The 144,179-nt window shown below is 36.3% G+C and overlaps 3 protein-coding genes and 1 long non-coding RNA gene across 5 annotated transcripts; 3 read left to right on the top strand and 1 right to left on the bottom strand.

Moving 5' to 3' along the window:
• The first annotated feature begins 28,091 nt into the window (after window positions 1-28,091).
• On the top strand, window positions 28,092-81,853 carry LOC140156411 (uncharacterized). 2 transcript variants are annotated; one of them, XM_072179361.1, is made up of 6 exons: window positions 28,092-28,215; window positions 40,584-40,722; window positions 41,659-41,787; window positions 44,792-44,923; window positions 76,333-76,476; window positions 81,744-81,853. In XM_072179361.1, the coding sequence occupies exons 1-5, from the start codon at window positions 28,213-28,215 to the stop codon at window positions 76,470-76,472; spliced, it is 543 nt and encodes a 180-aa protein (XP_072035462.1). In that variant the 5' UTR covers window positions 28,092-28,212; the 3' UTR covers window positions 76,473-76,476; window positions 81,744-81,853. The 2 variants fall into 2 exon arrangements, with proteins under 2 accessions (XP_072035462.1, XP_072035463.1); XM_072179362.1 differs by lacking the exon at window positions 76,333-76,476.
• Window positions 81,854-88,926: 7,073 nt separating this feature from the next.
• Window positions 88,927-96,729, top strand: LOC140157982 (uncharacterized). The gene is made up of 3 exons (XM_072181231.1): window positions 88,927-89,076; window positions 93,563-93,756; window positions 96,193-96,729. The coding sequence occupies exons 1-3, from the start codon at window positions 89,031-89,033 to the stop codon at window positions 96,727-96,729; spliced, it is 777 nt and encodes a 258-aa protein (XP_072037332.1). The 5' UTR covers window positions 88,927-89,030.
• Window positions 96,730-97,500: 771 nt separating this feature from the next.
• On the top strand, window positions 97,501-108,066 carry LOC140157413 (uncharacterized). Its single transcript, XM_072180600.1, has 4 exons — window positions 97,501-97,740; window positions 101,562-101,982; window positions 103,077-103,270; window positions 105,107-108,066. The coding sequence occupies exons 1-4, from the start codon at window positions 97,633-97,635 to the stop codon at window positions 105,800-105,802; spliced, it is 1,419 nt and encodes a 472-aa protein (XP_072036701.1). The 5' UTR covers window positions 97,501-97,632; the 3' UTR covers window positions 105,803-108,066.
• A 26,364-nt stretch (window positions 108,067-134,430) lies between these two features.
• On the bottom strand, window positions 134,431-134,715 carry LOC140156410 (uncharacterized). Its single transcript, XR_011859556.1, has 2 exons — window positions 134,540-134,715; window positions 134,431-134,490 (listed from the first exon to the last, which is right to left on the bottom strand). It is a non-coding gene; the product is annotated as an uncharacterized lncRNA (long non-coding RNA).
• Between the last annotated feature and the right edge of the window lie 9,464 nt (window positions 134,716-144,179).

Here is a 144,179-nt window from a genome sequence, read left to right as displayed (position 1 = left end):
CTGAACAGTTGAACGACTCTGTTGGCTACATTTTAATATTCCCTCTGAAAAGTGAACTTTTTTTTACAAATCTGTCACGCAATGACCCCCTTTTCATCAGCTTACACCCAATGATCCCCCAAAAAGCTTCAAGGCCTTTGCTTTGACCAAGTTTCCAATTCTTAGGGGACACACAGCCGGCTGCACGGCGCGCGACACAATGGTGCTTCGTGGCCATTCAAAAAGGTGGCGGCAAAAACTTCGAGTGTGCCCCCCTTTCCCAAATTCCTGGAGCCGCCACTGTCTCAGAGAAGCAGTCAGTCATACGTAGGCCTACGCGCGGTAAGCCAACATTAAGTGCGTCCATACCATGCGCCGCAATGCGCGTGAAATCATGGTGCCGCGTACGCGCAGGTGCGTAACTCGCCACTTACCGCGAGTGTTGGACACCGCTTGCATTTGACGCGTTTGCTGTCATGACCTGACCCATAAGGTTATTGACCTCAACGGCCTAGTAACCGTCCATTTTTTTTGTTATTTCCATGATTGAATAGTGAAAATGAACGTCAGATGGTTTAATGGCAATATGTACCCGATCAATGTACGAATAAATCAGAGTTGAAAGTGAAAGCATCTCGGAGCCTGCTTCTGGACAAGATTGAGCGACTTCCTTTTATTTATATAGAAGCCGCTTGCAAGCCTTTAGCAGGTGCCTCTTCTGCCATTTGTAATGCCCTCTGTTGGACTAGAGCGGTTCTGAAAACATAACTGAACTATGGGGTTTGGCTTTTGTTACGAAAGGCCAAAATCACCTTTTACCCAAATTCACACGAATGCACAACACAATTGAATACATGAATCCAAAACCCACCAAGTCCATGGGAAGTGATTTTGAGAAAAAACCTGTGTATCATTTTAATTCCTTCAGTTAGATTTACCTGGTCATTATGGTAAGTTGTACGTGCAAATGGGTGGATTAAACTGTGTTAGGTATGACGATCATACTGCAGTTACTGTCCGTTTTCCTATACACAATACACAGTGCTCTCACCATTGACGCGTGACCTCTACAAATAGCGTACGTTAGAAGTATATTGCATTTGCCTAGTTAACATCACTGTGTGAAAAATAACCGGCCAATATTTAAACTATTCTCCAAACTTCTAGCAAATATATTTCTCTAACATGACCTAAAATTACAGCTAGGTTAGATGTTCAGAAGGGTCGCACTTTCGTAGAATATGAGTGAGGGCAAAGCATAGCTAGCTCATAGCTAGCCAACTCCCCGTGTTAATTGAATGGAGATTTGACCGAAAATATTGAGCTATATTGGTAACGGACCGCTCCGTTCTGAAGGATGCCACAAAAAAACGGTACAAGCTACATTTAAACTATTCTATGAAATTCTAGAAAATATAGTTTTGTAACATGTCCTAAATTTTAGCTAATTTAGGTGTTTGGAGAGGTCGCACTTTTGTGTTTTAGGAAGGATATGTAAACGACAGATAACACCAAAATATGAAGAAATTATTTCCAAACCGTGTTAAGTCAACAATCATTATGTTGCTCATTTTCAAGAATGCTGGTTAACAAAAAGCAGGCCATTGTCTCATTTCGTGAACAAAGGTCCACATACCATTGTTTCCTTCCGTTTCCTTTATAATCGGTTACCCAACTGAAGCTATAATACCAGCTTTATTGCGATATCACACATGTAAAACAGACACATGTGCACAACCAGAGAAGATCCGATTTAATCAGTTGAGCTGTTTCAATGAGTGTTATCTTGGTTTAATAGCTTTTAATGGGGTTTAAGTCCTGCAAATGTCGAGATGAATTCTACTATAGACATGACTGCATCATGTTAGCATTTCAGGGACTTCGTGGCCGGTTCATTTTAAATTCTGGACTTGGGTGGTTTTTTGAATCATATACTAAGACAATAATGTTGAAATGAGATTACCACTAGTAAGATAATACTAAATAAAGCACACAGTTATGTATAATGTTGATAAGCATTCTGTCATGTAATATAAACCCCACACTTTCCTTGATTAAACCCATTTTTTTTTCTTCAAATTCATGGACTTGGTTGATTCTTTCATACATGCTATTTTTCACATGCTCAATAGACACAGGGGATGAATTCGTTCTTTCATACATATGACAGGCCTATTTATAGCAACACTTTCCCATGCTTAACTCAATTTGGCCAAAGTATGGACTTCATAGATTTCTTGCAATGTTCTAGACGGCAGATGTACAGTAAAAAATTAAGGTATCAGTTGTGTTCACCCCTGTATATCCTAAATAAAGACAGTTGTGTCAAAATTAAAACAAGCAGCCTATGCCTGTACTCTTTATCTCTGATTTAAGACCTTGTTTGTTGAAATTGGTTGAGAATTAAAGAAACGGCAGTCCAAAACCTGATGAAGATACGAAATAAAAAGTTGCACATTTGTGTTCTAATCAATGAAAGCACGAGGCTAGTTTTTCGTGCTAATCAATGAAAGCACAGCGCTAGTTATCTTGTTCGCGAACGCTTTGTGTACAAATCAATAGGGCATGCAATGTGGCAAACTGCAACTTTTAAATTTGCATTTTCCTTGGGTTTTTGGATCGTCGTGTCTTTATTTCTTAAACAATGTCAACAAATGAGGTGTTAAATTCGAGGTAAAAGATGTAGCTATTGGCTGTTGGTTCCAATTATTACATATCTGCCTTTGTTTAGGGTATACATGGGGTGAACGTAACTGGTACCTTATTTTTTGGCTTACTGTATATATCTTATTCACTTGTCCTGCGAAAATCAGCTAAAATCAGCGAATGTACACGATGTAATTTGATAACTTTATCTTTTGGTATGTTTGATTCGAAAGACAATAAAACGTTCTTTTGCGTACCGTTGCGCACATCGATATTATTAGGGAAAAACCAAAAGATCGATGACGTCCTATAAACGAAGCTAGTTTCGTTTAGGAGAGAGGGGGTAAAAATACTCGATTACGTTTGTAAAAAAACATTGGTCTGAAAAATGTGTCATTATATATTTTGTAAGCTATTCTTTATCAAAATGGTTTTGTATCAAAAACAAACATTGCAAATCCGTTTAAAATGTCTACTAAAAGTAATAAATAAATGCAAAAAAATCGTAGCTGCAGAATTCTTCACAAGTTACATGAATGCAAGAAAGTCGTCTGCGCAGATACGACTTTCTTGCTGAAGAAACATATCATCTCAATCATTGTCAATTAGTAAGTTTGATAGCGGGTTCGCCGTCGGACAAGTTTGGAACTATCAAGCTTTCGTCAGGAGTAGCTTTGATCTCTTCAGGACAAAGTACCTAAAAATGAGATATGCTCCCCTTGCCTACTAATGGCTCTACTAAAGTAAAAGGTTTGGTGGCTCAGAAAAGAGCCGTTCACTGAATACTGTCCCTTGTCAACAGAGAACAAGCAGACCTCGCCTATCTGCTAGAGTAAAAGGTTTAGTGGCTCTGAAAAGAAAAAAAGAACCGTTCACTGAATACTGCCCTTGTACAGTTGTAAACAGAAAACAAGCATACCTCGACTATCTGCTGATGCAATACGCTGGCGAAGTTACGTAATAATCGGATTAACTACCATAGCAATAAGTGAAAACAATTTTTGAATATACCGCGTTGCACTGATACGTTCACGCGGTACCTCTGCATTGACCCATATCATGTTGATCACTTGCACCTGTAAGATAAGTATCTTTGAAAAGACCGGTATTGTATTCAATCTATGATTATAGACATACACAGGTGATGAGTGCAACCTGCTTGTAGTGCGGCGCGGTATTATTCAAAATTGTTTTCACCTATTGCTATGGTAGTTGATCCGATTTATTACGTAACTTCGCCAGCGTATTGCAGAGAGTTTGAAACAAAGTAGGTACTTTGCCCCGTACCTCTTTGTGTCATGTTAAACCATAGAGCGTGTTTATAGTGGTGTACAGTATTTATACGGTATTCTTATACGCATACGGGATTAGAATGGAATGTGACTTATCCGTTATCTCGACTGTTTATAGTGGCAATCAATAGAGCTCAATAGCGCTATTCTGAATCCGAGGTGGTTGAACTCGGCGTGTTCGAGGTCACCGCAATGCAATGTGGGATACACAAATATGATGCCAGTTTCAAATAGTTTGCCGTGGAAACGATACCGGCCTATTTTTTAAACATAATTGCTACAGTACCGTACCATTTTGTAGGTGATGTGTTATTACAGTGACAAATTTGAGCTCGGAGAGTTATATAACCCTGCTCCACTTCCTTGAATAACGGTATCGTTAATCCCTGTCTGTTTATAGTGGCCGTATACGGAATGAATGTACTGCAATATCCATCGATATCGAAGGATATCAGTTCCGTATAATATGTGCGGCAAATAGCGCTATTGGTCTGTTTATAGTGGCGACCAATACCGTATAAGATGTACTTATACGCTAAATACCGGATAATCTGGCTCACTATAAACACGCTCATAGATCAAGAAGACATGGACGGTCATCTGCAGCATATCCTTTGAAGCTATGATCGTCTCGCCTGAACACAAAGGCAAGATAGTCTTCAAACCTGCCACCGAATCGATTTACGGTACAAAATCAGTAGCAAACCAATGGAATGTTATGATCTGAGCATCCGTGCAAGCACGACGATGAGACCAATGCTTATATAACGCAAAGTGAAACTCATTCAATGCCAAAGTAACAGGTATTGTTAGATAAATCGCTACGGTGAATATATTTAACTAACTTGAAACTGCATCAAATAAGCGTTTTTTACCGTGGCATTTCCTGTAACTATAATTTAACAGAGTTTACATTGCAGTCGTAACTGTGTCAGAGACAATGTATGTACTTCGATTGAATGCCGCACACCGTCATCGTCCCTATATCTTCGTGTCAAAAATTGCCGTGATAGTACGATGAATCCTCACGTTTTTCAACAGCTACGCATGGTGATTTTGTTCGAGATAGGCCGAGCGACAGGCTAAGCATACAATGTGAGATTTTGAGAGTCTGCCACACTGTTTCTATTCTATGTTTTTACGGTTTTCGCATGATCAGTACAGCCTGTCTCACAAAAAATTGTGCAACTGAAAAGCGCCCTCTTTGGCAATTACAAAATACCGTTGTGACATAATGCTTACATCAACGTCAAGGGCGTAGTCTACACCACATTTCGCCATAATACATTCTAGAAACGCTTGCTGTTAGAATAAGAAAAATTTTAATGCTAATTTATTGCACATTCTAGGGAAGCGTGGTTACCTTTTAAAATAACCGAGTGAGAGGGTTTTCAAGAAAATATTTTTCCTGTCAAAACTGAAGCATCCTCTGTATAAAAGAAAATATGAATATTAACTGCACATCATATATAACGATTCGTGATACCCAATTGTGGCACATTTGATGTCGTTTAAGAAGCAGAGAATTTTATTTCAATTTTATATACGCCAAAATATTTTTTAATTGAGCAAGAATAAGGATAGAAAAAACGTTGAAAATCCTATGTGAATATTACATTAGACCCGGCAAAAGATTACTGTTTCGTTTTTATGGTAATCTAATCTTTTATTTCCTGAAAAAACATTTGGGGTCTAAAATGGATTTTTTATGTAATTGATAAAAACATCGAACGTGTATACAAGAAAATGGTAGGTTTTCCTCTATAGTATTTTACTGACCATGGAAATGTACTGAGACACAAGCACGTGTCAAAATCGATATAATGTATTGTCCATACAGACGCCCAGTTATCATGTATATTATTGGATTTTTTTGTATAAAACACGCAGTTAACAATAATTGAGCGCTAATAATACACATAAATGTTTTTAGGCAAATAAAATTCCAAAATATGGTACGTTTTCTGCCTTTGCTTGTCACGTGGTAGGCCTATGTTGAAGTTGCGATTATATCTTCAAATAAGTTTCAAATGAATTCCAAGAAGACAAGTGGCCGAGTGGTCTAAGGCGCTGGGTTCATAGTGTATCCAAAGCAGTCCGCCGCCGCGGCGTGAGTTCGAACCCCACCTCCGCCAAACTTTAATGAAGTAAAATTAAAATTAATTTTACTTTAAACAAATTTCATATTGGGGAAATGTGACTGGCAGAATTTATGTATGGCGTGGAGTGGTGTGGGCGTAGTCTTAGCTCTCAAATACCGTTTAGTCTGTTCAATTTGTTTGTTTTAATCTCGAGATATGCTTACTTAACAACAAAAGGGTAAAATCACAATTGTGCCACTTTTACTATACTAGGTAAGACGGCTGTACATGTAAATCAATGATTGATAGCATCAAGTTTATCAAGAGTTCCATCGTGAAATCAAAAGAATGCATCAATTACACAACAATACAAAATTGTTTTTACTGTTTTATCATGATAAAGGTATAATGATTCTCTTTTTCCACTTACGACAAATTAAACGATAAATAAATATTTCACATTCTGCTGAAAATTAAATACATGTGCATGTCAATGATTTTATCATGGTAAATACTGTTCTCTTTGTCATTCAATACATGTTAAAAGACAAGCAAATATTGCATACTTACAGGTTAATGAACTTTGACAAGTTCGTGAAATTTGACAAATTAATGAAATTAGACAAAATAATGCACGCGCGACGATGTTGATGCGTCTAATGCACGAGCCCCGAAGGAGGAGTGCATTAGACGTATCAATATCCTCTATACCGGTATAGGCCTATATAAAAGTTGTTTCACAAATTGACATTTTATTTTATTGTCATAAACAGTGGCGTACTGAAGGGGGGCAGTTCTTTTGTGAGAAGTCTTGGGAGGGGATGAGGGAGGAAGAGGTGGAGGAGGGGACATGAAGAATGAGAGGGGGCTGGAGAAAGAGAGAAAGAGGGACAAAAAGTATGAGGGGATGGAGAAGGGAAGGGGGATAAGAAGAGGGAGTGATACTTTAGCAAGGAAAGAATAAGTACAGAGAAAGGAAAAGAAAGGAATGACAAATAAATGTAGGCCTTATAATAATTATTATAGAAACTAAACACAGCCCCCCCCCCCCACATAGGCCTAACACTAACAGCACTATAGGCAGCCATTCGATGATGTCAATGCCTTTATGCGTTACGTATTTAAAACGCCCAGTCAGATGTATTTTACACCTGCCAAGCACAAGTCACCCAATTTCGAAAATTGGACGTTGAATGTACACTCTCATGAATATTGATTGGCAACATTTTCCAATATGTCAGCGCTCAAATCGGACATAATAGAACAATAGACCATTCAGTGCGCTGGTAGTTGACTACTGAGCGACTGAGCGACCTAAGCGATCGATTGCTAGCCAATCAGATAGAACCCGGTTTTGAGCGCCCGATTGTGCAAAGGAGGGTAAATAGAATAATATATATACAATAGAGGTAATCCTGTCGCATCTATTCGTACATAGTCCTTTTGTTCATCCATTTGTACATCTATGAATACATGCGACGGGATTACCTGCGGAATAATCTCTATTGTATTATTCTATTAAAGGTGAACCTCATTGAAAATAAAGTTATATATCAATGGAAAGCTTATGATGTCAGGATACTAAAAATTATTTTTTCCGATTTATTTGATGGCCAATAAAGCTGAAAAATTAAAAAATTGATTGAATTTTTGGTCTTTTTTAAGGCGCCCAAAAAGCACCCAAATCAATCGTCTATGACCTTGAGAATGCTTGTGACGTAAGCTCAGGGTTCGCAGTCACGTGATCCTACTCGGAAACATGTAAACAAGACTTGCTTCCTGTACTTTGCAAGCTGCCCGGCAAGTCTGATTTTGACAATAAAGCTTGAAATTAGAGGAATCTTCAAGTTGCTGGTTCCTTCTATATATATTAGAAATAATAGAATTATTGTCAACACATAAATTTTCCGTAACTTTTTGACAAAATCAGTCATAACTCTGGGTATAACTGGGTAATTGAGTTTGAATTTCGCGGTGGGATCAATCCCATGCGCAAATGCTTGCTGCTACCGTTCATGTCATGGACTGAATAAACATGATCGAAAAACAAATTAAATACTTGTTTGTGACATTCCCTATTCTTGATTCATTTTAAAATATCTGATTAAAAAAAATATCGTCTTGAAGTAATCAAAGAAATAATAAAAAAACACCGATTTCATCAAATCCAGCCCATATAAAGGTTTTCATATTTAGCGCATTGCGGTAATACATTCTTTCCACACAATCGCGATTGAAAGAAACAGATACTCGGCAGATACTTTATTATAAAATAAATACAATTTAGGCTTAGTAGACCGTTATTTGATGGAAATCTGAATAAAATTAAAATATTGTCACTTGTGTCACGATTCTTTAATGATAGTACAATCAGTGTACGGTACTGAAAAAGTGAAACATTCTTGTTTTATGGATTACCGAACACGATGCGTAAATTGCTGCTGGATGCTGAAGAAATGGCAGGGACGGATATGCACAAACACAGCGACTCGCTTCGGGGCTTCGTCCTCGTAGCACTGACTTGCGCTGTCAGGAGATTTGATCAATCGTTCCCTTATATTTGGAACATTTACAGGAATAAATTTTGCTGATGAAGTAGCAATAAGTTGGAAATATCAGAATGTGAATATCAAATCGGTCATTTTGTCTGCAAGTACAGTACAGTCGCGGATACTGAACACTCGGCGTTGTGAGACTCAGTCAGTCACTGAGCTGAGCTCATCCCGTATGTATCTATATACGAGTTCGCCTATCATACATGACCGGCTATGACCGGTTGTAAAGCTAAGAAATAATTAAAAAATCCTGTACATGTAGGCCTACCTTATTCTATGCCTTCATTTTCTCATTGTGATAAGTTCATCTCAACTTGGTGTGACCATGGAAGTAATACACATGGAAGCTGGTCAAATACTACATCAAAGTGAGTATCATACTTGCCGCGATACTGAACAAAAGCAGTACAGTTGAAAGTGGAACAATTGAGTCATCGCATGGTCAACGTGTACCATGTCTAAAATCAAAGTTCCCGCTTAAAAATCAATAGCAGTACGAGGTCGTGTACTAAGTCCTGACAATGGGCTGTGTTATATTACCGCAGTCCATGACTAGTTTTATGAACACAAACAGATTTTATAAAATCCCTACGTAATGGTCAGAATGCTATCAGTTTAATTTATAGAATTTTATTAAAAGTATGTAATTATGTGAAAACCTACCGATTAAATGTATATATATGCTAGACTTTCAGATAGCAGTTTTAAAACAGAAAATGAAATGAAATACAATTTATTTTACGCAAAATGTAAAGATAATACCCGACTCTGGAACATTCTGGTCAACAGCAATTTCGGGCAGCCCCGGGCACACAAATAGATGCGGGATTCATTTTATAATGTAAAGCATGTGCCAAGTGCGCATATCAATTATTACCGCTAATTAGCGGTTTAGACGTAAATGCATGATTTCCAATATTTTGAAGTTTAAGAAAATCTGTAAGTATAGGGTAGAAATCGATATTTTGAATGGATTTCTGTAATTATGGATTACAAATCTAACATCCCTGTCACTTTTCCGAATCAAAAACAACATACTTGAAACATAATCAAGAAAAACACGATTTTTGCTCAAAATAATAAACCTGTAAATAAACGAACTGGCAACAAAGGCGGCAAGTCTGATCCACATCAAAGACACGCTGACTACATTGTTATCACAATAGCTTGATACGTACCCTCTATAGAATGTTACGTAAATAATTCAATAGGTGTTGGATCGACCAGCTTCCATGTCTCTTACTTCCATGGTGTGACGATCTGAACTGGTAGCACTAGCAGTTATTTTTGCAATCTGTTTTCATTCCGGTTCTTCGGCGAATCTTCGCTCTTCGTGCTTTACTGTAATATTCCCTATGCATATCGTGGATGGCTTGGCCTATCCCAAATCACCCCGGCCAGCACTTTTCCCATTTTTAAATCCACACACTTTATTCAGGAACTTCATTCTTGATTTGATCATGATATTTCATGTTATTCTTATTTTATTGAAGATATTTTTTATGTAAAGTAAGTTGACAATGACTGAATTCGTACATTGGCCCGATGCATGCCACGGTATTAAATACACGGACATTGTGTTTACAATCAAACCCGGAAGTAACTGTGTGTCCCCGTGCTGACGTCATCATCGAAAGCGCCCAATTTGAACGATTTCGTTTTGTAATTTAGGGGGGGTGCCAATATCCAATATTTGCATGGAGATTATGTCTATCCTGGTGCGTTAGGCAAACAAAAAATATTCTTTTCTGCTTCCTGGCATCATAAGCTTTTCATTGATATATAACTTTATTTTCAATGAGGTTCACCTTTAACCCTCCTCGACCTTATCTAGGTGTAAGGCGGCTTTTATTTGCACAACCGTTGGAACTGTATTGTGTTGTAAACTTAAATCAATCTTTTGTCTACCTGTGTTTTCGCGGAAGGTGTAAAACGGGTGATGGAATGCAGTTTAAAATTTCCACCAAGGCCGAATCATTTGGATGTATTGTAGCAGGCGGGGACCCAACTAAAGGCTGCTAGTCAGGTGTAGGGATGCGTGTATTTGGATTCGTCTATAGGGCGTCGACACTGTGTGCCGCTTCTTTCAAACACACTAATCCAACAGGTGCGAGCGAGACGTACATGGTCTCAGCATATTTTGAAATTTCTATAGAATTACGATCCAGACGACCGTCCATCTCTTCATGGTCTATGGTTAAACTCATAGGCTGACCCTTGCCTATGAGGTCAGTTATCATGCAGACAGCCGTAAAATAATCATTTGACAACGAGTGTATTAGCCTTGATCAGGAAAGTTGAAAAAGAAGGAGGAAGAACGGAATTATATCCTTGAGATAATCCCGTAGGTTATCCTGTCGCACCTATTCATAGTCCTTTATTCTCAAGTAGTTACACATCTACTTGAAAGTAGCCTTTGATGTGATGTGCCTTGCCGACTACGGTTGATTAATTTTCACTCCAGAATTGAAACCATATCCAATGTTTCTATAGATAATTCCTTGAAAGTATGACACGTGTGTGTTAAGTACCTGATGTTGCTCTGCAGGGATACCGCACGTGGATACTATAAGAAAGAAATGTAGTTTTGTAAAGATTCCAAAAAATCCGCCCATTTTGGAATATATATTAATTATTTAGGAGAGTGTTTTAGGATTTTGTTAGAAACGGGATGATTTTTGATCATCTATATTTTATTGTTTTAATGTATTTTCCTGTCATTTCCTGCAAACCGAATAAAGATATTTTGATAATTGAAAATAGTCTGTATCATAAATCGTAGAGGTTGAAAGCGTAACCAAGTGTGCAAAATTATTATTTGCCATGGAACTTCGGTCATATTTTATTTGAAATAAACTGGATGTTAGGATCTGCATGCATGGTATGCATTAGCTCGAGATACTCTAGCTAAAATACAGGTTTACATTTACTATCTTACATTATCTTGCTGTATTTCAGCTAGAGCTCCAAACGACAAGCTTCCGGGTTTTTTTGGAGAACAATACTGTTACGTAAGATGAAGAAGAAACCCGCCTCGGAACCCGCCCTACTCATTCGTATATTGTACTTATTGCAATTTGCCTCCACACATTACGTAATCAACACAAAGCTTTTGTAAGGATTAGTGAGTGGATAAGAAATTGACAGTGGAGGATACGAAGGACACGCCGATTGTTAGTTGTCAATCATGAATTGCCGCAACGTATTAATATTTTACTGCATGGCATTCCGCAAACACCAAGACAAATTATGCCGTATTTTTCCAAAGATCATCTCATATGAAGTAAGCTGAATGCGATCTGTACTTTTGTAATATTCCGATCGCTTTTGATCACCTATTATCGGCGAATTTGCTTGAAAACACGTGAGTTCATGTTGTGTAAACATAATTAGCATAGACACAAATGAAATTACGATGCAATACAATGCAATTTGAATGCGCAGCAGATCTATAGAAATAACGTTGCCCACTTTTATGCAGAATTAGACCCTGTCTGGTATGCATGGTATTGATGGTATACAGACACTGACCTTTCCCTAAAACCAGTAAGCAGCAACTTGTGTATCACACCCGTCATGGGTTCGAACCCTTTTGTTGTATTTTATTGTTAAACCTAAATAGCGTGATTGCTTTTGAATGAGCGGCAACACACATATTTTGTTTGAGGATAGCTGGATCTATCTCCTTCTTTTACATCTTCTCTGGCCTTGATCAAGTCTTCCTCCTTACTTTTTCTCTATTCATGCTATTCTTAGGACTCATGCACAGTGTCATCGCCCCGATATCTCCATGGTAGAAATCGCCATGGTAGGTTGAATCTACAGCCACGAAAGGTCATTTTATTCCGACCTTATGAGACGCATATAATTAGCCAAGTGACCTGACTAGGCTACTGACAATAGCCGGGGTAATTGATTTCTCGCTGTGTGAGTAAGCTTGTATACGATATTGCGGTCAATGGACAATACATACTGCCTCCACTCTGAGACGAATATACCTATGCGCGCTGTAGTCCATACAGGACCAACGCAATATGAAATTAGCGATTTTGGTCAGATTTTGAGTTTAAGACTCACCGCCGTTTCTCAAAGCGCAAACTAGCGACTATCATATCTGTTCAACACGTATTTTCAAGTGTATGAGACCAGATCTGGTTTCTTGAGACGAAATCATTTACGGGAGATATTCATCATTTTCTAACCCGGTATCCGAAGATTTTCGTCTGCTACTATCAAAATCGTGCATAGCAATTCACGTGTATCGATCCCGTGTATTCATTTTAGTGTCTCTGCTGCACCAAATAATTATTAGCCAGGCGATGTCGGTGTGCCATGGTCGAAGTATCATTATACTGCCATTTACTAGTACATGATTTACTATGGCTCCCTCAGATTTTCAGTCAGGTCAGAATTTTTGTGTAGAACGAAAGTCTTCCTCCTTACCTTTTCTCTATTCATGCTATCCTTAGGACCCATGGTCGAAGTATCATTATACTGCCATTTACTGGTACATGATTTACTGGGCTCCCTCAGATTTTTAGTCAGGTCAGAATTTTTGGCGCTGGCAACATGAGCTAGGGAGGAAGTATGCCTTTTGGGCATGTTGCTCAAACACTACCCCTGCAGTGCACAGTATGCCTGGGGTAAAGTATGATAAAAAAAAGTCTACTATCTAGCAATTCAAATGTCAAATAGATTTTCACAAAGTTATGATGATAAATAATTAAGTTGAAAGAATAGATAACTTCAAAATTTTGGAAAGAAATAGAAATTTTTGGAAGATGTGGCAAAGCTTCCATGAATTTTACAATCACTAACTATGGACGCCAAAGGAGTAAGAGTGTATGCGCGATGACCGTATATCACTTCATTGCTGATGTGATAGAGATTAGCGGCGTTGTGATTGGTTGTTAGCTGATACCCCAAAACTGGAACCCCAAATAACCTGTCATATTAGGGGGTTCGAAGTGGTAGGGCTAGAGTATTCTTGAAAATCGGGACCCAAAAGAACATGTTATAATGTATAATACTAATATGAATTGTTGTTATATGTACCAATCATATTTTACTTTCAATTAAAGTCTTAGATTTTGTTAGCTTAATAAATCAGTGTTTTGCGTTTATGAATATCCTTGCACATTGGTGGTAATGTCTATTAATAATGAAATTTTGGGTCGCTTTAAAGGTATACGGATAATAAAAGGAACATATGATGTAATCATTTTGTGTCACAATGCGCACACCGATGTTATCATTTTGCAATGAGCACGTTGCGATTTTCGTGTACGGAATCAAAAACAATGTGTGCAATGGGACACAAAATAAAGCTTCATTGTCTTTAGAACCAAGCATACCGTAATTGCGACACAAAATGACAACAACGGTGTGCGCATTGCAACACAAAATGTCAACATCGGTGTGCTCATTGCGACACAAAATGACAACATCGGTGTGCGCATTGCGACACAAAATGTCAACATCGGTGTGCTCATTGCGACACAAAATGACAACATCGGTGTGTGCATTGCGACACAAAATGACAACATCGGTGTGTACATTGCGACACAGAATGACAACATCGGTGTTCGCATTGCGACGCAAAATAACGCTACATTGTCTTTCGAACCAAGCATACCGAAAGATAAAATTATCAAATTACATCGTTTTTGATTCCGTACACGATAATCATCGGTGTGCGCATTGCGACACAAAATGACAACATCGACACGCAACACAAAAAGACTCTTCGGTAAAAGAGCAAATTCTTTTCTATGTTGACAAACTCTTGGACACGTCATCTCTTGGATATTGCCAAGTCTGGGAGATAGAAGCTATTGGGTCCAATGTAAAAACTGATATCTAAAAAAATCAGCATCCCTTTGTTGCCATGGTAACATGCCTACCTTGTTTTTTTGTTGATTTTAGGTTAAAAAACACCATACTTTCTCCGATTTCACTCGTGAAAAAGTACAAACTTTACAAAAACCGCACACAAAGGTGGTAGATTTTTTGCCTAAATGGACTTAAAAGTTGAGTAAACCCTAGCAATTGTCTTACAATTCCCCAATTTTAATGAGTCAGTATTGTCAGGTTGATACAATGTTGCCACGTTGAAATTAAATTTCACATTTATAGAAGTTGAAAAAACAAGAATTTTCATGGTCAAATTTAAGTTCTTACACCCGCCCTCGGGGTGAGTTATTTTTTCTTCATTCTTGGTAAATATAACAATGACATTATTCCCTTTTAGATGATAGAAGAAAAACTTTGGGCATATAGAGACTTTGGGCATCACGTGACGTGCAAATAATGCGATCCGATTCAGTAGAAAAAACATGCTCAATACATCTCCCTGATCCAATCGTAGTAATGTTGGAGTCTAATTTTAGAGTTTTGTTGCCTAAATTACATCTGAGATGTAAAAACCCCACCATGTTTATCAAAACAAAATGGATGACTTTAAGGTGTATACTCTTGGTCATAAAAAAAACCCATCTTGCACTACTTCGCTGAAAATGTTAATGGTTTTGCATTACACCGGTTAAAAATGAGGGAAGCCCCACTAAGAAAAAGAGAAATGCTTATATGATTTTTTTTCTGGACCAGTTTTGCATGGGAAACAAGAATATATGAGATAAAAAGCCTGTAACTTGAGAATTTGAATGTGAGGGCGCTTTTTGCAAAATGGCCACACAAAATAATCCAATGTTAAGCAATTATACGGTTAAAATAGTTAGGTACTAGATAAAATTGACCACAATTTGGATGAGCATTGATGGCAGTAATGTATAATTATGTCAAGAAACTAACTGGAAGTAGTTGCCAAGAGGTCAAACTTGATGGCGCTTTTCAAAATGGCCGCCAGAATCCAACGAAAATCATGCATACGCTTAAGGGTACATAACACAAAATAGCTTTCCATAGACTTTACGTGAAAAATAGGGGTTGCGTTTTAGGCCATAAGTCGAGTTACCTCTTACTTTAAAATATATATTTGATATCAACTTAATCAGATCAAAATACTGCATAACATATCTGAAAATGACACAGCATTTTCCGTCTACTTTTTGAGAAAATTAGCGTTATATAAAAAGGCCAGATTTTCCCGTGTTTACATCCGACTGCTAACCACGTTTTGACTTCGTGTGTTCATGCGTCCATAATCGTAAACATCACTCAAATTTTTACATTTTCTTTTCAAATTTGCACAGATCACATTCACAAAATCTAGTAAAACACGATTTTTAACACTAATTGTTAATATTCTACCAATTTTCTTCAATTTTTATGCAAAGTTTTTTTTTATGCGCTTTCAAAGTAGCCACCAAAATACTATGAAGTATGTTTTGGGGTCACCCCAGGAACCTACAAAAGTTGGTTTGGTTCGGTTTTGTTACAAAGGATGTGGTCCTAGCTCCCCTAATATTACTCTTGTTTTGAGAAATAATTGAATTTTAGTATAACCTAGCACTAAAATTTCATTGTATGGCTCATCATGTACCGGTCACCGAGATAGTTTTCATTCATTCATTAATTACTTTCAAGCCCGGTCTCGGTCTCGGTCTTGGTCTCGGACCTGCTTGTGTCGGATAGGCCGATCTTGACTACAACACTGACACTACCTTTAACTTTGTGCACAGTGTTGTGTTATTTAATTTACATGAGATAACATGATGTGGTAAGTGTATAACAGTGTCCGAGACAAAGACCAAGACCGAGACAGGCAGGTCCTAGACCAAGACCGAGACCGAGACCGGGCTTGAAAGTAAGGTGATTAATGAATGATAACTATCTCGTTGACCGGTTCATGATGAGCCATACAATAACATGTTAGTGTCAGGTTTTTTTAAAGCAAGGACACCAAAACTCAATAATTGTTCAAAACGTTTGATCCAAAACAAGAGAAATATACTAGGGGAGCTAGGGCCACCTCCTTTGCATCCCCACCGAACCAAACCAACTATTTTAGGTTCCTGAGGCATGACAGGCCATTAGTAGCCCAGTTCTGAACCTTTTCATTGATCATTCATAACAATAGGTATCTGATGGATCAGTGTAGATAAGAAGGGATTATAATATATCTGTAACCTTGATATTATAGTACATCTCGAGGAAAAAGTGCAATGGACATGTTTTCATTTTATGTTTCAAATATCCCGCGCATGAAAATTGAGTATTTAACCCAAAATGGAAAATGGAACAATTTATTGGAAATCTGTTTTAACAGATTTTTTTGACATCTTTTTCTGCACTGTATTATACCTAAATTAAGAAATTTGATAAATATTCAAAGAAAATATAGGTCATCCAAAATTTTTTATTTTTACACATTTTGGGGCAAAAAAGGAAAAATAAGCAAAATATCAAAATCTCTTTTAACAGTTTCATTCATCAAGTCATAACAAACGGCCTACATGCTTAATTTCTAATAAAATATTGAAATTGTGAAAAATATAGCTATTTATTGATTTTCATGTTTTTCTTGCAAATATGCTAATAATATGCAAATTATGAAATTGCAAAATAAAGTTTCTACATAGCATACATCTTTCAAGTATGATGTTCAAAATGACAGACATCAAAAAGAGATTCGATGAAATGTAAAGGTGTAGTAACAATTTTGGCATGGACTGTCTGGTTAGGCAAAGTACGGTAAGTTGAGCTGTAAAAGACAGTAATATTATGGTACATCGTATTATTCATCTCTACATGGTAATATTGTTCTATTACCGTTCATTTTCATCCATTCTAGGGTTTAGGGCATAATAACTGCCCTATAGGCATTTGACATGCAATTTCTGCATTCGATATAGTATGTACCTATGAAATATGACAAATTACTGCGCTTTAAATAAATAAATAAAAATAAATAAAGAAAAAAAATAAATAAATAAATAAATAAATAAACATAAATAAATAAAGCAAGAAATAAATGAAAATAAAAATAAATAAATAAATAAATAAATAAATAAATAAATAAATAAATAAAAAGTAATTTGATTGATGAGTCTAGTTGTCTATTAACTTTTTTATAGAAACATGACAAAATGTAGTATTTTATCTTACCTGCTATATATTATTATAGTATTTCAATATTTTGTTGCGATTTTCAGCTACCATATGGAAACCTACGTGGTTTTAGTAAATTTCTTCTCAGCCAACGTATAAATGCTGACGCACACCCATTTTATTTAATTGTTTTTTTACTTTTTCGTTGGTTACTATCTTGTATAAAACAAATTTTAATTATTATTACTTTCAATATTTTAAGGGGTACTACACCCCTAGTTAAATTTGTGTCTATTTTTACATTTTTCTCAAAAACTAATAACACAATGGTAACAAAAGTTATGTATATTATAGGGGCAAGGAATACAATTACTACACTGGAATTTCAGTGACCCAAGACAAGCGGTTCGTAATTTATGATAAGAAATAAGGTACCGCTAGGATGTACCTCATTCCCTATCATATATACTGAACTGCTTGTCTTGAGTCACTGAAATTTCAGTGTAGTAATTGCTTTCCTTGCCCCAATAATACACATAATTTTTGTTACCAGTGTGTTATTAATTTTTGAGAAAAATGCAAAAATAGTCACAAATTTATCACAGGGGTGTAGTACCCCCTTAGGTTGAATCAATCACGGTAATTTGAAGTGAATATTGAAATATTGTTTTAAATACTGGTATACGTATAAGTACAAAATATAAGCAGAAAGTAAAGAGAACATAAAATTTATGCCAATTTAAAAATCGCTATCATCTGCATCCATATGGCCAATTCAATACGAAAATATTTTTACCATTGTTTGGTGCAGGATATTCATATTTAATCACATTTTTATTCCAGTCAAAACGCAGCGAGATAAATATGCAGTTTTACCTCCAATTTCTTTGTCATTATACTTTTACACTCAGCTCAAATCGGTAAAATTGCATTTCAACTGCCTATATAATTCTTTGTTATTACGATATTTGGCGATTAGTATAATAATACTAGTTATTTAACCCTAGAACTACCGAGCCATATTTTGTAACACGGACTATGAAGGGTGGGGTGGTTGCGCACACACCCCTAATTTTCAGTTATAAACATCATCGTTATATTTGCTACCAATATATAGCTATGCGTCTCCTCTATCCAGTGATACCAAAATAAGTACAAACATCCCCCACATAATATCGCTATGATGTCATAAATTGAAGGCGTCCATGCAAATTTGGGAAATTCTGGCTATGTACAAAAGTACAGTATATGCAAAATTGATTTTCGGCTTAAAATTTGGGTTTTTAATCGAATTTCCTCCTAAATATAAAATGAAATGAAATAACTAACAAGTAAAAAGTCAGTAGCTCTTGGAATAATTTTACAAGAGTGAAATGAAAATAATTGATTTTACTGTAGACACCAATGGTGGACCTCACCCCCGGTCATCTTTGGGTCCTACCCCCGGGTAAGGTGCTGGGGTACAAACTTTATCACTAAAATTAGCAGAAAGGATGGATCTACGACTAGCTTATAAAGTCATTTGGGCGTAAACGCGTGCGTTTTTTATGATGGATAAAAAGTTCTTGGGAGAGTCCCCTTCGTAGGTATAGGGTTATTAGCCGGCATCAGATTTTGCAGCGAAAATAGCCGTTGATTAATAGCAATAAAGTAACTTTAATCAAGGGCTTTAGTCCATAATTTAACAAGGAATATGAGAAAAATGCTGTGTCAGAATTTCCTGTGTTGTTTTCCCTGTTATTTTCCTTTACTGTCTATGTAAAATTACATTCATTTTTTACAGTATACATGTATTTGAATTAGGCTTTAACTTTGTCAATATTTATATTACCGTTTTCCTCGTTTCTTGCCAAACTTTAATTTCAAAAATTCTTAATAACAATTTTAATGACTTAAGCAACTTATACACAATGTTATTTTGTTTAAACTTCCTCTTTGATCAGGCTTAAGGGATGGGGGTATGAACGTTTGGACAATATTTATTGTGGGACATTAGAGCACATCAGACATATCGAATTGCATTCTGAATACAAAGAACGTCTTTCTGATATCAAATAATTTTAATTTTTTGACATTCACGATATAATACAAATTTTATGACAAATTATTAAAATTTGATATTTTTCACATTTTTGATAACAGTCCTCGAAGTAAATTTTATAAATCTAATGATATATTTTTAAAGTGATCTTAAAGTTTCAATTGATCGTCGGCTTTTCATTCCATCTACATACACTTTAAGTATAAATCATCAGATTTATAAAATTTACTTCGAGTACTGTTCAATATCAAAAATATCAATTTTTAATGATTTGCCATAAAATCAAAATTATTTGATATCAGAAGGACATTCTTCGTATTCAGAATGCAATTCGATATGTCTGATGTGCTCTCATGTCCCACAATAAATACTGTCCAAACGTTCATACCCCATCCCTTAATGGGCCATTAAATAAGTTTAAACATCGTTAAATTTTAGGCTAAACTTTTTAATGTCGAAATATGGTGTCAAAGATCACTTAAGGGCTGGGGTATGAACGTTTGGACAGTATTTATTTTGGGACATTAGAGCACATCAGACATATCGAATTGCATTCTGAATACGAAGAATGTCATTCTGATATCAAATAATTTTGATTTTTGAAATTCGCAATTTAATACACATTTTATGGCAAATCATTAAAAATTGATATTTTTGATATTTAACAGTACTTGAAGTAAACTTTATAAATCTGATGATTTATACTTAAATTGTATGTAGGTGGGATAAAAAGCCGACGATCAATTGAAAATTTTGACCTTTCGTATTGAAGATATGGATTTTTTTCCCAAAACACCAACAAAAATAAGGTCTTTTGGGAAAAATCCATATCTTCAATATGAAAGGTCAAAATTTTCAATTGACCGTCGGCTTTTCCTCCCTGCTACATACACTTTAAGAATATATCATTAGATTTATATAATTTACTTCGAGGACTGTTATATATCAAAAATTTGAAAAATATCAAATTTTTATAATTTGTCATAAAATTTGTATTATATTGTGATTTTCAAAAAATGAAAATTATTTCATATCAGAAAGACATGCTTCGTATTCAGAATGCAATTCGATAGGTCTGAGGTGCTCTCATGTCCCACAAAAATACTGTCGAAACGCAATAAACGCTCATTTTAGATCCCTTAATTTGATCGATACATTAATTAATTAAAGTTCGAAAACTGAAATTTTTGAATGTCCAAAAATGGTGTCAAAATACTCAGGAACACTTGATCGATACCTAAAAGTGCATGTTTTTTAGTTCGAAATTCGCCCAAATAATGAAGTTCGAAAATTGTGAAATTTTTGGATAAAATTTTTGAATATTCAAAATGGTGTTAAAATACTCTAAAACACTTGATCGATACATAATATTAATGGTTTTTAGGTCGAAATTCGCCCAAATAACGAAGCTTGGTTTAAAAATCGTTTAATTTTTGGCTAAACATTTTAATGTCGAAATATGGTGTCAAAGACCACTTAATTTGATCGATACATTAATGAAGTTCGAAAACTGTGAAATTTTTGGCTAAAATTTTTGAATGTCCAATACTCGAGAATACTTGATCGATACATAAAAATGGTCTGTAGGTCGAAATTCGCACAAATTTTAAAGTTTAAAAATTTTGAAATTTTGGCTAACATTTTAATGTCAAAATATGGTGTCAAAGAACACTTGATCGATACATTACAGTGGCGTACCGTGGCCGCCCCAACCCCGGGGGGCTGAAGAAGAAACAATTTTGCCGCCCCTTCCATGACAGCCCGAAAAAGGTTGACCCAATTTTTTTCACGGTCGTTTGAAAAAGTGAAGAGCAAAAAAAAAAAAAAAAAAAAAAAAAAAAAAAAAAGGATTTCAGGCGCTAGCGCCCTAAAAGCAAAATTTTTTCAATATTTTATATGCTTTTTCTATTTTTTGCGCCCTTTTTCATTGCTAATTCGTTTTGCCGCCCCATTTGTTTTTGCCGCCCGTGTTTTTGCCGCCCCTTCTTCTTCCGCCGCCCCTTCGTTTTTGCCGCCCCTACTTTGACCCCGGGGGGCTGGCGCCCCCAAAGCCCCCCAAAATACGCGCATGCATTAAAGTGGTTTTATTTCGAAATTCGCCCAAATTTTAAATTTTTTGGCTAACATTTTTGAATGTCCAAATATGGTGTCAAAATTCTTTATCAAGACATAAAAGTGGTTTTTAGGTCGAAATTTGCCCAAATAATGAAGTTCAAAAATTTTGAAACTTTTGGCTAAAATTTTTGAATGTTCAAAAATGGTGTCAAAATACTCTAGAACACTTGATCGATACATAAAAAATGGCCCGTAGGTCGAAATTCGCCCAAATTTTGAAGTTCAAAAATTTTGAAATTGTTGGCAAATAATTTTTAATGTCCTGGTGTCAAAAACCCCAGAACACTTTATCGAGACATAAAAATGGTTTTAGGTCGAAACTAGCAACACAAAACACAAAAGAACCGTGTGCGTGCTTGATCAAAAGGTATTTTAGGACAAATAAATCAGAAGACAGAATTTAGTGAGGCTACTTATTGGCCTCAGATAAAGTCAAATCATTTTTGAGGAGAGCACTCTTAGTCAATACAGAAAGGGCTGAAAAGACCCCTGGGAAAAGAAAGGCGTTTCGCAATATTGAAGGAAATACCGGGTGTCCCAAAAGAGGTTACATGTAGATTTTTGAAAATAAGTCAATGTTAACAAATATAGCTATCCTTTTCATAACATAATCTATGTACCCTCTACTTCACCTCATGTGAATATCAAGTTCATATTCTACGTACTTAGCCCGCATTCCAGGCATTCCTGACCAAGCTCTTCATGTGACATAAAGCAAGAAGAGGTTCATATACTACCGTCACAGCCACCGTGCATTTGGCGGGGCACTTGAGTAGGCCCAGTCTATATAGCATGGCAGATGCAGTATTTTATTTTGATAAACAAAGAATAAAACTTGTTCAATTTTATTTCAAGAATTCAGTCAGAAATGTAAAAACAAACAGCAGCGATTTCAAGTCAATAACTAGAGCCGCTGTGGCTCTCGAGCCACATATATCGTAGGTTTTTTCTGTGATGGCTGTTGTAACTCTGGATGGGGGCGGGGATGAGGTGGGGTTGGGGCTTGGTTGTTAGGATGTTGGTGGTTAGTTGTGTCTAATGCCCTACCAAAGGCTGATATCCTTCCCAAAACCTTTCCTATTGCACCACCAACTGCAAATTAGGTCTGTTTAGACGGTAGCCTACTTACAAGCAAGCCGGCAATTAAATTATGCCAGGAAGTGAGACTAGGCTGCAAGGGAGTGTGTGTCCACACGGGACTTACTTGTAAGCCAACATGGTCTATGAGCCAACTCAAAAGTAAGAGTGAACTTCACTGGTAAATTATGCCATGATTATGCACAATCAGAATAGAATTGGGTCATCAAGGTCATGCTTACATGCGAGTTTACAAGCAAGTCTTGTTCACACTGGCCTTACATTCGAATGTACTTCGCTACCCCGGGGGGGCACTTCAATATGAAATGGATATAGGTGTAGGGCTGGCACTTTCGCAGTAAGGGGCATTCGGTGAGAGCAAAATGTAAACAATATGGGGTCATTGGGTGAGAACATGACTTTTGGAACCTTTGGGTGAGAGCCGAAACAGTGTCAAAAACCCTCAAAAATCTAATTTTAGTTCAAAAGGCTTCAAATTTCTTTGTTTTGTCAAATAATAGGTAACAAAATCAGTGATAAATGAAAATTGCTGTTCAAATTGAAAAATAAGGGTCTTTGGGTGACAGATCAAATGGAAAAATAAGGGGCCTTCGGGTGACAGAACATGTGTTCGTAAAAAATATGGGTTTTTTGGGTAGAGCGACGCTGAAAAGGGGGGTCTTAACAGCCCTACATACGCGTGACCTCCAAAGTGGGAGTCTTACATGTAAAATCGTCACTTGTAACTTGCATGTAGCTACATGCGAGTGCGTTTAGACGGGCACTACATGCAAGTTTACATTTGAATGTAGTTACAAGCGACTTTACAAGCGATCGTCTGAACAAGCATATAGATGGGCAGTCGAGTGCCACAATAGCTTTGTTATTATATGGTTTACTTGGGGCCAGAAACCAATCACTCCAGTGATGACCTATTATTAACTTGTTGCTTGTTTATAAATACCATTTTTTTGTGGCTATATCCCCAAACCTGAGATATTTTCCCCAATATTCAGAACTTATGACTCTTATGAGTTCGTTCTGTCAATAAATAAGAACTAGCGATCTTGATTTTACTTATCATTTCCCCCATTTCATTCTGATCAATAGGCCTACTGCTGAAAATTCTGATCAATTGACAATTTTTAGAATGATTCCCTCAATTCATACTACATGTTCAATTGGCATTCATCAGTTCAAACTTGGTTCAGAAGCTTACCTTTTCCACCAACACAACTCAAAATACACATCACGAATAGCAAAAATTACAAACACAAATCACCCAACAAATCTGTCCTAATCCATCAAAATATTATCCAGTTCGGATGTGAAGACATATTAACATTGTTGCAATACCTCTTTATCTCAAACAAAGGTTAAGTTGTTACATCAACTTACATCATAAAACTGGTTTCAAAAAGACTTTTGACTGTTTGATACAATCAAGATAATTGCAGTATGATCATTTTGTTCAGATATCTCCCCTTTCGCACTGAAACAATACCATATGTTTTGACAGAGAAAGTCACTGACCTGGTCAAGTTCATATTCATATATACCACAGTCCCTATAATCTGTGGGCATGTACAGTGACACCATCTCCGTAAAGGCTATCGTTCACCAACATAATACCAATCATTGCTCAAATTTGACCTCATCTTTTGGAATATGAGTTTTTGTACCTAGCACATTCAAAGGTCATTCAATTATTGTACAGAAATATTGGGCAAAAGAACTGGTGCGATGGGGATTGATGTTAGTGTTACTACTGAATATTAAACAGACTCTCTCAATGGTCACCCATTCTTACAGGGCCCTGATGAGGCAAGCAAATGGTTAGTGACATATTCCTCAAGTACTAGTAATATCTGTCTTTAAAGCTCTTAAACGTTTTGTAATGAGTCAATGGGGTAAGCCTACAGTACCACACGCTTACCACAACTGGGCACTTTACTCGAGGTATAAATACCCACTTTACTCGAGTTAAATACCCCTCTCGCAATACAGCTAGTGTGAAAGTACCTTCGCATACTTACAACTGAACACCCCTTAGCTAGTGTGAACACCACTCCCTTCATTACAAAACAGCCACACCAATCCTGCCACTAATATAACAGCTCCTTTAAAACAAACGTCCCATATTACGCACAATTAAGAATAACACAAACAGCACCCACTCACCTTACAGCAGCTATCACACAAGTCATCTACAAAACTTTCTGAGTTCAAAGTAACTAAATTATTTGGTTACAACCTCCTACAACCTTGAACTCGGTTCAAGTGCATTCAATCAATATCACATTACTTGCTGCACTTACAACTCCTAAAATCACTACTGGTATTTCACTTAAACACCTTTTTGGGTGGGTGCGGCGTGCCGCACCCACCCTGTATTCTCTGACTATTGACCTACTTTTTCACATGCCACAGTGTTGAGAAAATATTCGTGCCGGTTATATCCCAAACACCCACAGAGGTGATAGTTTACGGCGAGTTTTGTAATTATTACTTGATTTTGATATGTAAGTAATACGATAAAGTCGTCATAGGCAGTAATGTGTTTGTATTAAAAGAAATAACAAAAATAATTAAATAAGTAATAGAAATACTATTTGGAAATTGCAGCAAGATTTGCAGATGTTTTTATTTGAACAGTACCAGTTCACCAGTTTTGCTAGTTTTCCTAATCTTTGGGCTAAATTAATAGCATCGTGAAGGTCATATATATCATTTTATACTGACAGCTTCGGCATGTAATTAAATACAGCTTGTATGTGCATTGTGTTCAGTGTGTACATAGGCTATTTACTTTTCAAATCTTGTGACAAATAGTGGTTGCTGATGCTTGTATAAGGTATTATAGACAAATTATTAGAATGCATGTGCACAGTAGAAATGGCCCAGGTTGAATAAAATAAATAAACATATGAATGAATATTTTATTCCCTGGATTATTTTTGTTGGGACAAAATAATGATATATAGTTTGACGCTTTGAAATACAGTTATGTTAATCATAATAAAGTTAAAAAATAATATCGAAATATTGTAAAATCAAACAATTCCCCTCATAAGTTGCAATACAACATATTGAGGAAATTGATATGACAGATTTTTAAACTCTGATATGGAAAGATACCCCAGCACTGTTGTCTCACCAGAGAAGATGAGCAGAAGTCTTTCTACAACCCAGGAAATTAATAGTTGGCACACCTGCACTAAACAATGGAAATGCGTGCCCTATTAAAATTGGGGAGGCGAGGGAAACATGCATGCAATATATGTGAAGTACAGACTCCCCTATATTCACCCTTCCCCCTCCCCATCATTCAATGTTGGAGGGTCTCACGGACCTGTTGACAACATGGCTTGGTCCAACATTGAATTGGGGAGCAGGGGCAGAGATATACCAAAAGACAGGCAAACTGTGCCAACCTTTTTTTCCTGGATTGTAGCTGATGATTAAAAAAACCTCTAGGTATGATTACGAAAATGTTTTAAATAACGATTATCTACAAAAGTTTTATCATGTTTATATAAAATGTTTACATAAAACGTCTTGTGTTATGATGTGAAGGGTTAATATAAAAACAGGGAAAATCTGTTCCAACTGACCAGCAGAGAACAAAGGATAAGCAATAGATCAGATTAAAATCAGGGAAAATATGACACAACCTCCAATGGGGGCATAACAAACGTATAAACGTATAAAGTTAAAAACTCTTTTAACTTTGTTTATACGTTTTGTGTTATTCCCCTATTGGAAATCGATGTTGTGTCATATTTTCCTGTTTTTAATTGTGAACTTGACTTACTCATTCTTTCATTTCTCTTGACAATTTTTCATTTGCCCACCCTATTCCTTTTAAAGGAATTTTTATTACTACTCCCAAGGGATCATTGTGCATTCACAACCTCATCAATCCATATGTTAATACACTCTCCATTAATCTCCATCAACTGAAAACAAACAATTTGGCCAAGTTCAACTAAACAAACTTTAACAATTCCCACTGCAAATTCCAATTAATATTAACCCTTGAAACTCCACAAAAACCAGTCAAAACATTCATTAACACCACATTCATTAAATCATCAACTCTTCCCAAAACACATTTTTCTACCCTGTCACGCTCCACTACACAAATCGCAATAGAAAAAACAATTCAATATCCATTAATTACTACACCACAATTTATCGAAACCTAATACCATGTACCCAAGCACTCACACTATTTCACTGAAAATGAAGCAAGCTCGTGGCCACATACAAATTGAAGTATCGTAGGAGGATAGCCTCCCTACGTAGCCTCCCTACGATAAAATACCAAGCAAGGCCTAAATGCAAAAGATTGTTATTCAATTCACTGCGTGCAGAACTGCTTTCACCAAAAACGTGTTATTCGGCGTATTCGCTAATGACCATCTTCCTTTATTTGTTGCCACTAAGAGTCAATAAGCTCTAAAACTGATTGTACAATAATTTAACCTTTCAATGTGTTTCTTTGGTGCAATAAGTTCAGCAAAATAAAAATAAGAGAAACATAAAAAGCAATAAAGTAAAAAGTGGAAAACGAAGTTGTGCTTGTATAAACAAACAACAAAGGAAAATCAAGAACGGATGAGGAGGGGTGAGGGACGTATAAAAACACAATTAAGCGAATTTGGGTACCGATCATAAAGCGAAATATTGTACGATATCTGACAAGTTTAGACTTGTGTATTTTTTTCAGAGACTGATAAAATCATAAAAAATAGTATTCATACTTGTATGAAACTAAATTTAGCTAGGCCTTTTTAATATTCATACAACGCCTAGGTCGTAAATACGTGTCAGCAATCTGATTGGCTGAAGTTCCTGGGCATCGTCGGTCCCGGGATTTTTTTATCTAAGATTTTTGCAGGGTATGTAATTATGCAAATTGGGCTATTCCATTTGAAATCCACACTATCCATGTGGAAGATTTTGGAAATATCTTTCACAGGGGGTGTATATTATTTAAATGTAAATGGCCAGGGTTGATCATTTTGAAACCCACACTCACTCTGTATTATGATTTTATCTATATCTTCCACAACGGGAGTTTGTATTTCAACTGAAAGCTTCCCAATTGTCTATTCTATTCAAAACTTATACTCCCTCTGTGGGCGACATCTTCCACATGGGTAGTGTGGATTTTAAATGGAATAGCCCACTTAGCGATTGATCACATTTAGCGCATCGATGAGTATCGCCTCTGAGACCGTAAGGGACCTAGACACTGCATAAGCTTATAGCTGGAGTTATTCTCTCGACGTGTCACAATTTATCTGCGGTCCTACAAACAACAAACAGCTCGACTGAAGTATTCGCCAGCATAACGGCAAATCGCAACTTTTCACATTTCTTTCGACGTTGACGTGAGTGAGAACTTAAGCATGGTAAGTGCAATATGTTATTTTGTTTATGTGTTCTAAATTGCCATTTGAGTTTAAATTAATTCTTTGCCAGACGTATCATGATCATAGATGAATCGTAACCACATTTTGAAGATGAATTATGTCAGCCCCATAGCTTGCTATAAACTAGGCCTATAATTTAATTTAAAAAAATCAAAAAATGCCTAAGAAATAAGTATATGCCTACTAACATTATTAATAATTGAGGAATAGTTTAAAACATTTAAAGATATAAAGGGGGCTCTAATGGTTTCACAGCAACTCTGAAACTACAGAAGGGTCCCCCATATTCCCACATTTTATCCTTAACAATAAGTGTATATACACAGTCTAAATTTCACAACGAATAATGTAGTTGTGGATAGATGGTTGAACCGTTGGTTGTACTGTCTTGATGCTACGTACTTTGAATAAACCTGTACATAATACATACAGTGCCAACGTGACAACACAAATCCAATAAAACAGCCATAGGTGTCAATTGTCTTTTGGAAAACGGCTTGTTATTGGTAAAAGTAATTTCTTGGCTATTTATATTGCACTAACAGACAGTCTACACATACTAAATTGTCCCGAAAATACAAACGCATACTTTCGGGACAACTATGTGTTTAATGGTGCGCTAACAAATAGTACTAGTAACCTCTCCCTTTTTAAATAGCATTTCGCATAGAGTATATCATTCCATTTGCTTCTGGTTTAAATAATATGATCACTGGTTTAATTTTTTTGCAATAATTAACTAGAGTGAAGTGCAAGTAACCTCTCCTCTAGTTAATCCCGTCAATGTTCTGCATCAATTTAGCAATGTCATCATTCTATATAGTATAATCTCACGCATTATATAAAAACAATTCTATTTAAAGCAATGGTTTAAACCCGGGATTTAAATAGTAGAAAAATTATGCACCAAAATAGCTTCAATTGGACCTTCATTTGGCACAATTTACCAACAGGGAGCAATATCCTCCACAGACACAAACCCCCCCTCGTAGTGGATAAAACAAGTGGCCATTTTTGTTTCTACTTTCGACATTTACCAATGTAGGCCTAGGCGACATATGCCTGTGTAAGACAATATATATAGGAATACAATAATAGGAAAAACTTGTCCACGAAAGTCTTCATGTATCGTCATTTCATAAATTTTCGGCTTTTTCAAACTAATAGTGGCAAAATGGTCCACCAAATCGCTTCAATTAGGTTTTCGTTTTGCCCCCCGGCCCTAACCCCCCCCCCCCCCCGTGTATTGAATTAACAAGTACCCATTTCGTTTCTACTTTCGGCATTTGCCAATGTATGTTTAACACAATATAGACCTACAATAATAGGGAAAACTTGTCCACGAAAGACTTCATGGATCGTCATTTCATAAATTTTCGGCTTTTTCAAAATAAAATTTTACACACTAATAGTGTCAAAATGGTCAACCAAATCGCATCAATAAAGTCTTCATTTTGCAAAATTTTCCCAACTTCTCAGGGGGCACATCCCCCTCAGACACCCGCACCCCCCTGCGTAATGAATTAACAAGTGCCCTTTTTTTTGCTACTTTCGACATTTGCCAATGTATGTTTAACGCAATTTATATAGTCTACAATAATAAGGAAACTTGTCCACGAAAGGCTTCATGGTCCGACACAAATTTATCGATTTTACAAACTAAAATTTTACACACTAATAGTACCAAAATGGCCAATGACATTATACCCTTTTAGATGATAGAAGAAAAACTTTGGGCATAATACAGACTTTGGGCATCACGTGACGTGTAAATAATGCGATCTGATTCAGTAGAAACAAACATGCTAAATACATCTCCCTGATCCAATCGTAGTAATGTTGGAGTCTAATTGTAGAGTTTTGTTGCCTAAATTACATCTGAGATACTTTTAAAACCCAACCATGTGTATCAAAACAAAATGGATGACTTTAAGGTGTATACTCTTGGTCATAAAAAAACCCCATCTTGCACTACTTCGCTAATGGTGTTGCATTACACCGTTTAAAAATTAGGGAAGCCCCACTAAGAAAAAGAGAAGTTCTTATATGATTTTTCTGGACCAGTTTTGCATGGGAAACAAGAATTTATGAGATAAGATTTGAATGTTAGGGCGCTTTTTTCAAAATGGCCACCCAAACCCAATGTTAAGCAATTATAGGTTAAAATAGTTAGGTACTAGATAAAATTGACCACAATTTGGATTAGTATTGATGGCAGTAATGTATAATTATGTCAAGAAACTAACTGGAAGTTGCCAAGAGAAGTTAAATTGCGCTTTTCAAAATGGCCGCCAGAATCCAACGAAAATCATGCATACGCTTAAGGGTACATAACACAAAATAGCTTTCCATAGACTTTACGTGCAAAATAGGGGTTGCGTTTTAGGCCTTAAGTCGAGTTACCTCTCACTTTCAAATATACATTTGATATCAACTTAATCAGAACAAAATTCTGCATAACATATCTGAAAATGACACAACATTTTCCGTCTACTTTTGAGAAAATTAGCGTTATATAAAAAGGCCAGATTTTCCCGTGTTTACATCCGACTGCTAACCGCGTTTTGACCTCGTGTGTTCATGCGCCCATAATCGTAAATATCACTCAAATTTTTGCATTTTCTTTTCAAATTTGCACAGATCACATTCACAAAATCTAGTAAAACACGATTTTTAACACTAAAATTGTTAATATTCTACCAATTTTCTTCAATTTTTATGCAAAGTTGGGACTATAGTCGTGATAAACTTTTACCGGAAACCGCTTCACAGGCGGATTTAGTGGTATGAACCCTTAAAATGATCACTTATAAGGTATACATTACCAGGTTTTGAATTAGTATTGTTGGCAATAAGTATAATTAAGTCGCAGTATTATTAGGGAGGTACCAGAAGGTCACAGCTGAGGACGCTTTTCAAAATAGCCTCCAAAAGTGTATGAAAAGCACATGTATGCGGTTAAAATGGTCACTTATAATGTATAATTGACCAGATTTTGATGAGTATTGCTATTTCTTGACAGTAAAGTATAAACAAGTCGAGGTATTAATAAGAAGGTACCAAGGTCACAGTTGAGGGCGCTTTCAAAGTAGCCACCAAAATCCTATGAAGTATGTTTTGGGGTCACCTCAGGAACCTAAAAAGTTGGTTTGGTTCGGTTTTGTTACAAAGGATGTGGTCCTAGCTCCCCTAATATATTACTCTTGTTTTGAGAAATAATTGAATTTTGGTATAACCTAGCACTAAAATTTCGTTGTATGGCTCATCATGTACCGGTCACCGAGATAGTTATCATTCATTCATTAATTACTTTCAAGCCCGGTCTCGGTCTCGGTCTTGGTCTCGGACCTGCTTGTCTCGGTACTGCCTGGTCTCGACCTTGGTCTCGGATAGGCCGATCTCGACTACAACACTGACACTACCTTTAACTTTGTGCGCAGTGTTGTGTTATTTACATGAGATAACATGATGTGGTAAGTGTATAACAGTGTCCGAGACCAAGACCAAGACCGAGACAGGCAGGTCCTAGACCAAGACCGAGACCGAGACCGGGCTTGAAAGTAATATTATTAATGAATGATAACTATCTCGTTGACCGGTTCATGATGAGCCATACATAATTACATGTTAGTGTCAGGTTTTTTTAAGCGAGGACACCAAAACTCAATAATTGTTCAAAACGTTTGATCCAAAACAAGAGAAATATACTAGGGGAGCTAGGACCACCTCCTTTGCATCCCCACCGAACCAAACCAACTTTTTTAGGTTCCTGAGGTGACCCCAAAATATACTTCATAGGATCTTGGTGGCTATTTTGAAAGCGCCCTCAACTGTGACCTTGCTACCTTCTTATTAATACCTTGACTTGTTTATACTTTACTGTCAGCAAATAACAATACTCATATACATCATAAGTGACAATTTTAACTCTATACATGTGCTTTTCATACACTTTTGGCGGCCATACTTACTTATGCTTACTTTTTCTTCTATCATCTAAAAGGGCATAATGTCATTGTTATATTTACCAAGAATGAACAAAAATAACTCACCTCGAGGGCGGGTGTAAGAACTTACCTAATCTAACTTTAACTTTAAGTTGACCATGAAAATTCTTATTTTTCAACTTCTGAAAATGTGAAATTTCAACGTGGCAACAGGGTATCAATCTGGCAACACTGACTCATTAAAATTGGGGAATTGTAAGACAATTGCTAGGGTTACTCAACTGTGAAGTCCATTTGGGCAAAAAATCTACCCTTTTTATGTGCAGTTTTTATGTGCAAAGTTTGTACTTTTTCACGAGTGAAATCAGAGAAATGATGTTTTTAACCTAAGATCAAGAAAAACAAGGTAAGCCTGTTACCATGGCAACAAAGGGATGCTGATTTTTTTTTTTAAATATCGATTTTTGCATTGGGGCCCAATAGCTTCTATCGCCCAGACTTGGAGCAATATCCAAGAGATGACGTGTCCAAGAGTTTGTCAACGTAGAAAAAAATTTGCTCTTAAAAGACAGTAATATTATGGTACATCGTATTATTCATCTCTACATGGTAATACTGTTCTATTACCGTTCAGTTTCATCCATTCTAGGGTTTAGGGCATAATAACTGCCCTATAGGCATTCGACATGCAACTTCTGCATTCGATATAGTATGTACCTATGAAATATGACACATGACTTCGCTTTAAATAAATAAATATAAAAAAAAACGAAAAAAAACAAAACAAATAAATAAATAAATAAATAAACCTAAATAAATAAAGCAAGAAATAAATGAAAATAAAAATAAATAAATAAATAAATAAATTTTTTTTTTAATGTAGTAGTTTATCTTACCTGCTATATATTATTATAGTATTTCAATATTTTTGTTGCGATTTTCAGCTACCATATGGAGGCCTACGTGGTTTTAGTAAATTTCTCCTCAGCCAACGTATACATGCTGACGCCCACCCTATCCATTTTATTGAATTGTTTTTTACTTTTTCGTTGGTTACTATCTTGTATATAACAAAATTTAATTATTATTACTTTCAATATTTTAAGGGGGTACTACACCCCTCGTTAAATTTGTGTCTATTTTTACATTTTTCTCAAAAACTAATAACACAATGGTAACAAAAGTTATGTATATTATAGGGGCAAGGAATACAATTACTACACTGAAATTTCAGTGACCCAAGACAAGCGGTTCGTTATTTATGATAAGAAATGAGGTACCGCTAGGATGTACCTCATTTCCTATCATATATACTGAACCGCTTGTCTTGAGTCACTGAAATTTCAGTGTAGTAATTGCTTTCCTTGCCCCAATAATATACATAACTTTTGTTACCAGTGTGTTATTATTTTTGAGAAAATGCAAAAATAGTCACAATTATCACAGGGGTGTAGTATTTCTAAGTTGAATCAATCACGGTAATTTGAAGTGAATATTGAAATATTGTTTTAAATACTGGTATACGTATAAGTACAAAATATAAACAGAAAGTAAAGAGAACATAAAAATTCATGCCAATTTAAAAATCGCTATCATCTGCATCCATATGGCCAATTCAATACGAAAATATTTTTACCATTGTTTGGTGCAGGATATTTTATCACATTATTATTCCAGTCAAAACGCAGCGAGATAATTCAGATAAATATACCGTTTTACTTCAAATTTCTTTGTCAATATGCTTTTACATGTAGCTCAAATCTGTAAAATTGCGTTTCAAATACCTATATAATTCTTTGTTATTACGATATTTGGCGATTAGTATAATAGGTTATTTAACCCTAGAACTACTGAGCCATATTTTGTAACACGGACTATGAAGGGTGGGGTGGTTGCGCACACACCCCTAATTTTCAATAATAAACATCATATCGTTATATTTGATAACAATATATAGCTATGGGTCTCCTCTATCCACTGATACCAAAATAAGTACACAAACATTCCCCACGCTATGACGTCATAAATTCAAGGCGTCCATGCAAATTTGAGAAATTCTGGCTATAGGCTAAATTGATTTTCGGCTTAAAATTTGGGTTTTTAATGAATATAAAATGAAATGACTATTTTCACCTAACTAACAAGTAAAAAGTCAGTAGCTCTTTGAATAATTTTACAAGAGCGAAATGAAAATAATTGATTTTACTGTAGACACCAATGGTGGACCTCACCCCCGGTCATCTTTGACGGCCGGTCCTACCCCGGGTAAGATGCTGTGGTACAAACTTTATCACTAAAATGAGCAGAAAGGTTGGATCTACGACTAGCTTATAAATAAAGTCGTTTGGGCGTAAACGCGTGCGTTTTTTTTATGATGAGGCTATCCCCTCTTACAACCTATCGACAGGTCATAAATCTATAATGAGGTGTCACCGGGTTTGCAAGAGATAATAACACCAAATCTAAACACCATGAAATTCACCACATCACGACCAAACTCACATTGGGCGCCCCATTCCTTTTTTAAAGGAATTTTTTATTTTATGATGGATAAAAAGTTCTTGGGTAGGGGGTCCCTTTGTAGTTCTAGGGTTATTAGCTTTTGCAGCGAAAATAGCCGTTGAATAATGGCAAATACGTAACTTTAATCAAGTCCATAATTTAACAAGGAATATGAGAAAATTACTGTGTCAGAATTTCCTGTGTTGTTTTCCCTGTTATTTTCCTTTACTGTCTATGTAAAATTACATTCATTTTTTACAGTATACATGTATTTGAATGAGGCTTTAACTTTGTCAATATTGCCGTTTTCCTCGTTTCTTGCCAAACTTTAATTTCAAAAATTCTTAATAACAATTTTAATGACTGAAAGGAGTATTGCGTGATCCTAGCATCCTCTATTTATGTCATTTTTCATTAGATATCCACGAAAAAACCTATTCCCAAAATTTCAGTTGATTCCGATTTTGCGTTCGCGAGTTATGCATGATTATGTATATTACACTGCTCCATAGACAATGCGTTGTAATTTCGTTCTGGTGCACCAGAACGAAATTCAAATTTCACGATATCTTTGCTAAACGAATTAATCTGCAAGAAATATTTTGTACATAAACATTATGTAACCAAAGGTTTCCAGTGATATAAAAATCTCAACTTTTTTTGGGAAAAGTGGGGGGATGAGGCTGTGGATTACGAAATGCCCTTTTAAGGGGGTACTACACCCCTCAATAAATTTGTGTCTATTTTTGCATTTTTCTCAAAAACTAATAATACAGTGGTAACAAAAGTTACGTATATTATAGGGGCAAGGAATCCAATTACTACACTGAAATTTCTGTGATCCAAGACAAGCGGTTCGTTATTTATGATAAGAAATGAGGTACCGCAAGGATGTACCTCATTTCCTATCATATATACCGAACCGCTTGTCTCGAGTCACTGAAATTTCAGTGAAGTAATTGGATTCCTTGCCCCTATAATATACATAACTTTTGTTACCAGTGTGTTTTTATTTTTTGAGAAAAATGCAAAAATCGTCACAAATTTACCACAGGGTGTAGTACCCCCTTAAGCAACTTATACACAATGATATTTGTTTAAAATTCCTCTGGATCAGGCTTAATGGGCCTTGAAATAAATATACTGTATAAATATGCGTAAGAACATTGTTATTTGAGCGAATTTTGACCTCAAACCACTTTTATTCTGGAGTATTTAAGCACCATTTTTGGACATTCAAAAATTTTAGCCAAAAATTTCAAAATTTTCGTCATTTGGGCGAATTTCGACCTAATATTGATCAAGTGTTTTAGAGTATTTTGACACCATTTTTGGACTTTCAAAAATTTAACCTAAACTACTTTTTTGTATCGATCAAGTGTTCTAGAGTATTTAAAATATTTTTGGATATTAAAAATGTTCCACCAAAAATTTCAAAATTTTTGAACTTCGTTATTTGGGCGAATTTCGACCTAAAAACATTTTATGTATAGATCAAGTGTCCTAGAGTATTTTGACATCATTTTTGGACTTTCAAAAATTTTAGCCAAACATTTCAAAAATTTTCATCTTCGATATTTGGGCGGATTTTGACCTAACAACCACTTTTATGTCTCGATCAAGTGTTTTGACACCATTATTTGACATTCAAAAATGTTAGCCACAAATTTCACAATTTTCGAACTTCATTATTTGGGCGAATTTCGTAATAAATCCACTTTAATGTATCGATGAAGTGTTCTTTGACACCATATGTTTTTGGATACTTTTGTTTGGGCGAATTTCGACCTAAAACCACTTCTATTTACCGATCAAGTGTTCTAAAATATTTACCATATTTGGACTTTCAAAAGTTCAAGCTAAAAAATTCACAATTTTGAATCTTCTTTATTTGGGCGGATTTCGACCTAAAAACCACTTTTATGTAATTTTAGCCAAAAATTTCACAATTTTCGAACTTCATTATTTGGGCGAATTTCGAAATAAAACCACTTTAATGTATCGATCAAGTGTTTTTTGACACCATATTTCGACATTCAAAAATGTTGGTCAAAATATTTTGGCCAAAAATTTTGAACTTGAGCGAATTTCGACCTAAAACCCATTTTTATGTATCGATCAAGTGTTTTACAGTATTTAAACACCGTTTTTGGATACAGGTATTTAAAAAGTTTCGCCAAAAATTTCAAAATTTGTGAACTTCGTTATTTGGGCGAATTTCGACCAAAAACCACTTTTATGTATCGATCAAGTGTTCTAGAATATTTTGATGCCATTTTTGGACATTCAAAAATTTTAGCCAAAAATTGGATATTCACAAATTTTAACCAAAGATTTCTAGTGTTCTAGAGAATTTACAGGGTCGGATCCAGGAATTTTTTTTTTTTAAAGGGGGGAGGGGCGCCGAGTCAGGCGCCGCTCTGATTTAAACAAGATTTTAGGATATTCAAATTTTGGCAAATTTCGACCTAACAAACCAAAAATTTTAACCAAAAATTTCTAGTGTTCTAGAGAATTTACAGGGTCGGATCCAGGAATTTTCAACAAAAAAAAAAAAAGGGGGCGCTGAGTCAGGCGCCGCTCTGATTTAAACAAGATTTTAGGATATTCCGACCTAACAACCACTTTTATGTATCGATCAAGTGTTCTAGAATATTTTGACACCATTTTTGGACATTCAAAAATTTTAGCCAAAAATTTCAAAATTTTTGAACTTCGTTATTTTGGCGAATTTCCACCATTTTTATATAGCGATCTAGGGTATTTAAACACCATTTTCGTTATTTCGACCTAAAACCACTTTTATGTATCAATCAAGTGTTCTAGAGTATTTTTGACACCATTTTTGGACTTTCAAAAATATTAGCCAAATATTTTGAAATTTTGAATTTTCGTTGTTTGGGCGAAATACGATATAAAACCCACTTTTCTACACAATTTTAGACACTCCTTATATCACAAGACTTCGAACTAAAAACCACTTTCCTACACAGAGCACGTGTCCTGGAGTCATATATAGCACCATTTTTTAACCTTCGAAAATTTATGACCATACAATTATATTTTTAGACATTCGAGATTAGAAATTAGTAATTCGTTATTTCGTAATAATATATATATATCAATCTAAAAACCTCTTTTTTAACCGATCGCATGTGCTGGACACCAACTTTACAGACATTAGACACCATTTTACACATTCGAAAATTGTTGGCCAAAAAAATGTCAAATTTTAGACATTCGATATTTCGCAGAATTTCGGGCTAAAAACCACTTTTCTATACCTATCACGTGCCCTGGAGTCATTTGATACCCTTTTTAGATATTCGAAATAAATTTTAGACATTCGAAAATGTTAGAATATCGATCTAAAAACCACGTTTTTAACCGATCATATGTCCTGGAGTACTTTAACACCATTTTTAGACCAATTTTCCTGGTGTAACGTGACAATAATAAAATCTCGATCTCCTTCTATTCCGAGTTCACCTATCGAGTGATGGCAGACACATCTATTGCATTTGTCTTGTGAATTTCGATATAAAAACCACTTTTCTATCCTTTTCTACACACTAAATCACTACGCATTTTATGTAAGAACGAAATTCGGCTAATATAGTCCATAGTGAGTATGAGATTGTAGCGACCATATCTACCGACATGTTCACTTTAAATCACTCAATATCAGCTCATGTGAATTCAACAAGTGTTTTCAATGATAACATGCAGAAAAAACCGTACATTTTATCTCAAAAGCAATTCTCTGTGGCGGATGAAGACAACTTATTTTTTGCACCGCGAAATAGCGAAAAGAGTCAACGGTCATCGATATATGCCGACAAATGTTTTGGAATCTACAGAAACAGAGCTTTAATTTGATACCAAATTTATTTTTCCAAGTATTGCAGGGACGCCAGGAATGGCGCTCGTAGTAGGCCAAAATCACACGTTATCCTATGGGACGATTATGTAGTGTTGCGCCCCCTTGTAAAGGCCGTCGTTATGAACGCGTTCTTTTTACATTCTTCGCGTAAAATAAGAAATGCGCGTCATGAAATGTGCTCTATTTCAATCATGATGATAAACAAGGATTAAGAAAAGTCACCCTGATGAATTATTATTGGGAAAAATGCTTTATTTGCCGAGCAGGCGCCTGCAAAGTCTAGAAATTGTATCCAAAAATCTTCAAAAAGGCTCCAAAATGGGTTTTAAAGTTAATAGGCATTGTTAATCTGCATGAAGCCGTCTTGCTGCATATTCAGTAGGCCTATGCAAAAAGACCATAATTGTTACTACTGAAACAGGGGGGGGGGGTGTTTATACTTCACACTCATTAACAAGTGCTTTCCAAAACAAAATGGCAAGACAGATAATCTAGAGATGAAATTAAACTTGGTTCAAAGACGTGCAAATATGCGATTTTCCGTATTTCGGCACTGATCTTTAAAACAACATTTCTCTTGAACGAAATGTCGCAGAGACATGAAATTTTCGGTGTTGAACTACAAATTTCCTCTAATTTAATTAATAAGTGACAAATGTGGATTTTGAAAACTTTTAAATCCTTATAAGGGGGCGCAACACTAAATCACTACGCATTTTATGTAAGAACGAAATTCGGCTAATATAGTCCATAGTGAGTATGAGATTGTAGCGACCATATCTACCGACATGTTCACTTTAAATCACTCAATATCAGCTCATATGAATTCGACAAGTGTCTTCAATGATAACATGCAGAAAAAACCGGACATTTTATCTCAAAAGCAATTCTCTGTGGCGGATGATGTCAAATATTTGAGTTGTCAAAACCCTCAACAACAGCGGCGTAGCGTGGGGTGGGTCATCATATGGGGGTGGGGGTATACCGACCATGATGGGGTGGGCGGGGTTCCACCGGGTCTGATGGGGGGCACAAGCCGTTTTTCGGCAATTTTCCTATGGGACTTTCTAAAATTTCAGATCGAATGGGTGGGGGGACGTGCCCTCCGTACCCCTACTTTCGGTACAAAAATTATCTGTTTGGCGTAATCCAACCAACCCGAAAAAACACAGACCCACACCTTTCTATTACTTTTCAACAATACCGGTCTTCGACTGTATTGTTTAAACAGGAATAGCCCTATGGCATTTTGTATGAGCATTTTGTTTGAAAATCTAGTACTAATATATATTAATATGTGTGTATATTTGCATTTTTACATTGTGTACTTTTTAGAGGCATTCTAAATTGTGTGTATTTTCTGGCATATGCTTTATACCACATTGATTCCTTTAGAAATATGATGTTGGTCCAGCATCATACACAAAACGACCGACCAACCCTACTTTTGTTGGCATGTATACGCCAACGAAACACTTAATTTTGTTATGCATAATGGTAATATTTTCCACAAGAATTATGTAAAATCATCAGTTTGCAAGTGTATATCAGAATTATGCAGTGCATTTGTTTCCCACACCTCACCCTAAACTTGGGAGCTCCACCGTTAGTCCCAACGAAAAACCACTGACAATTCAACTATTTGTATTTGGGAGCCAAAAAGTCAAATTTAAGTAAAATGTTAAGATGTCTATGGCCATGAAATCAATTGACCTTACCCCCTCCCCGGAAAAAATGGGTGCCACTGTAACCCATTTGTGCTTCACAGTTTCTGTATTGTGTGAATTTTCGTTTTATAATTCCCATTAATTTATAGATGGACGTTTACCAAGCTGTATTGCTTTGCGTTGTGTTTGGTTTGCTGTGCGACGTCAGCAGTGGAAGCAGCAGCGGGTCAAGCTGTGGGTCAATTAACCCCCTCCCCGGAAAAAATGGGTGTCACTTAACCCATTTGTGTTTCCATTTCTCAGTTTCTGTATTGTGTGAATTTTCCTATTATTCCCATTAATTTATAGATGGACGTTTTGCGCCAGGCTGTATTGCTTTGCGTTGTGTTTGGTTTGCTGTGCGACGTCAGCAGTGGAAAGAAAGGCAGTGGAAGCAGCAGTAGGTCAAGCAGTGGAAGCAGCAGTGGGTCAAGCAGTGGAAGTAGCGGTGGGCACAGCAGTCATGAAACTAAGGGGCTGTGCAATAATTATGAGCCCTGGCGGAGGGTAAAATGGGGGGGGGGGGGCAAGAAATTTTTGGCGAGCCGAAAAATGGGGGCAAGCAATTTTTGGCAAGCCGAGAGGGGGGTGGGGGGCAAGCGATTTTTGGCACACATTCATGGGGCGCCTTTTTAATAAAACGCTATATAAAAAGGAAAACAGTACGGAAACGCTTAAATATGCAAACTTTCCTGCTCGCTGGGCTCACAACATGCATCTAGACCATTTAAGGTTTGCAAATTGGGATCCCATAAATTTGGCATGGGCAAAGAATTTTTGGCGGACCGATGGGGGGAGCAAGCGATTTTTGGCGAGCCGTTTGGAAATTTTACCCCCCGGGGGGCTCATAATTATTGCACAGCCCCTAATGGTCAGTGAGGTAGATTTCTTTTTAAAATTGGGTGGATGGAGGGTGGTATAAAATCCATAAAGCAGAGTCTGTCGCAACCAGATAACTTGAGTGGAATTGAAACAGATGTGTGTTTTGTCTTGTGTGTTTTTGTTGTTGTTTTTTTTGCTTGTTTGACAAGTTGGACCGGGCAGACATACGCTTGGGTCCTGGTGTGACCAGGCTCAAACAAAATTAATATCACTAGCCAAGCTAGCACGGTTGGCACTAACCAGGTGGTATAGGTTATTCCTCATTCACTTGTTTCTAGAAACCCATTGCCTAAAGATCCGTGCTAAATATCCGATTTTGACTATAGGCCTATAACTCAACTCAGGTCCCATGCTCTTGGAAATTGGAAAGAAAAATGAGAACTGCAAATGGAATATAATTTTCACTACATGTACGACTGCTAGCTCACAGAATTCGGTGTGCTATCTACACTGGAGACACATGTGAAACAAGAACGTGTAAATTATTATAATTAATTTGCAGATATCATAGTGGATTTGGTCAACGAGTGCGCCTCTAACCCATGCCTAAATGGAGGCATATGTACGGATGAAATAGGTTCCTTTACCTGTGACTGTGCTGGTACGGGCTACAGTGGAGACACCTGTGAAGGTAAGGATAAAAATAAGCTCAGGGTTTCTTTGATACAGTTTTGTGTTATTTCACCAACTCTAATATATGCAGTATTTTTGTTGATTTCGCACGTGCTTTTGATACAGTGCAAATTGATAAGCTTTTGTCGCGCCTATGCGAAGTTGGTATTTCTGGTAACTTTTATAAATGTATTTCTGGTATATACAAGAAGCTAACATCTGCAGTTAAAGTGGATACAATTTAAGCATGCTACTTTAAAACATTTCCACAATTCCACATATTTTATATCAATGACATGGGTACAATTTCATTGCACTTGAATACATATTTTAGTATCATTAATGCCATTTGAATTGTAGTAGAATTTAATTAGTAGTTTAATGGTACATTATGATGGGGGGGTCAAAATAGTTTTGAACCTATATGAGGGGGGTCAAAATAGTTTTAGGTCCATTAAGAGAGAGGGTCAAAAAAGTTTTGGGTTCGCGAAGAGGGGGGTTAAAAAAAATTCGACCTGAAAAAAATATTTTCCAGCCCCCCCCACCAAAGTATTTCTGAACATTCCCTAATAATTCCATAATAAAAAGCCGGTTCCATCATTTTATTCAAAATCTCGGATTTTGACAAAACTACAGCACGATGTACTAAAAAAGTTGCACATGGCAATTATTGCTTTCTTTATTCTTTTTTAAGGATTTTAGGGGATGTCCCCCATGGAAAAAATTAGGGCGGTGACGTGTACCCTGGTTCTCCGAGCTTCCTCTGCCTATAATTGTAATGCAACATGATTTAGTTGTATATATCAGTAATAATAAATTAATAATATGTACCACATGAAACATTATTGTAAAAATTGTCAACACTAAAGAAGAGCAAAGATATTGCAGCTTTTAGTGATTTAAAGAGCTGACCAGAAAGAACTGACACAAACCTGAAAATTAAGTTATAGACGACAATTTTTAACACTGGATCAAATGTACTTTTGTTCTGTTTTAATACGGGAGCATTTGCGCGAGCAGCGCGCGAAAAAATTTTACACCCCTTACGTGCCGAAAAACTTTTACCCCCCCTGTTCATACACCCCAAAACTTTATTAACCCCCCTATTCAGAACTCCTAAAATTGTATGACCCCCTACATATTTTCCAGCCCCCCCCACCAGAGTATTTCTGAACACTCCCTTAGTCGAACACGTATGCACAGTACGTACACGGCGTGCGGGATACACATACACACACACCCCCATTGGTTTTTCCCTTCAATCGGGGATACACACATTTTACACAGGTTGCGTAACCATGAAAATGGGGACACCCAGTTGCCACATAATAGAGCCCGATCTTCCCCAGTTGACTAGGAAACTGTCAAACATTCCTGACTTTCTACAGGGCAAATGGAGACATCACCCCCTATTGCCCTGTGAAGTGTCTTAACAGGTAACAGGTTAAAAAAATGGAATGTATCCCCGATACTTTGCCAAAAAAAAAAAAAGACTTTAGGTGCTGTAGTTTTGTCAAAATCTGAGATTTTGAATAAAACGCAGGAACCGTCGTTTTATTATTACGATGGAAATATTAGTCGAACACATAACGATAATAACACAGTACGTACACAGCGTGCGGGACATAAATAGAGTACCCCCTCTCCAATTATGGATTTCCTCATCATGTTCCTGGTCGTTACAAAAAAAGTTATTTTCATTTTAATAAAAAAAACAAAGTCAAATCTTTTCTCAATCTGCTGCAAATGTGTGTCCCGGGATGTGTGTAAACATGATCTAAGCATTAATCCCTGCATTGACATGGTCTTATATTAATGAAATACAGCCAAATAATGAACGAGTCGCCTCATCACTCGACAAAAATATACAGGCTGAGTCAAAAAGAAGTAAACTCATGTTTGAGGAGCTGTGACTCGAGATCTGTAAGGAATCTGCTAAAAAGGAAAATACCACTGGAAAGAGCAAATTCTACACGTCTACATAAAAACAGGAATTGTTGCAATTGCTCACAGCAAACTCAGGTTATACTCATTTGAATACAACCACCCATTTTTGTAGCTGCACACGGTTTCACTTCCCAGGTAGGGACCTACCTATCATATTGATTGGTAAGGCGTGATATTCAAATGCAGAAAAAAAGTTCTGTGGCAGGTGTGATTTAGATCAATAATTTCTACATGTTAAAAGGGCTCTTTTCAATATGAATTTTACCTCAGTGCACTACATTCTAATGAAACGGGCGCGGGCCAAATGACAACATGGCACCACAATTTACCGTACAGGCGCGCACGTTTCTGTCGACGAAGTATCATGAAACTAAGAGTCCCAGCGTCTTCTTCGTCTCCAATTTCCTATAGCTAACCGGGTTTCATGTAAGGGAGCAGTATATAAGAATGTGAACAAGCTCAATGTGCATGGGACGCTAATGAACAGACAGCCGGAAGCTTCAGGCAGACCACGAACTGCTAGATCGCAAGTGAACATTGCTAGAGTTAGACATGCGTTACAGCAAGAATATCAGGTCAATCCTTTACGCAACATTCCCCAATCAAGCTTCTACCGGATCGTTCGTGAAGACATGAATTGGTATCCCTACAAACTATTTTACCGTCATGGACTTTGTTGAATATTAATTAAAAGCAAAGGTTTTCTGTTCAACAATAAATCCTGTTAGCATTTTGCTGATTCGTCGAAATTTAAATGGATGAAAATCAATCAGTCGTGTGCAGCTACAAAAATGGGTGGTTGTATTCAAATGAGTATAACTTTAGTTTGCTGTGAGCAATTGCAACAATTTTTTTTATTTAGACATGTAGAATTTGCTCTTTTCAGTGGTATTTTTATTTTTAGCAGATTCTTTGCAGATCTTAAGTTACAGCCCCTCAAACATGAGTTTACTTCTTTTTGACTCAGCCTGTATGACAGTGAAACTTAACATCAACTTCCATTCATAGCTTTAAAATTGAAATAGAATTTTTAATTTACACAAGTCAATTTTAAATTGTACTCTTTGTTCTTGCAGCGCTTTCTTGTAAAGGACATTGTGGTGACATGAGCATTGACCCTGACACATTTGATATGTGTTCTTGTTTTTACTACTGCGAACCAAATGGTGACTGCTGTCACGATAAGATCGAGGTCTGTGGTTCAGATGGTAAGTACAGCGTGTCCCAAAAGTAACTTAACATTGTGAATTTGCCATATCTCAAATATTTCCTACTTCATACCAAAATGGAGAACATATTCACATAGATTGATCTTTCAGAATTATTCTGATACCAAAAACAGCATTATTGATGACCCCTTGACCTTACTGTGCGACTGTACTTATGTGTGTATCAAACCCACAAAAGCAAGCACATAATGATCTTTGTTCAAGCACATGAATGATGTGCTTCCCTGAACAATAAAATTGGTTCACACACTGCACACGCTACATTTATGTAAGAACATTCATGGATTACATGGCCTAGCGTAAGAGTGACTGCTGTTTTAGATTATAATTAGGATATATTGACAATATTAAACTTTACTTTAAAACAGTTGAAGTGAAGATGAATTTCCTATAGATCAACGGATTCAGATCGTATGGTTCTTTGCCGAGACAAAGTCGGACAAACTCACCCTGAAGCAAAGTTTAAGGAACATTTTAATGTAAATTATGCACCCAGTCGAAATACAATCCAGCAACTAGTGCAGAAATTCCTATCAACTTGATCTGTTCATGATCCATCTCGGGCATGACGTGGAAGAACAGGAAGATCGGCTACAAACATCGATGTCATACGAAGAGCGGTGGCGAAAAGCCCAAGACGATCAGTACGTCGACTTTCAATGGAGAATAACGTACCGCGTACAACTGTTCATCGAATCCTCAGAAAAGATCTTAAGCAGTTTCCATATAAAATCCAGATAAAAAGAAAATGAAGATTACGGATTGAAAACAAACAAACAAACAATCAAACAAACAGAGCAAAATTAAGCAAAACAGATTTTAAAACGATAACACGTTATATCGTGTTATCACGTCTCAAATGACGAGACTTATTTTGCGTTTATAAAAGTGGGTTTTACGGTACGGTAGATATCCGTTAATTTCATGCCGAAGGGTCATGACCACATAGGCATGTTTGGTATCATAACATTGCTTAACGAATTATCTACATACTGTGCAATTTTTGTAACAACACTATTAACCCAATGCAAGTTATGGCAAATTCGCAATGTTAAGTTACTTTTGGGACACCCGGTACAAGTGCACACGAATAGGGAGATCAAAACGTTTAATAAAGCCATAGTTCTAAGGTATGATTACCGTCGAACTTTGGTAATTATTTCCCACAAAATGATGCAATAATATTAGTAATAACAGTCCGGAAGGTTTTCTGTCCATTGTAAACCAAAAAAAATGAGGTAAAATGAAAAGGTTATCTTGGTTGATTAACGTGAACTATTATACCTATGGGCCGGATTTAAGGTTATTAATTATTTTAAACTGTTGTGATTTGGTAGTTCACAGCATCTTACGAATGGTAGTGAGCTTTGGCAAGAATTGCATTGCTCAATTCATAGCGAGCGTATAGAAGAATTAAAATATCACAGATATACTTTTATAGGTGCTGCGGTTCTTGAGTTACGTTGTGAAGAGGGCTGAAACAACAACACTTTTGTAAAACGTAAATAACTAATTAACAACAATAAATTAAGTAAGTTTGCAGAGTATACGATTTGTAGAAAGAACTTTTACAAAACATCAAGGTGTTAATTTTCAATAATATATTAATCTAGATAATGAAATTCGATTTTTAGGTTGCTTCGACCAACAATACCTCGTCTACCCTTAATGTCGTAACTACGACAATAATTCAAAATTGCTCTTACAAGCACAACGAATTTGGCTGATTCCAATTTTAATAGGTGTAGTTGGGATGTATGGTGTATACAAAATACAAACATCCCAAACAAAATGAAACAATTTCAAAGTTAAAGATCATGTGGTTATTAATATTACATCCACGATTAGGCATACTTTAGTATTTCGTGCACTGCTTCGCATAACTGCACCTTCACGAGTTATAGAATTTGAAGATGGGGCGTACAAGGCAAAAACTATAAAGTAACGACTTGATGAAAGGATGTGCGAGAAACTCAAGTATAAGTTTATCTGTCTCATATTCCTGGTTTCCAAAACCAGTTTATCCTAGGGATATGGCAATTAAGGTGACCTTTTCACTGGCCTTATGGGCCAGTATTTGAGTCGTCCTTGCGGTTTATTTGGATTAAATATGACAGCTAAGAGCGGTCACTGGAACCAGTGGCCTGACGCGCGTAGTCATCCAAGTGGTTGGGATGGCAACGACCATAATAGGGGTGGGGTATCCGATTGGGGGCACAAGCCCGTTTCGGCAATTTTCCTAAGGGATTTGCTAAACTTTTTATCGATTGGGGGCATGTGACGTTTGAGAAAAGTTATAGTGTAGTTAAGCGTGACAACGAATGAAAATAGAGCTACGTATATTAGAAAAGTTGAGAAAGGCGCTATAGGTGATAATAGCGATAATAGCGCCCTTTCATATACTACTTGCAATTGCGCTATTTTGTCATTGGTTTGTACACATAATTGCAATATTAGCACTGCTAATTTCAAGTAGTGCTAATTTCGCTATTATCAGTGTTCTTTTGAGAAATCAAATCAGTGGGGCGAAAAATGGCCCCACACAAAATTGCGCAAAGTTAACAAAATGGCTCTAACACAAGATTGCGCAACTTTACCAGTCAAGTGATAATAGCGCTATTATGCTATTTTCAAAAATGGCTTTAAAAGCAAGATTGCGACATTTTGTAATTTTAACTGAATCTCACCAGTCAAGTGATAATAGCGCTATAATTATGCTATTTTCAAAAATGGCTTTAGACAAGATTGCGCGATTTTCAAATGTTCACTGAATCTCACCAGTCACGTGACGAAACGTTTGGGCTGCTCCGTGTATGTTATTAGAAAAAATAGAAACGCCTTTGGACAAAAATCAACAGCTATCGTTGTGGTCCCACTTGGAGCATATACTCGAAACGTTTGGGCTGCTGCGTGTGTGTTATTAAAAAATCAGAAACGCCTTCGGATAAAAAATCTACAGCTATCAGGACAAATGCGTCAACATCAGACCTAACAGTTCACACTTCTTACCTGTCCTGCGGGGCTGTTCCGTTGTGGTCCCACTTGGAGCATGTACTCGAAACGTTTGGGCTGCTACGTGTATGTTATTAAGAAAATTATAAACGCCTTTGGATAAAAAATCAACAGACCCATTCCATGTCAACTCCAGGGATGTGCACCGCAGCACCTCTTCAATTCTTTTCTTTTTCTGTGTGGTGGTAGATATTGATGAGAAAGTACAATCCCGAAAATTTGAGCTTCATACTCCATTTCGTTTTCCCGTGGCATCAATTTGAAATTTAGGGGGTCAGCATAAAAATGTGTCGCAACGCGAAAGACGACGTTTGGAGGTCCATAAATGTATAATGGGAACCCTTTACAACTTTGAAAAGTATGTATCCTGGGGTACTTATTTGTGTAGAATTCAAATCTGGCATCAGAAAACTTGTAACTCCTTTACTTTAAAAGATATAGGGCCCTGAAAATGCAACTTCGTCCATTCAGGACCAACTTTGGGGGGTCAGAACTCCAAAAGTGAAAATAATTTTATTGTCCATTTTTTGGCCAGTCAGAGCCCTTTGGCAGTAGACTTCGGTTGTATATATAAATGCGCATATATAAATGCGCACGTGACCAGATGGCTAGCGCCATATTTGCATTACATCACTGTCAATCACTGAAATGGCGATCATTGAAGGAGTGGCTACAGTTGTGACCTTGTTTCGTGGCTAGCACTGGCAAGGAACATTGGCTGGAGGTTCGATGCTATACATTTGCAAGGATAAATCATGGATATCAAAGGATCATGATTATTGCACAGCACCCCCATGTACAAACATAACTAATGTTTATTTATTTATTTTTATTTATTTATTTTTATTTATTTATTTTTATTTATTTATTTATTTATTTATTTATTTATTTATTTATTTATTTATTTATTTATTTATTTATTTATTTTTTATTTTTTATTTATTTATTTTTTTATTTTTTTATTTTTTTATTTATTTATTTATTTATTTATTTATTTTTTTATTTATTTATTTATTTATTTATTTATTTATTTATTTATTCGACGAAAAACGAAAACCCTGTTCTATTTTGGGAAACAAATTTTTCCTGTACAAATGAATGCCGACCCCAAATTTCGGAAATTTCAGGACAATTTTTTTTTTTGTATTTTCTCAAATTGAAATTTATTTACAGATTTATGTGATTTTTTGGGTTATTTAAAAAAAATATTTTAAATACCAACCGACCGACCGACCCTACTTGAAAGGTCCGTTCGCCCGTAGAACAGGGTTTCTCTCTTTCTCGCCTTACTTATAATTTAATAAATATTATTTGTCCCCCCCTTCCCCCAAAACCAACCCTCCCCCCTTTTACACTCATAAATTAATTGTTTTTTTGCTAACTTTCCCCTTCCGTGTAAAGTAAAACTTTATAAGCCGGTTGAATCAAACTGAACAAAATTGACGTATACAATTACAATATACCATGACAATAATGTGTATGATCTACAATCCCCGAAATATGTGTTGAAACATTACAGCGTCTTTAGGGGAAAATAAGTCCCCCCACTCCCCCGTGCAATGTTGAAACGTGCAAATGTGTTCAGCGTGTCTCCAAAGTGTCGCAACATTGAATGATGGGGGTGGGGAAGGGAAAAGTGTTAATTGATGGCCCAGCTTTCATCTAATTCCAAATATTGAACATTTTTATCCACATTAAAAATACACTTTTGATTTCATTCAAGATGCCTAAAGCGTTTCAACAACATTTTTCGGGGATTGTCTGAGGCAATCGCTAAAATTAACATCTGATTTTAATCTTTTGGCTATAACTTTAAAACTACTTGACAGAATCACTCCAAATTTTCAATGAATATTAGATAGTGCATAAGCTATGATGTGGATATAAAATAAAACAACTAATTATATCAATTTTGACTATATCGCCCTGCACTACAAGCAGGTTGCACCCATCACCTGTGTATGTCTACAATCATAGATTGAATACAATAGCGCTCTTTTCATACATACTAATCTTACAGATGTGAGTGATCAGCATGATATAGTTCAATGCATAGGTACCGCCTGAAAAAATTTCCATGACTATTTATTAATAGATAGGCTATGATGTGGGCACAAAATAAAACAACTAATCTTTTATTTAGATAGTGGTCAAATAATTCTTTTGTACTGCATCCATTTGCATATCTTCTGGAGCGTGCCTATAGAGGAGATGATTTGAACTAATGACCTTATGTGCAAGCACTCTATAAGTAAATACTTATGAAAACGTATGAAACTTGAACGTGGGGGGTGTGGGGGGGGGGGGGGGGGGGGTTACACGATAATCGATTATCGATTTTCCTCCACCACCCTCAACCACACAAATATACCCCCCCCCCCTAATCATCCTTAGCGACTGCGATTGAACATGACAGTCTGTGATCATCATTTCCGTGTTAGGTTTTAGAATTTAATTGAATATTGACAATTAATTGATCATTGATTGTCGGTTATCGACTGTCTATTACCCCCCCCCCCACCACCACCACCAACTCAAACACTGCTTAACAACCACTAGTGGAAGTTTTGGATGAGAAAACGGACATTTTGATGAGAATCGGCCAAAATGGTGAGAATTTAATTTCTCATTCTCTTGGATGAGAAACTTCCTGGTGTGTGTGTCAATCATTATTGTCTTATTAAAACTGGTGACAATTGCTAATCCCCGATTATTATTTTCTCATCCAAAAGAATGAGAAAATTAAATTCTCACCATTTTGGCCGTTTCTCATCAAAATGTCCGTTTTCTCATCCAAAACTTCCACTAGTGTTATCTGACAATTGCTATATTGCCCATATTCATGACATTTAAAGATGTCCGGATCTATGTGTGTCTTTATTACAATTAAAAAAACAATCAATTATCATGCCATAGATAAATTAGGGTTTTAAAACTTATTTTCGTGTTTCACAATGTCAATTGTCATGAATATAGAAGAAAAGTTTACTGGTTTGAATAAGTCACACACAAAAAAAAAGAAAAAAAAGTGAAACTGTTGGGGCTCGAACCACTAGCCTTTCGTTTCACCGTCTGAAGTACTGTCCATTACACCACGCTGTCATGTTGAAATAATTACGGGATTCCGTGATATATGGGTGCGCATTGCTTTCTCGTGATTATGAAAATGGTAAATCTCGACAGACGATTTACATTTGCTAAAATCAGTAAAATGTAAATAATGTTAGAGCTAACAAAACGTAAAATAGTAAAATTAGATGTAGTTTTGAACAAGCTTTCAAACAAAACACTTTCCAAATAAAAGTTGACACCAAATCGGCCTAAATTATGAATTTTGTCAACGGTTTACCATTTCTAAATTAAAGAAACTCCTTGTATTAATATTCAGTATTAGACTATGGTAAACCGTCAAATCACTATGTGATTCAATGGGACGATTTACAATCCCACTTTACCATTTCACGCAAATAAAATGATCAATTTTAAAGATATTTCTGCATGAGTAGGCCTACTTCATGAGCGTACTAATGCGATTTTTTTATTGGTTCGTTTTGTTTTTTTTTTTTGTGTTTTTTCTTTGATCTTAAAAATGTGAAAAAGTTCGTTTTTTGACTATATTGCCCTGCACTGCAGCGTTCACGCGATACATATCCACTGAACTATATCATGCTGATCACTCACATCTGTAAGATTAGTAATGTTTGAAAAGAGCGCTATTGTATTCAATCTATGATTGTAGACATACACAGGTGATGGGTGCAACCTGCTTGTAGTGCAGGGCGATATAGTCAAAATTGATACAATAAGTTGTTTTATTTTATATCCACATCATAGTTTATGCATTAACTAATATTCATTGAAAATTTGGAGTAATTCTATCAAGTAGTTTTAAAGTTACAGCCAAAAGTTTAAAATCAGATGTTAATTTTAGCGATTGCCTCATACAATCCCCGAAATATGTGTTGAAACATTACAGCGTCTTTAGGGGAAAATAAGTCCCCCCACTCCCCCGTGCAATGTTGAAACGTGCAAATGTGTTCAGCGTGTCTCCAAAGTGTCGCAACATTGAATGATGGGGGTGGGGAAGGAAAAGTGTTAATTGATGGCCCAGCTTTCATCTAATTCCAAATATTGAACATTTTTATCCACATTAAAAATACACTTTTGATTTCATTCAAGATGCCTAAAGCGTTTCAACAACATTTTTCGGGGATTGTCTGAGGCAATCGCTAAAATTAACATCTGATTTTAATCTTTTGGCTATAACTTTAAAACTACTTGACAGAATCACTCCAAATTTTCAATGAATATTAGATAGTGCATAAGCTATGATGTGGATATAAAATAAAACAACTAATTATATCAATTTTGACTATATCGCCCTGCACTACAAGCAGGTTGCACCCATCACCTGTGTATGTCTACAATCATAGATTGAATACAATAGCGCTCTTTTCATACATACTAATCTTACAGATGTGAGTGATCAGCATGATATAGTTCAATGCATAGGTACCGCCTGAAAAAATTTCCATGACTATTTATTAATAGATAGGCTATGATGTGGGCACAAAATAAAACAACTAATCTTTTATTTAGATAGTGGTCAAATAATTCTTTTGTACTGCATCCATTTGCATATCTTCTGGAGCGTGCCTATAGAGGAGATGATTTGAACTAATGACCTTATGTGCAAGCACTCTATAAGTAAATACTTATGAAAACGTATGAAACTTGAACGTGGGGGGTGTGGGGGAGGGGGGTTACACGATAATCGATTATCGATTTTCCTCCACCACCCTCAACCACACAAATATACCCCCCCTAATCATCCTTAGCGACTGCGATTGAACATGACAGTCTGTGATCATCATTTCCGTGTTAGGTTTTAGAATTTAATTGAATATTGACAATTAATTGATCATTGATTGTCGGTTATCGACTGTCAATTACCCCCCCCCCTCCCCCCACCACCACCAACTCAAACACTGCTTAACAACCACTAGTGGAAGTTTTGGATGAGAAAACGGACATTTTGATGAGAATCGGCCAAAATGGTGAGAATGTAATTTTCTCATTCTCTTGGATGAGAAACTTCCTGGTGTGTGTGTCAATCATTATTGTCTTATTAAAACTGGTGACAATTGCTAATCCCCGATTATTATTTTCTCATCCAAAAGAATGAGAAAATTAAATTCTCACCATTTTGGCCGTTTCTCATCAAAATGTCCGTTTTCTCATCCAAAACTTCCACTAGTGTTATCTGACAATTGCTATATTGCCCATATTCATGACATTTAAAGATGTCCGGATCTATGTGTGTCTTTATTACAATTAAAAAAAACAATCAATTATCATGCCATAGATAAATTAGGGTTTTAAAACTTATTTTCGTGTTTCACAATGTCAATTGTCATGAATATAGAAGAAAAGTTTACTGGTTTGAATAAGTCACACACAAAAAAAAGAAGAAAAAAGTGAAACTGTTGGGGCTCGAACCACTAGCCTTTCGTTTCACCGTCTGAAGTACTGTCCATTACACCACGCTGTCATGTTGAAATAATTACGGGATTCCGTGATATATGGGTGCGCATTGCTTTCTCGTGATTATGAAAATGGTAAATCTCGACAGACGATTTACATTTGCTAAAATCAGTAAAATGTAAATAATGTTAGAGCTAACAAAACGTAAAATAGTAAAATTAGATGTAGTTTTGAACAAGCTTTCAAACAAAACACTTTCCAAATAAAAGTTGACACCAAATCGGCCTAAATTATGAATTTTGTCAACGGTTTACCATTTCTAAATTAAAGAAACTCCTTGTATTAATATTCAGTATTAGACTATGGTAAACCGTCAAATCACTATGTGATTCAATGGGACGATTTACAATCCCACTTTACCATTTCACGCAAATAAAATGATCAATTTTAAAGATATTTCTGCATGAGTAGGCCTACTTCATGAGCGTACTAATGCGATTTTTTTATTGGTTCGTTTTGTTTTTTTTGCTTTGGGGAGGGCGTTGATCTGAAAAAGGTGAAAAAGGTCGTTTTTGACTATATTGCCCTGCACTGCAGCGTTCACGCGATACATATCCACTGAACTATATCATGCTGATCACTCACATCTGTAAGATTAGTAATGTTTGAAAAGAGCGCTATTGTATTCAATCTATGATTGTAGACATACACAGGTGATGGGTGCAACCTGCTTGTAGTGCAGGGCGATATAGTCAAAATTGATACAATAAGTTGTTTTATTTTATATCCACATCATAGTTTATGCATTAACTAATATTCATTGAAAATTTGGAGTAATTCTATCAAGTAGTTTTAAAGTTACAGCCAAAAGTTTAAAATCAGATGTTAATTTTAGCGATTGCCTCATACAATCCCCGAAATATGTGTTGAAACATTACAGCGTCTTTAGGGAAAATAAGTCCCCCACTCCCCGTGCAATGTTGAAACGTGCAAATGTGTTCAGCGTGTCTCCAAAGTGTCGCAACATTGAATGATGGGGGTGGGGAAGGAAAAGTGTTAATTGATGGCCCAGCTTTCATCTAATTCCAAATATTGAACATTTTTATCCACATTAAAAATACACTTTTGATTTCATTCAAGATGCCTAAAGCGTTTCAACAACATTTTTCGGGGATTGTCTGAGGCAATCGCTAAAATTAACATCTGATTTTAATCTTTTGGCTATAACTTTAAAACTACTTGACAGAATCACTCCAAATTTTCAATGAATATTAGATAGTGCATAAGCTATGATGTGGATATAAAATAAAACAACTAATTATATCAATTTTGACTATATCGCCCTGCACTACAAGCAGGTTGCACCCATCACCTGTGTATGTCTACAATCATAGATTGAATACAATAGCGCTCTTTTCATACATACTAATCTTACAGATGTGAGTGATCAGCATGATATAGTTCAATGCATAGGTACCGCCTGAAAAAATTTCCATGACTATTTATTAATAGATAGGCTATGATGTGGGCACAAAATAAAACAACTAATCTTTTATTTAGATAGTGGTCAAATAATTCTTTTGTACTGCATCCATTTGCATATCTTCTGGAGCGTGCCTATAGAGGAGATGATTTGAACTAATGACCTTATGTGCAAGCACTCTATAAGTAAATACTTATGAAAACGTATGAAACTTGAACGGGGGGTGTGGGGGGGAGGGGGGGGTTACACGATAATCGATTATCGATTTTCCTCCACCACCCTCAACCACACAAATATACCCCCCCCCCCCCCTAATCATCCTTAGCGACTGCGATTGAACATGACAGTCTGTGATCATCATTTCCGTGTTAGGTTTTAGAATTTAATTGAATATTGACAATTAATTGATCATTGATTGTCGGTTATCGACTGTCTATTACCCCCCCCCCCTCCCACCACCACCACCAACTCAAACACTGCTTAACAACCACTAGTGGAAGTTTTGGATGAGAAAACGGACATTTTGATGAGAATCGGCCAAAATGGTGAGAATGTAATTTTCTCATTCTCTTGGATGAGAAACTTCCTGGTGTGTGTGTCAATCATTATTGTCTTATTAAAACTGGTGACAATTGCTAATCCCCGATTATTATTTTCTCATCCAAAAGAATGAGAAAATTAAATTCTCACCATTTTGGCCGTTTCTCATCAAAATGTCCGTTTTCTCATCCAAAACTTCCACTAGTGTTATCTGACAATTGCTATATTGCCCATATTCATGACATTTAAAGATGTCCGGATCTATGTGTGTCTTTATTACAATTAAAAAAACAATCAATTATCATGCCATAGATAAATTAGGGTTTTAAAACTTATTTTCGTGTTTCACAATGTCAATTGTCATGAATATAGAAGAAAAGTTTACTGGTTTGAATAAGTCACACACAAAAAAAAGAAGAAAAAAGTGAAACTGTTGGGGCTCGAACCACTAGCCTTTCGTTTCACCGTCTGAAGTACTGTCCATTACACCACGCTGTCATGTTGAAATAATTACGGGATTCCGTGATATATGGGTGCGCATTGCTTTCTCGTGATTATGAAAATGGTAAATCTCGACAGACGATTTACATTTGCTAAAATCAGTAAAATGTAAATAATGTTAGAGCTAACAAAACGTAAAATAGTAAAATTAGATGTAGTTTTGAACAAGCTTTCAAACAAAACACTTTCCAAATAAAAGTTGACACCAAATCGGCCTAAATTATGAATTTTGTCAACGGTTTACCATTTCTAAATTAAAGAAACTCCTTGTATTAATATTCAGTATTAGACTATGGTAAACCGTCAAATCACTATGTGATTCAATGGGACGATTTACAATCCCACTTTACCATTTCACGCAAATAAAATGATCAATTTTAAAGATATTTCTGCATGAGTAGGCCTACTTCATGAGCGTACTAATGCGATTTTTTTATTGGTTCGTTTTGTTTTTTTGCTTTGGGGGAGGGCGTTGATCTGAAAAAGGTGAAAAAGGTCGTTTTTGGACTATATTGCCCTGCACTGCAGCGTTCACGCGATACATATCCACTGAACTATATCATGCTGATCACTCACATCTGTAAGATTAGTAATGTTTGAAAAGAGCGCTATTGTATTCAATCTATGATTGTAGACATACACAGGTGATGGGTGCAACCTGCTTGTAGTGCAGGGCGATATAGTCAAAATTGATACAATAAGTTGTTTTATTTTATATCCACATCATAGTTTATGCATTAACTAATATTCATTGAAAATTTGGAGTAATTCTATCAAGTAGTTTTAAAGTTACAGCCAAAAGTTTAAAATCAGATGTTAATTTTAGCGATTGCCTCATACAATCCCCGAAATATGTGTTGAAACATTACAGCGTCTTTAGGGGAAAATGAGACCCCCCCTCTCCCCCGTGCAATGTTGAAACGTGCAAATGTGTTCAGCGTGTCTCCAAAGTGTCGCAACATTGAATGATGGGGGTGGGGAAGGGAAAAGTGTTAATTGATGGCCCAGCTTTCATCTAATTCCAAATATTGAACATTTTTATCCACATTAAAAATACACTTTTGATTTCATTCAAGATGCCTAAAGCGTTTCAACAACATTTTTCGGGGATTGTCTGAGGCAATCGCTAAAATTAACATCTGATTTTAATCTTTTGGCTATAACTTTAAAACTACTTGACAGAATCACTCCAAATTTTCAATGAATATTAGATAGTGCATAAGCTATGATGTGGATATAAAATAAAACAACTAATTATATCAATTTTGACTATATCGCCCTGCACTACAAGCAGGTTGCACCCATCACCTGTGTATGTCTACAATCATAGATTGAATACAATAGCGCTCTTTTCATACATACTAATCTTACAGATGTGAGTGATCAGCATGATATAGTTCAATGCATAGGTACCGCCTGAAAAATTTCCATGACTATTTATTAATAGATAGGCTATGATGTGGGCACAAAATAAAACAACTAATCTTTTATTTAGATAGTGGTCAAATAATTCTTTTGTACTGCATCCATTTGCATATCTTCTGGAGCGTGCCTATAGAGGAGATGATTTGAACTAATGACCTTATGTGCAAGCACTCTATAAGTAAATACTTATGAAAACGTATGAAACTTGAACGTGGGGGTGTGTGGGGGGGGGGGTTACACGATAATCGATTATCGATTTTCCTCCACCACCCTCAACCACACAAATATACCCCCCTAATCATCCTTAGCGACTGCGATTGAACATGACAGTCTGTGATCATCATTTCCGTGTTAGGTTTTAGAATTTAATTGAATATTGACAATTAATTGATCATTGATTGTCGGTTATCGACTGTCTATTACCCCCCTCCCACCACCACCACCAACTCAAACACTGCTTAACAACCACTAGTGGAAGTTTTGGATGAGAAAACGGACATTTTGATGAGAATCGGCCAAAATGGTGAGAATGTAATTTTCTCATTCTCTTGGATGAGAAACTTCCTGGTGTGTGTGTCAATCATTATTGTCTTATTAAAACTGGTGACAATTGCTAATCCCCGATTATTATTTTCTCATCCAAAAGAATGAGAAAATTAAATTCTCACCATTTTGGCCGTTTCTCATCAAAATGTCCGTTTTCTCATCCAAAACTTCCACTAGTGTTATCTGACAATTGCTATATTGCCCATATTCATGACATTTAAAGATGTCCGGATCTATGTGTGTCTTTATTACAATTAAAAAAACAATCAATTATCATGCCATAGATAAATTAGGGTTTTAAAACTTATTTTCGTGTTTCACAATGTCAATTGTCATGAATATAGAAGAAAAGTTTACTGGTTTGAATAAGTCACACACAAAAAAAAGAAGAAAAAAGTGAAACTGTTGGGGCTCGAACCACTAGCCTTTCGTTTCACCGTCTGAAGTACTGTCCATTACACCACGCTGTCATGTTGAAATAATTACGGGATTCCGTGATATATGGGTGCGCATTGCTTTCTCGTGATTATGAAAATGGTAAATCTCGACAGACGATTTACATTTGCTAAAATCAGTAAAATGTAAATAATGTTAGAGCTAACAAAACGTAAAATAGTAAAATTAGATGTAGTTTTGAACAAGCTTTCAAACAAAACACTTTCCAAATAAAAGTTGACACCAAATCGGCCTAAATTATGAATTTTGTCAACGGTTTACCATTTCTAAATTAAAGAAACTCCTTGTATTAATATTCAGTATTAGACTATGGTAAACCGTCAAATCACTATGTGATTCAATGGGACGATTTACAATCCCACTTTACCATTTCACGCAAATAAAATGATCAATTTTAAAGATATTTCTGCATGAGTAGGCCTACTTCATGAGCGTACTAATGCGATTTTTTTATTGGTTCGTTTTGTTTTTTTGCTTTGGGGGAGGGCGTTGATCTGAAAAAGGTGAAAAAGGTCGTTTTTTGACTATATTGCCCTGCACTGCAGCGTTCACGCGATACATATCCACTGAACTATATCATGCTGATCACTCACATCTGTAAGATTAGTAATGTTTGAAAAGAGCGCTATTGTATTCAATCTATGATTGTAGACATACACAGGTGATGGGTGCAACCTGCTTGTAGTGCAGGGCGATATAGTCAAAATTGATACAATAAGTTGTTTTATTTTATATCCACATCATAGTTTATGCATTAACTAATATTCATTGAAAATTTGGAGTAATTCTATCAAGTAGTTTTAAAGTTACAGCCAAAAGTTTAAAATCAGATGTTAATTTTAGCGATTGCCTCATACAATCCCCGAAATATGTGTTGAAACATTACAGCGTCTTTAGGGGAAAATAAGTCCCCCCACTCCCCCGTGCAATGTTGAAACGTGCAAATGTGTTCAGCGTGTCTCCAAAGTGTCGCAACATTGAATGATGGGGGGTGGGGAAGGAAAAGTGTTAATTGATGGCCCAGCTTTCATCTAATTCCAAATATTGAACATTTTTATCCACATTAAAAATACACTTTTGATTTCATTCAAGATGCCTAAAGCGTTTCAACAACATTTTTCGGGGATTGTCTGAGGCAATCGCTAAAATTAACATCTGATTTTAATCTTTTGGCTATAACTTTAAAACTACTTGACAGAATCACTCCAAATTTTCAATGAATATTAGATAGTGCATAAGCTATGATGTGGATATAAAATAAAACAACTAATTATATCAATTTTGACTATATCGCCCTGCACTACAAGCAGGTTGCACCCATCACCTGTGTATGTCTACAATCATAGATTGAATACAATAGCGCTCTTTTCATACATACTAATCTTACAGATGTGAGTGATCAGCATGATATAGTTCAATGCATAGGTACCGCCTGAAAAAATTTCCATGACTATTTATTAATAGATAGGCTATGATGTGGGCACAAAATAAAACAACTAATCTTTTATTTAGATAGTGGTCAAATAATTCTTTTGTACTGCATCCATTTGCATATCTTCTGGAGCGTGCCTATAGAGGAGATGATTTGAACTAATGACCTTATGTGCAAGCACTCTATAAGTAAATACTTATGAAAACGTATGAAACTTGAACGTGGGGGGTGTGGGGGGGGGGGGTTACACGATAATCGATTATCGATTTTCCTCCACCACCCTCAACCACTCAAATATACCCCCCTAATCATCCTTAGCGACTGCGATTGAACATGACAGTCTGTGATCATCATTTCCGTGTTAGGTTTTAGAATTTAATTGAATATTGACAATTAATTGATCATTGATTGTCGGTTATCGACTGTCTATTACCCCCCCCCACCACCACCACCAACTCAAACACTGCTTAACAACCACTAGTGGAAGTTTGGGATGAGAAAACGGACATTTTGATGAGAATCGGCCAAAATGGTGAGAATGTAATTTTCTCATTCTCTTGGATGAGAAACTTCCTGGTGTGTGTGTCAATCATTATTGTCTTATTAAAACTGGTGACAATTGCTAATCCCCGATTATTATTTTCTCATCCAAAAGAATGAGAAAATTAAATTCTCACCATTTTGGCCGTTTCTCATCAAAATGTCCGTTTTCTCATCCAAAACTTCCACTAGTGTTATCTGACAATTGCTATATTGCCCATATTCATGACATTTAAAGATGTCCGGATCTATGTGTGTCTTTATTACAATTAAAAAAACAATCAATTATCATGCCATAGATAAATTAGGGTTTTAAAACTTATTTTCGTGTTTCACAATGTCAATTGTCATGAATATAGAAGAAAAGTTTACTGGTTTGAATAAGTCACACACAAAAAAAAGAAGAAAAAAGTAAACTGTTGGGGCTCGAACCACTAGCCTTTCGTTTCACCGTCTGAAGTACTGTCCATTACACCACGCTGTCATGTTGAAATAATTACGGGATTCCGTGATATATGGGTGCGCATTGCTTTCTCGTGATTATGAAAATGGTAAATCTCGACAGACGATTTACATTTGCTAAAATCAGTAAAATGTAAATAATGTTAGAGCTAACAAAACGTAAAATAGTAAAATTAGATGTAGTTTTGAACAAGCTTTCAAACAAAACACTTTCCAAATAAAAGTTGACACCAAATCGGCCTAAATTATGAATTTTGTCAACGGTTTACCATTTCTAAATTAAAGAAACTCCTTGTATTAATATTCAGTATTAGACTATGGTAAACCGTCAAATCACTATGTGATTCAATGGGACGATTTACAATCCCACTTTACCATTTCACGCAAATAAAATGATCAATTTTAAAGATATTTCTGCATGAGTAGGCCTACTTCATGAGCGTACTAATGCGATTTTTTTATTGGTTCGTTTTGTTTTTTTGCTTTGGGGGAGGGCGTTGATCTGAAAAAGGTGAAAAAGGTCGTTTTTTGACTATATTGCCCTGCACTGCAGCGTTCACGCGATACATATCCACTGAACTATATCATGCTGATCACTCACATCTGTAAGATTAGTAATGTTTGAAAAGAGCGCTATTGTATTCAATCTATGATTGTAGACATATACACAGGTGATGGGTGCAACCTGCTTGTAGTGCAGGGCGATATAGTCAAAATTGATACAATAAGTTGTTTTATTTTATATCCACATCATAGTTTATGCATTAACTAATATTCATTGAAAATTTGGAGTAATTCTATCAAGTAGTTTTAAAGTTACAGCCAAAAGTTTAAAATCAGATGTTAATTTTAGCGATTGCCTCATACAATCCCCGAAATATGTGTTGAAACATTACAGCGTCTTTAGGGAAAATAAGTCCCCCACTCCCCGTGCAATGTTGAAACGTGCAAATGTGTTCAGCGTGTCTCCAAAGTGTCGCAACATTGAATGATGGGGGTGGGGAAGGAAAAGTGTTAATTGATGGCCCAGCTTTCATCTAATTCCAAATATTGAACATTTTTATCCACATTAAAAATACACTTTTGATTTCATTCAAGATGCCTAAAGCGTTTCAACAACATTTTTCGGGGATTGTCTGAGGCAATCGCTAAAATTAACATCTGATTTTAATCTTTTGGCTATAACTTTAAAACTACTTGACAGAATCACTCCAAATTTTCAATGAATATTAGATAGTGCATAAGCTATGATGTGGATATAAAATAAAACAACTAATTATATCAATTTTGACTATATCGCCCTGCACTACAAGCAGGTTGCACCCATCACCTGTGTATGTCTACAATCATAGATTGAATACAATAGCGCTCTTTTCATACATACTAATCTTACAGATGTGAGTGATCAGCATGATATAGTTCAATGCATAGGTACCGCCTGAAAAAATTTCCATGACTATTTATTAATAGATAGGCTATGATGTGGGCACAAAATAAAACAACTAATCTTTTATTTAGATAGTGGTCAAATAATTCTTTTGTACTGCATCCATTTGCATATCTTCTGGAGCGTGCCTATAGAGGAGATGATTTGAACTAATGACCTTATGTGCAAGCACTCTATAAGTAAATACTTATGAAAACGTATGAAACTTGAACGTGGGGGTGGGTGGGGGAAGGGGGGTTACACGATAATCGATTATCGATTTTCCTCCACCACCCTCAACCACACAAATATACCCCCCCCCCCCTAATCATCCTTAGCGACTGCGATTGAACATGACAGTCTGTGATCATCATTTCCGTGTTAGGTTTTAGAATTTAATTGAATATTGACAATTAATTGATCATTGATTGTCGGTTATCGACTGTCTATTACCCCCCCCCCCCCCCTCCCACCACCACCACCAACTCAAACACTGCTTAACAACCACTAGTGGAAGTTTTGGATGAGAAAACGGACATTTTGATGAGAATCGGCCAAAATGGTGAGAATGTAATTTTCTCATTCTCTTGGATGAGAAACTTCCTGGTGTGTGTGTCAATCATTATTGTCTTATTAAAACTGGTGACAATTGCTAATCCCCGATTATTATTTTCTCATCCAAAAGAATGAGAAAATTAAATTCTCACCATTTTGGCCGTTTCTCATCAAAATGTCCGTTTTCTCATCCAAAACTTCCACTAGTGTTATCTGACAATTGCTATATTGCCCATATTCATGACATTTAAAGATGTCCGGATCTATGTGTGTCTTTATTACAATTAAAAAAAACAATCAATTATCATGCCATAGATAAATTAGGGTTTTAAAACTTATTTTCGTGTTTCACAATGTCAATTGTCATGAATATAGAAGAAAAGTTTACTGGTTTGAATAAGTCACACACAAAAAAGAAGAAAAAAGTGAAACTGTTGGGGCTCGAACCACTAGCCTTTCGTTTCACCGTCTGAAGTACTGTCCATTACACCACGCTGTCATGTTGAAATAATTACGGGATTCCGTGATATATGGGTGCGCATTGCTTTCTCGTGATTATGAAAATGGTAAATCTCGACAGACGATTTACATTTGCTAAAATCAGTAAAATGTAAATAATGTTAGAGCTAACAAAACGTAAAATAGTAAAATTAGATGTAGTTTTGAACAAGCTTTCAAACAAAACACTTTCCAAATAAAAGTTGACACCAAATCGGCCTAAATTATGAATTTTGTCAACGGTTTACCATTTCTAAATTAAAGAAACTCCTTGTATTAATATTCAGTATTAGACTATGGTAAACCGTCAAATCACTATGTGATTCAATGGGACGATTTACAATCCCACTTTACCATTTCACGCAAATAAAATGATCAATTTTAAAGATATTTCTGCATGAGTAGGCCTACTTCATGAGCGTACTAATGCGATTTTTTATTGGTTCGTTTTGTTTTTTTTGCTTTGGGGAGGGCGTTGATCTGAAAAAGGTGAAAAAGGTCGTTTTTGACTATATTGCCCTGCACTGCAGCGTTCACGCGATACATATCCACTGAACTATATCATGCTGATCACTCACATCTGTAAGATTAGTAATGTTTGAAAAGAGCGCTATTGTATTCAATCTATGATTGTAGACATACACAGGTGATGGGTGCAACCTGCTTGTAGTGCAGGGCGATATAGTCAAAATTGATACAATAAGTTGTTTTATTTTATATCCACATCATAGTTTATGCATTAACTAATATTCATTGAAAATTTGGAGTAATTCTATCAAGTAGTTTTAAAGTTACAGCCAAAAGTTTAAAATCAGATGTTAATTTTAGCGATTGCCTCATACAATCCCCGAAATATGTGTTGAAACATTACAGCGTCTTTAGGGGAAAATAAGTCCCCCCACTCCCCCGTGCAATGTTGAAACGTGCAAATGTGTTCAGCGTGTCTCCAAAGTGTCGCAACATTGAATGATGGGGGTGGGGAAGGGAAAAGTGTTAATTGATGGCCCAGCTTTCATCTAATTCCAAATATTGAACATTTTTATCCACATTAAAAATACACTTTTGATTTCATTCAAGATGCCTAAAGCGTTTCAACAACATTTTTCGGGGATTGTCTGAGGCAATCGCTAAAATTAACATCTGATTTTAATCTTTTGGCTATAACTTTAAAACTACTTGACAGAATCACTCCAAATTTTCAATGAATATTAGATAGTGCATAAGCTATGATGTGGATATAAATAAAACAACTAATTATATCAATTTTGACTATATCGCCCTGCACTACAAGCAGGTTGCACCCATCACCTGTGTATGTCTACAATCATAGATTGAATACAATAGCGCTCTTTTCATACATACTAATCTTACAGATGTGAGTGATCAGCATGATATAGTTCAATGCATAGGTACCGCCTGAAAAATTTCCATGACTATTTATTAATAGATAGGCTATGATGTGGGCACAAAATAAAACAACTAATCTTTTATTTAGATAGTGGTCAAATAATTCTTTTGTACTGCATCCATTTGCATATCTTCTGGAGCGTGCCTATAGAGGAGATGATTTGAACTAATGACCTTATGTGCAAGCACTCTATAAGTAAATACTTATGAAAACGTATGAAACTTGAACGTGGGGGTGTGTGGGGGAGGGGGGTTACACGATAATCGATTATCGATTTTCCTCCACCACCCTCAACCACACAAATATACCCCCTAATCATCCTTAGCGACTGCGATTGAACATGACAGTCTGTGATCATCATTTCCGTGTTAGGTTTTAGAATTTAATTGAATATTGACAATTAATTGATCATTGATTGTCGGTTATCGACTGTCTATTACCCCCCCCTCCCACCACCACCACCAACTCAAACACTGCTTAACAACCACTAGTGGAAGTTTTGGATGAGAAAACGGACATTTTGATGAGAATCGGCCAAAATGGTGAGAATGTAATTTTCTCATTCTCTTGGATGAGAAACTTCCTGGTGTGTGCGTCAATCATTATTGTCTTATTAAAACTGGTGACAATTGCTAATCCCCGATTATTATTTTCTCATCCAAAAGAATGAGAAAATTAAATTCTCACCATTTTGGCCGTTTCTCATCAAAATGTCCGTTTTCTCATCCAAAACTTCCACTAGTGTTATCTGACAATTGCTATATTGCCCATATTCATGACATTTAAAGATGTCCGGATCTATGTGTGTCTTTATTACAATTAAAAAAACAATCAATTATCATGCCATAGATAAATTAGGGTTTTAAAACTTATTTTCGTGTTTCACAATGTCAATTGTCATGAATAGAGAAGAAAAGTTTACTGGTTTGAATAAGTCACACACAAAAAAAGGGAAAAAAAAGTGAAACTGTTGGGGCTCGAACCACTAGCCTTTCGTTTCACCGTCTGAAGTACTGTCCATTACACCACGCTGTCATGTTGAAATAATTACGGGATTCCGTGATATATGGGTGCGCATTGCTTTCTCGTGATTATGAAAATGGTAAATCTCGACAGACGATTTACATTTGCTAAAATCAGTAAAATGTAAATAATGTTAGAGCTAACAAAACGTAAAATAGTAAAATTAGATGTAGTTTTGAACAAGCTTTCAAACAAAACACTTTCCAAATAAAAGTTGACACCAAATCGGCCTAAATTATGAATTTTGTCAACGGTTTACCATTTCTAAATTAAAGAAACTCCTTGTATTAATATTCAGTATTAGACTATGGTAAACCGTCAAATCACTATGTGATTCAATGGGACGATTTACAATCCCACTTTACCATTTCACGCAAATAAAATGATCAATTTTAAAGATATTTCTGCATGAGTAGGCCTACTTCATGAGCGTACTAATGCGATTTTTTAATTGGTTCGTTTTTTTTTTTGCTTTGGGGAGGGCGTTGATCTGAAAAAGGTGAAAAGGTCGTTTTTGACTATATTGCCCTGCACTGCAGCGTTCACGCGATACATATCCACTGAACTATATCATGCTGATCACTCACATCTGTAAGATTAGTAATGTTTGAAAAGAGCGCTATTGTATTCAATCTATGATTGTAGACATACACAGGTGATGGGTGCAACCTGCTTGTAGTGCAGGGCGATATAGTCAAAATTGATACAATAAGTTGTTTTATTTTATATCCACATCATAGTTTATGCATTAACTAATATTCATTGAAAATTTGGAGTAATTCTATCAAGTAGTTTTAAAGTTACAGCCAAAAGTTTAAAATCAGATGTTAATTTTAGCGATTGCCTCATACAATCCCCGAAATATGTGTTGAAACATTACAGCGTCTTTAGGGGAAAATAAGTCCCCCCACTCCCCCGTGCAATGTTGAAACGTGCAAATGTGTTCAGCGTGTCTCCAAAGTGTCGCAACATTGAATGATGGGGGGTGGGGAAGGGAAAAGTGTTAATTGATGGCCCAGCTTTCATCTAATTCCAAATATTGAACATTTTTATCCACATTAAAAATACACTTTTGATTTCATTCAAGATGCCTAAAGCGTTTCAACAACATTTTTCGGGGATTGTCTGAGGCAATCGCTAAAATTAACATCTGATTTTAATCTTTTGGCTATAACTTTAAAACTACTTGACAGAATCACTCCAAATTTTCAATGAATATTAGATAGTGCATAAGCTATGATGTGGATATAAAATAAAACAACTAATTATATCAATTTTGACTATATCGCCCTGCACTACAAGCAGGTTGCACCCATCACCTGTGTATGTCTACAATCATAGATTGAATACAATAGCGCTCTTTTCATACATACTAATCTTACAGATGTGAGTGATCAGCATGATATAGTTCAATGCATAGGTACCGCCTGAAAAAATTTCCATGACTATTTATTAATAGATAGGCTATGATGTGGGCACAAAATAAAACAACTAATCTTTTATTTAGATAGTGGTCAAATAATTCTTTTGTACTGCATCCATTTGCATATCTTCTGGAGCGTGCCTATAGAGGAGATGATTTGAACTAATGACCTTATGTGCAAGCACTCTATAAGTAAATACTTATGAAAACGTATGAAACTTGAACGTGGGGGGTGTGTGGGGGGGGGGGGGTTACACGATAATCGATTATCGATTTTCCTCCACCACCCTCAACCACACAAATATACCCCCCTAATCATCCTTAGCGACTGCGATTGAACATGACAGTCTGTGATCATCATTTCCGTGTTAGGTTTTAGAATTTAATTGAATATTGACAATTAATTGATCATTGATTGTCGGTTATCGACTGTCTATTACCCCCCTCCCACCACCACCACCAACTCAAACACTGCTTAACAACCACTAGTGGAAGTTTTGGATGAGAAAACGGACATTTTGATGAGAATCGGCCAAAATGGTGAGAATGTAATTTTCTCATTCTCTTGGATGAGAAACTTCCTGGTGTGTGTGTCAATCATTATTGTCTTATTAAAACTGGTGACAATTGCTAATCCCCGATTATTATTTTTCATCCAAAAGAATGAGAAAATTAAATTCTCACCATTTTGGCCGTTTCTCATCAAAATGTCCGTTTTCTCATCCAAAACTTCCACTAGTGTTATCTGACAATTGCTATATTGCCCATATTCATGACATTTAAAGATGTCCGGATCTATGTGTGTCTTTATTACAATTAAAAAAACAATCAATTATCATGCCATAGATAAATTAGGGTTTTAAAACTTATTTTCGTGTTTCACAATGTCAATTGTCATGAATATAGAAGAAAAGTTTACTGGTTTGAATAAGTCACACACAAAAAAAAGAAGAAAAAAGTGAAACTGTTGGGGCTCGAACCACTAGCCTTTCGTTTCACCGTCTGAAGTACTGTCCATTACACCACGCTGTCATGTTGAAATAATTACGGGATTCCGTGATATATGGGTGCGCATTGCTTTCTCGTGATTATGAAAATGGTAAATCTCGACAGACGATTTACATTTGCTAAAATCAGTAAAATGTAAATAATGTTAGAGCTAACAAAACGTAAAATAGTAAAATTAGATGTAGTTTTGAACAAGCTTTCAAACAAAACACTTTCCAAATAAAAGTTGACACCAAATCGGCCTAAATTATGAATTTTGTCAACGGTTTACCATTTCTAAATTAAAGAAACTCCTTGTATTAATATTCAGTATTAGACTATGGTAAACCGTCAAATCACTATGTGATTCAATGGGACGATTTACAATCCCACTTTACCATTTCACGCAAATAAAATGATCAATTTTAAAGATATTTCTGCATGAGTAGGCCTACTTCATGAGCGTACTAATGCGATTTTTTTATTGGTTCGTTTTGTTTTTTTGCTTTGGTTAGGTTGTTGATCTGTAAAAGGTGAAAAAGGTCGTTTTTTGACTATATTGCCCTGCACTGCAGCGTTCACGCGATACATATCCACTGAACTATATCATGCTGATCACTCACATCTGTAAGATTAGTAATGTTTGAAAAGAGCGCTATTGTATTCAATCTATGATTGTAGACATATACACAGGTGATGGGTGCAACCTGCTTGTAGTGCAGGGCGATATAGTCAAAATTGATACAATAAGTTGTTTTATTTTATATCCACATCATAGTTTATGCATTAACTAATATTCATTGAAAATTTGGAGTAATTCTATCAAGTAGTTTTAAAGTTACAGCCAAAAGTTTAAAATCAGATGTTAATTTTAGCGATTGCCTCATACAATCCCCGAAATATGTGTTGAAACATTACAGCGTCTTTAGGGAAAATAAGTCCCCCACTCCCCGTGCAATGTTGAAACGTGCAAATGTGTTCAGCGTGTCTCCAAAGTGTCGCAACATTGAATGATGGGGGTGGGGAAGGAAAAGTGTTAATTGATGGCCCAGCTTTCATCTAATTCCAAATATTGAACATTTTTATCCACATTAAAAATACACTTTTGATTTCATTCAAGATGCCTAAAGCGTTTCAACAACATTTTTCGGGGATTGTCTGAGGCAATCGCTAAAATTAACATCTGATTTTAATCTTTTGGCTATAACTTTAAAACTACTTGACAGAATCACTCCAAATTTTCAATGAATATTAGATAGTGCATAAGCTATGATGTGGATATAAAATAAAACAACTAATTATATCAATTTTGACTATATCGCCCTGCACTACAAGCAGGTTGCACCCATCACCTGTGTATGTCTACAATCATAGATTGAATACAATAGCGCTCTTTTCATACATACTAATCTTACAGATGTGAGTGATCAGCATGATATAGTTCAATGCATAGGTACCGCCTGAAAAAATTTCCATGACTATTTATTAATAGATAGGCTATGATGTGGGCACAAAATAAAACAACTAATCTTTTATTTAGATAGTGGTCAAATAATTCTTTTGTACTGCATCCATTTGCATATCTTCTGGAGCGTGCCTATAGAGGAGATGATTTGAACTAATGACCTTATGTGCAAGCACTCTATAAGTAAATACTTATGAAAACGTATGAAACTTGAACGTGGGGGTGTGTGGGGGGGAGGGGGGGTTACACGATAATCGATTATCGATTTTCCTCCACCACCCTCAACCACACAAATATACCCCCCCTAATCATCCTTAGCGACTGCGATTGAACATGACAGTCTGTGATCATCATTTCCGTGTTAGGTTTTAGAATTTAATTGAATATTGACAATTAATTGATCATTGATTGTCGGTTATCGACTGTCTATTACCCCCCCCCACCACCACCACCAACTCAAACACTGCTTAACAACCACTAGTGGAAGTTTTGGATGAGAAAACGGACATTTTGATGAGAATCGGCCAAAATGGTGAGAATGTAATTTTCTCATTCTCTTGGATGAGAAACTTCCTGGTGTGTGTGTCAATCATTATTGTCTTATTAAAACTGGTGACAATTGCTAATCCCCGATTATTATTTTCTCATCCAAAAGAATGAGAAAATTAAATTCTCACCATTTTGGCCGTTTCTCATCAAAATGTCCGTTTTCTCATCCAAAACTTCCACTAGTGTTATCTGACAATTGCTATATTGCCCATATTCATGACATTTAAAGATGTCCGGATCTATGTGTGTCTTTATTACAATTAAAAAAACAATCAATTATCATGCCATAGATAAATTAGGGTTTTAAAACTTATTTTCGTGTTTCACAATGTCAATTGTCATGAATATAGAAGAAAAGTTTACTGGTTTGAATAAGTCACACACAAAAAAAGAAGAAAAAAGTGAAACTGTTGGGGCTCGAACCACTAGCCTTTCGTTTCACCGTCTGAAGTACTGTCCATTACACCACGCTGTCATGTTGAAATAATTACGGGATTCCGTGATATATGGGTGCGCATTGCTTTCTCGTGATTATGAAAATGGTAAATCTCGACAGACGATTTACATTTGCTAAAATCAGTAAAATGTAAATAATGTTAGAGCTAACAAAACGTAAAATAGTAAAATTAGATGTAGTTTTGAACAAGCTTTCAAACAAAACACTTTCCAAATAAAAGTTGACACCAAATCGGCCTAAATTATGAATTTTGTCAACGGTTTACCATTTCTAAATTAAAGAAACTCCTTGTATTAATATTCAGTATTAGACTATGGTAAACCGTCAAATCACTATGTGATTCAATGGGACGATTTACAATCCCACTTTACCATTTCACGCAAATAAAATGATCAATTTTAAAGATATTTCTGCATGAGTAGGCCTACTTCATGAGCGTACTAATGCGATTTTTTATTGGTTCGTTTTGTTTTTTTGCTTTGGGGGAGGGCGTTGATCTGAAAAAGGTGAAAAAGGTCGTTTTTGACTATATTGCCCTGCACTGCAGCGTTCACGCGATACATATCCACTGAACTATATCATGCTGATCACTCACATCTGTAAGATTAGTAATGTTTGAAAAGAGCGCTATTGTATTCAATCTATGATTGTAGACATATACACAGGTGATGGGTGCAACCTGCTTGTAGTGCAGGGCGATATAGTCAAAATTGATACAATAAGTTGTTTTATTTTATATCCACATCATAGTTTATGCATTAACTAATATTCATTGAAAATTTGGAGTAATTCTATCAAGTAGTTTTAAAGTTACAGCCAAAAGTTTAAAATCAGATGTTAATTTTAGCGATTGCCTCATACAATCCCCGAAATATGTGTTGAAACATTACAGCGTCTTTAGGGGAAAATAAGTCCCCCCACTCCCCCCGTGCAATGTTGAAACGTGCAAATGTGTTCAGCGTGTCTCCAAAGTGTCGCAACATTGAATGATGGGGGTGGGGAAGGAAAAGTGTTAATTGATGGCCCAGCTTTCATCTAATTCCAAATATTGAACATTTTTATCCACATTAAAAATACACTTTTGATTTCATTCAAGATGCCTAAAGCGTTTCAACAACATTTTTCGGGGATTGTAGATCTAACCATGGAAGTAAGAGACATGGAAGCTGGTCGATCCAACACCTATTGAATTATTTACGTAACATTCTATAGAGTGTACGTATCAAGCTATTGTGATAACAATGTAGTCAGCGTGTCTTTGATGTGGATCAGACTTGCCGCCTGTATTGCCAGTTCGTTTATTTACAGGTTTATTATTTTGAGCAAAAATCGTGTTTTTCTTGATTATGTTTCAAGTATGTTGTTTTTATTCGGAAAAAGGTGACAGGGATGTTAGATTTGTAATCCATAATTACAGAAATCCATTCAAAATATCGATTTCTACCCTATACTTACAGATTTTCTTAAACTTCAAAATATTGGAAATCATGCATTTACGTCTAAACCGCTAATTAGCGGTAATAATTGATATGCGCACTTGGCACATGCTTTACATTATAAAATGAATTCCGCATCTATTTGTGTGCCCGGGGCTGCCCGAAATTGCTGTTGACCAGAATGTTCCAGAGTCGGGTATTATCTTTACAGTTTGCGTAAAATAAACTGTATTTCATTTCATTTTCTGTTTTAAAACTGCTATCTGAAAGTCTAGCATATGTATACATTTAATCGGTAGGTTTTCACATAATTACATACTTTTAATAAAATTAAATAAATTATACTGATAGCATTCTGACCATTACGTAGGGATTTTATAAAATCTGTTTGTGTTCATAAAACTAGTCATGCACTGCGGTAATATAACACAGCCCATTGTCAGGACTTAGAACACGACCTCGTACTGCTATTGATTTTTAAGCGGGAACTTTGATTTTAGACATGGTACAAGTTGACCATGCGATGACTCAATTGTTCCACTTTCAACTGTACTGCTTTTGTTCAGTATCGCGGCAAGTATGATACTCACTTTGATGTAGTATTTGACCAGCTTCCATGTGTATTACTTCCATGATCTAACTTACTAGCTGAATATGCATCACATACGTGATTGTACGTCATATTGTCATATAACGTATGAGCGTGATGTAGTATACGAGTCTTCCTCAACATCTTCCAGCCGGGATGATTAGATCATGTACAGTCATCTACGTGTTTATACTCTAAATTGTACGTCAAAGGGTGACAAAGGGCGTACAGATTACCGATTTAGCATGGGGGACACAAAAAGGTGCTTAAAAACACATTTTGAATTAGTTTTTTTGTCAATTTGCGAGCGAATGAGTAAGTTGACATCTAGCCTATTAGTTTGAGCGGGTCATTATACCGAAAAGGGCTAAAGTTATAGTTTCCTCAATTTACGTTATAATTAAGAGTTAAAATTAGGGTCAGAGTTATGTTCATTGGCGGCACTACGGGGGGAGGGGGATACTTATCTTGACTCCCAAATAAATAAATCCATGACCCCTTCCTTCCGAAGAAAATGGCAGCCCCCTAAGTTCCCTACGTGCAAACATTATCAAATAACATCATCGGCAGGTACCCAGTTCTGACCTTAATGCCAGTAAGAATCACATTTCGTCATCAATATGGCCAATTACCACGCCCATTTAGCACGGAAATAATGAAATATAACTTTTTAAATCAGCTATATCTAGCTTTTCCGTCATAATTTTTTTTTTTTCCGTAATGGAAAATCCAAATAAAGAGTTTATGTTTCGGGTCAAATTATTTTGCCCTTTGCAATCAATGCCACTATTTTGCAAAGCCAATTTTCCTTGTAACCTGTCATTTTCGCCTATACTTTTGCGTGTGGAATTTGTGCACATCCGGGTACCTTACATCGTTGAACACGGTATGGCGACTTGTAGATGTCACGTGCGCATTTATATATGCGCATTTATATATATACCCGAAGTCCACTGTTTGGTAGGACATTACTCTTATCCAATATTGAGCCTATTAGAATACTTTTAGCTGAGATATTACCCATGCAAAACCCCAATTGTACATATTTGGTACATTTTGACCCCCTTGAAAACCAATGTCAGACATTTTGATCCACCATCAACTTCAGGTATGTTGAAAATATGTCCTTGGACAACATTTCTGAGAGATATTGGCTTTGGGACTCGATGACTTCAACACATCAGTGAGGTTTGCATTCTCCATAGAGTTGTACATAGGTCATTATACATGCGAAAAAAAAAATGTGTACAACTCTATGGAGTAGGCAAACCTAAGTGATGTGTTGAAGCCATCGAGTCCCAAAGCCAATATCTCTCAGAAATGATGTCCAAGGACATATCTTCAACATACCTGAAGTTGATGGTGGGGCAAAATGTCTGACATTGGTTTTCAGGGGGGTCAAAATGTACAAAAAATGTACAATTGGGGTTTTGCATGGGTAATATCTCAGCTAAAATTATTCGAATAGGCTCAATATTGGATAAGAGTAATGTCCTACCAAAGGGCTCTGACTGGCAAAAAAATTGACAGTAAAATTATTTTTACTTTTGGAGTTCTGACCCCCCAAAGTTGGTCCTGGGTGGACGAAGTTGCATTTTCAGGGCCCTATATCTTTTAAAGTAAAGGAGTTACAAGTTTTCTGATGCCAGATTTGAATTCTACACAAATAAGTATTCCAGGATACATACTTTTAAAGTTGTAAAGGGTTCCCTTTATACATTTATGGACCTCCAAACGTCGTCTTTCGCGTTGTGACACATTTTTACACTGACCCCCTAAATTTCAAATTGATGCCACGGGAAAACGAAATGGAGTATGAAGCTCAAATTTTCGGGATTGTACTTTCTCATCAATATCTACCACCACACAGAAAAAGAAAAAAATTGAAGAGGTGCTGCGGTGCACATCCCTGGAGTTGACATGGAATGGGCCAACAGCTATCAGGATAAATGCGTAAACATCAGACCTAGCAGCCAGCTGCGTGTATGTTATTAAAAAATTAGCAAGGCCTTTGGAGAAAAATCCACAGCTATCAGGACAAATGCGTAAATGTAAAGTGAAAATGTCAAAATTGCACAATTGAGCGAAAAATTGCGCAATTTTTGAAGAAGTTTTGAAAATAGCAAAATAGCGCAATTATTATCACTAGAGTGAAGAGGTAAAGTGAAAATAACAAAATTGCGCAATGACCAGACCATGAAGTCATTTTTGATAATTGCAATAATTTCAACAAGTTAGTTCATAATTGCGCTAATTTCAAAATGTGGTTGATAACGCGATTACTTTTCAAGCCATTTTTGAAGAAGTTTTGAAAATAGCAAAATAGTGCAATTATCACTAGAGTGAAGAGGTAAAGTGAAAATGACAAAATTGCGCTATTAGCGCAAAATTGCGCAATGACCAGACCATGAAGTCATTTTTGATAATTGCAATAATTTCAACAAGTTAGTTCATAATTGCGCTAATTTCAAAATGTGGTTGATAACGCGATTACTTTTCAAGCCATTTTTGAAGAAGTTTTGAAAATAGCAAAATAGTACAATTATCACTAGAGTGAAGAGGTTTCATAACTGCAACGTTTACTTCATAATTGCTTTTATTTCAAAATGTGGTTAATAATTGCGCTAATGTCAACAAGTTATTCTCATAATTGCGCTATTTTCATTGAGCATTTTGAAAGTTTCATAATTGCCCAATTTATGTCATTGCGCTAATTTCAATAGGTGGTTGATAGTTGCGCTATTTTCAACAAGTTATTCTAATAATTGCGCTATTTTCATGAGCATTTTTCATAAGTTTCATAATTGCAACATTTTGTTCATAATTGCGCTAATTTCAATATGTGGTTGACAATAGCGTTATTTTCAACAAGTTATTCTAATAATTGCGCTATTTCATTGAGCATTTTGAAAGTTTCATAATTGCAACATTTTGTTTTTAATTGCGCTAATTTCAAAATGTGGTTCATAATTGCGCTAATTTCAACAAGTATTCTCATAATTGTGCTATTTTCAGTGAGCATTTTCACAAAGTTTCATAATTGCAACATGTACTTCATAATTGCGCTAATTTCAAAATGTGGTTGATGATTGCGCTAAATTTCATCAAGTTATTCTCATAATTGCGCTCATTTCAAAGCCTCACATTGATAATTGCAGATTAGCAGTCAGTGTTGCTATTCTTTGATGTTATCGCTATTGTCAGTTCCAGCGCCTTCATGGAAAAGTTACGTTTTTAGAGAAGCTTTTAGTCAAATGAAGCTACTGCATATTTCATTCACATGCAGGCTGATGCTAGAACATTGTAAGCATGATAGAGTCAGCTATTGGCATATGCCAATGTGGACGCGTTGGACATAATAGAGAGTTTGTGAAATGCGTTCAAAAACACAAGTTTCAACGTCTACAGGATTATTTGCACCGGGTATTTGCAAACCTTAAAAGGACTCCTAATTAATATTGCACAGCTCCTTATGCAAGTATGGCGAAAGTGGTATTTGAGAGCACTATCACCCCGGCTACACCTATTAAACGAGACAGCTTTCTTGTTTTGATATACCTAATATGAAAATAAAGGAGTTCTGTAGACAGCTCCCAATATAACCTTCGTACTACCACGCTTAAGCATCAGCTCTGCTTATCCATAGTGATTAAGTCATTTTATTTAGCACTGTTATCATTTATTTTGGTAGTGTCTGCCGCACTGTCTTGTGACGGGAACTGTAACAGATATGTGTTTGACTCCCAACACAACCAGTGTAGCTGTTTTAATTCGTGTGCGCTATTCTCATCCGGCGGCTGCTGTGAAGATAAGATAGAAAAGTGTGGTTGAATATGTAAGTACGACGTACACGTAGGTAAGCCAGGCGTGTAATAATTCGAAACAAGAAATGTCTTTAAAAAGACAACACCATGGATGAAATTCATGTTTCATAATATTACATTGACAAGTACTTGGAATGCTAGTAATTTTTTGTGTGTAGCACATGCACAACTAACCGGGTTGGAAATGTTGTTACCACGAATACCACCAATGAAATACTATAAGCTAAATTGAAAATGTGTGTTAACTAGGTCTACATTTAATATATACTTAATTTATACTTGTACAAACAAAGGGATCAATGGAAATCACATCCACCGAGTTTCGCATCAATCCAACAACCTGTATTCAGACGACTTTGTGATTACGTTTTATGACATGACTTTGAACATCCTGACAATCCAACAATATATACTTATTCCACCTCAGGCTCAGATGACCTTTTAACAATTATAATCAAAAAGACTGATTACTCAATCCCAGGGGTTCCCTGGCTCAATTCAATCTTTATTTTCTGAATGTGTTGATTATAATTGTTACTACTAACTGCCCAGTTGCTCTACCAAAATGTATAAAACCAAAGCAACTATCTACCCCCAATTACTGGTATTTAACACCCCCCTACTAGTGTCACTCCCAACATCAATTAGTGATGGTATAAACTAACCCTAGTTAACAGTGCAGGTGCCTGGGCACCTTATACCCAGCTTGGTTCCTGTCTGGTCAGATAATTGCTCATTATAATTGTTGAATTAGTGGTCACTTGTTGACCACTTATCAGTAGCCTGGATCAGCAGGGGTGCATTTATATCATTTTTCATAGAGCCATTGTTCAAAATATTTAATGTCAAATGGTTTCTAAAAACCTTATTTGTGAATGGATTTTTATAGTTGAGAAAACAAAATGTATGTTTAATATATCAATTTTTCCATTAACAGCAATTTCCTAAGTTTCCATCCATAAATAATCACAGAGTATCATCTATTTACAAAATAAGTGTTTATTTTCAGATTTCCAATTAACCATTATCAGTAGGGTGCCAATACTAGTCTCAGCTAATAGTTATAGTCAGAAACAGGTATTTTGTCTTGTAGTCCCTGGCAACCCAGTCTCCTTGTGGCTCACTCGCAAACATACACGACAGAAACCGGCTGTGAAAGAGCCTAATGCACGTAAACAACTTCCTTATAACATGTATAATAAAATCCGATTTTGAGTATAATAAAGAAAGTCATGCATATGCAAAATGAAGCAATTACCTATTGCTAACTTGGTAAAATGCATACTCGTAGCCCAATCTTGTACATCATAGCACCCAGTTTTGGTTTGTGGTTTCGAAATGTTGTAATTAAACATTAGTTCTTTCAAATATGAAACGCTAAAACCCAAATCTAGAACAAACAATCATATATGTAAAAAGATATAGCAAACTTTCCATGATAGAGATTGGACCCAAGACAAAGTACACCCAAATTAAGTGTCAATTCAGAATTATCCCACCATGGTGGAAAAACACTGTTTATTGAAAAACCCGGGATCGCATACACGTACACCAGAATAAAGTGTAGCAAAAAAATCCCTCAAATCCGATGTTCAGGTGCCAAAATTATCTGAGAATTGTTAGACTGAAATTATGCATTGGCGATGGCATGCATGCTGGCTATTGGATTAAATCTTAGACCGTAGCGTAAATAAGGTCAAATGTCAAATATCTGATTCACAGGAGTTGGACTTCTTTTAAATTCTGGTCCACTGTGACCTTCGACACCTCGTGGGAAACACACGGGGCATAGCAAAAAATCGAACCAATCAAATTTTTATCATTTCAGGTTTAAGGGATCTAAAATGAGCGTTTATTGCGTTTCGACAGTATTTTTTGTGGGACATGAGAGCACCTCAGACCTATCGAATTGCATTTTGAATACGAAGCATGTTTTTCTGATATCAAATAATTTTCATTTTTTGAAAATCACAATATAATACAAATTTTATGACAAATTATAAAAATTTGATAGACCTAATTGTTTTTGGTGTTTTGGGAAAAAAATCCATATCTTCAATACGAAAGGACAAAATTTTCAATTGATCGTCGGCATAGGCGTAGATCCTGGGGGGATGGGGGATTTATCCCCCCCCAGAACGGTAGGGCGGGGGGGGATGATCCATACAATCATCCCCCCCCCAATGTTGACGCCTGTATATGGGTTTCCAATCAAATTAACCCCATATTTGGCCATTTCAACCTAAAAAGTGCTAAATTTTTCGCGCTCCGCGCGAATTTATTCAACTTTTGTACAATATTTCACCAGTTTAGCTTTAATATTGCAAAATTTATCGCGCGCTTTGCGCGCATTTGTACCATAACCTTATTTTGTCGCCAAAAGGTGCTGACTTCAAGAAATTTTTTCTAACCCCATCCCCCCCAATGGCGAAAACAAATCTACGCCACTGATCGTCGGCTTTTCATCCCAGCTACATACACTTTAAGGTTACACGAAGAAACGTATAAAAAACGTATAAAAGACGTATAAAATTGTTCTCTAAAACCGCGTTTTCTCAGCAATCAAATATCGCAGTGAGTCAAATGTTGGTGCATGGATGTATCTGTACATTATTTTTGTGTGTTTATAAAAAATTTTAGAATCCGTTTGAAAATCCTTCGTTTAAATCATTTTTACGCACCGTGTTCACAAGATCAAAAACACGTTCCATGCAGTTTTTTTCAAATGTTCGCTCCGTATAAAACTACGCCGAGTGATTGTTTTCTCCTTTTTTGTATTGTACTACAAATCGATCAAAGAAATAATGTTGCCATGGGGAAGAACCAAATACAGTACCGATTAAATTTTAAAAGCCCGTTTTGGGGGAAAATTTTGGAGAATTTGCTTGAGAAAAAGCTGGTTTGTGAAATTATCGATATCTTGATTACGGGACGTTAATTTAGACAATTGAATACCTACATTATTTTTCAACATTCTGCCAATTGCTATTCCATTTGATTTTCACTCCAAATTGAAGCTAGTTTTGCAAAAAACGAGGTTTTTCTCCATCGGGTTCGTCCAAAATTTCAGCGCCGACATGCGTGTTTATTCTAAGAGCCATTATGCGGACGCAATTGTGATCACGTCATTGCGTCAAATTAAAATTATATATCCCCTTCGAGGACAATCAATTGTGTAAGCTGATGTGTGGCCGAGCGGATAGAGCGTTGGACTTGGAACCTATTATGATTAATTTTTGTGGGTTCGAGTCCCCGTGTGGCTGAAATTTCGTTTTTCCCCTTTTTCTCATTTTTACTTCTGTTCTTCCCTCTTTTCTTTCTCCTTTTCTTTTTCATTTCTTTTTTCTTTCTTTTCTTTTTTATTCACTATTTCTTTATTCTTTCTTGCTCCTTTCTTTTTAGTTTTTGTATATTTGATTGATTCGCTGACTACAGTGATTGATTGTTTTTCAACTTTATATAATTAAGAAATTTGTAAGCCTGCTAAGTCTGTCTTGTTGAATATTCCCAAATTCAATTTACAAATAATTGCTTTGTGATGTTGTTGATGTTATTTATTTATTTCATCAAAGATATCAAGGCTCTATAAATTTAATATCAACACATTTTCTAGACGGTGGCGTATCTTCATGGGGCCCAATCGATTTTAAAATTTATAAAATCCTCATGAAAATAGCCGAAAACGGCTTGAGCCCCCCCCCACGAGCTCCGGGCACAAGCTGAGCCAAGTTTCATGTCTTGACCGTGGATCGATATTCTATTATAATTATTAAAGTATGCTTACCTCCCGGTACTCTTGTTCATTTTCTGCATGGCTGTTTCTGTTATGAACTTACGCCCCTCTGAAATCAAGCGCATGAAAAACCTTTCGGCTAACCTTAAGTATAAATCATCAGATTTATAAAGTTTACTTCAAGTACTGTTAAATATCAAAATATCAATTTTTAATGATTTGCCATAAAATGTGTATTAAATTGCGAATTTCAAAAAATCTAAATTATTTGATATCAGAAGGACATTCTTCGTATTCAGAATGCAATTCGATATGTCTGATGTGCTCTAATGTCCCACAATAAATACTGTCCAAACGTTCATACCCCACCCCTTAAGGATGTCAAAAAACATTAATGTAGGAAAGTAAACCCCTAACTCACAGTGCCGTACGCCTACTATTAGAAGGGATATGATTAATGACCAGATTAATAAAATACAGATGGTGCCCCAAATATGAAGTCCTGCAGTGACCCGGGTCCCGGAACACAAATGACCATACGGGTATGTTCCCCGGAGAGACACCCCTTTTGGATATCGCAGCTCGAAAGTCCCTTAGACGGGGAATATACGGTTTGACCCAAAAAAAATTGCAACAAAAGGTTTTTTAACTGATTTGGGTACAATGGGACCTCAGGAACAACAGAAAAAAAGTCCTAAAAAATCGGGCTACCGGAAAGTGGTTTTCCAAGATGGTGTCCAAAATGGCCGCCAAAAAATCTTAAAATTACTATAATTCATTTATTTTTCACCACAGAGTTGGAATATTGGTGTCTAAACCCATGTTTTGGGGGTCAATGATTTTATTATGATCAACAAAAATATTGCAGAGTGATCAGATAACCTAGAAATCCAAGATGGCGTCCAAAATGGCCGCCAAAACTCTTAAAATACCTTATAATTTACTTATTTTTCACCCATGAGTTGCAATTTTGGTGTCTACATCCATGTTTTGGGGGTCAAGGATTCCTCTTTGACTAACAAAAATATTTCAGATTAATCAGATAAGCTATACCGGTAAATCCTCTTAATTTGACCAAAATAAAGATCCAAAAGACCATTGATTTTGATAATTTCAGTTCAAAAAGGCACTGAATTGCTCATTCCTCACATTTCTGTTTTTTCAGGCGAATTTTAACCAGAAAGCCAAGAAAGACCACTGATTTTAACTGTTCAGAGCTCCAAAAGACACCCCCTTATTTGTCCCGCAGCTCCAAAAAAGACCCTTTTTACCGGTACGCTGCACACACCACCAGGGAGCAGCCAGCTATAGCTTTAAACAACTTTTTAAAATTTTAGCAAAATGTTTAGTTTCTGTCATAGCCCCATGAGCATCCTGGCGCATCATAAGTTTTCATTATTATTATTATTAGTGTTATTATTATTATTATTATTATTATTATTATTATTATTATTATTATTATTATTATTATTATTATTATTATTATTATTATTATTATTATTGTTATTGTTATTATCATTATTATTATTATATTTAAATTCATAGCTTGGCACGGTGGAACCACGGACAGCTTGAACAGGTGGAGCGACAACTCGCTTTGCCTTTTATTCTTAATTAAAGTCTTAAAGTAAAACAATAATTTATTATATTATTCAATAGACTGACTGTAAGTATTGCAACATCCTCAAAGTAGAGGTTTTCAGTTAAAATGTGAAGCGTTGAACGGAAGAAAACCACGGGGGAGATTACGAGACTGAAAATCTAAAAGACTCAAATCTAAAACTTCAAAGGAACAAGTTTGTTAACCACGTCAAAATAGAACCCATTATATACCATTCCTATTGTTTGTGTCTCAATATTGAATCATACACCGCTAGGCCATGCTCACCTCCGACGCGTCTTTAACAGGAAACCTCTATTTTGGCAATATTACGGTCAGTAGGCCTACGTGGTGTATCTCAAAAATGTTATATCAATCCAAAGGAAAAATAGTAAAAATGCAAGGGCTCTCATTGTATACCCAACTGTAATGTCAGTCAAAGCAAAATAATTACTTTTCATGCCATCTCATTTCAGCACGTAGGCATACATCCAACGATATGAAGTAAGGGCCGAGAAATTCTACTCGTAGTCAACTTTTCCCTATAGCGTGGTGTGAGCGCCGCTATGTCTCAATGTAAATGTACCAGAGGAACTTGGGCATGTCCGAGTAAATTGACTGTCACGTTAAGAAAAAAAGCTCTAAATCACACAGAAAAAATTCCCTTGGCCAACATATTACTACACACCACCAATGAACAAATATTTTCGACATTTCCTTATAGTCGACAAATATAACCACAATTGTGACATGTTTTGAGATACACCCTTTAGTAATCCCTGGTGATGGGTAAAAAGATAATAATTTGTAAGTTTTGTCACTTATAATAAAAAATTATTACTTTTCATGTCATCTCATTTAAGCACGTACGCCTATATCCTTCGATATAGAGTAAGGGCCGAGAAATTCTAGTTGGTCCACTTTTCCCTGTATATACTTAGCGTGGTGTGAGCGCTATGGCTCAGTGTATAGAAATGTACGGGAACTTGGGCATGCCCGAGTAAATTTACTGTCACGTTAAAAAAAAAGCTCTAAATCACACAGAAAAACTACCTTGGCCAACATAATACTACACACCACCAATGAAAAACATTTTCGATATTTCCTTTTTTTCTAATCGACAAAAATAATCACAATTGTGACATGTTTTGAGATACACCCTGTAGTAATCCCTGGTGATGGGTAAAAAGATAATAATTTGTAAGTTTTGTCACTTATGATAAAGGGAGCAGTCAATACTACGATATGTAGGCCTATTATGTGCCACTCTCAGGGCCCCTGATTTAGTCCTGCTGTCACCCAACAACCCCTAGAAGGGGACTGCCATTATTCTTCGGAAGGGGGGTCATGTATATGTATGTTACCGAAGTCAAATTTTATAACCCCTCTATTAGAGGCTAAAATTTGTTTATGACCCGCTATCACGGGTTGAATTTTCATGACACCCCCCTTTCCGAACAGCAAATAATTTCCCTCTTTTGACTTTAGAAAATAAGTGATGCTTTTTTAGCATTTCATCACACAAAGACTCAAATGTTCAAGACTTAGATTATGTTGTAGGTGTACGTGTACTGTTGCTGCTCCTAACTTTGTTTTACCGTAAGTTTACACCCCGGGTGTGACACATAACATGATCAATATAGTCCTCGCCTAGAAAATCCGAAAGATCGGCCGTTCAGTATTTACGTACGTGTACAACATGTACAAGAAAATGTCAAGTGTGATAAAATTCAAGTATCGCACCTTGGTAAATGGAATCAATCTCAACCAAGCCCAAATTGCTCTCAGTATGAATGTCACAGATGTAAGTGTATTCACACGCCAGTGATCATTAAGGCTGGTCTTAACCCTGGAATTATGGAAACTTTCGGGCTTCATAACTGCTAAATTATTAGTCTAAAGAATATAAAAGTATACATTTATAGACTGGAAATGACTTGCTGAATTCATCTGTGAGGTCCAAATTTTTTTTTTATTAATCTTTAAAAACTAGATAAAAATATCTTGGGACCGTTTTTTGATTTTTTTGAATTTTGACCAACTTTGAGAAATTTGCACCAAAAATGGTCAAAAAATGCAAATTTTTCAAAAAAATCATAAAAAAGCCTGATTTTCGCCCAAATTTCAAATATTTTTGGTGAAGTTGGTCAAAATTCAAAAAAATGAAAAAACGGTCCCTAGATATTTTTATCTAGTTTTTAAAAATTAATAAAAAAATTTTTTTGGCCAAACAATTTTTTTTTGTTACGTTGCACGAAAAAATTGGGCCAAAAACCGTTTTGTGATTTTCTCTAAAATGAGCATTTTGGCCCAAATTGGACCTCACAGATGAATTTATCAAGTCATTTCCATTCTAAAAATGTATACTTTTATATTCTTTAAGTCGTGTTCACACGGTCGGACTTAAGTCACTTAATACCGGTAATAAGTCACTATTACCGGTTATAAGTCGCTTATTACCGGTAATGACACACTTATATCTGACTGTGTGAACACGACTTTAGTATCTTACAGTACCGGTATCTTTTTGTCATAATTTGGAATAATGGTTATTTATTAAGGGAGGGGGGCGGTAATAACTTTTGGTATGTGTTTATATCGTTAATATAATTAGGCCTATTTCAATGCCACACATCGTTCGGATATCTTTAGGTAGGGAGTATATTACTGACTGCTTCCCGGGCACTTAATTGTTATTGGTGTAGGTTATTATCGCTAAATAAAAAGTAGAACTTTAATTTTAGACCATCGTTTGCGCATTGTACGCGTGACGGAGGACTGACGACCAATCAGTGGCTGAATAGTGCAATACATTTGTATGGCATTAGATGTGATTAGCCTTTTTGCAGTATGGCGGGCACAAAAGGAGAGGGCGTGCTTTGGTTTGGGTAATCTTTTGTATGCTTCTCAGCTGATAAAAGGTTACCCAAATTAAAGTACGTCCTCTCCGTTTGTGCCCGCCATACTTCAAAAGGCTTAATAAGCCTTTTTGAAATATGGCGGGCACAAAAGCAGACTGATGACACTTGTCGTCATACCAAGCAGTTGGTACACAGCTGTCCATTGTTCTCTGACGGCTGTATGCGCGCGCATCCTGTTTGGTTGAGGACCCGTGCTTTTAAACTCGTGTCGAATTATATAAAAGCAGGGAAGTTGAATGAATTGTGAGAAGGGCGTGTGGAATTACGTCACAATTCTAGAATTATGATATGTATCCCAGGTCTAGATAATAGGCGCCATATTTGCAAGCGTAAATAGTATGGTTAGGTCACTTATGCGGCCTATACACGTTCAATTTGATTGGGCAATATCAAAGACCCTATAGATACAATGTTCACTGGACACACGATCATTAATAGTGCACAACAGATTTTGTATATCGAGGGTCTTTGATATTACCCAATAAAATTGAACGTGTACATGGGCCGCATAAGGCACTCTCTCTATATATTGAACCACAATTGATTGCTGGTCACGCGTTAAAGTTCTTATGAATAATAGACAAAGCTTCCACTCTGGTTCGGTCTTTATTGGTTTAAATTAAAGATTCTAGTAGAATTATGATATGGAACCATTACGTGTCAGGAGCCTGTTTATTTAAATTGTATGCAGCTTGCAGCTCTTAGGAAACAGACAAAATTTATCGATGAAACTATAGTTTGGTTTAAAAATGTCGATCTTACGTTCACGCACGACATACAAAAGTATACATTTTCCAAAGGATAATAGTTAATAATGGAACATAAGTTTTGAATTATATTTTTGAATTCACACTTTAAAAAAATATGCACTCGTTCAAAAGTTATTACACCAAATATGTGTTACAATAAGATTCTTTGACTATATTTCTTTATAAAAATGTGTATTGTTGTATGTCGTGCATGAAAATTGTGTGTGCAACATCAGAGTATAGGCCTATACGTTATCTTCTAATACTCGGGTACCAAATTATATGTAACATCAGAGATAAATGTCGTTTTTCCCATACCCGGGGCCAATAAGGTGCAACATCAGAGAATAATGTTGTTTTTCCTATACTCGGGCCCCAATTACGTGTAACATCAGAGATTTATGTTGTTTTTCCAATACCCGGGGCCCAATTACGTGTAACATCAGAGATTAATGTTATCATTCCAATACCCGAGGCCCAATTACGTGTAACATCAGAGATGTTTTTTTCCAATACCAAGATGCCTAATTACGTGTAACATCAGAGATAAACGTCGTTTTTCCAATACCCAGGGGACCATGAGTTACGTGTAACATCAGAGATTAATGTTGTTTTTTCCAATACCCGGGGCCCAATTACGTGTAATCTCAAAGATTAATGATGTTTTCCAATACTCGGGTGCAAAATTACGTGTAATATCAGAGATTAATGTTGTTTTTCCAATACCTGGGTGCCCAATTACATGTAACATCAGAGATTAATGTTGTTTTTCCGATACCCGGGGCCCAATTATGTGTAACATCAGAGATTAATGATGTTTTCCAATACCCGGGCCCAATTACGTGTAACATCAGTTGTTTTCCCAATCACGTGTAACATCAGAGATTAATATTGTTTTACCCAATTATGAGCGACATCAGAGATTAATGTTGTTTTTCCAATACCCGGGGCCCAATTACGTGTAATCTCAAAGATTAATGTTGTTTTCCCATGACACGGATACACAATTATGAGCAGCATCAGAGATTAATGTTGTTTTTCCATTTCCCGGGTGCCCAATTACATGTAACATCAGAGAATAATGTTGTTTTTCCAATACCCGGGGCCCAATTACATGTAACATCAGAGATTAATGTCGTTTTTCCAATACCCAGGTGCCCAATTACATGTAACATCAGAGATCAATGTTGTTTTTCCAATATCCGGGGCCCAATTACATGTAACATCAGAGATTAATGTCGTTTTTCCAATACCCGGGTGCCCAATTACATGTAACATCAGAGAATAATGTTGTTTTTCCAATACCCGGGGCCCAATTACGTGCAACATCAGAGATTAATGTTGTTTTTCCAATACCCGGGGCCCAATTACATGTAACATCAGAGATTAATATTGTTTTTCCATGACACGGATACCCAATTATGTGTAACATCAGAGATTAATGTTGTTTTTCCATTTCCCGGGTGCCCAATTACATGTAACATCAGAGATTAATATTGTTTTTCCATGACACGGATACCCAATTATGTGTAACATCAGAGATTAATGTTGTTTTTCCATTTCCCGGGTGCCCAATTACATGTAACATCAGAGATTAATATTGTTTTTCCATGACACGGATACCCAATTATGTGTAACATCAGAGATTAATGTTGTTTTTCCATTTCCCGGGTGCCCAATTACATGTAACATCAGAGATTAATATTGTTTTTCCATGACACGGATACCCAATTATGTGTAACATCAGAGATTAATGTTGTTTTTCCATTTCCCGGGTGCCCAATTACATGTAACATCAGAGATTAATATTGTTTTTCCATAACACGAATACACAATTATGAACAACATCAGAGATTAATGTAGTTTTTGCAATACCTGGGTGCCCAATTACGTGTAACATCAGAGATTAATGTTGTTTTTTCATGACATGGATATACCCAATTATAAGCAACATATATTAACAATTACTAGTAGTAAGTTTTTTGTGGTTTCGCCGTCGGACAATGTTAGAACTGTCAAGCTTTCGTCAGGAGTAGCTCCGACTTCTTCAGGATAAAGTACCTAAGTATGAGACAGCCTACTGATGGAGAAGTTTAACGAGCATACTGTGGATGGTACGGTGTGGTGGCTTCATGGCAGTAGGAAACCCGTGTTTTTTTTTAACACACGGGAGACTCGTCCACTAGCCCTCTCACAACCATGCCTTTGGTCTGCTGTGAATGAGTTGCCAGACTTATGAAACCACTAGTGCAGTGGTGAAACGTCACTAAAACGTGAGTAAATCACCTTCGTTTTTGGTTGGAATTGTTCAAAAAGAACAAAATTCAGTTGAATTCAACATGAACTTGTTCAAAGATTTGAAACAAAATAATGTTATTTTTCAAACATCCGGATATCCATTTATATGTCTAATATGATCAGAGATTAATGTTATTTTTCCAATACCTGGATGCCCAATTATGCATAACAATCAGAGATAGGCCTAAATGTTGCTTTTCCAACACTCGGGTGCTCATAATTACACAATAAAGATTACAAGTTTATCCAATATATTTTGTTGTTTGAGGTGGTACTACACCTCTTTTAAATTTTGCTCAAATAGTGTCTTGAGATTTCCTCTCTTCCATTTAGTAGCTTCACTACCTCACGGCCCTCACCTATTAACTTGTTATCTTTTGCTAAGATCTGTTTCATTTATGTCATCTTTAACCTCACTCTTCTTCTTCTTCTTCTTCTTCTTCTTCTTCTTCTTCTTCTTCTTCTTCTTCTTCTTCTTCTTCTTCTTCTTCTTCTTCTTTCCTCTTTTCCCTTTTTCCCTCTTCCCCTCTTTTCTTTTTCTTCTCCCTCCCTCTCTATTTATTTGGGACCCCCCTTCCGAAGAAAATAATGTGGCAATATTTAGTGTCATTGAAAAAGGGGTGTTTGAAATTCTAGTCATTGTGTTTGAAATTCTAGTCATTGAAAACCACACTAAGCGATTATTTTTGGCCAAATTTTGTCCTCGATTTTGTATGAAAAAAAAGAGGGGGGGGGGGTAAATTTGATGAAAAATCAGTCATAACAAAGGGGGTCTTTGAAAGATTTGGTAACTCTCATGGTTGCCAACTTTTATGTTGAGTTGGGGGGGGGCGGGCGGGCCTTGTCGACATCAGATTTGGGGAGAAAATTGAAAGGGTGCCTCAATGAAGCAAATAAATGCCCCGGAGAGTGTCCCTGACAATAAAAAATGAAAACGAAAAATTAAAGAGAAAATCGGGGAGGGGGGAGGGAAAAGAAAAGGGGAAATAACCCGGGGGAAATAAGCCCGTGTCCCACCAACATTTTACCAGGGGCATCATCATGCTTTTGCCCCTGGCTCGAATTCAAATTTTTGGTGGCACTTCTAAGCTTCCGTACAATTTGGCCTACGACGAGCTGCAGTTAATTTAAAAGCGCGATTCTGCGCGAACGAACTCGAAAGTCGAAACTCGTAATTTTGCTGAATTGCAGAAGTTTTGTGTCGTTTATCTGTTTGGTAGTAACAAAATAACTCGGCATACCATTGCCATTTTGACGAATCAAGATGATAGAATGTGAAATCACACACCCTCCGAAACGGGACCCGTATTGTAAGTTGTTTTATAATGATACTAAAATCACCTCCTCAGCAGTGAGTTTAGTCATGCTTGTACATGTATGTGTAGTACTTTTATAAGCTTACCTCGATCTTCTAAATGTTGACCTTTTCAGTAAATCCCATCATAACGTTGATGTGCACATTGTTACTGCGCACTTCAAGGCTTTGAAATTCAAATTAAAGCTGAATTCACTTGATCAGGGGTAGCGCTAGAACTAAACACTCCAGTGTCGGCAGGGACCCCCGAACTTGCAGAAAATTCAAAAGTAGGGGGTCCGGAGTAGAGTTTGGTGAGTCCCGAGTTGCACAAATGCAGCATAGTATGTCTGCAATAGCGCTAGATTGAAAAGCTGGGGGGTTGCAGGGCCCTGACTTGCAGAAAATTTAAAAACAGGGGGTCCGAACTCTATTGGTGGGTCCGGGACCCCAAAAATGTTATACGAGGGGGTATCAAAAAGTTCTAAGCCTCACCTAGAAGGCATAGCAGCATCTCCAAATTCAAGTTGCATTGTAATTAAAAAGTATGTTGCCTTATAAGGTTATGCACCAATATTCATATATCTGTCATTTATTATTTTCAAGTGAGGTCCTTTGAAAGTCTTCAGATTCAACAAAGATCCAAAAATGTATAAACAAGAAGCTTGTGCAGTGATTAAATATCTTCATAAAAAGGGCATGGCACCCAAGGCAATCCATGAAGACATGGTCAGCACACTTAGTGATACCCCTCCTAGCTATTCCACCATAAAGAAATGGGCTGCTGAATTCAGTCGAGGGAGGGAGAGCTCGGAAGATGATCCAAGGTCAGGAAGCCCAAGATCTTCAACAACAGCTGATCAAGTGGACGCCATTCACCGGGTGCTGGAGGACAGACGCTTGACTATCCAACAAATAGCTGACAAGATGGGTAGTAGTTATGGTTCAGTGCAAAGTGTTTTGACTGACACCTTAGGCATGAGCAAGCTGTCCGCAAGATGGGTGCGAGAATGCAGACTCGAGATCAGAAACTTGCCAGGCATGACATTTCGAAGGAACTTTTGGCACGTTTTCAGACTGATCCAGATAATTTTTACTCCAGAATTTTCACCCAGGATGAAACATGGGTTAGTCACTTTGAACCAAAATCAAAAATCAAAGCAAGCAGTGGAAGCATCATGGATCTCCACCTCCAAGGAAGTTCAAGCAAGTGTCTTCTGCTGGAACGGTCATGGCCTCTGTTTTTTGGGATAGCAAGTGTGTCATTATGATTGACTACCTTCAAAGAGGTGAAACCATCACTGGAGAGTACTACGCGTCCGAACTGCAGCAGCTAAAATGTGATGCGATCAAGCAAAATCAGTCGGAACTCGGCAATAATAAATTTTCAGTTTATTATAGGCTAGTAAAAAGCATTTACAAAGCTGGATTTTGCAAAAAATCCCATTGAAATTGAGCAACCAGTTCCAAAGATATGAGCAATTAAAGAGTTTCCAAAACAAGAGGAAACAAAAGGAAATATATCCTTTGTTTGGCTATATCTCAAAATCAATATTTCCGAGTTCCGACTGATTTTGCTTGATCGCATCACAAATAAGCCATTAAAGAAAAACACAGCGGAAAGTTGTGGGCTGTGGACCTCCTGCTGCAGAACAATGCCCCTGTTCATAGAGCGCAAGTTGCAGTGGCTGAAGCTGCCAAGTGTGGCTTTGAATTGTTGCCCCAACCAACTTATTCACCAGGTCTGACACCATTTGACTTCTACCTGTTTCCAAAACTCAAATCTGAAATTCGTGGACGCCATTATGAGTCGGATAATGATGACATTGAGGCCGTGGAGTCCTACTTGGAGGTCCGAAATGAAGCTTTTTTCCATGAGGGCTTCTGAATGCTGGAACACCGTTGGACAAAGTGCATTGAGGTCAGGGGGGACTATGTTGAAAAATATGTTGGAACCATGAGTCTACTAACAAGCCTTCTTGTCGAGGCTTAGAACTTTTTGATACCCCCTCGTATATAAAGGGAGAAAGAAAGATAAACCTTCCTAAAATGGCAGAATTGTAATATTTTTATGCTTGGATGATAAGAAAAAAATCCACAAAGCACAACTATCACCAAAAAATGGGCACACCACACCAGCCTTCATTTCAAACTTTTTTTTCCATTAAAATGCACCAGGTGTGGTTAGCGATTGGAAACACTGGTTGTTATTTCTTCAGCCAGATAGGGTTGGACCTGATTTAGTGGTGTGACCTCAGAGACTCTGTTCTCAAATAGAATTGCCTGTGTAAATAAAAACTTCCCAGTACATCTTTACCAATATCTTCCACAACTTGATTGAGTACTTCAAATAAAAGTTGCTTAAGGGCTGGGGTATGAACGTTTGGACAGTATTTATTGTGGGACATTAGAGCACATCAGACATATCGAATTGCATTCTGAATACGAAGAATGGCCTTCTGATATCAAATAATTTTGATTTTTTGAAATTCGCAATATAATACACATTTTATGGCAAATCATTAAAATTTGATATTTTTGATATTTAGCAGTAAATCTGATGATTTATACCTAAAGTGTATGTAGGTGGGATGAAAAGCCGACGATCAATTGAAAATTTTGACCTTTCGTATTGAAGATATGGATTTTTTCCCAAAACACCCCAAAAAATAAGGTCTTTTTGGGAAAAAAATCCAAATCTTCAATATCTTCCTCCCAGCTACATACACTTTAAGACTATAGGCCTATCACTATATATATAAATTTTTAAAATTTACTTCTGAGGACTGTTATATCATCAAAATGTGAAAAATATCACATTTTAATAATTTGTCATAAAATGTGTATTGTATCGTGAATTTCATAAAGGAAAATTATTTGATATCAGAAAGACATTCTTCGTATTCAGAATGCAATTGGATAGGTCTGATGTGCTCTCATGTCCCACAAAAAATGCTGTTGAAACGCTCATTCCAGTTCCCTTAAATTGAAGAGCTTTAATTGCAAAACCCTTATTCACTTTTGACTTTTTGAGACAAACAGCTTTTTTTAATCGTGCAAGTATTACTTGTTCGAATTGATTCAATTTGGGTTCGGAAAATGTGTTGATGAATACAAACTAAAAGAATAGGTTTGGTACAATTTCCAAGCCTTCCTATTTATTTTATTATTTCTTTAATATCGCACCTTTTGTGAATGTAAGGGCTAGTGCAACAAAATAAATTGACCCCTTTTCTGGAATTCACCTTTGCAATCAAATTTGACCCCAACTGTTTGCAACTATACTTTATGTAACTTAAAGGGCATTTCGTGATCCACAGCCTCATCCCCCACTTTTCTCAAAAAAAGTTGAGATTTTTATATCACTGGAAACCTCTGGATACATAATGTTTATGTACTAAATATTTCTTGCAGATTAATTCGTTTTGCAAAGATATCGTGTAATTTGAATTTCGTTCTGGTGCACCAGAACGAAATTACAACGCATTGTCTATAGAGCAGTGTAATACACATAATCATGCATAACTCGCAAAGGCAAAATCAGAATCAACTGAAATTTTGGGAATAGGCATTTTTCTTGAATATGTACTGAAAAATGTCATAAAAAGAGGATGCTAGGATCACGAAACACTCCTTTAACTAACTATAATGCTTTCAAAATCAAAAAGAAAAATTGAAATATCTCATTTACTTTTTTAATTATGAATTTTTATTTAAATCCGGCAAAATGGCATTTTTGAGCATTTCCGAAGCTACAGCTTTCGTTAATTATAGTGATGTTTTTCAAACATAGTGACCCCTTTAGGTTTTAATAGTTTTAAAGAACATTCAAGGCTACTATTATACATCAAAAATTATTTTCCTAAAATTTTATATTAATTTTAAGTTCAGATTTCCGGAAGGAATCTCCGGAAGGGAAGGTGGTGTGAACTATGAAGGTCAAACAACCACCAAAATGTGTATTTTTACCTACACTATAATGTCATGTCAATAACTTAATTTCAGCCAAAAGTAGATGTAAGGGCTTTTGCAACAGAGCTCTTCAATTGTCTATTCTATTTGATACCCACACATGTACTCCATTTATGGAAGACTGTGGTTAAATAGAGTTTTGGAATTAAATCTAATACGGTACTGGAACTTACTTTTTGCAACTATTGCGACGTTGCGTCTGGAACCACCAGACCTCATTAGGCAACTGACCCGTCGGACTGGTCACGTGATAGACAGCTAGGTATCGTCCCGATGACCCGGTCCCATGCATGAGATAAGTTAAAGCAGAGTCCCCCTTTCTTGTTTAGTGATGATCACATGACCAGTCCAACGGGTCAGTTGCCTGATGAAGTCTGGTGGATCCAGACGCAATGTCGCAATAGCTGCAAAAAGTAAGTTCCAGTATTAGATTTAATTCCAAAACTCTGTTGAACTTTGGTTAAATCTTCCACAGGGGGAGTGTGGATTTCAATTAGATTAACCCTCATGATTGTTGTTTACACTTGCAGTTAAACCACTGGAGACTAAAACGATCAAGATCAGAACGTACCAATGTCGTAGAGCACACTTTGCCCAGTACTTTGGACCAAAGTCAAGCACCAAAAGAAATGATGGCAAAGCGGATATAGTGCTCAAGTTTGATGGCTTGTCTTTCAACGCTCACAAAACTGTCATGAGAGAGGCTAGCGAGCTGTTTGAAAAGGTAATAAAAGTTGTATGAGAATAGGGTCTGTTCAATAATTATCTACATTTTTTGACGGCAAAAATGTGATAGCAGGTCAAAAGGTGGCACACTTGTGACTTGAGAGATTTTGTATTTTTGTCAAGACAAAAATTCAAATTAACATGCCTTTAAAAAGACTTGGGGGAAAATAGTACATAAACATTCTAATATGAGGGGGGGCAAGGTTTTTTTGGCATGCCATGACGGTGGCAATCATTTTTCTGGCATGCCATTTAGCACCACCTGAACACATGCGCATATTTTGGGGTGCCAGCCCCGGTAAAAGCAGGGGCGGCAAAAATGAAGGGGGCGGAAGAAGAAGGGGTGGCAAAAACAGGGGCGGCAAAAACCAAGGGGGCGGCAAACAGAATTAGTAAATAAAAAAGGGTGGAAAAATTTGATAAAGCATAAAAAATTTGAATAAAATGGTACTATACATAAAATGTGTTGCTTTTAGGGCGCTAGCGCCAGAAACCTTTTTTTTGTTTTTTGTTTTTTTTTGCTCTTCATTTTTTCAAACGACCGAGAAAAAAATTGGGTCAACCTTTTGGGGCTGTTGAGGAAGGGGCGGCAAGATTGAATTTTCTTCAGCCCCCCGGGTTGGGGCGGCCATGGTACGCCACTGGAACAGATAGTTATTGCACAGCCCCTTAGTATTACCAGTGTTGTGTATACATGTAGTTGAGGCCTCCTCCAAACATTTCAATTTCTAAGCGCTCATTGACATTACAAGGCTATGAGAATACCAGGCAAAGACAGCTATTTTGGCAAATAATTTATCATTTAAAAATAAGTGGTCATTGCTTATTATTTTGATGCTAGTGTAGACAATATGAGTATATGCCCTTTCCATTAATGATATAAAATTTGAAAAATAATGTTAAGAGAATCTGTCAAATCGACTGTTAAATTTGCTTTATTTACTTTTCTCTTGGTACATTCACATACTTTAGTGTGTAAGTCTATGGCATAAAAATGCTACTCAACTCTAAAATTGTGTAGCAAATTGATAAAATTGTGTAGCATTTTGCTACGCGATACCAGCTATTTCTAACGCTGCATGAATGGCTTGTTTTTCGCATCATCTTCTGCCTTTGTCATGGCATAACATATAATAGCGCCATCTGTAGTTAGTAGCTCTTTATTGTTATAAAAATGTCCTGTTTGGATAAGAGGAACATCCATCTAATTGGCAAATACCAACTGTTGATGACCAGTTATGAACCCCGGTAGGGTCACTCAAATTGAATTACTGACCGCATGATTGTTACCAAAATCGTGGAAAAAGGGGTCAAATTGTCCACGAAATTGTCAAATTAGGGGTAATACTTGTTCTCAAAATGGATAAAAAGGGGTCGTTAATTCGGTCGACTGTTACTCACTTAATGCTATTGGTAAGTTAATGTATACATGTAGGGATGTTGTAACGTAAGAACCAAGAAAAATTCTGTGTTTTACCTTTATGATTCTGTGACACCCTATTATGCTGTTCCATTTAAATATGTTATGGCAGACAAATATGCGAATGTGTGTTGAAGCCTTATCCTTGATGTTAAAATAGGGGCAAGTTTGCAAAAGTGTCCTTGGAATTGTAAAAATAGGGGCATTTCAAAGTACTATTTTGTTCCTGTTTTGGGTAAAAAAGGGGTAAAATGTCATGAAATATCCTTGTAATTAACTACGAAAGGGGGTATTTTGAACTTTTGGTAACGGTCATGTGCGTCACCCTCCGCAGGGGAGTGACCATCACGGGGTATAGGCCTACTATATGAACAAGTTTTCTTACTAGTCTCAATCACAGTTCTCAACACTCACACAACTAGAATGTGGCAAAGCGTGACTCTGTTTAAGACTACATTGTATTATGCAAATAGCCATCCACAAGGCCATCTGTGCAAGCACTGTGAAGAGAGTTTATTCATAACAAGAAATGTCTTTAAAAAGACAACGCCATGGATGAAGATCATGTTTCATAATTCGTTTTCGTATTCAATGGTTTTGATATGACCAAGACCTGCACATCTGAGGTCAAGATCAAGACCAAGTCCACCCCTCTGAGACCGATGTCCGCCCATCTGAGAGTCTGCGAGCGAGACCTTAACAATCTGAAACCAACTCCCTATCCATGGGTGACTCCACTCCTATCCACAATTGATCACCACATGTCAAACAAGAGGTATCCAGGCTAGATGACTCAAATGTGACCCATATAAGCATCACTTTTATATTGTCATTTGTACTAAAGTAATATTATCCCCTTGATGTTATCCAATATCCATGAGGCACAGTGGTGTAGCCAGTGGGGGCTGAAAAAGAGGGTCCTACATATATGAGCACCTAACAAGAGCCTGCTACTGCTTTTAAAATTGTTTGCTCAAATTTGACTTCTTTCTTCTTTCCTTTTTTCTCTATAAGGAGCCAGCATTCCAGAAAACTAAGCAAACCAAAGGATCCAAGAACCCTAAAACTTGTGAATATGACTTCAATACCACCAATGTGCTCCCTAAAGGCTGCAAGACGGAGATACTGGACAAAGTTATCGACTTTGCATACACAGGACGTTTACCCAACTACCCGGCTAAGGAGTTCATGGACTTTCTTACTGTTGCAATAGCTCTGCAATTCCGTGAGGCTCTTGATGCTTATTACAAGCAGTTCAATCATATCTTCAGGGGTGGTTTCAGAACGGTGTCGACTAAGATAGCTGCCAGTCTCCTGACTCTGTCACAGAAGATACAGAAATCGAACCAAAAGTCGGGATGCGCAGAACATCTGGAGAATCTGTTTGATGGTACTTGCAAGTATCTCCTGAAAGAGCCAGTGGATAAGCTGATAAGTGACAAAGACTTCCTGCAGGACATGTCGGCAGATGGTATGGAGGCATTCTTGGACAGAGATGATCTGGCGAAACCAGAGGAGGAAAACAAGGTTGCTAGTTGCATATTTTGTTAAGTTATGTCACAAACTTGGCTTGATAACAAAATCTCAATTTTGATGAAGACAAATGGGGAATGAGGCTGTGAATCAGTTCAAGGACCTTTAAGTTTTTGCTTTTTGGTTCCTCACATTTCTGAACTGTTTTGAAACATTTTTGAAGTAACGCAGTCATGAAATATCCCAATTTATCACTTATTAAAAGCATATTTTTCGTTTGGCCTAAATATTTTTTTTTTAATCTGACCAACAGATCCTGTTTCTACAGAGAGTCTGAGACTCTGAGGACAAACAAACATTTTGTGTTTGCCAGATAAGAGATATCCGGGGGTACCATACTCAAGTTAGATTGGGTAGGGATGTGCCACTAAGAATATGAAAGTGGACCCATCGTGATAATAAAAATGTCAAATTTTTGGACAAAATTTACTGCACATTGCCAAAATTTTCGGCAGATTTCAAATATTTTGGCTATAGTTTAAGGCAAAATTGGGATTTTTTTGTTGAAAAAATCGGGAACATTTCGAAAACATGACCCATCCATATACCATAATAGGTCTAGAAAAATCAAGTGGATGAAAATAAGGCCCATGTTTGCAGCACATGGATCCCTACTCGAGTACCCCCCCCCCCATGTACTCCATCCAGAATGATGACATATCTTCTGCTGCAATGTGTGTTGTAAATATTCAATTTCCCCAAAAACTATGTACACCAAAATCCAATCATTAAAAAACATTGTCTTGTTTTTGCTTGTGTACGTTTCAGGTTTTCGATTTAGCTTTGGCATGGATTAAGTATGATGAGAAAAATCGAACGGAGTATACCAAGAAAGTCTTAGAGAAAGTTCATCTTGGTCTTCTGCCCCGGGACCGACTGAGAGGTCTTTGTTCTGATGTGAAATTGGGGGAGTGCAAAGATATGATAGAGAGAGTGTTGAAGCTAATGGACGCCAAGGATAAGGTCACTGTACCTTTGCATGATTCACATTATCAGTGGTTTGGTACAAGAAGTGTAATGTTTTGTGATGTGAGTATAATACTCCTTGAGTTGAGATGGGGATAACTTTAAATTGTGAACTGTAATGGGCTTTTCCCCCGGGGGGGGGGGGGGTACTCAGTACAGATGACCATATGGGGACGTGCCGCAAACATGGGTAGCATTTTCAGCCTTCTGGTATATCAATGACCCCTTTTTCAAAGCCTATTTTGGTATATGAATTGGTCCTTTTTTCAAAATGTTCTCAATTTTTTCGGAAAACAGCCCAATTTTTCCTTAATCTAGCCAAAATTTTCCCAAAATTTTCCCAAAATTTGTAAAAACTAAGACAATTTTGGGTAAATTTGGCCGAAAATGTTGACTTTTGGTATATCAATGGGTCCAAATTTCTTGAAAAATTGGTATATTTATGGGTCTACTTCCAAAATCTCAGCGGCACGTCCCTACCAAAACCAAACTTGAGTACCCCCCCCTCCCCGGGCTTTTCCAGATATTATATCTTAAAAAGCAATGATGTGAGATTTGCATTGAAAATTAATTTTTTTTTCTCTGCAACAATTGAACTATAAGTAGAAATTTCATTTGAATGAACACAGCTAGCTGCCAACAGTGTAACAAAAACTGTCACTGTACACTGTGTGTACACTGTGTGATGAACGTTGGCGTGTGCGAAACGCAAAAATGAAGCCAACTCACTTATGATTGGTTAGTATTTTCATTATTGTATAAGTGGTGCGTTTGTGTTGTATTTTGAAAATGTGACATATAATTGCGGTCTAATACAGCTGTGTTCATTCAAATGAAATATTTACGACAAATTGACTGCAGTTATAATTTCAGGGACTAGTCTTGTACTGTTTTATATATTCATTTTTAAAGCCTTAATGTACGATCTTTTTAAATTTTTAGATTTTTCTATTTTTCTTCTAAAATGATAATATGCAATCATTATGAAAGTTCCCAATACATTTGGACGCTGAAAAACATTGGGAATTTGCAAAGAAACAACATCATAAACTTCACCTCTATCACTCGAAACATCTCGCACTATTTGGATTAGGACAGTGAGTGCAGCCTCAGAGTTAGTCTCCCACGCGTCCAGTTTGAGTTACGCTCCCTCCACATGTGGAGGGAGCGTAACTAAGCTAGTTTTGTACTGAGACTACGGTTTGCGATCGTGGCCGACATAAAGTCATAATCTAAAAAATTATGACTTTATGTCGGACCAACAGAAAATCGTCCCGTTTTACTACAAATAGAACGAATTTGACAGTTTGCTCATAGATTTAAGTTAGAACATGTGTAAGTATTAAAAATATGCCAAAAAATCGGTTTTGAAAAAAATAAAGGTAAATTCTGAAAAAAGATTGTACATTATGACTTTAAATGTCCATTTGTTTTTCATGCTTTGCATCGGATCCATGCATTTATATTTTACTGGGGTTACTGGTAAGCAAATATGTGAAATGATTTATCATAGTTAGTAAAGTTAGTTAATAGATTTCCCACAATTTGTAGTATTGTGGGTGTCTGCCTGCTATGTTGAAGGTTTACTATGTTGAAGGTTTACTATGTTGAAGGATTACTATGTTGAAGGTTTACTATGTTGAAGGTTTACTATGTTGAAGGTTTACTATGTTGAAGGTCAATTGCTATCAGGGTTTTCTTTAACGCACAAATCGTGTGTATTCACGCCTTCACACACTTTGCATACCCTTTCAGATCTTAATGAAGTCCAATGCGTACAAAATCTTGAAAACATAGGCCTACATGTTAAATAATTCAAACTTTTTAGCTTGACAAATCCATTAAATGATTACTCACGAATAGGTCCACTGCTTTCCCGCGAAACGGCTTGTTGACATTTCCCGGAAGTGAAGATGTTTTTGTTTTGAGCAGTGGATCGTACATGTGATCGAGAGATACGAGACCTTCGTCGCGGTTGATTGCTTTGGCCCCCTTTTTGCGAATGTAGAAATGTCAACAAGCTGTTTCGCGGGAAAAGCAGTGGACCTATTCACTTGTGATCAAGCCATCAGCCCTGATGGCGAAAGCTAAAGTCGTGAGTAATCATTTAATGGATTTGTCAAACTAAAAAGTTTGAATTATTTATCTACAATCCTACAAATGCATCTGTTTACTGATACATGTTAAATATTGCATGATTTGAAATAGAAATAACCTATATGTTGATATTTATTTTTGACTGTTAGTGGGTCTGTATTATTTTTCATCATCAGCCATTGTCAGTCAATTGCTGGACGAAAGCCTCAGCATGTCTCCGTCAGGTAGCTCTATCCCTTGCCTTGCTAAACAGATTTACTAGCTGTTCTCCAGTATAGAGGCCGTCAGCGTGACGTCATTTGCCGCCATCTTGTGGGTACACGCTGTGATGGTCGTTTGATCTCCATGCATGGACAACAAAATCACCGCGTTGATGCGTGATAACAGCTGCGTGGCAAGCTGCGCCCTGCGCGACGCATGAACACGCAGATCATTTGTACCAACAAGATGGCGAAAGGCTTACGGCCTCTATTGGTCTATCTCTTCTCCCCATCTCTTGCACTGTCTTCCCCGGTTTCTGTTTCCCACCATTGGTCTTCATACAGTATAAATATTGTCTGTTCTTCTACTGATATGCCCTGCCCAAATTCCATTTCCTGGGTTTAGCTTATATATATAAAATACAAAATAAAAATGAAAAGGTAACACCAAAAATTAAGACACACATTGTTAAAAAAGTCTTCTAAAATAAAAATACCCATTGGGGAATGTTTTATACTTCTTCAGAGGACAAATTTACAATTGAAAGGGTTCAAAAAATTTGAATATACCACTTCAGCTAATTGCTTAAAAACACCCTGATTGCTGTGTCAAAAATAAGGTTCTCTAGGTTTAGGGTTAGGGTTTGATTCAACATAGTGAATCTTATTTCATATTTGACATAGCAAACCTTATTTTGGACATAGCGAATCTTCAATATACCAGCAGCCCTCGAATTAACCCATGGCACCCATGGCATTTTGCCATGGGTGCCCATCCCCACTGCCGTAATGCCCTCAAAATATGTCCTTTACCCAAGGCAATCACTTGTCGTGCCCTCTAATGAAGTTGCCGTCGGTGCCCCAGCCCTGCCCCTTCATTATAAAATCATCTATCTATGTTTGTGTGTGTTTTCTTCAATTTTGAGAAATTGCCTTGGTGCCCTTATCAAATTCTAAAAATAATGCTTTTTAAATAGGTTGTTTGAACTCAAAATAAGTACCAGACCATGAAGATGCAGATATCTGGTGTATGTTTTCAGAGTGAAATTTTAGACAGACAGTTTCCATGAAAATAATGGTCACTTGTCACGTCAAATCCTAGATAACGCCCTGTCGAGGATCCCCAATTTCACCAGTTAGACCCCCAAAGTGTAACAATTCATGTAGTAAAGAGTATATGGACCCCTTGGACCCCAAGTTTTAGAGGCAAGTGCTTCACCTGGCAGGCTGTAACAGCAATATAGAGCATTATATGCATACTAAAGTTTGTTCAGATTATATAAGGCGGAAATTATTCGGCTTTTGTTACTGCACGCATCAATAAAGTCCCAACTCACACTCGCATAAATTCACATAAGCGTGCGCCAATGCAGTCACGCATTACGCAACGCACAACTAGCATTAGCATTGTGCCCATCTGCATGCCATTCTATATCAATACACGGTATTACGAGTCTTATTTTTTCCGCCTATTATACCGAACAAACTTAAGTGGCAAATTTAGAAGTTGATTGTGTCAAGAAAGGCGGCTGCATTACTTCTTGTGAAGTCTTTAAGTTTATTATTATTTACTTTTTCTTTTTACAGACGCTTGTAGCCATCAACCCTGGTGGACAATCCTTGGTATATTTTAACGCCAACGGACCAAAGACAGTTCAAGGTTGGCAAACCTGGTGTGACTATCAACCAATCCTCAACCCTCCCATGAAATATCTCAGCTACAAATCGTCAGTGTTGTCTGTGGATGGTAAGCTCTTCCTTGTAGGGGGAAGTCACTACAAGAAAATGAGCAAGATTTCTGCATCGGGACGATTGATCCGTGGATTCAAGTATTGGAATCACTGCCAAGTGTACGAAGGAAACGTGGGCGTTAAGTCGTTCCGGATTGAGGACAAGGATGATTGCGCATATTTGCATTTTGTCAACTCGTGGTCTCAGTATCCACTGATGATAGACCCACGCAAGGCATTTCCCATGGTGCATCTGGATGGCTACCTTTATGCAATTGGTATGTATTTATTCATTGAACAAAAGTGCAATGTCTTCATCGGGTACACCCCGTCAGTCCAAAACCCTGTCAGTCCGAACCACCGCTAGTCCGAATTTTAAGCTTACCTAATGCTAACCCTAACCCTAACCCTAAACCTAAGCCTAACCTTAAAAGTTTGGAGTAGCGGTGGTTAGGACTGACGGCGTTTCGGACTGACGGGCGACCCCTCTTCATCAGTTAGCACCATGCTTTAAATGGGCTATTTCGGTTGAAATCCATACACCTCTATATACTATCGAAGACATGACCTTAATCTCTCACACAGGGGTGTAGATTTCAAATGGAATCACAATTCAGGGAATCCCATTTGAAGTTCCCACTCCCTGTGTGTAAGATTAAAGTTATGTTTTCCATACTGGAATACCCCCAATTAATTGCTATGTAGCCCTCCCAAGGGTGAAATGGGGGGGGGGGGAGATCAGACCGTCTGATTTTTAAAAATGTTTTGCTAGGTCGTCTATTTTTTTAAAGGCATACAATAAAGTGTATGGAAAGACAAATTGACAAAGTTATTGTAAAAAATTCAACAATTTTGCATACATGTATGCTCACTGCAACAGCTAGTGGGAATGGATAGGGAAGTGGGGCACTCCATTCCAGTTGAAATCCATATACACCCCCGACTGGTAAGGTGGCAAGATGAACACACACATGAGCAATTATATTCACATTAAATTATATTGTTGGTAGCTTCATCTGTAAAAATGTGAGCACAAAGTCTTCATACGCTCGCTGTGGCACACTTGAACAGACATACGTACAGGACGCCATTTGTAAAATTTCATGTTAACAAATCCAATTGATTATTGGGTAAAATGATGTTAAACATACCTATACAATGATGTTTCGTAACTTGATTGAAACAAGAATTCTTGAAAAAAACTTTACAGTGATAGGGTGGGGGTGTAAAACTTTAATCCAAAGAGCCATGGGGCCCAATCATGACATTGTGCCCAGAGGTCAGCAAAAGGTCAATCCTATCCTGAGCATTTGGCCTGAGGAGGTGTCTTATTTCTAATACTGATAATGAAATATTTCTTCAACATTTTCAGGGGGAGAAGATAATGAGTCTGAAGCAATGAAAGAAGCAGAACGGTTCAGCTTCAAAGACAAGAAATGGGAGAAGATAGCTGACCTACCTGTCCCATGCTACTATGCCTGTGCTACGGTCTACAAAGGCAAGATACTGGTGTATGGTTCTCAGCCAGTGCCAAATGCTAAAACACCAGCTCAACATGATTTGCAGGTTGGTCTATGAAATGGTTATTCATAGATATGTATTTTTTTGCATAAATTTATTACCTGTACTTGAGTCCGATGGGGGAGAAAACATACAAAATGACCACTGGAACCCTTCACACATTTTTTTCCTGACAGCAGACTGTAATATCATACTGATCATAGAGAGTTTGTCCGTCTGTCTGCACGCTATCGCGTGCGCGCGGAATACCGACGGGCGCAGTGCGCATAGATATACCTGTTTGTCTGGGGCAGTGCGGGCATCGGAAAGCATTACAGTGTGCATGCGACTAATTTACAGGTGCATCTCATCGAACCAGAACCAGGTAAGGCCTATAGCCCATTATATTAGGCCCTATTGCGTTCATAATTCACATTACTCCCGATTGATTTCATTACTTTAGTAACGGCTTACATCCAGATACCGGCGCGGGGGTGTTTTCGGGGTCCTCCAATGTAGTAGCAGGGCACTCTGGGCTTGGAAGAGGCGAACGATGGGTTTCCAGATTATGGATACCGAAGTAAGCATCATAGCTACAAAACAGAGTTGTGTCAAGTTGGGTTTTTATCACTAATATATCATAGTAGTTTAAAAGGTCAGTTTTAAACTGCATTCTATCACCCGTGTTACACGTAGACAAAAGAATGATGACAGTTTACAACACAAAAGAATCTAACATCAATTTTTAAGCGGCTTTTTGGTGTTGTGGGGACCCAAAGATGGCCGACCAAATCCTGACCATGACTTGGCTCGTTGGATTCGTCTATAGCCCTGTATTGGAGACTCTACGAGGTGGTATCCAAAAGTTTTTGACATCACCCAGAAGTGAAAGAGCTATACCGATGAAATTTTGTCAGTGTAATTACTGGTCCTTATGTACATTATGGTCCAAAAATGGTCTCATAAGTATGTTTACTTTCTTCACAGGTGGCGCTAGATGGGAAGTTGAAATCCACACTACCCCTGTGGAAGATTTTGGAAATATGTTCCATAGGGGGAGTATGTTTTTCAAGTGTAATTGGTTAGGGTTAATCATTTTGAATTTCATACTCCCCCTGTATTATGGCTTTACATTTATCTTTCACAACTGGAGTGAGTATTTCAAATGGAAGATACCCAATTGTCTATTCTATTCAAAACTCTTACTCCCTCTGTGGAAGACTTTAGCTAAATCTTCCACAGGGGTAGTGTGGATTTTAAATGGAATAGCCCAATGTGGTGACCTCTATTCATATGGAAATGTTACAATATTCAGTCAACATTAATGGGTATATTTTCACGGGAAAATTTTCTGGACACGTGACCAATGCGTATCAATGTGAGTGTGACCTCGAGCCTGATCTCTGACCCCCGGCGATGACCTCGTCTTAGTAATTCTTAGTAAGTCTTAGTAATTTTGAATTGGAATAGTATTCTTGGCTGCAATTTCGATAGAGATTCGTGTATTGCAAATTTATTGAATATCATGCAATCTTAAAAGCCTATCCCACAATCAATCTTAATTTCTTCACAATATCATCAAAACGTAATTTCAAAAATATCTACCTACGGAAAAAAATATTTATCTACGGAAACTCTTACCATAATATTATCAACTTGCGACAAGTTACTTATTTTGCAGCAAAGATGGAATTCTTCCTATTCAAATACATTAGTAGACCAACCGCTGTGCTCGGGGTCACATTCCATAATGCTAATATGTCTGCGCCCATGGGTGTCACGTGTCCAAAAAAATTTCCCGTGAAAATTTACTTATTAATTCTGACTGCATGATATTGCTTTAAATCAATTCTGAAAAATAACCGAATCTTTATTCATTTATTATTGTAATCATGGTTACAGATGTATGACCCAGCTACCAACCAGTGGCAGACTTTGCTTACAGAACATCACATCATTGCCAAGCACAAGGAAGAAGAAGAATGGACAGATTCGGACGAAGAAGGGAAAGACGGGACAAGTAAGAAGGATGATGAGAATGATGAGGAAAATGATGACTGGGGTAGTGACCAGGACTTGGATAGTGATGCTGACATTGACGAATATGGCTGTCTGGTACCAAAGAATGCTCTTGTTCTTAATGGGGACGAATGCTTTAGAGTTGTGTACACAGCCGTCAACCCGTGTCAATGTTCTTATGAAAAACTGAAACCTGTCGTTCATCAGTTGGAGTTTGATTTCACCGGAAGCACCGTGCCATCGGTGAAAGTAGGCAAGCCAGAAAGTCAGAAGCTTATAATGCCTGCCACTGCAGAGGACGGCACTTTTCAGATTCGTAACAATGTGTACGTCAATATGCAGGGTTGCGTTCACAACACAGGGATTCGGATCGCTCCTCGCCAAAAGAAGAAAGTCAATCTTGGCGTGTGGAGGATGCTGCATCCCATGGATATGTTGTTTGATGTACTGGATATCCAGGTTGCCAAATTCAGATTTGACAAGAAAGCGGTGTTCTGCAAGAGGTGCGTCAAGGGACAGACTTGCATCAATAAGAAAAAGAGCAAGTCTGATTTGGAGTCCGAGTCCGATTCAGAGTAAGAGTGGGATCCGATGTCTTATTGTTAGAGAGTCATGATTTGTGTGTATGTTAGCTCATAGGCTCGTTGATTAAGTTACAGGTAAATTTGATACTTTGGTACTGAAGCATCGGAAAAGCTAATATTGGATGGCTTTGTGGGAATGAGGCTGGCAGCAGTATCAAATCATGCAAGCGTGCCAGGGTGGTTTGTCGGCATGCTGCGGCACTGATGTCACTGGTATTTGATGTGAATCCAATAACCCAAATCGGCATTAAAATTTGCAATGCATTGTGGGACAGTCTTTGCAGTTTTGGGACACATTGAACTCTGACCTATCAGCAAAATTGTTTTTGTGTGCTTACAAAATATTGTTCAAAATGTTCTACTAGAATAAAAAAATTTAAAATGATATCCCCGATAGGTCAGAGTTCAACGTGTACCAAAACTGCCAAAGCCGTCACACAATGCTTTAAGAATTTGTAAAATGCCGATGTAGCTTATTGCTTGAGACAGTGGCATAGATTTCTTTTTGACATGGGGGATGGAGGTTGTTGTAAACTCTGTGTAGCATCTTTCCCTTCCAGATTAACTTTCCTTGAACAAATGCACATGAAAATTTGCGTTTATGAAGCTAAAATAGTCATGTGTGATGTTAAGCTGAAACAAATGCGCACAAAGCCAATGAAAATTTGTATTTTTTAAGCTAAAATAGTCAAGTATGATGTTAATTTGGCCAGAAAGGCACACATTTGTGCAACAATGGGGCCATCGAATATTGGGTTGCCATTTTGATAATTGATTTCACTTGAAGCACACCATCGGTGAAAGTAGGCCAATGCTCATGAATATTTGCTTATAAACACATTGGCACATAAAGTAATTACCCCCATGAAAACTGAAATAGTGAAAATAAGCCCAGTTTGGTTTTGCAAATTTTGATGTCACCTTTGTCTTAATAGTAACCCAAAATGTGTTGCCATGGTGACCCTTTGAATGAAAAAGATGCAGATTTAAAAGTTGCACCCATTGAAAATGTTATTTTTGTGCATCACTGGTCACCGTGTGTCATCCTTGACCAGTCCAGTAGGGAATGTAATGGTACACTGATCTGAGTATATTTTGGTGCGACTTTTGATTCTGCATCAAGGAGTCACCATGGCTATACATTTTGAGCTTTCCGAACAAATGAGGTTTCAAAATTAGCATAACTAAAATGTTTTTCTTTTTGCTATTTTGTGACACGATCTGGTCCATGGGGGCCAAAGGCGGCAAATTTGAAACTGAGATAAAGGTAAAAATATGGAGTAAAAAACAATAAAATACATAAGAAAATATACTTCAAAAAACTTCATAACTTTAGAACCAAGTATGCTAGACCTTTGGTGTTTTCTGTAAATGATAGTCTATCGTATGTATAATGTAATAATTACAGTAACTCAATTTTCAAAAATGCCTCCTTTGGCCCCCATGGACCAGATCGTGTCACATTTTAAAATTGGATGCTTAGATATTGTGTTATTGTCTCATAATAAAAGGGGTAATTACTTTGTGTCTAGTTGCTTCCTGATAAAAGCAACCTATTAAAGGTTATATGCTACAGCCATGAGGATGGTGTCCATCGACCACCAAGTTGAAGGTTCGCAATGTCAAAGATTCGCTATGTTGAATAAGGTTCACTATGTAGGTATGAAAGGCAAACCTCAGTTAACACATTTGCTAGTCAGCCAAATTGACCCCAACCGGGCCCCAAACACAATACATATTTTACATAGAAAATTAAAAGAACAGATTGTTCAAGGAAACCTACATAAGGCCCCGGTGCTCAATCTCGCCGATGATTAACTCTGCGTCGTCTCGGAGCATTTCGATAGCTCTCCTGCGGCTTGTAGTTTCAAGCCGCAGTACGTCAACGAATGAATATAGTGTAGCCATATCCCTGCTTGCGAAATCGCGAGCAGTTATGGGCATCGAGTTTGCAACATCTTGCCATCTTCTTGTTCTGCGGTTTGTCATTCATTACACGAAACCTTTATATTAATGTTTATTGTAGTACCTACTTGAGTTTACTCACCGTGAGCAATTTGCGGATCAGTCGATATAATCCGGCAAAGAATCAACGCACTCAAGGACACTAATTTGTATGGGTATTGTTGTCAAGTGTTATAAGCCGGTTGTGAGAAATGCAGGAGTTGGGCCGATCAAGCCGATGAACGGGTGACTGAGCATGGCTTTTCATCGAGCAGACACACATTTTGTTAGTGCATATCGCAACAGTATTTTATTTCTCAGCAAATGTACATCGGCGTGGGCCTGCGGCTTAGGTTCCGGGCACGCCGAAGAGTTAATCGGCGAGATTGAGCACCCAGGCCTAAATATGTTGTGTATACTTCACTTATATATGATTTATTTTTGTGATGAGATAATCGCACATGGAATTTTAGAGGGATTTTGATAGCAGTTCCACATATAAAAGCTGCTATCATAATGAGACTATCACTGTTTTAAGATCTAGAAACACCACCGAAATGCTGCTTTGTTAGCTGAATCTTTTTGATGAATCAATCTTTGACAAGATGTAACTTTGCTACGGAAAGTGCTATGACAAAACGGTTTTCAGTTTTGGCTTTCTTTATTCAAGGGCTGTAATTTGATATGTAAAAATGATGTGGTTTGATGGCAAATTTGAATTCACCTTTCATACCTACAGGCTACACTATGTAGAATATGAAGTTCATGTGATGTTTGTGTGTATGAAAATTGTTTATTCGCATAGGATACACTTGTGTGTGAAAGTCATTTTAGTGTTTATTTCTATACCACACACATGTGGAGGTAATTAATGTTACGCAGAGGTGCACTGTTGTTTATTAGTACCTGTGCATCGTATGCTATGTTGAAGATTTGCTATGTTGAAGATTCGCTATTATTTAAAATAAGGTTCTCTATGTTGAATATGAAGTTAGGTTCGCTCTGTCTAATATGAAATAATGTAGTGTGTCACAACTAGGATTAGGGTTAGGGTAAGGATTAGGGTCAGAATTAGGGTTAGATTCAGCATCTAGCGAACCTTATTTCAGTCAACATCCCATAGCAAACATTTTCGACATAGCAAAACTTTGGCATTTAGTTGATAATTAAATCTGGTCAACCAGAAAAACTCACTTTTGGTTGGATGGAATCACCGACGTTTCGGCCAAAACCTTTGGCCTTCAGCTGGGTGGATGATTTTGAGTCATCCGAGGTCAATCAATGAGAAAGTTGCTTGATGACCCGATCTTAACCATGTGACAGATTAACTCTAACACCCCACTCCTAGCCTGTTGAGGGCGGTTGTTCAGCTCGTACCCACGCTTTTGCTTGATGACCCGAAATGTTGGTGATTCCATCTAACCTAAAGTGAGTATTTCTGGTTGACCAGATTTAATTATCAACTAACTGATCAAATCCCAGATGACTAAAAGTGTTAAAACTTCGGCATTGTAGGCTGTAATCAGAGAGTCAGGCAGAGCGAGAGTCAGGCAGAGCGAGTCAAAACTTGACTCGATAAAGAAAATGTCACTGTGTTTTTGGCTAAGTGAGCAGTTAGTTGGACATTTTATCGTACCATACATTTTGATTTGATCAACGGCATTTTTAATGGGTTTAGGTGCAACTTTTGAATGTGCATTTAACTGCATTTTTTTCATTCAAAGGGTCACTGTTGCAACAATTTTTGGGCTATTAGGCATCAAAATTTGCAGAACAAAACTGGGTTTCTTTTTGCTATTTCAGTGTTATAAATATGACACATGGATTTTGGGTTATTTTCTGGGTAAAGAGGGTAATTCCTTTATTATTTATGTGTTTATTTAGAAAAATGAAGGTGACATAAAAATAAAAATGAACAGATTAATATTGTTCCAAACTTTATTGTACCAAACATTTTTAATTTATTGCATGTAAATCATCAGTTAAATACTGAATAGATAAATGGTCAAGAAAATTGTGTTATATTCGGAAAATGGCTCAGTAATTATTGCATACTTTATTGTACCCCATGTTGGTTATCTGTTAAACGATGAGTGGATAAATGGTTGAGAAAGTACTATTTTTTATATTTAGAAATGAAGATGAGCAGATTGTTAAAATTTTTTTATTGTATCGCACATTTTGAAACGATCACATGTTCTTTATCTGTTAAACCAGTACCATGTGTACGGTACATGGTTATTGTACAGTTTAAAAAAAGTTATTCGAAAACAATTGTCCCTACCAAATTAGGTGTGCTATGGAATGTGGACTGTGAAATATGCTGCAATGTATGTATTTAACCCTTTCCCCTCCTAATAGGATGATTATGCCACTGCTGAGATTTGAATGTCATTCTGGTCCACATTTATGTGACACTTAATAGGGATGGGATTAACACCCTGAGCACTACCTGCCGATCTAACATTGCCTCTGATTGGTCAATTACATGATATCTTTACTTTAATCACCAATCAGAATGGAGCTTTGCAAATGATTCATCCCCATTTTTTTGTGTGGTGAAATTATTCTAACAATGTTGCTGATTGGTCCAATTGATAATGAAAACTCCTTTTTGACCAATAGGCAGGTAGTTCTCATGGGGTTACAGGCTTCAGATGCATAAATCAACAACAGGTTGCCTTATTTCTAACACTGAGAACATTGGGATATTAGGGTTGGTATTCTTTTACAGTAAAAACTTTTTTCCAGAGTTCTAAGATTAGGGTTGGTCTGGAAAGGACAAACAAACAATATTTTTTGCCTTATATAGTTCAGGATTTTGTTAAGTTAAATATTTATACTTATACTCTTTATTGTAATCTTTAAGATCACCATCATCATTTTCTATATAGTTTTACATAAGCATGTGTTTTTGTATTTTAAATTTACTCCAGCCACAGGGTGTGTCCCAGTATGTGGAGATATTGTAATAAACATGTTTCCAAATCATATCATATTGAGCAGTCAGAATTAATAGGTAAATTTTCACGGGAAAATTTTCTGGACACGTGACACCCATGGGCGCAGACATATTAGCATTATGGAATGTGACCCGAGCACAGCGGTGTTCTTCAAATGTATTTGAATAGGAAGAATTCTTCCTTTGAGGCAAAATAAGTTATTTGTCGCAAGTTAATAATGTGATGGTAAGAGTTTCCGTAGATAAATATTTTTTTCCGTAGATTTATATTTTTGAAATTACCTTTTGATGATATTGTGAAAAAATTAAGATAACATGATATTCAATAAATTTGCAATGTACAAATTTCTATCAAAATTGCGGTCAAAAATACTATTACAATTCAAAATTACTAAGACTTGAATAGCGAGGTCACCGCCGGGGGTCAGAGATCAGACTCGAGGTTACACTCACATTGCTACGCATTGGTCACATGTCCAGAAAATTTTCCCGTGAAAATTTACCTATTAATGTTGACTGTTGAGTGTTTACATATTATGACAGCCACCTCTTTTGAAAACCAACTCATTTGATAAAACAGTTTTGAAGACATGAGATATATATATATGTGACCATCCTCCACAACTGAGCCCGGATGTCGCCAGTGCCACTATTGAGATATGCTCCATTGAACTTAACAATAAACAATAGGAAACAAAGGATTTATTGACTGTTTTATTGATTTTTCACTACTTAAATGTCAAGTACTATAGACATGATATACATCATTTTAAAGCTAATTTCAAGCAGAATATTTTGGTTGAATATCTCAAAAATGATGATTGGCGACTTCAGGGCTCAGTTGTGCTGGATGGTCACATATCATAATGGGCTATTCCATTCAAAATCCACACAACCCCTGTGGAAGATTTTGGAAATATTATCAAAGTTATCAAATGTTTTGTAGTTGTAGCTTAGTTCATAGTTATAAAGATGTACATTAATATTTATATCAGTTTTGCATAATATAAACCTATTTTTATGTATGAGTATTTATTCAGTTTCTGTTCTACTAACTGTGGCATGATCTATATAGAGAAATGGGCCTAATGTCGAAAATATTCATTTTTAAGTTTGTTCTTTACATCAGTTGAATGTCTACTTTTTGCATTCAATTAAAGGGGGGTAACCCTATTGGTTTTGGATATGGATTGTCTTTAAAATTACATAATAATATCAAATATCGCCCCCATTATGCTGCTTTGTGAAAAAACGAGAGCATTTTCAGCGTGAATGTGAATAAATAGCCAAATTTGCAATCCAATACCTTGGTATACGTGAATTGCATTCTGGGTAGGCAAGCAACAACAACAATATCCGTTCAGATGACTTAATTTAATGCTGACATGCTGTACAATCAATGCCCGGCCTGTATTGAACGGAAAATATTTGTTTTTTTCGTAAAAAAAAAAAAAAAAAGGAAACAAAATATATTTCCCCTTGCAATATGTACATTTCAAATGAATATAAAAAAGTTTGGGTTAAAAATGGAGAGGAAAAAAAACCATTCCGATACCAGATTTTGAACCGGGTACCTCTCGGGTAGAAACAGCGCGGTTCGCTTTTTTCACAGAATGTGTATGACGCGAAACCAAAGTAGCTGTTGAAGAGACTGATATTTCGTTCATAATTCTCTCCCAGAAATCCAAAGTATTTACCATTGTTTACAAACTGGTATACCTGTAAAAGCCGCTGTGTTTCATGATTTCTCCGAAAATACATCGACTTGGAGCGTCAAATTTCAGGATAGTAATGAGAAAAATAGTATCTATTATGTGATACCAAAACCTCATCAACAATGAAAAAAAAATCGGGGGGATGATGCTGTCGATCGGGTTACGGACCTTTAAGACCCATTTAAGGTGTGAGTTTTTTAACCTGTTTACAGTCCGGTCTGACTGCCTGATCAGGAAATACTGCACAGTCAGGCAGCATGGTATCCCACAATGCAATGCTCTATTTCAAATAGAGCATCTTTTAATATACCGTTATTTCTTGGTTTGGCATAAAGAAGTAGGTAAAATATATTAAATTATCAATGGATGTACAATTAGTAGTATTTTTTCATCAATTTTAATTAAAATAAAGGTAATTTGCATATTTAAATCAAATTAAAAAAAAAAAACAATGTTAGAAATTGTTTTGTTATTTAAATTATTTTCCTCCCGGTGGATTTTTTTTGCCCGGTAAAAAATGTCAACTTACATGTAGCTCATGTGTGTCAAAGTAAAATTTCCACCGATCTTTTACAAAATCACCATGAACAATTTAGTCCCTAGTCTGTCAAATTCGGAAGGGTTACCAAAGCCTGTGTTGCATGACTCGGCAACATGCTGCCTAATTCGGCAGTACTTCCTGTTCAGGCAGTCGGACCGGACTGGTTTATTTCATATAATTTTGAAAGTTAAAGCAAGGATTGATGGTTAAAGTAATACCATAAGATTTGTTCAGAGGGCAACAAATTTACACAATTATGGTACATTGATAAACTAAGATTTAAAAGTTTAGTAATTAATTGACTACATGAATACAAAACCCACCCAAGTCCATACTTTGGCCAAATTGAGTTAAGCATGGGAAATTGTTGCTTATAAACAGTCCTGTACAATGATTTTATATAGTCGATAATATATTATCGAGTAGAGCTCATGGAGGCAGCCATTAGCAGACCACCCATTGTCAGATGGCTGGATGATTTTCAGCTGCACACACAAATGAATAGGAGAATTTTGAAACTGAATCATGACTTTTTGATAAACCGCTTACGGCAAAAATTCTGAGCACTGGGGGATTCTAAATTTCACATACAATGCACAAAACAATATTTGTAAAATCTTTGTCGAGAGATTAAAAAAGTTATCGAGAGAATTTTCTGTAATATTGTTTTAAATTCGCACAAAATACAATTTTCTAAGCAGAAAAATGGCCACAGTTCCTATCTTGCCGTTGAAAACTACAGGAAGACCACCCGCAGAGCTGCAAGCCACATGCCAGACATCCTGGCGCCAACTGCAAATGGCTGCGCCCATGTGATGTAAGTCGATAATATATTATCGACTTTATAACATCATTGTACAGGACTGATAAATAGGACTGTCATATGTATGAAAGAACAACTCAAATTCACCCTCTACTTGTGTCTATTGAGCATGTGAAAAATAGCATGTATGAAAGAACTACCCAAGTTCAGGATTTGAGACTTGTAACACATTGATTGAAATCCAGTATGTATAAAAGAACAACCCAAGTCCACTTGTAACAAATTCATTGCTGGAGAGTGACTTTAAAAAAAATTGGGTTTAATCAAAAAAGCGTGTGGTTTATATTACATGGCAGTGTTCTTTTCAACATACATACGTGTGTGCTTTATTTTGTATTATCTTACTAGTAATCTCATTCCAACATTGTTGTCTTTGTATATGATTAAAAAAAACCACCCAAGTCCAGCATTTAAAATGAACACCCACAAAGTCCTTGAAATGTTAATCGTCATACCTTATACAGTTTAATGCACTCATTTGCAAGTAAAACTTACCATATTGACCAGGTAAATCTAACTGAAGGAATTAAAATGATACAGTTTTTTTTATAGTTTTCTCAAAATCACTTCCCATGGACTTGAGTGGGTTTTGTATTCATGTATTCAATTATTCACGCAAGACATATGAAAGTATACATTTTTTAAAGGCAAGGCATCAAGGAATCTAAATATGAATACATATTTTTTGTAAAAACAACAATTATGGGGAAAATCACAAAAAAGAATTTTTAGAAGCTTTTTTGGTACATCATAACAAAAATTGTTTCCAAAAATGTTTGCTTTGGGTTTTTTTCTTAATCTTGAGTCATCATTCCAGAAACATGTTTTTGTTCGAGATATTGACCATATGTGACCGTCCACGGCGAATGAGCCGTAAATTCCTCCCCGGTCAATTTTGTTTTATTTCGTGTTTAAAAATAAACATCATAAACTTAAAATGGTATATCATTTGACTTCAAACGATATCCAGAAGCGGAGTTATGGTTAGTTAAACTTTGCTCCTTCAACAAAATTATAGCTTTTTTCGTTTCTATGTGTGTCTGTTTTTCCACATTGCTGGCAATAAATATCAAACAGTCATAATTGGCGGTCATTTCAAATCATCCCCAAGTCAACGAGGTTTAAGAAGGTTCTCTCATTGTTAATTGTTGGTTATGCATACCTATACAAATAACCCACCACTTGAAAAGGATTTAGTAAAAAGCAAACAAAGACCAGAGCTATTAAAAGTTCTATAGCCATCTAAGGTAGAAGCTTATTATCCACTTCAATAATAGGATTATTGATTGGTGTTGTGACTATCAAAATAAGACAGATGTCGCGCCAGCTTAAGTGACCGATGAATACGACCTTCATACACATTTTACACCTTAACTCAGAATACAATTTAGGGAATTTACGGCTCGTTTGTGCTGCCGGGTCACATATTAGGCAACAAAATGAACGTTTTAAAATTCACACGATAACCTGCACACAATGATGCACAAAATCGGAAATAGCCCAACTCGTGTTTTTCACTCACTTTACGTGAACATCGGGTAAGTACGCACCTTGAGAAGTTTGATAGAAATCCATTCATAACTTGATATTTAAATCGGACAAAAGAACTTGAAAGACCTGGGAAAAGAATCAATGCTGGGGTACCATAAGGCTCCATACTAGGCCCCTCCTGTTTATCATCTTCATTGATGACAACTCACAAGATCTGAATAACCAGTCCATCTTGTATGTATGCAGATGATGCCACTATTATGTCCTTCATCAAATCCAGTGAGAATAGACTTCCTGCTGCTGAATATCTCAATCGAGATTTGGCCAAGGTAGAGAAAGACATGGAATGTACTCTTTGGTGCTGCCAAATACCCAGGGAGCAAACCCCCATATTTTGCTCCCAAACAAAGACTAAAGCTATTTACTATAAGTATAAGCTTATTATCCTCTTCTACAATAGGATTAAAGATTGGTATATGACTGGACTGAAATGAGAAACTTGTCGGACAATTATTAGGTACATTATGAATACGAGCTTTATGCTCATTTTGGACTGTAACTCGAAATTTAATTTGCCGACTTTGCGAGCGGTTTGAGATGGATGGTCACATATTATGACAGCCACCTCTTTTGAAAACCAACTCATTTGATAAAACAAAGACATGAGATATATGTGACCATCCTCCACAACTGAGCCCGGATGTCGCCAGTGCCACTATTGAGATATGCTCCATTGAACTTAACAATAAACAATAGGAAACAAAGGATTTATTAACTGTTTTATTGATTTTTCACTACTTAAATGTCAAGTACTATAGACATGATAAACATCATTTTAAAGCTAATTTCAAGCAGAATATTTAGGGTTGAATATCTCAAAAATGATGATTGGCGACTTCAGGGCTCAGTTGTGCTGGATGGTCACATATCATAATGGGCTATTCCATTCAAAATCCACACAACCCCTGTGGAAGATTTTGGAAATATTATCAAAGTTATCAAATGTTTTGTAGCTTAGTTCATAGTTATAAAGATGTACATTAATATTTATCATATCAGTTTTGCATAATATGAACCTATTTTTATGTATGAGTATTTATTCAGTTTCTGTTCTACTAACTGTGGCATGATCTATATAGAGAAATGGGCCTAATGTCGAAAATATTCATTTTTAAGTTTGTTCTTTACATCAGTTGAATGTCTACTTTTTGCATTCAATTAAAGGGGGGTAACCCTATTGGTTTTGGATATGGATTGTCTTTAAAATTACATAATAATATCAAATATCGCCCCCATTATGCTGCTTTGTGAAAAAACGAGAGCATTTTCAGCGTAAATGTGAATAAATAGCCAAATTTGCAATCCAATACCTTGGTATACGTGAATTGCATTCTGGGTAGGCAAGCAACAACAACAATATCCGTTCGTATGACGAATTTAATGCTGACATGCTGTACAATCAATGCCCGGCCTGTATTGAACGGAAAATATTTGTTTTTTTCGTACCGTTTCAGAAAAAAAGGAAACAAAATATATTTCCCCTTGCAATATGTACATTTCAAATGAATATAAAAAAGTTTGGGTTAAAAATGGAGAGGAAAAAAAACATTCCGATACCAGATTTTGAACCGGGTACCTCTCGGGTAGAAACAGCGAGCGCTAACCGATTGAGCTAATCGACCCGCTACATCGTGGAAATTTTATAATTAAATACGGCGCACCGTCTAGACGCGTCTCCTCAGCAGTTAGTGTGGTTCGCTTTTTTCACAGAATGTGTATGACGCGAAACCAAAGTAGCTGTTGAGGAGACTGATATTTCGTTCATAATTCTCTCCCAGAAATCCAAAGTATTTACCATTGTTTACAAACTGGTATACCTGTAAAAGCCGCTGTGTTTCATGATTTCTCCGGAATACATCGACTTGGAGCGTCAAATTTCAGGATAGTAATGAGAAAAATAGTATCTATTATGTGATACCAAAACCTCATCAACAATGAAAAAATCGGGGGATGATGCTGTCGATCGGGTTACGGACCTTTAAGACCCATTTAAGGTGTGAGTTTTTTAACCTGTTTACAGTCCGGTCTGACTGCCTGATCAGGAAATACTGCACAGTCAGGCAGCATGGTATCCCACAATGCAATGCTCTATTTCAAATAGAGCATCTTTTAATATACCGTTATTTCTTGGTTTGGCATAAAGAAGTAGGTAAAATATATTAAATTATCAATGGATGTACAATTAGTAGTATTTTTTCATCAATTTTAATTAAAATAAAGGTAATTTGCATATTTAAATCAAATTTTCAAAAAAAAACAATGTTAGAAATTGTTTTGTTATTTAAATTATTTTCCTCCCGGTGGATTTTATTTTGCCGGGTAAAAAAATGTCAACTTACATGTAGCTCATGTGTGTCAAAGTAAAATTTCCACCGATCTTTTACAAAATCACCATGAGCAATTTAGTCCCTAGTCTGTCAAATTCGGAAGGGTTACCAAAGCCTGTGTTGCATGATTTGGCAACATGCTGCCTGATTCGGCAGTACTTCCTGATCAGGCAGTCGGACCAGACTGGTTTATTTCATATAATTTTGAAAGTTAAAGCAAGGATTGATGGTTAAAGTAATACCATAAGATTTGTTCAAAGGGCAACAAATTTACACAATTATGGTACATTGATAAACTAAGATTTAAAAGTTTAGTAATTAATTGACTACATGAATACAAAACCCACCCAAGTCCATACTTTGGCCAAATTGAGTTAAGCATGGGAAATTGTTGCTTATAAACAGTCCTGTACAATGATTTTATATAGTCGATAATATATTATCGAGTAAAGCTCATGGAGGCAGCCATTAGCAGACCACCCATTGTCAGATGGCTGGATGATTTTCAGCTGCACACACAAATGAATAGGAGAATTTTGAAAATGAATCATGACTTTTTGATAAACCGCTTACGGCAAAAATTCTGAGCACTGGGGGATTCTAAATTTCACATACAATGCACAAAACAATATTTGTAAAATCTTTGTCGAGAGATTAAAAAGTTATCGAGAGAATTTTCTGTAATATTGTTTTAAATTCGCACAAAATACAATTTTCTAAGCAGAAAAATGGCCACAGTTCCTATCTTGCCATTGAAAACTACAGGAAGACCACCCGCAGAGCTTCAAGCCACATGCCAGACATCCTGGCGCCAACTGCAAATGGCTGCGCCCATGTGATGTAAGTCGATAATATATTATCGACTTTATAACATCATTGTACAGGACTGATAAATAGGACTGTCATATGTATGAAAGAACAACTCAAATTCACCCTCTACTTGTGTCTATTGAGCACGTGAAAAATAGCATGTATGAAAGAACTACCCAAGTTCAGGATATGAGACTTGTAACACATTGATTGAAATCCAGTATGTATAAAAGAACAACCCAAGTCCACTTGTAACAAATTCATTGCTGGAGAGTAAAAAAAAAAAAAAAAATGGGTTTAATCAAGAAAAGTGTGTGGTTTATATTACATGGCAGTGTTCTTTTCAACATACATACCTGTGTGCTTTATTTTGTATTATCTTACTAGGTATCTCATTCCAACATTGTTGTCTTTGTATATGATTTTAAAAAACCACCCAAGTCCAGCATTTAAAATGAACACCCACAAAGTCCTTGAAATGAACACCCACAAAGTCCTTGAAATGCTAATCGTCATACAGTTTAATGCACTTATTTGCACGTAAAACTTACCATATTGACCAGGTAAATCTAACTGAAGGAATTAAAATGATACAGTTTTTTTTAGTTTTCTCAAAATCACTTCCCATGGACTTGAGTGGGTTTTGTATTCATGTATTCAATTATTCATGCAAGACATATGAAAGTATACATTTTTTAAAGGCAAGGCATCAAGGAATCTAAATATGAATACATATGTTTTGTAAAAACAACAATTATGCGTAAACTCACAAAAAAGAATTTTTGGAAGCTTTTTTGGTACATCATAACAAAAATTGTTTCCAAAAATGTTTGCTTTGGTTTTTTCTTAATCTTGAGTCATCATTCCAGAAACATGTTTTTTGTTCGAGATATTGACCATATGTGACCGTCCACGGCGAATGAGCCGTAAATTCCTCCCCGGTCAATTTTGTTTTATTTCGTGTTTAAAAATAAACATCATAAACTTAAAATGGTATATCATTTGACTTCAAACGATATCCAGAAGCGGAGTTATGGTTAGTTAAACTTTGCTCCTTCAACAAAATTATAGCTTTTTTCGTTTCTATGTGTGTCTGTTTTTCCACATTGCTGGCAATAAATATCAAACAGTCATAATTGGCGGTCATTTCAAATCATCCCCAAGTCAACGAGGTTTAAGAAGGTTCTCTCATTGTTAATTGTTGGTTATGCATACCTATACAAATAACCCACCACTTGAAAAGGATTTAGCAAAAGCAAACAAAGACCAGAGCTATTAAAAGTTCTATAGCCATCTAAGGTAGAAGCTTATTATCCACTTCAATAATAGGATTATTGATTGGTGTTGTGACTATCAAAATAAGACAGATGTCGCGCCAGCTTAAGTGACCGATGAATACGACATTCATACACATTTTACACCTTAACTCAGAATACAATTTAGGGAATTTACGGCTCGTTTGTGCTGCCGGGTCACATATTAGGCAACAAAATGAACGTTTTAAAATTCACACGATAACCTGCACACAATGATGCACAAAATCGGAAATAGCCCAACTCGTGTTTTTCACTCACTTTACGTGAACATCGGGTAAGTACGCACCTTGAGAAGTTTGATAGAAATCCATTCATAACTTGATATTTAAATCGGACAAAAGAACTTGAAAGACCTGGGAAAAGAATCAATGCTGGGGTACCATAAGGATCCATACTAGGCCCCTCCTGTTTATCATCTTCATTGATGACAACTCACAAGATCTGAATAACCAGTCCATCTTGTATGTATGCAGATGATGCCACCATTATGTCCTTCATCAAATCCAGTGAGAATAGACTTCCTGCTGCTGAATCTCTTAATCGAGATTTGGCCAAGGTAGAGAAAGACATGGAATTTCCTCTTTGGTGCTGCCAAATACCCAGGGAGCAAACCCCCATATTTTGATGCAAACTGACTTGGCAAGATATAAAAAACGTGTCCTATATAGATGGATCTATGGACTATAGGCTATATCCATCCCTAGGGTGCACACGTTTTGAAATCAGCTGCACAAGGGGTGTTATGAGTCCCCCGGAAACCCATTTGTGCAGCGTAATACTTAATATAGTGCACTATAATGTGACAAAATCACCTTTTATTTACATAAAGATTTTGGCCCAAAAAAAAATTGTTTGATTGCCGTAACATAAAATAAAAATTAAAGTAGGTCGATTTTTTTATTTTTTTATTTTTTTATTTTTTACTTTTTAAGCTGTAAATTTCATTTGATAAAGGCTTTGGTACTTTTTTTTTCTTCTTTTTTTAAAAAATTTATTTACTTAATTTTTTTTTTTGGGGTGTGTGTGGTGGTGGGGGGCACTGGATAATGGGGGTTATCAGATGAAGTAGAGCTGCGCATATATGTGACCATCCATCTCAAACCGCTCGTAAAGTCTGCAAATTGTATTTCGAGTTACAGTCCAAAATGTGCATAAAGCTTAAATTCATAATGTACCTAATAATTGTCCGACAAGTTTCTCATTTCAGTCTAGTCAAACACCAATCTTTAATCCTATTGTTGAAGAGGATAATAAGCTTATACTTATAGTAAATAGCTTTAGTCTTTGTTTGCATTGGCTAAATCCTGTTCAAATGGTGGGTTAACCAACAATTAACAATGAGAGGACATTCCTAAACCTCGTTGACTTGGGGATGATTTGAAGTGACCGCCAATTATGACCATTTGATATTTAATACCAGCAATGTAGAAAAAGAGAAATATTGTAGCACCAAAATAATGTACCCTTTTACTGAAGGAGCAAAGTTTAACAAGCCATAATTCCGTTTCTGGATATCGTTTGAAGTCAAATGATATATCATTGTCAAGCTTATGATATATATTTTCCAAGCACGGAATTGACCAGGGGCCGACTTTACGAGCGTTTCGATGTGGATGGTCACATATGGCATGTGTGGTATCATAATCGTTAAATTGTGCAATTAATACACTGATCTGATGTGCTGCAGGTTTCTACGACATGTTCCAAATACACAGATGGATCATCTGAATGTAACAAAGAATGAGCGTCGTAAGTCTCTATCACTACTTGATATAGAATCAACAGATAGTCTGAAAACAGAATGTGATGGAATGGCTGACAATGTTCTTTTAGTCTGGAAGTTGTCACGAGCTGCGTCTGTCTCCCTGATCTTATTGGATGTTACACCAACTGACAAGATGATCCCAGGATATTGTGTTTTCTGTGCTGAAATATTCTCAGAGCGTGGTGCTTGTAAAGTTGGTTACTTCCATTGATTCCAGACACCCCAACCCAACCTGCTGTTCTTCAAGAACCAATGAAACGATGTGTTGAAGCGTCAACAGCATTAGGAAATGAATGGACTATCATAACAGGAGACCAGGCAAAATATCAGCCGGCAAGAACCATCAAAGAGAAGAACAAAGACAACCTATTTGACAAAGTTATCCTGCTGATAGAAGGATTCCATCAAGCCTTCAACTTCATCAAAGTAATATGCAAGATAATGCGTGACAGTGGAGCAGAAGAAATAGTAGGTGTTGGGCTTTGCAGTGAGGGCACAGCAAAGAAGATATGTAGAGAAAAATCTGACTATTATCAAAGCCTGCATGCCTGCTGATAGCAGGATTCCATCAAGCCTTCAACTTCATCAAAGTAATATGCAAGATAATGTGTGACAGTGGAGCAGAAGAAATAGTAGGTGTTGGGCTTTGCAGTGAGGGCACAGCAAAGAAGATATTTAGAGAAAAATCTGACTATTATCAAAGCCTGCATGCCTTACAGATCTTGAATGAGGCAATCTGGAGACTATTCTTCTCGTCATTTGAGAATGGAGCATTCAGCAGGACAGCATCCAGTGGATAGATGAAGTATCCCAATTCATCCAACAAGTGATGGATGGAAAGTATGATTTGTCAGACGATGAGAATATCAACCAATGCTTCAAACAACTGAGAAGTTCCCTACGCACCTTACAAGACAAACCAACAGCAAAGTATTGGCTTACGTTCCTAGAGATGACCGACATCCTGCTGCGATTCCTGTGTTACCAGCGCGAAGGCGATTGGTTTGGACACCTGCAAAAATGCTGCCTTTCCTTACAGCAGCTGGCCATCACAAATATGGACAGCAGTCCCTGTCACAGAACAACAGCTCCAGATGTACACAATTCATTCATCAACGGTAACTTTGTTGCCAGGCGTGTCACTGGTCATAATGCAGTGTCTCCTGGCATGCTTTTTGAGCAAACGTATAATGCAGATGCCAAGGTCTCGGTGCAATAACCAAGACTGAATCTGCCAGAACCAAATCGGTGTACACCAAATCTGCCTCCTTCAAGTTGAAGTCCATGTTAGATATGATTGCAGAGACACAAAATACTCATCACGAAGCTGGCAGGATGCAGCACTTGTGGATAATATTATACAATATGTATTTTTTTTTTGTCTCTGCTGTTAATGCCCAGTTACTTCAGTAATTGTTTCTATACAGTTTCCTGTAATATAATAAACCCAGAGGCGAGGTAAATCTATTCACTTTAAGCATGAAGAAATTAATGCTTACTCCCCATTCCAGAAAAATAGAGCACTAATTTTTTTTTGATTAAAAATTTTGTTTTGCCAAATGAAACGTAGCTAAATTCTAATCCTTAGCTTTAGTTAGTCCTTACTCAAACTTGCAATAAAAGTCAAATTTTAATATTTTTTGCAATTTGAGGGAAAATGGTCCAAAAACATGCAATTGTATAGTTAGCTCATAATACTATTTATATCAGCTTTTAGACTATGCCATAGTCGAATTTTATTAAAAATATGTTATTATTAGTCATGATGAACCCATTTCGTTGAACTGAACTCAAAATTATACTGATGTTTATTAAAATTAAAATATTCAATAGTAAAATGGTCATAAACAGTTAAAAATATCAGACGATTAGTGACAATAAAAGTAATTGAATGCAACATTATCTTGCATAATTATAACGGCTCACTTTAATACTGAACAATTCTGATTTTGGAATCTCCGAAATTTCACTTGGGAAGCTAACAAACAGGGAGTAGGGTGACTGATCAGATGTGAAAATCTATCAATTGTGCACACATTAATTAAATCAGAGTTTTAAGCTTAAATACAATATCCAGAGTATGCACAATGGGCAAGTGGACTACAGGGTAGTCTAATCAGCTTTCCGAGTGGTATAACAAATGTTTTCGAAGTACCCAGATGACTACAATATTGAAAAAAAAGTCAGTCTAATAAAATAATAATACACTAAGCCAAAAAAGAAACTTATAATTTTTCACACGGTCATATCTTAAAATCCTGTCCATCAAAATTAACTAAAATTACGCACAGAACTGCCTCAATACTCTACTCTAAACACATGTCAGTAACCAAGCAGTGGTCCAACTGACACAACAGTAAAATGCATTGATATGGAACAGCTTCATGAACCACATTCACAGCCCAATAAGTGCCCAATAAGCTGCTTTCTACTTTTTACGCACTTTCTTTAACAAACAGGTCTTTTTCCACACTATTCCACTTATTCTTTTGGAATTATCATCTTTGCAAGGACCTTGTTCACATTCTCGCAGATTTCTTCTGCTTGGTGCCAATTATTGGGATGTTAATGTGGTCCAGGAAGCTGCTCCTTGTCAGTGTATTTTGCTATTGTGTCAGATGGACAATTGAATACATGAATACAAAAGCCACCTAAGTCCATGCGAAGTTATTTTGAGAGAAAAACCTGTGTATCATTTTAATTCCTTCAGTTAGATTTACCTGGTCAATATGGTAAGTTTTACGTGCAAATGAGTGGATTAACCTGTATTAGGTATGACGATTAGCATTTCAGGGACTTCGTGGGGTTCATTTTAAATTTTGGACTTTTTGAATCATATACAAAGACAACAATGTTAGAATGAGATTACCACTAGTAAGATAATACAAAATAAAGCACACAGGTATGTATAATGTTGATAAATATTCTGCCATGTAATATAAACCACACACTGTCCTTTATTAAACCCATTTTTTGTTCAAAAGTCATTCTCTAGCAATGAATGTGTTACAAGTGGACTTTTATACATACTGGATTTCAATCAATGTGTTACAAGACTCAAATCATGGAATTGGGTGATTCTTTCATACATGCTATTTTTCACATGCCCAATAGACACAGAGAATGAATTTGAGTTGTTCTTTCATGCATATGACAGGCCTATGTATAGCAACAATTTCCCATGCTTAACTCAATTTGGCCAAAGTATGGACTTAGGTGGCTTTTGTATTCATATATTCAATTGCTTGGTTACTGACAAGTGTAGAGTATTGAAGTAATCCTTTGGGTAATTTTGTTTCATTTTGATGGACAGAATTTATAAGGTTCTTTTTTGGCTTAGTGTATTTGATGGCTTAATTTCGTGGGATTCAAGAATATTTTACACTTGATATAAACCTATTTTTCTGTCTCGTGTATCACACTCATTTGAAACAAACAAAGCCATTCAATATAATGTAATCTGCAGAGAGTATGCTTTAAACAAGATTGCATTTTTTATTAACATTTCTCTTGTTCAATGAAAAACTTAAATTCAAGAAAATATATATACATTTTTTGTGCTCTTGAGAACAGAACGTTAATGGCTTAGCGATAGCGCAAGCTTTTATAGTTGTTTAATATAAAACTTGAATATAATAAAAATAAGTTTTGCTCATGTGAACAGAACGTTAATGGCTTAATAGCAATAGCGCAAATTTTAGTTGTCTCCAGACAAAATACTTTAGATATGTTATTAATATAAAATTGAATTGTTCTTACTATTAGCATGATGATGTCGACAGCTAATGTTATCAAATGAATTTACAGTCGAGTCGCAAACGATGATATCATAGAACCAAGTAGTAGCGACTGGAGTTCACCATGTATCTTTGTTCCTAAGCCTGATGGTCCATACAGATTAGTAGCAGATATGAGAGCTACAAATGTTCATTCAAAGACAGACTCGTATCCTATTCCAAGAATTGATGATTGCATAGACAAAATTGGGAATGCAAAATTTGTCAGCAAATTTGATCTTTTGAAAGGGTACTGGCAGGTTCCACTCACAGACCGTGCCAAAGAGATTTCTGCTTTTTGTACACCACTTGGTCTTTACTAGTACAAAGTTATGCCATTCGGTTTGAAAAACGCACCCGCAACCTTTCAGAGAATGGTAAATCAAATTGTGGCAGACATAGAGGGATGTGAAGCGTATGTAGATGATTTGATTGTTAACAGTCAAACTTGGGAACAACACATGGAACAACTCCAACAATTGTTTCAGAAGCTGTCTGAAGTACAATCAATCTGGTAAAAAGTGAGTTTTGCCACATACTTAGAATATGCTGTAGGTCAAGGTCAGGTGAAACCTATCAAAGCCAAAGTTGAAGCAATTGAGCAATACCCCACACCTGTAAACAAGAAGGCACTCGTGAGAATTTTCAGAGATAGCAAGTCCTTTGACTGATTTGTTGAAGAAAGATGCAAAATTCATTTGGTCAGGACAGTGTGAAAATGCTTTTCACAAGGTCAAATCAATACTCATGACTTCACCAGTACTTACTGCACCTGATTTTCAGAAGCAGTTCAAGTTGTCTGTTGATGCCAGTGACATAGGCTGTGGAGGTGTTGTGATGCAAGAGGGGGAAGATCACATTGACACCCAATACGTTACTTTTCAAGGAAATTCAACACGCACCAGAGAAAGCTCAGAGAAATTACTCCACAATTGAAAAGGACTGTCTGGCATTGCTATTAGCATTGCTACATTTCGATGTGTATTTGGGTACCACAGTATACCCCATATATCACAATCCCCTCACCTTCATCAACAGGATGAAGAACAAAAACTAAAGACTGGTGAGGCGGAGTTTGACCTTGCAAGAATACAATCTGGAAAAGACAATGTAATGGCTGATACCTTGTCCAGAATTGCATAAAAAGTGACAAACAAAAATTCCTTTAAACATGAACTTATGTGACAAGTTGTCACTATGTATGTTGAGTTAAATATAACTATATATGTTTAAGTTGATGTAAAGGAAGAAAACATTTAGAAAAGTTTTCATTACATTCAAACTTTCTTCTTTTAAGGGGGAGGGTGTGATGTGCCCTGAGTAATTTAATTTGACTATTTATCTTTGTTTACAATTAAAATTTATTTCATGAGACATTTTTGGGATTCCCTCTCAGGCATCAAATTGAGCAACAACAAATTGAATCATTTCTAATTTTGGATCATATGGGAATTCCCTGAGATTGTAAAGTGAAAGTGACATCATGTTGCGGACACCCCCATGTCATGTGAAAGATTAATGTTATTAAGACTTGGGTATTTCCAAGATTGCATCATGTGTTGTAAAATAGCAATTGGCTATTAAAATAGCGGGATTTCCCAGTGCTTGGTATATAAGAAAATGTAAACATAATTCTTCGCAGTTTATAGTGTTGTTCTGGGATAGGTAATGTGCTTACATTCCATTTCCTTCAAAGAAAGGAAATTGCGAAACCAGAAATATTTTATGTAGTCAATGCACTACTACCTGCCAGTAGTGTCGGAGAAGATCTAGTTCACGTCACAGCGTGCACCTCTTCCAAGAAAGGAATATATATACATTCTTCTGTCTGGTTTATGAAACAACACATCTGTCAATAAAGTGTTGGAGAACTGCGCAAGGAGTTAAGTGTTAGGAGAACGGCGCAAGGAGTTAAGTGTTTGGAGAAATCAGCACCATTTCTGTGCGAAGATTTTTAAACGTAAGCATATAATATGTATGCAAGTGTACAATGGACTTCGCTGATTTTCACAGGACAAGTGAATAAGGATATATGCATCAGCCGTCCAGAACATTGCAAGAACTCTATGATCACCAACAAGAAGACTGCTGGTTAAAGTACTGATTAGTTAAAACTGTGATTGTGTGATTATATTGTATGTGCAATTGTTGTTGTGTACCAATCATATTTTACTTATATAGATTTTGTTAGTTTAATCAAACAGTGTATGTTTGTTGTGCATTCGTGTGAATTTGGGTAAAAGGTAATTTTGGCCTTGAGCCAGTACGACTCGTAACAATACGACTTCAGCCAACAAGTGACTCGATCGAAGTCGATATCCTATGGAAAAGGGTCAATATGAAGGCTATTCATCATGTTCAAGTCCCGGGTTCATGTATCGGTTTTGTTGTGCAAAGACACGATACCCAGTAAAACTACTATCTGCAAGCATTAGATATTGGTTCAATTATTTGAACAAAAATAAAGCAATTTAATCTTTTTCAAAAATAAATCTATAATATGATTTCCAAATAGATGTTGGCAACATTTTAAATCAAAATTAGCCATTAATATTTTAGACCGTTTCCGACGTACTGATTCTGTTTTTGCTTTAACCAACACACCTTCACAACCAAAAATCACATTTTAATCAAAATAACTTTTATTTTGTAGCCAAGATTTTAGATTATAATTATGGGTAATTTCAATTTCCTAGTACACTGTTTTGGCCCATGATCGGGGTATATTTTGGTAGAAAACGGGCTCATTGCCCCTTCCCTTGCCTTCCTGATGTTCTCTTTCATTTTGTTTTTGTCAGAGGGGCACTTTTTCACTTTCATTTTTTGTCAGGGGTGAAGGGTACTCCTAGCTCCTCCCAGCTACGCTACTGACCCTTGTTGTACCGGGATACGGCGGATCGGCGGATTTATTTGTCTTTGTTCAACTATTTTGTTGAAGTGATTGCTTTTGCCTTTGGGAAGTGCTATCCACCGGGGCTATCCACCCATTCCTATCATTTGTGACAGGGTGTATTTTTGTTGGCTCGTTCGTCTTTGTATTCATTCATTCGGACACCGAACTTTTCTCACTAATGTATAATTGGGAGCAACATTTGCAAGCTCACAAACTTCACAATGTTATTCTCACGTTCTTTATTTTGTTTGTCCCTGGGATGAACGAGCCAGTGTCTCAACTTCACATAAAAAACGCCTCTGAAGCGGGCTCTGAAGCAATTGAGATTGGGTTGAAAAGTTAGCTCGATGTTAAGTTGGCCCGATGTTAGCTCAGTTTCTGTTGGCTATTGCACAGTTCCAGTGCGTACTATCGGTGTCCATATTTGGAAATACGAGAGAGCTTGCGATTTCAAAACGTACGTTTCAAACGCCCGTGCATATATTCAATATCAGTCACATAATTATGGTAGTACTTGTAAATCAGTATACTCTATTTGCTTTATATAATGTTTATGCTTTATATATCACCCATGTAGCCTATCTGTAGGTTTTTAAACGTTTTGCAGGGCCCCGTGTAAGACAGCATTTTGGCTGATCGGGCTACCCTGGGTAAATATAATGTGATAAATAAATAAATATCTTTATTTACACAAATTCAAAGTATAGACCTCTGGAAAAGGCAACCGTTACTACTAGATTGCACGGCATACCCTCACTTGCGATGGGTATACCGATCATCAGACGGATAATTAATTTGTTATGGTTTCAACTTAACACAAATACATATACATGTATATACATTCTGTGGTGTCAAAATCATGACAAACCTAGCCATTCCAGCACAGCCTCTACTCCAAAGGTAGTCGAAAGTACTCAACCACTATGAATAGTGGGGCGTAATATAACAAGTATTATTTTTCAGGTGACTAACTTTGGAATTAAGGTAGATTTATTTATATCATTTTATTTTATATACTTTTTTTCCGGAAAGAATAAAAATCTTCAATTTTGTAAAGATGAGACTGCCATTATCCTCTTATGCAGCGATTCTTACGAAAAGAATAAAAATCTTCAATTTTGTAAAGATGAGACTGCCATTATCCTCTTAGATTATGGTAAATCACTACCCGTGTAAAATACAAAATGCAAAGCTCAATTGGCAGAAAAATATCCATAAATAGAAATAACAATTGTTAATTCTCTTGAGCACAGAACCTTTTAATGGCTTAGCAATAGCGTAAGCTTTAATGCTCTGCGTGCTAGCCGTAAGTTTCAACATAAAAAGTCCAGTTTTGAGATATTTTGTCGAAATATCAAGAGCTATCTTAAGAACCACTGAACCAATACTAGGCTTGTTTGTACTCGTTTTAATGCATTTTTCATGCTGATTCCAAATATGGTCATGAAAATTTACATTTCTGAAATTTTTGAATTTTTAAAAAAATGTTGGAAACTTGTCGTCTGCAGTCGACACCCGCGTGGAAAGAGTTAACGAATAAAATTGTCTGTCACCCGGTTAGTTATCACTAAAAAGGAAAATACTTTAGAGATAATTATTAATATAAAAATGAACTGTACTTACTACATGTATTAATCGCACAAGGAAAATATAAAGGGGGGTAGGAGGGAGCATGACCTAGAGGTGTTTTTTCAAAGAAATCTGACACACAAGAGGAATAGTATGGTTTCTATAAGTACCTAGTGTCCCCCCCAAAAAAAAAACCCTAGAAAATGAACCGCATTTTTTGCGAGGGTACAACAAAACAATGTAATTTTTTTCGCGATATTATTTATTCATTCTTTTGCTAAGTTTCAATTCCTGATCGTAAAAGCATGTAAACTCATGAGCCCAAGAGTTACTAACCATCAAAATTAAGCAAAACAAAAAAAAAGCACACATGTGTTTTAATATTTTTTCTTTCATACCTTTAATTTTTCTCTTATTTTGTTCATGGTTGAACACAAAAACATAGTGACAAATTAAATATTCTGCCTCTGAAAATGAAAAGTTTTTAGAGCTTTTTGACTGATGGTGGTAACAAATATTAGAGAGGATAATAAATGAAGGCATTTCTGCACGCTGTATCTCCTGTCTCCAGCATAAGTTAATAACAGATATTTGGGTTTTAGGTTTTAGGTTTTGTTGACTTCGAATCGTTGCTGCTATGAATGAAACTCGTGTTGTATTATGCCACGTAAATAGCTTGCTCAGGAATTGCTAGACTTCTCCGTAGTCCACTTGCCAATTATGCATACTCTGGCTATTGCATTTTAAAGCTTTAACTCTGGTTCAATTAATTTGTGCACAATTGATAGATTTTCACATCTGATCTTTTCAGTCACCGTACTCCCTCTGTTTGTTAGCTTCCCAAGTGGACTATTTACTTTGACTTGCGGTTAAGATTCTTAATACGGGACTCTATTTAGTTTTTAACTAAAATTGGCCATGATGTAATGCATCTTTAAATGGATCTGGCTTGTGATTGGTCGCCCAGATCTCGTTATGGTTTAAATCCTCCGGGCACCTGCCATTACCACAACTATACCGCCCTTTGTGTTGGCGGGAACATTAAACTCTCAGTAGGTGCATGAGCGCGTCTTGTACTTGCTTGCGATTTAATTGGATTGATAAACAAGTATGATTGATTGACAGTGTGTGTGTGTTAGGGACTTTGCCCGTTCAAAGTCCCGTTTAAAATTCAAAGTACATAGTCGATTTTTAACTCGGGCTTTCGCGATTAATAAACGGGCAGATTCTAAAATTAGAATTGTTCAGTATTGAAGTACCATTATAGTTATGCCATTACGACACTGGTGTGTTGCATTCAATAATATATACTTTACTTTTACTGTCACAAATATAATTATATAAACTTTTTCATAACCATTTTATACTAGTATTTTGACGTAATAAATATCAGGATAATTTCGAGTTCAACTGAATACGTTCATCGTGAATAATAACATATTTTTATTTATCAAAAATCGACTATGGTATAGTCTAAGGAATTGCGGGCTAAGTATGTGGGGTACTAGTAGGCATGGCTTATTCAGTGATCCCAGCGAAAGTGTAAAAAATTAAAATTGTGTATAAATTTCCAAAAAGTGAGGGAAAGTCAGAGTGCACACCAGTAAATAGGAATCGCCTATATCCTTTTTTGAAAAGTCACAGTGTTTCAAACGAGGAAATGTGCAAGAAGACTGAATACAATAGATTAGGAAAGGCTTAAAAACAAACCATTAGGCTCTGATTCATATTTAATCCTAATTTAGGCCTGGGAAATATATTGTCTGAAAAATGAGCAGGATCCGACCTTTTATGAAGATTTGGCTAAGCTTTCAAAATATGTTACATTTCAGAAACACCAAGCTATTTGTGAGTCGCCGTAAGCTGTATTTTATATAGGGTGATCTAGTGGACAATTTCCTGAAAAAAAACCCGCTGGACTCCGTATGATTTCTCTGGACTAGATGTCTTCAGCTGACCTTCAACTTGCAGAAAGAGTAAGTTTTGAAGAGCTGAGTCGCTCTGAAGTCAAAAAAATGACGTTTTCCCGGATCCTGTTTGTACAGAAAGTCAATGTAGGCTATTTACTGGTGTGCACCCGTCATTAAAATTGTCATTAGGTATTTTTTAAATGTAAAATTGGGCAACAAACGAGGAAAACAGCAGTATTGGCGAAGTTGAAGCCCCGTTCAAATGTAGACCTATGTAGCTAATTTCTACTTAAGTAGAGAAATGACAGATTCGTGTAAAATGTTTTATTTTATATTATAATACAGGGCTTTCGGCCGCATAACCACTGGCAGGCTATACATCTATGACACAAAGGTACCCCGGTCTGAATTGTGGTGATTATCTTCCGGATGAGCAAACCACTGAATAGTAGTCGAATTTTATTAAAAATATGTTATTATTAGTCATGATGAACCCATTTCGTTGAACTCAAAATTATACTGATGTTTATTAAAATTAAAGTATTCAATAGTAAAATGGTCATAAAGAGTTAAAAATATCAGATGATTAGTGACAATAAAAGTAATTGAATGCAACATTATCTTGCATAATAATAATGGCTCACTTTAATACTGAACAATTCTGATTTTGGAATCTACCAGTTTAATGATAGCGAACCCCGAAAATCCGACTATGGACTTTGAATTTTAAGCAGAACTTTACCCTCTGGACTTTGCTCTCTAAAAACACACTGTCAAGCATACTTGTTTATCAGTCCATTAACCACAAGTACTAAGCATCAAACATCTATAGCGCGTCTTGTACTATAGTACAAGACGCGCTAGATGTTTGATGAGAGATTAACTTTCGCGTCAACACAAGCTAACACAAAAGCGCCGCAAATACCACAGATACTATGTGTACGGTGTAGTTAATTGTAATGACGCGGGCCCGGCAGATTTAAACCATAGCGAGATATGGGCGACCATCACAAGGCAGATCCATTTAAAGATGCATTACATCATGGCCAATTTTAGTTAGGCCAGAAATTGGCCTAACTCTCCATAGAGTCCCGTGTTAAAAATCTTAACCGCAAGGCAAAGTCAGTAGTCCACTTGGGAAGCTAACAGAGGGAGTGCGGTGACTGAAAAGATCAGATACAGATGTGAAAATCTATCAGTTGCACACAAATCAATATAAATCAGAGTTTTATGCTTAACTGTAATAGCCAGAGTATGCAAAATGGGCAAGTGGACTTCGGAGAAGTCTAACCACTGAATAGACCTTAGATTATTTCATAAAAAGGAAATATTTGTGAACATCCACTCAGATCATTTTCAAAAGTCTACATTTTACCTTTTTGGGACACCCGGTACACTGCAGTTTCCAACTCGCCTAAATATAGCTTAATATTAATGTATGGTTGTGTCGTACACGTTGCGGAAAACTATTGAAGAATAACCAATGAGCTTCCTCATTTCTTCTTGTCAATCTTGTGTAAGAAAGAACGACTCAGTTTACTGGTCACAATATACCGCCTTTGCTATGCTAGCACATGGACAACGATATAGCTTTTAAGTCGTCACTTACTCAGTCTCCACTTGGATATCGCTTTAACTACCAGGCGAACCTGTCAAGAGCGAAAATATTTAAGGTAAGTTTTGTGCAGTTGTTGCATACTTTGCAAATACTATACACCATGTCGCGTATCTCATGATTATATATTTCTTTTCTTTAGTATATTTTCTTCAAACGTATGGATTTTGTCACAACACATCAGAATTGGGTTGTATTTTAGATTTGGTAAAAACGTTTTAATAACATTAAATGTCGGGTTTTATAAAGGTCATGAAAATGCTTTAAAACATTTTGTTTGAAAACACAACATTCAAAACGTGTTTTTGAGTTATGAAAACGTTTTATACACTTTATATACCCTTCATGTATTAAACACGACATTTAAACGTTTTCTGGCAACTCTTTCTAGCCTTTTGTGAACACGTTTTGTGTTTGCCGGGTATTGACAATTGATGCAAGGTGGATTTTCAGCGCTAAACAGCTTGTTTCTCATCTAGAGTTACTTAATACCAGAGAAGAAGGCCGACAAACAACAGGTTGGAAATTACAGGCCGGTATCTTTACTTTGTATATGTTTGAAGATCATGGAGAGAGCAATTGTCAATTTGGTTTTTCCTCATATAAAAGAGAGGCTCTATCATCTTCAACATGGCTTTATAAAAGGGCGTTCCACTGTCACTCAGCTGCTTGAAGTTGTTCATGAAGTCAGTGCAGCCTTGGACAACGCTGGGCAGGTCGCTATGGTTTATCTTAAGCCCCTTCTTTTTGTTTTATTGTATATGTGGGAAGATCATGGAGAGAGCAATTGAATACCTGAGTGGAAGAAGGGCCCAACTCCATCAAAACTGTTTTTGAGATATTAAGAAAAAACTTAATATTTGGAAAAGTTTTATAGACAGAATGTTTTCATCTTCAGGGGACCTTTAATACATGAATATACAATGTTACATACATTTGAAATTATATATGATGTTTCCATGGCAACGGTACAGGTCTTAATACGAGGTGGAGTTGGGCCCTTCTTCCACTAATATACTGCAAGTGCCATTTCCGTAAGCAGATGTGTTATAAATAGCTGCAGAATTTGGCAATTATCCATTAATTACACAAGTAGAAGCATGTAATATGTTAGCAAGAAAGTTTATTGTAGTGAAAAGCAGATTTCATGGATGAACAAAATTCCCCTTTAACCCAATATTTGTGGAAGAAGGGCCCAACTCCATGGAGTTGGGCCTTTCTTCCATGAAAACCATGATTAAGTGTACGTGGAATACTATTTAGAGAGTGGATTTTGGCTCATCTTTCACACACAAGGAAGAACAGTCTGCTGGCAATAAAATGCTGGGTCTAACTCATTTTTGTAAAAAAAATGGAGTTGGGCCCTTCTTCCACTCAGGTATTCAATTGTCAATTTGGTTTTCCTCATATAAAAGAGAGGCTCTATCATCTTCAACATGGCTTTATAAAAGGGCGTTCCACTGTCACTCAGCTGCTTGAAGTTGTTCATGAAGTCAGTGCAGCCTTGGACAACGCTGGGCAGGTCGATATGGTTTATCTTAAGCCCCTACTTTTTGTTTTATACATAAACGACCTGCCCAGTGTTGCCCAACATTCTAAGATTGCTTTATTTACCGACGATGCTAAGTGTTTTATTAATGTAAAAAAAAACAGATGTAGGGAGGGTCACTATGATATTAATATCAATAATTATGTTAAATTCAGCCAAGGGAATGGGCAGGACCATCCCACCACTAGATTATCTTCCGATCCATTTAAACTTAAAATTCAACGTTGCAAAACTGAAGCGCACATGACTTTTTATTTTAATCGCATTGTGCAGCTTTGGAATCGGCTGCCCTTGTCTACAAGGACAGTCAGTTCCTTTTCTTCCTTCAAATCCGGGGTGGTTGAATTTTATAATTATCATTTTACTCAAAATAGTTGTTCTTTGAATACATGCTCTTGGAGCTCTTACTGCAGATGCTCGAATTGCAGACTTATTTAATTTGGGATGGGGCTGTGATGGGTTTTTGGGTGTTTTTTTCACATAAATTGTTTTCAAAAATCGAAAGGTGGGATGGTCCTAGAGGTGATTTTGCACCTGTTTGTCCCATTCTTTTCGCTGGCAATTTATTCTATTTACTTTGTCTTGATTAGTATGTGCAATATTTATATATAATATATTTGTCTTTGTAATTGTGTTTCCCAATCAAAAGGAAAAAGGTTCATTGTAATGATAAACCCTGGATTACTACTCATATTAAAAATCTCATCATAGCTCGTCAAAAAGCTTTTGAATCTGATGTGCATGAGTGGCGTAGATTACGCAATGCTGTTAAAAGAGAGGTAATTAAAGCAAAAAAATCTTATCATGCTGATAGAATTAGAGTTCTTCAGGATACCAACCTCGTAAGTGGCATCAGCAGATTAGAGTAATTACAAACAACACAAAATCTGACCTCAGATTAAATATCCCAGGCTTAAAGAGGATGACTGTGCAGGTAAAGCAAACGCTGTTAATAACTTGTTTGCCAATGTGTCAGCTCACATTGAGCCACTTGATAGGAATGCTCACGGCTTTTTTACCTGCTAAAACAGAAATCTGTCAATTATATCCCTGGGAGGTTTACTCTGAACTTCAAAAGGTTAACCCTTCAAAAGCTGGAGGTCCAGATGGTATAAAACCCCAGCTAGTCAAAGAGTTTGCTTATGAACTTAGCATCCCACTCACAGACATTCTCAATAGTTCTTTTAGAGAGGGAATAGTGCCCAGTCAGTGGAAAAAAGCTATTGTTGTTCCAATTCCAAAAACAAATCCCCCTAGTATTGACAAGTTAAGACCTGTGTCTTTAACATCCATCTTCTCTAAAGTCGCAGAAGGCTTTATCACCAAATGGATTTTAGATGATATTGAATGTTTGATAGATGTCCGTCAATTTGGCAACGTCCCAGGGGTTTCCACTAGTCACTATTTACTCAATCTCATTCATTTCCTTAACCTGGGTGCTGAAAAATCACAAAACGTGGGTACGGTAGTGCTAACAGATTTTTCCAAGGCTTTTGACCTGATCAACCATACCCTCCTCATTGAGAAGATGATCAACATTGGTGTGCGGAGATCCATCATACCCTGGATTTGTGATTTTTTACACAACAGGCAACAATGTGTTAAGTTAAATGATACCCTCTCTGAATATGTTTTTGTAAACGGCGGGGTACCTCAGGGTACAAAACTGGGCCCGCTGGGTTTTCAGATTTTAATTAATGATGCTGCATCTGATGCAAAAACTGAGTATTGGAAGTATGTCGACGATATGACTTTTGCAGAAAACCGTAATGTAAAGCAAAAAGGTGGCTTACAGGATGACCTAACCAAATTTGCGGATTGGTCTGAGACTAATGGTTTGAAACTCAATCCTTCAAAATGTCAGGCTCTTCAGATTAATTTTGGCAAATCTGAACCTCTTTTCTCTGAGCTCACTATTGGCAATGAACCCCTTTCTGTTGTTAATAAAGCTAAAATTCTTGGCTTATGGGTGCAAAATGACCTTAAATGGGATGCCCAGATCAATAATATGCTTGTGGCAGCCAATAGGAGGCTTTTTATGCTCCGTTCTTTAAAAAAATTTGGTTTTGACAAAAAGGAGCTCACTGTAGTTCTCAAGAGTTATCTCAGACCTGTCCTAGAATATTCCGCTGCAGTCTGGCATTCAGGTATTACTGTTAAACAAAGAAATGAATTAGAAAGAATTCAAAGAAGGGCATGTAAAACCATTTTAGGCCCTGAGTACACCACCTATAATGAAGCTTTGTTATCATGTAACCTTGAATCCCTTGATACTAGGAGAACAAATCAGTGTTTGAAATTTGCCATTGGTCTCTCAGATAATATCAGATGTAAACACCTGCTGCCACCAACACGTATTCAATCTCATGGCAGGAACCTCCGTAATGCAAATTCTGTATCCCAATTTAAAATCAGAACTTCTCGTTTTAGTAACAGCCCAGTGCCCTATTTTATCAATCTTTTGAACAATCAAGGTAAATGTAACTAGTGACTCACATTGTGTTGTAATGTAATATTATATGCTTTTGTTGATGTTTGATGTGCAATAATACATGTATTGGGGCTTTGGTTGGGATTGAAAAGTGTATGTACAAGTAAGACATGTGTGAGTATGGGTATTGACCGTATTGTGACTTGAGTGATGTTAGGTGTACATGGTAAGTGAGAGAATGCAAATGAGCTTGGGAATCAATATTTTGTTTGTGGTGGCTGTATGGAGTAATGGAGTTATGTGTAAGTGCTAGCAAGTTTGTGAATGGCGTGCTATGTGAGTTCGATGTTAGTGCCTGTGTGTGAAGTGTGTAAGTAGGGTAGGTGAATGAGGATTATTTTGCAATTTTGATATTTATTATATTGTGCAATATTTTATCTCTTTTCTTAATTAATGCTATTTTAATCATTTATGTGTAATAATTTGGTTGCAATTTTTGATGTTTTAATATTGTAAAAATGGCAGCAATTTGGCCGGTGGGCCACGATGTTATTTTTAATAAAATTGAATTGAATTGAATTGAATAATTGTATATGAGCCAGTGATGAAGCATAATAAATAAATAAAATAAAAAAGATGTAATACATGTTGCAGAAGTGGGTTAGTGCAATAGCTGCTCAGTGAACATTTGGACATTTACACACAGTATATTGTACTCATCTACACCTGGCAGCTGCAGCTACACATGCAGGGGCGTAGCCAGCCCTCTTTGCCAGGGTGGGCAAGGCGGGGGGGCAAGGCTAAAAAAAATTCCCCCAAGTTAATAAATAAATAGAGGGAAACAAGCATAGTGAGTGGATCGACCACCGGCGTGGGGTCCAGCTCATGGGTTTGGGGCATTTTTATACCATGAGGGGAAGCCTCATTGCATACATTTGTAACGTTTTTTATGTGAAAATGTTGCCATGTCAAAAATGTAAAGTTTTGATTTGAGAATTATCTGAAAGGGCCCGCCTTAGAGCCCCTGGTGGGGGTCCAGGGGGCGAAGCCCCCGGAAGCTCATGGGTTTTGGGCATTTTTATACCATGAGGAGAAACCTCCTTGCATACATTTGTAACATTTTTATGTGAAAATGTTGCCATGTAAAAATGTTAAGTTTTGATTTTCTGAAAGGAAACAAAAATGAATTTACAATGTAAGAACAGTGAAAATAAATAAAACTGATTATTCTTCACTATTACATTCACTTGAATTATTCCCCCTTCTCCCCTTCGTTCTCTTTTCTTCTTCTTTACATTCTTCAATTTCATCCCCTTTCTCTCATTCCTTCCCCCCCTCCATTAAATTACTTTCCAATTGCTTCCCCTTCTGTTCCTTAAGTTTCCATTCTTTCTCTTTCCGTCTTCTTCATATTCTTCAGTTTCTTCCCCTTTCTCTCATTCCTTCCCCCTTCCATTACACTCACTTAACTTCCCCTCAAATCACTTTGCGTTCCCTTCCTTAAAATCCCGGTCCTCCTTCATAATTATTCTTCAATTTCTTCCCCTTTCTTACACTCCTTCCCCCTGTGCAGGCATTGCTTCCCCACAATAAACATGCAAGTTGTTGTTTTTTCCTTCTTTCGTTCCCCTTTCCCTATTCCTTCCCCCATCCCTCTTAGGCTTCCCTTTTGTTTTTTTTCATTTCCCCTTTTTTTATTTATTCAGGATTCCTCTCTGTTGATTTTCCTTCCTTCTGGACCCTTTCTTTCCCCATTCCCTCTTCCTTTTCTCTTCTTTCCTTTCCCTCCTTTCTTTTTCCTTTCTTTTCCCTTCTTTTCTTTTTTCTTCCCCCCTTTCCTTTCTATTTTTCCTTCTCGCTCCAAAATTCCCCCCCAGATTTTTTCCAGGGTGGGCGAGACGCCCACCCTGCCCACCCCTAGCTACGCCACTGTACACATGACAGCTATTGCACTTGCCCACTTCTGGCGCTGAGCAGTCGAAAAATGAATCAGCATAGATGATTACATTAGGAAATTATAAAACAGAAAATGAAACTAGCTGAGGGGTAAAATCGGGATTTTTTTCTCAAATCAAATCAAATCAAATTTATTTATTTCCATATACATATATAAAAATTGTACATCAAAACAAACAGCAAAAAAAAAAGACAATATGGAGGAGTTGACCGGAAGGCCAATGAGGCCTGAATAAGCCAACCCATAAACAAAATTCGTTGAAAAAATAAAAAGAACAAAAACACATGAGACCTAACATGCAAGGCCAATAAGACAAGACGGACAGTGCCCAGAAAAAATAAAAGAAAAAAAAAAAGGTATTCGTAAACTGAAATCATATTTCGTTTAAGCTGATTACGAAAAAGTTTAACGGATGTGCAAGTCTTTGCTTTTTTATTTATACTGTTCCAAAAAGTGGGTCCAGCAGCTCGGATGGAATGATCAGAGAATGCTTTTTTATTATTTGCCAAGTTGAGATCATTTACATGTCTTGTCTGGTAGCCGTGTATGTCAGAGCGCTTTGTAAAATAACCATTAAATAAATCAGGCAAATCATTCATAGAATATCTATACATAAATACGCCCAGTTCGAGTGAGTACATATCTTTTACAGTTAGTAGGTTATATTTTGCAAATAAGGGTCCTGAATGACTTCTGTAATGACTATTTGACACTGTTCTAATTGTCTACTTTTGTAATTTAACAAGTTTATCAAGATAAGTTTTACAGGTACTTCCCCAAATAAGTATTCCATAGTTGAGGTAAGGCATTACTATAGTACAATATAGAGTGTGTAAAATACGTTCTGGAACATAGTGTTTTAATTTGTTCATGACACCAATATTTCGTGCTAGTGTTTTGGAAACACAATCAACATGATGTTTCCAAGTGAGGCATTCGTCTATTATGATACCTAAGAATTTGGTTTGTTTCACTCTGTCCAAACTTGTATCATCTAAAATAATATTTAAATCAGGCTGTACTTTAACTGTTGTCATATGGGGCGTTCCTAATATCATGTAATTAGTTTTGCTAGCATTTACTGATAATTTGTTTGCTTTGAACCAATTGCTAACTTCTTTCAATTCGTTATTTATAAAAATCTATTTGACTCTCAATGTTTTCATGCGAGTAAAGAATAGTGGTGTCATCAGCAAATAAAATAAAATCTAGAACTTTTGTGGTATTAGTTATATCATTTACATTAAGTATAAATAACAGTGGACCTAATATAGATCCCTGTGGGACACCGCAAATAATATCTTTGAGTCCTGATTCACAGGCATTGTGAGATACATATTGTTTTCTATTATTTAAGTAGCTTTTAAACCATTCTAGTACAATACCACGAAATCCATAATGCTCTAATTTATATAGGAGTATATTATGGTCAATAGTATCAAAGGCCTTTGATAAATCTAGAAAAATACCAATCGTGGATTTGTTTGTTTCCACTGCAGTACTGATTTTGTCAACCAATTGATTATAGCCATAGAAGTTGAGTGATTTGGTCTGAAACCAAATTGTTTTTCATTAAGAATTTTATGATCATTAATGTAGTCAATGCATCTATCAAAAACAAGTCTTTCAAGAATTTTGGAGAAGCATGGCAGCAGAGAAACCGGACGATAATTTGAGAATATCTCAGCGTCGTGCTTCTTATAGATTGGTATGACCTTTGCTACTTTTAGACTTTCAGGTACAATCCCAGATGATATTGATAAATTAAATATTTCGGTAAGAGGTTTAACAATCTCTCTAGCAACCCTTTTTATTATAAAATTACCAATGTTATCATTACCAGCACTTTTATTTTGATTGAAATTATCAGTAATTTTAAAATATCTGCCTCTACAATTGGCTTCATGTACATATTACTACTCATGGGACCTTTAAGGGGTACTACACCCATTGATTTTTTTGCATTTTTTTTGCATTTTGTGAAGAAATTACAAAAAAAATGGACAAAATGGTATGCAAAATGAAGGGCAAATCTTCTCGTTTTATTGGTGGCATCGGTATCAACGTAGCTTACATGCTTTTAAAAGTAGAAGCCAAAAGGTGGTACATCACTGATGATTTAAATTCACTTCATTTTGGAAAGCTTACTATCAACGGATTTCGTTAAAATTTTGGATATGTGTTGCTAACACGTTAGTGAAATAAAGTTGATATGTAAAATGGGAATAAGTGGTTCCTGATTTCTTTTATGACTTCATGAACTTGGTGCTCCACAACTATCAAAAAAGGAACTGGTTAAAATGCTTCTATTTTCAATGTTGAGCTATATTTTGTATTTTTAACTTGCGACATTATTTCACTGAAACTTAATTAAGCCACAGGTAACAGGTTACCACAACCATACTACAGCAATGTTGAAAAAATTGTATTTCTTGTCACCTATACCACCATATTGGGTAGTTTTCCGTAAGCTTAACGTTTGTGATTTTGGTAACTATTTTATATTTATTTGTGAAATCCATCGCAACTAGGCATTCTAAATTGTACTCACCATTTACATCCTAAGGTATATTAGTATATCCACCTTGCACTTCTCGATATATATCCAGTTAAAGACAGAATATCAAAATTATTCCTCATTATGATATCACAAACTCTCACATGTGTATTCAAAATTGATGCTTAAATTTGACCTGAACCAATTGACCTATAACCTGACATACGGTGACCTAATAGCCTTTTCTTCTCCTAACAACACATTATAATATTATTGACTAATGACTATACATCCATTGTGTAAGTGTTTATATATTTTGCATGCACCACTAGATTTTCTATAGAGAGTATAACAAAAGGATTTAATGTATTCTATTCATGTACCCTACTTGAACATGCTGAATAGAATAAATCATGGTTTGTTATGAAACACGCATCTGAGTAACTAGGATACAGTAAACAAAATATATATAGGGCTAAAATGACTTACTACAATTGTTTAAAAGCACTTTTTTTCTTCTTTTTTTCATATTTGTTTTTATTTCACATGATCCGTGCATATATCGCCTAGCTATAAATGAAAAAATATTTATTTAGACCAATCAAACCAATATATGGGTGTAGTACGCCCTTAAGGTAATCAAAATAGTCTTTGCCTGTCTTTTGTATACTTGATGCAAGCTTGGGACCAATGTTTACAAAAAAATCATTGAATTGTCTTCAGGATTGGTATAACTATTTCCACATTCATCTCTAAATTTATTTTGACAAGTTTGTTTTTTACCACGACCAATAATATTGTTTATTGTTTTCCATGTTTGTTTCATATTATTTTTGCTGTGTTCAAATTTTAAGAAAAAATGTTTTCTCTTTGCTTTACGAAGTAATGTATTTAACTTGTTTTGCAAATTCATTTGGCTTGGTGAATGAAGATATTGTTTGTACAGCTGATTTTTCTTATTGATGCTTTTTAATAAACCATTTGTAATCCATGGCGATAATGGATCCTTCTTCTTGTTACTAGTACATTTCTTTAGTGGAATACATTCGTTATATATTGTATCAAACGTCTTAATAAATATGTTATAATCAACATCGGCATTGTTGTTATCAAGAACCTCTTGCCATTTAACATCTGATAGTTTCTGTTTAAATTTTAAAACATTATCCTTGGTATGACTTCTTTTGTAAGTTACCTGATGTTTACTGTTATTGGCAGATGGATAGATTAGATTGTGATGAGTTGTTAATATAGTTGGTAAGTGGTCACTTATGTCAGTAATTAAAATTGTAGAATTAATAATGTTTTCGTCGTTCGTTAAGATATTGTCAATAATTGTAGCAGTCGATTCTGTAATTCTTGTTGGTTTATAAATTGTAGGTGTTAAAGATTATGAATAAATCAGTTCAAGGTAATCATGGGTAGGCCTATGATTATCGACTTTGAGGAGATCAATATTAAAGTCACCCATAACATAGAATTGTTTTTTCTCTGAATTAAGAGTCTTAAAGATAGGATCAATATCTTTTATAAAATCGTCAATTGATGTATGGGCTCTATATACAACTTCAACCACAATATTTTTTGTATTTTTGCTTTCAATTTCAATAAAGCATGATTCATAATTTGAGTTGACACAAATCCTTCCTTAGTTTATACTTTAGTTTTTCCGACACATACAGACATACTCCCCTTTTCCTTTCAATTCTATTTGTGTATTCAATATTATACCCTGAAAGCTTATAGTAATCATTTGGTTTGTCATTTAGATGAGTTTCTGATACTCCTATAACATCAAATTCACAATTTGTTGTTTTAAGCATTCATTGAAGCTTTTGAAATTTTTGATATGCTTCTAATATTGACATTAAGGAAATCTGTTGGGATGTGAATTTTGGTCCATAAAGGTGTTACATGTCAATGCATTTTGCTATTGTGTCAGTTGAACAACCGCTTAGTTACTGACATGTGTTTAGAGTAGAGTATTGAAGTAATCCTGTGTGCAATTTTTGCTCATTTTTATGGAGAGGATTTTAAGATATGACCTTGTGAAAAATTATAAGTTTCTTTTTGAGGCCAGTTTATATAGGTGTTTACATACTATGATTGTAACTAATATTTGCAAGATTGGTAAAGGCTGTAAAGTAGCCATAACTGCAGTCTCAGAGACTGAAGTTATACAAACTGTAACAATAAAATTATAAAATAATTACTGCTGTTATTGCTGTTGAGAAAAAAAAAAAAAAAATTTAAGAGGTCATGACAATAATATCATATGCAGTGGAATTAGTAACATCTTGGCTAACAGAAATACTTTATTTACTTGGTTTCTTTACTAGTTCGGGATCAAACGCTGTGCTCGCAATGAACTAATTCGTCCAGAAAACGAGTTGGGGCACTTTTGACATTTTCTCGCATATC

Source organism: Amphiura filiformis, chromosome 7, assembly GCF_039555335.1.
Source record: "Amphiura filiformis chromosome 7, Afil_fr2py, whole genome shotgun sequence".
Classification (NCBI taxonomy): Eukaryota; Metazoa; Echinodermata; class Ophiuroidea; order Amphilepidida; family Amphiuridae; genus Amphiura; species Amphiura filiformis.
The sequence above is the reverse complement of the archived record's forward strand: the minus strand, read 5'-3'. Positions and strand labels throughout refer to the sequence as shown.

Bases quoted from the DNA above. Each gene is read 5' to 3' on its own strand.
- LOC140156411 (XM_072179361.1), top strand. The intron at 40,723-41,658 runs GTGGGCACAGCA...ATTAATTTGCAG, and splicing joins GTCAAGCAGTGGAAGTAGCG to ATATCATAGTGGATTTGGTC. The intron at 44,924-76,332 runs GTAAGTACAGCG...TTATTTTGGTAG, and splicing joins CGAGGTCTGTGGTTCAGATG to TGTCTGCCGCACTGTCTTGT.
- LOC140157982 (XM_072181231.1), top strand. From the start codon at position 89,031: ATGATAGAATGTGAAATCACACACCCTCCGAAACGGGACCCGTATT. The intron at 89,077-93,562 runs GTAAGTTGTTTT...TTACACTTGCAG, and splicing joins TCCGAAACGGGACCCGTATT to TTAAACCACTGGAGACTAAA. The intron at 93,757-96,192 runs GTAATAAAAGTT...TTTCTCTATAAG, and splicing joins CTAGCGAGCTGTTTGAAAAG to GAGCCAGCATTCCAGAAAAC.
- LOC140157413 (XM_072180600.1), top strand. From the start codon at position 97,633: ATGATAGAGAGAGTGTTGAAGCTAATGGACGCCAAGGATAAGGTCACT. The intron at 97,741-101,561 runs GTGAGTATAATA...TTCTTTTTACAG, and splicing joins GAAGTGTAATGTTTTGTGAT to ACGCTTGTAGCCATCAACCC. The intron at 103,271-105,106 runs GTTGGTCTATGA...TCATGGTTACAG, and splicing joins CAGCTCAACATGATTTGCAG to ATGTATGACCCAGCTACCAA.